The sequence below is a fragment of the Haliotis asinina genome, chromosome 6, assembly GCF_037392515.1.
Source record: "Haliotis asinina isolate JCU_RB_2024 chromosome 6, JCU_Hal_asi_v2, whole genome shotgun sequence".
In the NCBI taxonomy this organism is placed as follows: domain Eukaryota; kingdom Metazoa; phylum Mollusca; class Gastropoda; order Lepetellida; family Haliotidae; genus Haliotis; species Haliotis asinina.
In genome coordinates, this window is record NC_090285.1 from 17,757,298 (window position 1) to 17,879,193 (window position 121,896).

Sequence of the window (121,896 nt, forward strand, 5' to 3'; positions counted from 1 at the left end):
CATTTAGTATCGGTGGTTCCAATGACAAATTTCTACAATACTCAAGATGATATCAGTTGTTGAATGTTACGAATGTGTTATTGAGAAGTGGTTAATCTGTTCCAGGATGGCGAGCATGATCCTCTTGCGAAGAGTTTTGAGAAGGATATCATTTGGATGGATTGTGACAATGCTGTGTCTTGTGTTTGTTCTGATCCGTTTTCTGCACAGAGAATACGTTCCTGTTGCCAAAAACGATACGGGGCCTTTCCCCATATTGCAATATCTCAACATTACATTCAATAAAGATGTTTGGGATAATTTACATTTGTACAAATTCTCAATGAACACCGACATTTGTAATGGTGGAACCCGCGTAGTGGTGATTGTGCATAGTGCCTTGTATAATGCACAGAAACGACAAAAAATTAGGAAAGACACAAGTGGCAGAGGCTCTATACACGAATCATTGTTGGCTGTTGTGTTTTTAGTGGGAGAAACTAACAACGCATCGTTACAGGCAGATGTTGAAAGGGAATCGCAGAAGTACCATGACATTGTACAAGGGAATTTCATAGATTCATATCAGAACCTGACGCACAAGCACATTATGGGTTATCACTGGGTTATCAACCATTGTAATAATGTGCTCTATGTTATCAAGATTGACGATGATGTTGTTCTTCACGTTAAGAACGTGTTGATTCACCTGTTGTTGAACCCTTTCACTCAGGAACATATTATGTGCGTAGTGCTGAATGGGGGGCAGAAGGAAACAACCGGAAAGTGGATCATTTCTGAAGAGGAATATCCCTTTGTCAGATACCCCCAATATTGTGCTGGATTTGCATACATAACAACGCTGTCCGTTATCAAGAGACTCTACGCGGCTTCAACATACATTAAATCAATATGGATTGACGACGTGTATGCTACGGGCCTTGTTGCACTTGCATCCAACACCACACTGATAGGGTTTCCCAGTGGACAATACTATAACGGGTTGGAGTACCCGCCCGCGCGATATCAAACAGAAGGGATGTTTGTATTGTACCGTGATTAATTGCGCCTTTTGGAGTATAAGAAGGAGGCATGGAGTGGGATAATGGGAAGTTTCAACAGAAGGTGTTGTCCATCTACAGGTGATCCTGCTAGTATAATGGGAATTATAAACAGAAGGGGTTCTCCATCTACAGGTGATTCTGCTAATATAATGGGAATGATAAACTGAAGGGGTTCTCAATCTACAAGTGATTCGGCTATTATAATGGAAATTATAAACATAAGGGATTCTCCATCTACAGGTGATTCTGCTAGCAGAAGGGAATTGTAAACAGAAGGGTTGTGTATCTACAGGTGATTTTGATAGTAGAAGGGAATTATTCTAACAAAAGAAGTTCTACATCTGCAGGTGATTCTAATAATATATAATGAGAATTAGAAACAGAAGCGGTTCTCCATCTACACGTGATTCTACTAGTACAGTGGGAATAATCAACAGAAGGGTTTGTGTATCTTTAGGCGGTTCTGCTTGTGTAATGGGAATTGTTAACAGAAGGTGTTCTCCATCTACACGTGATTCTGCTAGTATAATGGGAATTATCAACAGAAGGGTTTGTCCATCTACAGATACTGCTAGTATGGTGGGAATCATTAAGGTCAAACGTTATCTGCTGGATCATTTGGGGGTAAGTCGTACTGAATATTATACTAGTCAATAATCATTTTGTCACTGAATATATTTATTCCATTTTTCTATGATCCATATAAATGAGCGGTGCACGATGCAGTGTGACATACCCCACACAAAAGGACTATGACAAACAGAAAAATGATGTATATTTGTTGATAAAGTCCAAATAAAACTGTGGTGTTCGCTACTCTAAGAAGCAAATATACGAAGTTTGATATAAAGCCAGTTGACACCAACGGCCGGGTATGACTACCGCGCAGGGCCCCTTCTGTCAAGTTACATTCGTAATAACAACGCTAATAAGACGACCATCAGCGTTCAGACCGATTGACACAAAAGTGTCTACTGATATCAAGAGTTGATAAAGGTATATATTTCCGATCATTGCCGAGGATATTTCTACTTTTAGACATATGTTTGATAGCGGAAGATACGAAGATGAGATTATGTTTATCATCAAAGATCACTCTTAATTGGTTTCAGTGCCACTAAACGTTTGGTGCAGCATTGTCATAGCATTGTGAGTCATGAAATTGATGTGTTCACAAAATCTACTGTCAAAAGGATATTTCCTGAGAGATTTCGTTTGATCTCACAAAAACAATATCTAAAGTTACAAATGCCGAATGATGAGAATAAGTCCTTGTGTGCGTCATCGACCCAACAACCAGTCTTAGTACACAGTCACTGATTCTTGAGCCTTCTAGCGAAGTATCTAAGTTTCGCGATCGCGCTCGAGTTTTCCAACAGTAAAAACAGATACTCATACGCAGAATAGCGCGTAAAGGGGAGGCAACTCTAAAGCGCTACCTTAAAAGGCGTGCCGCTAAAATACTATGAGCGTAATACGAAATGTGACCAATAATAACTATTACTTAATGGGGTGGCGGTTTGTTTTGGGTACGGATCGTTTTGCTTTGGATGGGATCGAATTGGTAGAGATGATATTGCATTGGGCGGGGTAGGGTTGGTGGCAATAACGTTGCATTAGGTGGGGTCGTGTAGCGGTGGGTTTGGGGTACAGTCGGGTTGGGGTGTTTCGGGTGGGGTTGCTTTGAGTGGGGTCGGATTGGTAGGGGTGGCGTTATTTTTGGTGGGGTCGACTTGGTAGGGATAGGGTTATTTTGGATGGGGTTGGTTTGAGTTGCATCGAGTTGGTAGGGATGAAGTCGCTTTCGGCAGAGTCGGGTTAATAGGGTAGGGTTGATTTGGGTGGGTTCCGTCTTGTATTGATGCGGTCGTTTAGGGTGAGATCGGGTAGGCAAACCGAAACATGAGTCTCAGACAATGACCTCCTTTTCGGCCAATTCGAATTTTCTCGTGTGAAAGTGACAATAGACAACAATAGACAAACAACTATAGTTTTGACTGAATTCCGATTCCTTGTTTCATACGAAAATTGTATTTGCAAATGAATTTTAATTTTAAACATTAACAACATCGTATTTTCATGTTTTATGGCAGTATGTATATTTTTGTGAATCCAATTAAATGCATCAGGTAATCTGATCTGGTTACTGTGGTAAGCTGCGCAGGTGGAACCCAGTCAAAAGGTTCGAGACTCTTGTGTGATCAATGTTTTGACTTAAGGATGGGGTTACTTTGGGTGACGTCGTGTTGGTATTGTGGGATTGCTTTGGGTTGTGTCCAGTTGGTAGGGATAGGGTTGCTTTGCGTGGGGTTGGGTTTGATATATTGTTGTTTGCAGTGTCGGGTTGGTAGGGGTGGGATAGTTTGGGTTGGGGTCGGTTTGGAAGACTTGAGGTCAGGGTGGTAGGGATGGGTTGTCTTGGGTTTGATCGGGGTCGTAAGGACAAAGTTGTTTTGGATGGCTTTGGGATTGGGTTGTTTTGGTTTGCGTTGGGTTCATATATTTGTTTAGGGTTAGGTCAGTTTGGACAGGGTTTTGGATCGGGTTGGTAGCGTTGCGGTTGTGTGGGATCGGGTCAGGCTTGTAAGTTCGGAGTAGGGTTATTGGAGGTGGGGGTTGTATTGGGTGGAGTACGGTTTGTATGTGTTAAAGAGGTTTGTTGAACTTGGGTCGGTTTGAGCTTGGAAGAATATTCGATGGCACGCCTGAGGGAACACTCTCTGCATATCATTAAATAACTGGGATAACATTTTTTGCACTATGTTTCAGATTGTAATGTATATCCTCCTCAATGACGAAACCATCTTGTAAAAGAAACGTGATCGGAATAGTTGGAGAAGAGAAAAAAGATTTGAATAGAAAAATAGTCACAATGCGAGTTAGGAATCACGAGACAGCAATCGCAGCACTGATATAAATGTAAATTGACTTTCAGATCATTTCCTACTTTCACATACAGTTATTATTGCCGATAATATCAACAGCATTACTATTATTATTATGGCAGTAGTACTATCAGTACTTTCTTTACAAACATCGCTACGTGTGATTATACTAATGTACCGTCCAATTATTCCATTCAACATCAGTACGTGATCATTGATACAACTGTCGCACACCTTTTTATTATGTGTTTCTGTCGTCACTATCATCATTATCATCAGCATCATCACCATCATCACCATCGTGAGTAGCATCAGTACAGACACCACTACCTTGTCAGTCTCCAATGGCATTTTATATTTCATTTTCATCATCACTATATGTTCTTTACCCCTTGTCTCTTCCAAAACTGATTTATAACATGGTAACGTTTCGTTCATGCTTCAGCATGGGCGACCCTACTGAGCACTGGGCATACCAACGTTGAATACTCCTTCATGCAATCTCAACAGGAAAAACCCATTCTATTATGTGTCCACACAGAACATACATTGTACACACGTCAATCTCCTGACGCGACCCGTGAAGGTCCCGGGGTAGAATAGGCCTTCAGCAACCCATGCTTGCCATAAAAGGTGACTATGCTTGTCGTAAGAGGCGACTAACGGGATCGGGTGGTCAGACTAGCTGACTTGGTTGACACATGTCATCGGTTCCCCATTGCGCAGATCGATGCTCATGTTATTGATCACTGGATTGTCTGGTCCAGACTCGATTATTTACAGACCGTCGCCATATAGCTGGAATATTGCTAAGTGCGACGTAAAACTAAACTCACTCACTCACTCACTCACTCACTCACTCACTCCTGACGCAATTTTACAAGCCGACAAAGAACGGAGCACAAAGGAGCCTTCCGTAACAAGGCTTTCCGTTACAACTGCATTTTATTTGGCTCACAAGTTACATTTTTCAATTTATCCTGACATATTTTTCCGAGGTTTGGTGCGTCATAGATACAGCAAATACAGATAAATACAAATAATGCATGTACTTCCAAGGTCTAAAAGAGATTTGGAGAGATTACACATCAAACATCACGTACATAAACCGAGCGTATAAAGGATATACATATATGATACAAAGATCTCACAGAGACTGTGTATGTGTTCAGTTCTACGCCGCATTCCGACACATGCAAACTAGATGACAGCGGTCTGTAAATAATCTAGACAATCCAGTGGACCAGACAATCCAGTGAGCAACAACATAAGCATCGATCTAAGCAATGGGGATACGATGACATGTGTCAGTCAAGTCAACTAGCCTGACCAACCGATCGCCTCTTAAGACAAGCACGGGTTACTGAAGATCGACTCTAACTCACGTTTTCACAGGTTATGCCTAACAGATCAAGTGTACAGAAAATGTAGAGATGATATGGAGAAAATACATGGACATGAACAGAAGATTTATAGAGAAAATACTTATATAAGGCATAGAAGATGCATAGAATATATACTGCTCTAAAAAGAAACGCATGACAATGACAAGTGTTCACAAATGACAAGTGTTCCAAGGTCAACGTCGCAGAGCAGTCAGTATATTGTGTGGCCACAATTAGTATCAATGTTTGCTTGGCATCGGCGTCCCATAGACTGGATCAGATTCCGAATGAAGTGCCTGGAAATGAGTTGGTACCCTACCCTCAAGGCCACAAACAGAGAAGGTAACGCCTGTGGCTGAGGGTCACGCTGTCGCACAAAACCATCCAATTCGTTCCACAAATGTTCACTAGGGTTAAGATCCGGTGATCGCGAAGGCCAGTCAAGAACCTGAACGTTGTTGTGGGCAAGGCAATCCCTACTTATTCTTGCTGTATGCGACCGAGCGGTATCATGCTGATAAATGGCGTTCTGGCGTTTCATGAAATGAAAGTCATGAGGCCTGATGGTTTCATCACGGTAACGCCGAGCTGTCAAATTGCCCTGGATCTTAATGAAATTTTTCCTGCCACTGTATGATATGTTAGCCCAAACCATGACACTTTCACCACAAAATCTGACCAATTCCTGTACACAATTTGCAGGGTAGCGTTCGTGTGGACGTCGATATTCACGTACTCTCCCTCACGTCGGGACGTCGCATCATGTAACGTGACTCTTTACTGAAGATAACAATTCTCCACCTTTGCAGTGGCCATGGGAGAAGTTGGCGACATGCGTTGTTGCCGATGTTGATGTGTAATGTACATGTATGAAGTAATGATACCTCATGCAGAGTTGTATATATGTATGCATGCTTGTATGTATGTATGTATGTATGTATGTATGTATGTATGTATGTATGTATGTATGTATGTATGTATGTATGTATGTATGTATGTATGTATGTATGTCTGTATGGGTGTATGGGTGTATGTATGGGGGTGTATGTGTGTATGGGTGTATGTATGGGTGTGTGTGCGTACGTGCGTGTACGTATTTAGCGTCTTGGTGTAAAGTATTCTTATGAATTTGTCCCTTTTTTCAGTTTCGTCATTCATGGAACTCATAAAAATAATCTATTCAACTTTTCGAATATGTTTGCCAATACATTAGTCTATGAAAACAGTACCTTTAAACAGGATAGAAATTTTGCAAACCCTACTTTAGAAAAGTTTACAGAAGTAAGCGGCTACATTTACACAAGTGAGTTTAAAATGTTTATATATATCAGAGATCAAACGTAGAAATTACATAGCTAACGCGACTTGAAACAGGAAGCACGCAAGCATTTTGTTACACGTATTTAGCTATGGTCTAATGGTACGCGTTATTGCAATGCATGAAGGCCAAGTCATGGTAACAGCACTCGGGTGTTTTCAAACTGCTCACACACTCGTGAAGTGTGCACACCCATTCTTACAGACATAGCCCACACTCCCAGCAACAGCCATACTTGTGTTTTATGACTTCCTGTCTTCTCGGAAATGCATTGAATCTCACATAACTCACAGTCAAGGCTATTTTTCACACAGGGTTCAAAGGAAGGACGTTTGCATAGACCCATTTACAATTATTAGAACACTACCACAGTTCGGGCGTCGGCAGACACTCACTGTACCAACAAAGTAGATTAGGTTGGTATATCTTCGTTAGCAGTGAAATTATGTTGACATCAAGCTTCCAAGAAAACATTCTCCACGAGGACTGATAATGTTTATGCTACTTATAAATAGACTATTCATCCTCACCACGACCACTACGACTACTACAATCACTACCACTGCTGATTCTACTTCCTCCAATGCTACTAATAACAGCACCACCAACATCATCAATACCACTGCTTCCACCACTACTATTGCTAACACCAGCACCAACATCACCAATACCACTTCTTCCAACAATACTAACACATCTACCACCAACATCACCAATATCACTACTTCCAACAATACTACTTCTAACACCACCACGTCCAACATCACCAACACACACCACTTCCACCAATATTACTACTAACAGCAACAAAAACACACATTACTTCCACCAACACTACTACTAACACCACCACTACCAATATCACAAACACAACACTTCCACCAATACTACTACTAACACCAACAACACACACTACTTCCACCAAAACTGCTACTAACACCAACACCAACACACACTACTTCCACCAATACTACTACTAACACCACCACTACCAGCATCACCTACGAACACTACTTCCACCAATACCACTACTTCCAACAATACTACTAACACATCTACCACCAACATCACCAATATCACTACTACCACCAATACTACTACTAACACCACCACGTCCAACATCACCAACACACACCACTTCCACCAATCCTACTACTAACAGCAACAACAACACACATTACTTCCACCAACACTACTACTAACACCACCACTACCAATATCACAAACGCAACACTTCCACCAATACTACTACTAACACCAACAACACACACTACTTCCACCAAAACTGCTACTAACACCAACACCAACACACACTACTTCCACTAATACTACTACTAACACCACCACTACCAACATCACCAACACACACCACTTCCACCAATACTGCTACTAACACCACCACAAACATCACCAACACACACCACTTCCACCAATACTGCTACTAACACCACCACAAACATCACCAACACACACTACTTCCAACAATACTACTACCAACAGCAGCACCAACATCACCAATACCACTACTTATAACAATACTACTACCAACACCACCACAAGCATCACCAACACACACTACTTCCACGAACACCACTACCAACACCACCACAAGCATCACCAACACACACCACTTCCACCAATACTGCTACTAACACCACCACAAACATCACCAACACACACTACTTCCAACAATACTACTACCAACAGCAGCACCAACATCACCAATACCACTACTTATAACAATACTACTACCAACACCACCACAAGCATCACCAACACACACTACTTCCACGAACACCACTACCAACACCACCACAAGCATCACCAACACACACTACTTCCACCAATACTACTACCAACACCACCACAAATATCACCAATACCACCACTTCCACGAATACTACTAACACATCTACCACCAACATCACCAATATCACTACTTCCAACAATACTACTAACACATCTACCACCAACATCACCAACACACACCACTTCCATGAATACTACTAACACATCTACCACCAACATCACAAATACCACTACTTCCAACAATACTACTAACACATCTACCACCAACATCACCAACACACACCACTTCCATGAATACTACTAACACATCTACCACCAACATCACCAACACACACCACTTCCATCAATACTACTAGTAACACCAGTACCAACATCACCAACACACACTACTTCTACAACAGCAGCAGTTTGTTACCCACATTCACACTCTCTATAAATACATGTGTGTCGACAACTCGCACGAAGTAGAGTATGCATGAGTAAATTCTGTGCCAATAGACAAGACTACCAGGAAGACGGTTAAACGTGAATGAAGGCAGGTGGTCGAATGTTGACTATTGTTTAGGTATGTGCCCACTGTTTGAATTAGACGTGGAAAACTAGTATCATTTCCTACTTGTGTGCGAACATTAAAATGACTTATGAGAATTATATTTCCCATTGCATTTTTGTAGTAAACCCAATATCTTCAAGTTTAAGCTCCTCATGACGACAGACACATAGTCATAGTACTTTGTCCATGTTTACTGTACGTTGCTGTACCCGCAACCAGGTGTTTGTACGTGTTCGTGTGGCCACCATCTGGTCACCTACCAACGGATTCGTGGTTCTTTTAAGTGCACAGGGTTGTGTACTGCACACTAGGTGTTGTAACAACACTGACAGAGTCTGCACACAAAGTTGACTCCCAGTTTTTTAGGTGGCCTCGATCCCGGCACCTCCAAGCTCGCTGGATTAGTAGCCTGGCGCCTTAGACAGCTCGCCCACTCGCCCCAAAGTGTCTAATGAAGTGTCTAATATGCAAAAACAGTCGTCAGAGGACAGTAACACAACCAGAGTATTACAACTACAACTAAACAACTAGTATGGAAAGTTAGAATAAACAATACCCTTTGGACAGTGTAGTATATAAACTGAATGTCAGACTGAGACACAATTCATATAGTTGTTCGATGTTGCTGCGTGTGTATACTCCCAAGCACAATTCAAAGGATTCTATTGATACAGTCACACCCACGTCACAGTGACAGAGGCGGCGTTCCTGTTTACAGCGGTCGTGGTGTATAATGACCATGTCACGGTACGACTGCATAATCCCCGCTCATAGCTGAAACTGAAACTGTCTTGAATATCACGTAATACTGATGATTTTTTGTACTGTATAGGCTTTATATGTAAAATAAAGCTGAATTGCGCGATAACGAAGACAAATGAATACGTTGATGAAGAAGACGCCATAGTTTAGTCCAAACGTCATTAGTTGGTTACACAAGACATGGCAGTTAACATTTACATTGACCAGGTGAGAGGAGTTCCAGCTCAACCCCTTTCCTACAAGTAGCATAATCCTGCTCGCGGTCGTTCCTACACAGACAGTCGGAATACCGGACTTCGTGACAATACAGATGTCAGCGTATATACAGTACTTCATAACTACGGACAGGCGAAGACGCAGCAATGGACAGATAGAGAGACGATAGCACTTCCGTGTACAGTTGATGTGATGACAGGCACAACATCACCACGGGGGTAAACCGTTAAGGCATAAATGTCATATACAGTAATTAATGAGAATGGCAGTATGGTACAAGGTGTCTCACAAGACAATGTACTATGCGAGTAGAGGGGGAAAATAGGAAATCATGACAACAATATCAGTTACCTCCCACTTTCAATGGAAAGCACTGAAGCGTGAGCGAGAGTACAATGGAGTGAGGTATTTGGATGACTACTTAAAGATCTGGTAACAATGGGGACAAAGGAAGGTATTGAAATGAGTGGTGTGAATTGGAGTGACGATGGGTGCTCGTCGTCTGCTAGTGGGTTGGATATGAAAACGTTCGTCTGCTTCAGGACTGTCGTCTGCTTGCGAACCGCTTCCGGTTTACATACCCAAGGAAGGTTGTTGAAACAGTCTCGTACGTGTCTCGTTGTGTTGTATGTGCGCGTATGGGTGTATTTTACATTGTATGAGATGTTCGACAAGACAATTTACACTAGACAAATCATGTACAGTTACGGTTTTCGTAAGAAACTGCTGAGTTTCAAAAGGGGCGCGCAAGAACGAGGTAGTCATATCACCCCTGTTATAACGCTGATTGCAGTCGGATTTCAAATCGCCCGCGCTCGGCAGAGCGTACGACTTTTGTTAACCCTTTGTAAAGAAAAGCGCTGAATATTAGTCAACTCTGTCCTGACTCGGAAAGTTGATGCTTCAAAGCAATGTCGTGCTAGAGTTTCCTGTTAACGTGATGGAAAAATATACCGTGTAGCATGTGTACACTTTTATTTCATAGCGTGTTATCTTCAAAATAGACAGTTCGAAACATTTCAGTTTTAAGAGAAAAATGATCTGTACATGTAGCAGTGGGGCAGCTAGGTTCAAATTTCACAACTCCTCCCACTTAGAGGAAAATTCGGCGTTTCTCATCGTTCAAACGCCTCAGTTTTTTAGATGTTTTCAAAATATTAATCAAAGTAGACATACACTAATGGCGGGTATTTATATCCTAAAACATTCTCCTCAACTTCATCTTCATCAACATCGGCGTTATCCTGTGTGGCGCTATCAGATTCAATGTCACTTTCTATTTCCGGCATATTTATCAAAGGCAGGATCCCTTTCATCTTGGGTTTCAGGAGGAGTTTGATTTTACTGTTTCGAACTGATTGCTCCGTGGAAGGATTCATATCTCCCAGGCTGCATTGCATGGCTGTATTGCATGGCTGTATTGAAAGAGAGGTGCCTCTTTAAAGTACTTGGTATGTTCCACCGCAAAGATGAGTGGTCGGGTTCAGAGTGAACTTTCACTCGCCCGTTTTCCTTGTTTATGAGACTGACCTGCAGCCGATGCTTAACCTTGGTGGTAGGTTTTAGATCAATGACGAGTTGTCCATAGGGTGTTTCAGCAGACTTTTCATACATGGCCATAAAGTGGTCCATATGTTCGGGAACAATTCTACAGGCAAAGAGTTTGACTTGCTGTTTATCTATGGGGGATTAAAACAGGCTGACATAATGTGCGTTCACAGCAATGTCTCTCGATCCTTTACCTCTCGAAAAAGCATGTTTTGTACTAAGAATAAGATCAATACACTCTTATGACGGGAGGTTTCACTAAACAGTCGCGAAATACGCTTGTCGTGCTTTGCTTCGGCCAGGAAATTATCCAACACTAATACGCTCCGTTGACCAGCATCAAAGTAGTCTTCCTCCAAGATATTGTAAGGAATTCCTTTTACAAATGTTACCTGGGGCCGCTCCTCTCTGATGTCCTGATATAAAGGCTGGCATTGAGTATAACACCAAACAATGGGCACCGTGGCGAGCCACCTCCTCGTGGTGGGTGCTGGTTAACGCCAAGAGCTCGCCACCCCCGTTGTGGACACGGCGGTATATTTGGTCCACCAACCCGTTTGCCGTGGGTTGCAGCCCTGTGTCGGTGGAGGAGGGGATCCTGGTGATTGAGGGCATGGGAGCAGGACCAGTGTTCCTATTGCTCGACACGTCACTTCGGCCCTGACTTCACCTAGACGGGTGGTTGAATGGGCCCGGTTCAACTAATCGGCTGGTCATGTCAAACCCTGTGTATGCATATTTTGATATACAATTTCGGACACTTCAGAACATGTTTCGTGAGATGACTTGGCTTAAAAATATGCATTTGAATTTGAAATTATTTCGTTTTTGTATTTTGCCTATACCCAGAAGGCGGTGGCTCATGGGCCAATCTGGTAGAATTATTTATTTTAATTTTTCTGCTGGAGTATACCATCCGGGTATCCATGGTGCTACAAGTGGGAGACCCACTTGTGATGAGCACTGTCTTTATGACACTCCATGGTGGGTGGGGAGCCCGGGTGATGAACCATTCAATCTCAAACATGGAATACCAAAACCCTAGCAAAAATACAAAAAGTCCACTTGAAAATGATGATCAGGAACGACCCTCTGTATCTGTTGATTATTGACCACGGGTTATAGGTATTGAGACTCTTGATAAGACTCCTATCAAACTCAATCCCTTTGCCATTTCTAAAGGAATCTCTGGGATAGCAGGAGAAGTCAAAAACATCAGGCGCTTGAGAAATGGTACACTGTTGATTTAGTGTAACAGGAAACAAGCGACAAACTTCTTATCAATTGATGTGCTTATTGGAGTCCCGGTTCTGGTTTCAGCTCACAGAACATTGAACACTAGCAAGGGCATTGTCCGAGACCGTGACCGTGACCGTGAAGTCATTCGTCTTTTTCGAAAGAATGTCCAGTTTGGAAAAAGCACGTCGAAATAAACAGGATTAAATTTTCTCTGAGTTTTGCTGAGACAAAAAAGATTGTACAGTCCTCCGAACAGACAGAAACATTTGCCTCTATCACCAAAACACCCGAAACGGCTTCAAAAGGCGCTACTACACCCGTGATCACTTCATCACACTCTGTCAGACAGACTTGACATGGGTGAATACGGAGTATCCAGAACCTCTCTCTAATCAGATATCACAACGTACTATCCAGCAGATCGAGTTGACTACTGCCCGTCAGTCTCGAGCTCAGTCTGAAGGAAATAAAAAAACAAAATGTCAAATTCAAATCCAAAGCAAAAACAGAGGCTACTACACCAAATCGAGCTCGAAAAGGGGTCAGATAAGATAAAATTATATAGATATAGTTCAATGGAAGAAATGGAAGTGTGTTATAACACCCATTCCAGGGTACATAGCTTGTCGCCCTCAAAGAAAGTGCGGGGTAGATCCCCAATCAACCCACCCGAAAGAGAATGTTCTCCAGAAATATAGTACAGTGGAACTGTAGAGTATTAAAGACAAACTTTAATGAATTACATCTTTTAGCCCAGACCTGGCACCATCAGTCTTCTGTCTGCAGAAAACGTATTTGAAACAGACAGATAATTTTGATCTACGTCATTTACGTCAGGCATATTATTAACATGGTGGAAATGCACAATATTTTATAAAGATTCTATGACAGAATATTTTATTGAAATTTATTAACATGGTGGAAATGCACAATATTTTATAAAGATTCTATGACAGAATATTTTATTGAAATTTATTAACATGGTGGAAATGCACAATATTTTATAAAGATTCTATGACAGAATATTTTATTGAAATTTATTAACATGGTGGAAATGCACAATATTTTATAAAGATTCTATGACAGAATATTTTATTGAAATTTATTAACATGGTGGAAATGCACAATATTTTATAAAGATTCTATGACAGAATATTTTATTGAAATTTATTAACATGGTGGAAATGCACAATATTTTATAAAGATTCTATGACAGAATATTTTATTGAAATATCGAAATGCTACACGTTCCACATCTTCAGTCTGCCAAGGGTCACACTGATAACGAAGGTCCAAGACCAATATCTTGTAAGTGTCAACAGATAGAGATAGACAAAACTTAATTTTGAATCAGATAACGGTGAAGATTATGTGTTTTCATTAAGCTCATGAGGAAGCTCATGACTGAAACACTTACTTGAGCCATGTAGTCCCAATCCCAAAAACCTAGCATGGATCATACAGATCCATCGAATTATAGACCGATATGTCTAACTAGCTGTGTCTGTAAAACCATGGAACGTATGGTGAATAATAGACTAACTTGGTATCTTGAAACCAAAAACCTGATCACAAATATTCAATGCGGTTTCAGGAAAAATCGAAGTACCACTGATCATTTGGTACGTTTAGAATCCTTCGTTAAAAATGCTATGGTCAATAAACAACATGCTATGTCGATTTTCTTTGATCTCGAGAAAGCTTATGACACGACCTGGAAACATGGTATTTTGAAGGATTTAGGTGACTTTGGATTGAGAGGCCGTTTGCCCCTTTTTATAAGAGAGTTTTTAAAAGACAGGCAATTTCAAGTCTGAGTAGGTTCAGGATCAGGGTGTTCCAGAAGGCAGTATTTTGTCTATCACATTATTTAGTATTAAGAGTTTATTTAAGGTCTTAAACGATTCCATTGACGGATCACTTTTTGAGGATGATTTTAATATTTCTTGTTGTGGTAAAAATATGCATACTATTGAACGGCAACTACAGCTGTGTTTAAATAAGATAAATAAATGGTGTCTTGGTGTCTTCTAAATCCAACACAAATTGTATAAACCTTTGTAGAAAATATAAGCCGCATAAGGACCCTGAACTACCTTTAAATGGCTCTCTCATCCAAGTTGTAAAGAATTTTCGATTCTTATTTAACCTTCTTACCGCACATTAAATCCCTTAAAGCTAAATGCCTGAAGGCACTAGATTTAGTGAAAGTTGTTTCCAACTCAAAGTGGGGAGGGGATCAAACTACCCTCTTACACACATATCGATCACTGGTCCGTTCAAAACTCGATTATGGCTCCGTCGTATATGGTGGAGCCTGCAAAATCAACCTTAAACTTCAAGGCTTAAGACTTTGCCTTGGGTCTTTCAGAACTTCACCAATTGAAGGTCTCTGCGTTGAAGCTGATGAACCATCTCTCACACAACGCCGTATAAAATTGTCTTTACAATGCATTATAAAGTAAGTCTGTTATATTCAAATGAATCTAACCCTGCCTATAACTGTGTGTTAAATCTGCTTTATTTGTATAACCTCCTTGGCAATTGGTTAGGCCACAGGTTGACCTAACATTAACATCATTTAAAAACATTAGAAACAAATGACTTACGATATAAACAAGAATATCATCAATTAAAAAACAAAAATAACAATTACAAATCCTTATTCACAGACGGGTCCAAGAACGCTGGCGCAGTAGCGTGTGCCACGGTCATTGGATCCAGAACAATTTCTTCTAGACTACCGGATAGCAGCTCTATTTTCACAGCGGAAGCTAACGCCGCATTAACGGCTGTTAAATATATTCAAAGACACCCTAAATATAAACAATAGATAATCTATTCAGACTCCCTTTCTTGTCTTCAGGCTATTAAGAATTTATCATGTAAACATCCACTTTTAATAGAAATTATTGAATTATATTATGATCTTCCTACTGGCCAGTACGACATCGTCTTGTGTTGACTACCCAGCCACGCAGGCATTTCTGGTAACATGATAGCCGATCTTGATGCCAAGGCAGCAAATCTGTGACACCACTTCTTATTCCATACTTTGATTACAAAGCTATCATTAGAACTTACATCCGTGATCTGATGCAGAAGAAGTGGGACACCCAAGTAGGTATCAATAAACTACATGAAATAAAACCCTACATTGGTTATACCCACTTGGGTTGTCAGTCCAGATTTGAAGAGGTAATCATGCGACGATGTCGTATTGGCCATACAAGATATACCCATAAGTACCTGTTAAAAGGTGAGGATCCTCCGTTTCGCATCCCTTGTGATGAGACATTCAAGGTCAAACATATCCTGCTTGACTGTGTTGAATTCTCCATCACAAGGGATAAATATTTCAATGTCAAAACTATCAAGGATCCTTTTACAACTGTTAGTTCTCATTGAATCAGTGTAAAACTATTGTCCTCCTGTGAGGGTACGTAAATCCGACTGCATTCAGCGTTATAGCAGGGGCGATATGACTACCTCGTTCTTGTGCGCCGATTTTGAAATACACTGCCGAGTGTCTATTCATGACAGTACGCTATACGTTCTTCAGAATCTACAGTGTGTGTGTGTGTGTGTGTGTGTGTGCATATAAAGTTTATTTTAAATAAAGAAATAAATTAATAAATATTTACGTGTTTGTTTTAGTGACATTTATCTATCAGATAGGAGATACGTTTACACATATATATATATATATATATATATATATGTGTGTGTGTGTGTGTGTGTGTGTGTGTGTGATTGTGTGTGTAAGCTTCAAGAAATCAGTTAGCGAACATCTAATACGATGTAAAACGCACGCACGCACGCACGCACGCACGCACGCGCCCACCCATACGCATACATACAACACAACGAGACATGTACGGGACTGTTTTAACCAACTTCCTTGAGTATGTAAACCGGAAGCGATTCGCTAGCAGACGACAGTCCTGAAGCAGATGTACGTTTTCATATTCAACCCACTAGCAGACGACGAACACCCATCGTCGCTCCCGTTCACACCGCTCAATAGAATACCTTCCTTTGTCCCCATTGCTACCAGATCTTTAAGGAGTATTCCTTTTTCCACTGCACATCCAAATACCTCACTCCACTGTACTCGCGCTCACGCTTCATTGCTATCCATTGAAATTGGGAGGTAACGGATATTGCCATGATTTCCTATTTTTTCCTCTACTAATGCGATAGTGATACGGATTAGGAAAGCAGATTAAATAATTACAACTAAGTCTCATATGGCTTTTCCAATCTTTCATGTCAAAAGTGGATATTGGACATAGGCATGATTGACTGAGCAAGATCTCTTGAAGTGTATACCTCAATACAAATACATCTCTATTAAATACGTCTATGTTAATTTCAGCTCAAATCACAGTTAACCTCTGGAAAAATATGTTATATGTAAAACATGTCGACGAAAAGCGTGACTAAATTACACCTATTGCCGATGATATGTCGGACGGTTTCATACAAATGTGGTACGTAAGTCCCAAACGTTTGAAAGTCAAATTCAAGCTTACCAGCCCTTATTTCTTTTATGATTCGGCTATGCTATTTCTATAGTCGCCAGTGGCTGAAGGGATGGTGTAAAGCCAACTAAGGCCGATGCAGGTAACAAAGGCACTGGCCCTTAGTATGGTGATCTATCGTCAGCTGTTGGCGATCTATTACCTGTTGTTTTATATTGTCTTGTCTTGTATGATTAAATTATTTTAAATTTCATTACTAGTCTTAAAATATACATCTGTGACAGTCTGGTTCGTTTGCTGCCCTTCGTTGACAGGTGTTTATATAATTGTTTTTTCCACAACCACCTCAGTGGCGACTGACATCAAGGTGAGAGAGACCATGAGGACACTAAAAGAAAAAGTCAAGGCCACGATCAGACCTCTGCCACGGTTGTTCCAGGAAGACGTAAACAGTATAAGAGGTGTGTGATAAAATCCGTATGCATGATTTATGCTTGTCAGTTCAAAATTGTGTTTCGGACCAATGACCTTGGTACTGGAATAAAATGTCTGTCTGTTACTAAATAACAGTTTTGCCATTCCCCCTAGTTCCAATTATCTGCCGCACCCCAGTCACTTTCGGTCCTGATCCGAATTAGAAAATTAAATCTGGCCATTGTGTCCAGTAAAATTGGAATGTTTGACTGCTTAGCGAAATTCGCACGAAGTCACCCAGTAGGGATTAGCGTTTATCCATGCTGGTGACTTTATGAGAATGAACCGGCCTGATGTGGGCCGAAAATCTGAAGCTATTCAAGGCCCGCGTGCACTAAACAACCTCAGTTCTAAGACCAATGTTTGCGTACGGGAGGTACGATCATCAAAGCTCTAAGATCATTCTTAGCTTGTGTGCCAAGGTGATAAGTATTTACCACTTTGATTTTTGTCTCTTGTGTCTTTGGGTGTCACCATATACAATGGGCTCATGACGACATGAATCACGTTATTCTCTTCTGTTGAATATAAAAGCCACCATACACTGCATCACCTAGGGTACGCCAGAAGCTTAGAGCTCTTTGGTCTATTATTAACAGAAGGCAGTATAGAAATGTACTGAAGGTGCATACCTGGGTAAGCCAATACTCATGGAGGGACATATTCAAACACTGATACCGCCAGAGACGTATACACAACAAACTAGGCCATCACTGATGTGAACGGTGGCCTCTTGGTGAATGAGGAAGAGCAGATTCGGAAAGATTTCCCTTGTAAGCATGTTGGGTAGACCTGAACCTGTACCACTCACATAAGTGTTTAAACGCATGAGATGGTAGCATGGTGGGACATCAATCAAGCCTAAAGCAAAAGTCTTGCAAACGCTAAGTGTGCACCAGTATTGAAAGTTGATGCAGGTGCGTGTGGCCTCTTCATGACACTCTTGAGAACAGTGCGACACGTTTTTGTACGTTAGATTTTCTTGTGCATGGACGTTTGATTGCCCATCGTTAGTGAAACAAAGCCTTGAACAAGAAATCATTTTCGAATTGGTCATCAGTTCAGATAACTAATCTAACGACATGTCAAGAAAAAAATGAAGTAGTACACAAATATTGTGTTGAAACAAAGACTAAGACACCTTGTTAAGTGAGTGATGGGGTTTAACGGCGCATCAAAATCTATTCATTTACCATTTCGGGGGAAAAAGAAACACATAGGTGTAATTTCGCGCATTTAATCTGCTAATAACACATGCAATTCTTGGTCACCTGCAGCTGGAAGAGCAAGTGTCAGGTAACACATATAGCATATGGAAGCGTCAATAGAGGAAGGCGTCTCTTCCCAGTTAAGTGATGTCTTAAAAGGGGATAATATGTTTTGGGGGTTTTTTCTGTCAAGCTCCTCGAAAACGATAACGAATGGTTTACACTGACACTTTCCTCAAAACACTCATTGCACTTGCAGTTGTGATCCACTTCGAAGTTGATCTTGTTTAGTTTTGATAAGTAACTGTTGCAACTTCAATGAACATTGAGTCGGCATGCAACGGCAGACTGAGACTCTCAAGGCTTTGAAAAAGTCCAATGATAACGGTGCGGTTTACAGCAGTGAGTCGTGTCATAACGAAATTATCCCATGTAAATGACGTTACAGCGTCCATAAACTGGCATATATGGCAAACACCAGTTTCTCCATGGTATTCTTATTCAAGTCGATGCTTTCGAAAGGACACTTGCATTTTGCACCCATTACACGTAACCAAACGAAGCTGATGAACTGATTGATGATTCGGAGAATATTTCATAGCTGCGGCAAAATACAGTACATATGTACTATTCCTTTCCAAAATCGTCATATTTGTGGGATGAATCAAGCTTCAGTCACAACACGTGACAATTTAAACTTTCCCCCTTGTTTTGCAAGACAAATATCCGCCAAAATGTCACCAAAAAGCACGCAAAGTAAAATACAGGTACACGTAAGCAGAAAAGCATGCAATATCAATAACTCTAAGATAAACTTTATGCTTAATATTGTCATTCGTTTTCGCCAGGAAAAGAGGAAGTCGCGACTGAGTGCTGCCAATCGAAACACCGCCATAGGACACTTTGAAGCTGCAGGACACATGCAGTTGCCAGACATTATTAATCTACATCAGAACACGACATCTCGCTTTTGGGGTTGTTTCCTGCAGACTATATCCACCCCAAATCCCACCAGAAGCAGCCGTCTAAGAGTTCCCACCCACGCCCAGGGCCATTACATCTGGGTTGCCCACTTATGACATCGTCTTACAAGATCCCTTGTTTGCAAATACGTTCTGACCAAACTGTCACGTAATATAATCACTATCATCATTTTCTTGCGGTATTGAGTTTTTGTCCTATGGGATTCACTAAGTCACGACCAAACTTTGCTTTAGATTGCACTTTCCTTCATTATAACTTTCCCCAAGGTGCAACTGTAAATCGTCCACCCACATTCACTTCTGAATCACACCTTGATGACGTTTTCTGATCATAGACGTATGCAATAATCCAAAGGTTGACTTGTCGTCAAGGTCATACATGGCCAACTTGCTATTGCTGGTAATCAGTTTGTTTTGAGTGAAATCAGGGACGTCGCAGGTTGTGTTTTCAACGTCCGACCTATGAATCGTCGAGACAAGCAATCCAAATTTAGGTGATTCTTATAACATATCCATCAGTTGCAGTCCCTGGTCTGCTGATGTACCTTCAGTTATTGGCGATCTAAACCCCGTGTTTAATATTGTATTGTCTGCTTTAATCACTAGAATGCTTTACTTTACTTTTCCTTGCTGCTTTTACACACATATTGATGACACCTTTGTACTTTTAATGTCCATCATGACAGATTTTATCCTTCAAAATGTTTACGTTAGGATATGGCGGTGATATTGCCTATGCGACGTTAAATGTTAACTCACTCATCAGTTTCATGTTATGATTCTAATGAATGTTCTTCTAGTCATGGTAGTATTATCTCACTCAGGTTAAGACTGTTTTTGTGTGGTTAACCATTTAACCATGAACAGGAAAATGATTTCAGTAGATTTAATGATTTCAGCAGATTTACAGATACATTTCATTGTGGCGTTTACGAGTCAGACAAATGTTCCCTTGCAGCGACAGATATGACCAAAGGTTCAAACAAAAGACTTACTCACACTTCAAACAGACTGCATTGGCGCCATCATGCCCACATGGTGCATACCTTTCCCCGAGGTGCAACTGTAAATCGTCCTTTGCTTGGTATATAAATAGCTTGCTTCGTTTGTGTCGTTAGGCGTTGAAGCACAAACAAAACAAAATACACATTTGTAGAGAAATATTTATGCTGAACAATATATTTTGGTCACTATCTAAGCATCACATTAATACAAAAAGTAGTCAGGGAACATATATACTGCTGAACTCCAGTAAGCTCATACGACAGAATGTACGTAATTATAATGGATATTCTGTGAAATTCTTGTAAGTTAGTAGCCAGATGGCTTATCCCATCGGGTACCCATTTCCTACTAGGTGAGCAATTTCAATTTTGGAACAAACCATAAGTTGAGACCACATCGTAGGAATGGATGTCATAGCTAAGTTGCTTAGTCAATTATTACTTGGGTATTTGAACCCAAATACAGAAACGGAAGATGCAGATTCTTTTTCCTTGTCAGCTGTTTCAGGTCACATAATACAGAATTGTGTGAGTCAAGTGTGCTTAACTTTGCTTTGCGGTCGATCTATGTTTAGTTGTCTATCCATCTAGTCCGTATATGATTAAGTAAGCATGGTTTTGTCTCAATAAATAACAGACTGTTGTGCAGAATTACGACTTTTGTAAGAATTGTTTCATCGGCATTCTAGAAGCTGATGACTCAAATATGAAACATACAACTTATTTTTGATTGCGCAGAGTGACGGTTCGAAGCTGGTTCTTACATCGTTATCAAGCTAAGAGAATGTGTTAGCTTGATAACGAGGTAAAAACCTATGCCGAAACGTCGCTCTATGCAATAAATAATAAGTTGTATGTTTCATTTTTGTATGAATGTTGGCTGGTACTGAACCTGTACCTTTGACATCAGTCTTTCACTACAGTATCTGGTTCCAGTGTGAGCCTCCTCTTCTTTGGAACGTTGGTCTGCTGGGACATCAAACCAGCCATAAGAGAAAAAGGGGAAAGGTGCCTTCTGTACAAGTATTGGAAGCTGATGCGCAAGTGAAAGTGGCGTCTTTAACACATTCTTGAAAACAGTCAGATACAGAGTAACATTTTCGTGTGTTAAATGGTTGTATGAATGAACGCTTGATTGCACGTCTTTCGTACAGTGTCATCTGACGTCCATACTCTTTACTGCCTGGAACAAGAAATCAGTTTCTAAATAGTCATCGTTGAAATAACTTATATAAATAACTTATATCTGTAGGCCATTGTGTACGTTGTAATGTTCGAAATATGTTGTAATGTCCGAAACAATATATGATGTCGCATGTTACCTTAAATCTCTTACTGTGATATACCGGTTGGTGACAAATTTATAACAAATAAATTATAAAGTATTAACTGTTTTAGTCACGATGTGGCTGAAATACTGCCAAAGGGACTTAACATTATAACTCACTCACATATTTAATCATAATCTTCGAAAAAGAATTGCATATTTGTAGTTTACGAATCTAATCTCCTAGTCTGTAATAACATATGTAATTCGTGTCCAGTTGCAGCCAGATTCACTGTACAAAAGATCAAAAGCATACATCTGGAAAAAAGTATTGCAACACTAGGATTTGGAAATCTGCTGTGACATATACGAATTGTATGATATGTTTGTGCCAAAAAATGGACTAAAACCCATCATCGTGAGATAAATAGACTATTGACAATAAAATGACAACACAACTGCATGTATTCTGTCATATTTTCAATCCATTCTTGTCATTTTAAAACAATCGCATAAAACACACAAAACCGGTTGCAGAATAACTATGGTCATAGCAGTAAGGTACTATTGGTCAGAAGTTAATGGAACACTAATGTCACTAGAATTACTGTTGAAGTCCTTAAATCAGACAAGAATATCAATATCTGGTGTAACCTCCGTCAGCAGCAACAACTGCAGCACAGCAACACGCCTCCTCATTGACAGAACAAGGCGTTGGATTTGGCTTTGAGGCAATTGGTTCCATTCTTGATGGAGAGCCACATCAAGGTGTGCGAGGTAGTCTTTGTCGTATCCTACGGCCTAAAATATCCCACACATGCTGAGTTGGATTCATGTGAGGGAATCGTGAAGGCCAGGGTAATGTTGTACTGGCTTGCTGACAAAGATAATCGCGAACCAGGGCAGATCTGTGAGGTCTAGCGTTATCATCCATAAAAAACAGGCCTTGTACGGAGAGGATGGTTGTCAAAGTGTGGAACAACGACCTGTTGCAAGATGTTTCTTTGATAATTAACGCCCTTGAGGTTCCCTCTTACAGTCACCAGATGCAGTTTGTAATCGTAGGAGAAACACCCCCATACCATCAAAGATCCACCACCGAATGGGACCTGTTCCATAATGTTCCTCTGTGTGTAAGCGGTGCCTCTCTGTCGCCAAACACGGGTTCTGCCATCCGTCATGAAGAGTAAAAACCTACTCTCATCGGACCAATGGACCTTTCTCCACGATGCCAAGTTCCAGTTCCTGCGGTCCCTACACCAGCCCACGCGATCACCTTTGTGAGCAGCGGTCAGCAGCGGACGTTTAACAGGCCGTCTAGCACGAAGACCTGCTGCTGTCAGTCGATTCCGGACAGTTCTGTCGGAAATTCGTCGATTGGGCAGCCATTCTCGTTTTAAAACATTACTCTGCGCAAAAGGATTTCGCCGCACAGGCCTCAGAAGGGCCCTGTCTTCCCTGTGAGAGGTGCATCGAGGTCTGCCAGGAAGCCTTCTGTCCTTCACATCATTAGTTTCCCGATGCTTTTTCAAAATGTGGTTGATGGATGATGACCAATTTGAACACCAATTTGGCGCAGTGACATACCAGCGTTCCTCATTCAAATTATCTGCCATCTCAATGCTGTCGACAATTGTGGAGGGCCCATTTTCTTCACCAGTGTGCCCAGAAATGTTGTGCTCTTTGAATTCGGTACTGAACTGATCAAGTTTTTAAAGTGTCTTTTTATAGGGTTCTTGATGCATGACTTAAACGTGCATTTTTTCCTGCATGCTTCTTGCATGGGTGTGTTTGGGAGATGCAACAGATGGAGGAGGTGAAAAAGTACGAGTTTTCTTCTACAACTAGGTCACCATCAAAATCAAAGAAATTCCAGCCTTTAGTTATTTTGGTGTTGCAATACCTTTTTTCAGATGTATATAACTTTCTGAATAACTGAATTTCAGTAAGTGAAGGAGCCCGCTCCCAGTTGCCCGCTGTAGGCTCAAATAGTTCCTGAAATTGCCCTTCGCCATATCGGCATGGGCGTCTTTGAATTTTGTTCTCTTGAAATGTCTGCGGCAATTGACATAGTGTCTTGAGCGCTTGCTGCCGTTTACACACGCGTCGGCAGAGTTCATACCACAAGTAACCGATGTGGAGATCGGTTGATTGGGAAGGCAAAGGACGCACTGTGATGTTCTTATCTTGAAAATACTTAATATTGATGTGTGCTATGTAAGGCATTATGTAGGTGGAACAACTTTAACTTGTAGTCATTGATTAGAATGATGTGAATCCCTAAGATTTCGTCTCTGCACCGACTAGCTACTAAATTGCATTTCATTCCCCACATCATGACGCTCTCATAACCATAGCAGTCAACCTTATTGACACAATTCGGGTCAAAGTTGATTCCCACACCATGACGCCCCCATCACCATATCGGTCAAACTAGCTGGTACAATTTGGGGCAAAACGTTCATTTTAACGTCGGTAGACAATTTCTTCTCTGACACGCCACTAAAGCAGAAAGTGTGATTCCTTCCTGAACCATACTCATTGCCAGTTTTATTTGCCCTAACGGACTCGTCGACTGCAGTAAAGCGTAGGGCCAGAATATATTTTTGTTGCTCGAAGTGCAAGGTCTTTTAAAATGATAACTCCAAATAGGGTCCATACAGGTAACAAAGGTGCTGTAAGTCCCTATGATTCCTAGTACGGTTATCAACCTTCGGTAGTACGGTAATCAATTTGTTGGCAATCTATAGCCTGTTTTACATTGTATGGTCTTCTGTAGTTAAAGCATTTTAGATTTCGTTCCTAGTTTTAAATATGTATCTGTTATAGACAAGTTGGTTCTACTGTCCTTTGTTTACAGATATTTTAAATGACTACCTTGCTTTCATCGATATATTCCTGGAATATTCCCGATGCGATGACAAAGTTTTGCTGACTGTCTCGTAAACGATAACCAATAATGTTCACTGACATTTTCGCCAAAGCAGTCAGTGCACTTGGTCTACCACTTCGAGGCCGATAATGCGTAGAAGTGGTTTTCTTGATCACTCTGGTGAAGATTGAGGTGACGTGCAACGACAGATAGAGACTCCTCATATTCCAAACGTCCAATGACAATGTTTACAGGAGTGAACGTTTCTATCATCTAGCTAACAAACAATGCAAGTTACCGTCAAAGAGCAAAACGGCCTTAAACAGGCAGCTTCCATGCACATGACTCATCACAACTGACTTGCATGTTGGAAACCACTTTTTCACCATGCCATTCTTATTTAAGTTCATGATTTCTAAAGCAAACGTGCCGTTTCATTTTTTTAAGATGCCGTTTTTCTCAGTATATTCATTTCACAGACACAAATATTAGATATATCTTGTTTTGAAGAGCATATTTGGTGTTGTGGTTTGATGTAGGGGTCAAGCTCGAGGTATTACTTTACTAACTCGAAACTCATGCATTTTGATATGGATAAACCAAGAAACTTAATCGAGGTAGATAAGGACTTTTAACCCGTGATCACAGGTTTCTGTAGCACCCCAAGTTCGCGATCCTTGAACAATATCCGGTACAGATCGAGGGCACATTGCACTCGCCAGCACGGCAGCATAAAAGGGTAGAGCAAGGGAATTCAAGAACACTCAGTAGTGCCATGATTCCTCTAAAAGGACAGAAGCTATACAACAGCATAACTTTGATACTGAGATGTTATAACGGTTAAATTTTACCTACCTTCGGCAACTGGATGCAAAGAGACACATGCATCTTTGCTTGATGCACACATGCAAAGTGTTTGCACAGTCGTCTTTCCTCTTGCAGTCTTTCTGAAGTATGTTTACAGGTTGATCTGTGTTGATTGAAGAAAGCTTTTAGCTTACAGGCTTACATACATAGTACAGAAAGCGTTGTTTAAATGGGTAGATTATGCAACATTTACACGACTACTGATTATGAATAACCAGACAAGCCAGTGATTGAAAACATAAACGACCAATGGGGATACAATGGCATACAAAGCCACGTGGTTTGAAGAAGGGGACCCTTAGTTTCTTACAGACTAGTTTTAACATCATATACCCTCAACTTAGCTCTGAAATCCACGCCTCAATTAATGACGCAGATATTGTGGGTAGGTCATCTGACAGATGATCCATACCAGAATTACATATATTTACAACAACCATTAATAAATATAACAAGGGATGACAGGGTAATGACATAGACTACCCAGAGCCATGTAAGTCCAAACTAGAAAAGGAACTGCTTTGAATCCGCATGACTTCAGAACCAAAAAACGGTAGTCGAAAACAAAGAAATAAAACAATGACTATACAATAAACAAATATTGATGACAAGAGTAAACACATAGCAGTCGGTAGTGTGGCAATGAAAGGCATTTCTACCCTCGTCAAAGGCTCAAGCTGTGGACACGTGCAACAATGAGTATTGATTGTCAAACTGCACATATACAGAAGCACAACTTTAATGCCAAGTCCATGCACTATCTAGGAAGACAGGTAAGAGGAAATTCATATACTTGAAATTGCATCGTAACGTGTCTAATATAAAAACATACACGGCCCAACTCCCCCTCCCCACAGAACCTAGGTATTTTCCTCAACGTTACCCATATATCACTACTGCATTCATTTAATAAATAATACAAAACTTAAGGACAAAGGATAGAGAAAAGTTAAGAATTTTTAAATTATATCATTACAGAATGGCATGATAAGCACGGAGAATGTCCTACCTGGAGATTGAGTACTTGCCTTGACGACAGGGGTGAGGTCACCATAGTCTGTGTATTGTTATTGAACGCACATTTACATAACAGCATCAGTATTTTCTTTTCCGTTTCAGATGTTCATTGGTTTTAAATTACAACTTTGTCAGTAAAAGCACTGATGGTGAAACCTATAATTGTTTCTGAATGAAGTTATTTTAAGCTGATAAGGACAGTCTGAGGCTCATGTCCTTGGGGCAACAGCTTACCCTAGCGAATACTCACAGATAGTTAAATCATCAGTGTGGATATAATGTAACCATGTGATAAATGTAACATACATTTTATACACTACCTCAATATAAACTGATAGTTGCTACATATACAGCAAACTGAAAAATGTAGACTTCGGCCCAAATCACGCTGATGTATGCCGAATTTATCAATAACGTGTTGACAGCATAAAGTCAATGTCATAACTCTCGGTGTTGATGAATAAAATCTCATTGGACAGTTAAACAGTAAATTAAACTAAATCAATAGGTTATATTTTAAATATGCATTACCATGGACACAGACTGCTCGACCACGATGATTTTCAAGACATCGGGTGTTGGTAGGGCAGATCTGCTGTGAGCAAGCATCTGTGGAAGGCTGCACAAATAAATGAAGACATTAATACTTAAAACATTCTTGATCTTTCGTCAGATGATCCAGGACGAGGAAGAAAACTTACATATACAACGTGTCTTCCCTTTGGAAACGTTATGTAATCCTTCTCCGTCTGTTTTTCAATGGCTCTTCACAACAACTAGCATGCCATAGTCTTAACCCCAGTTCTCTCAGATGAGTTTTTGTTTAACATGCACACAACTTTATACATGTCGATACCTTTTTTGTTGATCTTTTTTTATCAAACAGAGCAACCAGATGTGGTAATGTCATCTTCTGTGGCACCCATGGCTTCCAGACTGCCAGGTGAACAGAATGGCCCCAATGCTGTGCTGTCGTCTTTAGAAATTCAGGAAACTAAAAATTAGGTTGTCTGCTAAAATTAGGTTGTGCTCTTCAGTTTCTGATCATAAAGCAGTCACTTAACGAATTATTCATTATACAGACTCAACATTCCTGCAATAATGATACAAGAGCAGCGGTTATGGACAACGAGGAGAGTTCCATGGACATGCAATTTTTTTAAACATTAATACCAGCATCAGTCCTGTTCCTAAAGACGGTGGCTCATGAACCTGTCTACCAAAAGAGCTTCATATATTGTACCAACACTGTCACGAGACATGGTGTCATCACTAAAACGAACACCCACCTCTTCATGTTTGATCGTTCAAATATTCTATAATCGTTTGAAACAATTTATTACGATATCAGAGTGGAGATGTCCCCATTCCACTGCGATGTTACAATATGTCAGACGTTCGGTCATGGTTCACAAACTTGCCAAACTCCATGTTGTGTCACTATTAAGGAGACCACCGCGAGGATACTCACTATGAAAACCATCTGAAATGTGCATGCCAACATCCAGCTTTATCGACGTCCTGTCATGTCTTCTACGGCAAGGAGAGTCTAAAATCATGAAGCTCAAATGTGAAAAAAAGCTTCATACTTTGCAGCTGAACAATCAGACCACGGCTCCAGTAAATATCACATCTTCTAATGCAGCCACTCGCTCCGCAGTAACATGCTCTATTGCTTGTCAGACATGGTCAATCCAGACAAAGGTGTTTCAGCCTCTCCAGTCCCCAGTTACTGAACCTACCTCCCCTTCAGCCTGAGATACAGTCAGAAAACAGTTCATAAACAGCCCACCTCAGGCAGCTAATCAAAACCTAAAGGAAAATAATACACTGAAAAGAGACATCTGTCGTCCTTTGACCTTCACAAGTTCCTCTCGAGGACTCCTTTGCACCTCTTCATATGGAGGTAACATTGTCCTCGCAGGACAAGCTGAGGAATAGCTCATCCTCAGAATTCCGAGGGGGATCGCAAATTGCGCTACCCTGACTCAACTAGCCGATTTAATGTAGTGGATTTGCAGAGGGCATAAATGATTTAAATGAGAACTAAATACAAATACAGGATTTTCAACCGTCTGGAAGAGACCTATTCAAACACTACAGACTCCTTTAATCTATGACAGTGGTTATCATTCGTTATTCCCTGTAGAAGATAAAATAACGGCAGGTGTATCGATTTTGGTAAAACAAGGCATCATATATAACCCTGTCGCTCATCTCTAAACTGTTGCTGTTTGTCTGAATCTGCACTGTGCAGCTTATATATGTTATCAACTTCTAATATCTGACCGTCGGAAAAATCTCTTTGATCACCTCATAGCCACGTATCATTATGGGCGATCTGAATGGACATAAACTGCTTTAAGGAAGTGTCTAAAATACTAAAAATAAAGTTACAATGTCAGATAGTATCCTCTGTATTTTAAATGATGAATCAGCCACCTGTTTACATCCAGCTAAGGGAATATACTCATCGATTCAAATTTTTACTAGACGACAAATTCATCAATTACTCCTGCAAAGGCAAAATACTCTTCATGAATATGTCTAATCATGATTAGGACAAATGTTTGGGTGTGTATATGACAATGTGGAAAGACAATTTTGAAAGGTTAAAATTTTCGCTCCAGAATGGAGTTACCATAAGACCCCAGTACAGCCCCAGACCGATCAGGTGTTTTGCCAAGGTCTGCTTCGGAAATGAACACTACTACTGTCGGAGGCAAACGTGTTGCCATTGACACACAATCAATATTTTATTCAGACATCCAAAACTAACACAAGGCACCAGAACTTCACCAGATCTATCCCTGGGCCAAGTTTGATGGAGAAATAGTGAACATTTTAAAAGAAATATTAAACAGATTTAAAGTTTGCCAAGGAAACGCAAACAATATTTTATTCAGAAATTCGAAACTAGGCAAACGTGTTGAAGGAGATAAAAATACATGTGAATGAATGGTCCTTTATAACCTCAGGGGAAATTACCACTTTCCCTCCCATTCTAACAGAAACTTCGCCAAGGCTAACTGGACATTATTTGAGACATTGTGTATTGAACACTTGAACCACTATTTTCCACTTGTGTATCTAGAGCTACAGTCACATTGCAGTTTGTATATGCATCCCCTGGGTCTACTTGAGGTCTTAGTAGAGGACACTCGTCCATTCTCTCTCTGGTTGGTTTTCAGGGTCTTATCAGAGTGGATTGTTACGTTGATGCTAAAGGTTTAAACGTTTTCTTTATGAGACGGATGATGTGGTGAATGATATGGTCATGCTAAGGGTATGTTGATTCTAATAGAAGGGTCAGGAGGGCGTCCATCTTGCTGCTCGAAAGTTGAGATTATTGTTCTTTCTACTAGATGTTAGCCGTTGAGGCTGACAAATGCTCTGAGTCGGTCTATTTCATTTGAGAGATGGGCGGGGTCACAGACGGACTTGGCTACAGCTAACGAACATCTGAAGGTAGATCTTCATAAAAGGGACCATGGGGATTTACCGAACATGTGCTTCCTGTATTGATCAAAGCGGGATTTACACCATCCCTTCTAATGTTAACGATTCTGGACGATCTAGCCATAAATGAAAATAAAATGTATACTGCTGTTAAAACAGTATAAATTTACTGTAATTGTTTGGGACTTACATATCCTCTCAATGTAAATTTCTTTAAACCCCTTCGAGGACTAACCACTTATTGTATCGGCCCTTGTGTTTCCAGAAACTCATACATGGTGTATGTTAGTATTTTAAAAGCTGTTAATATGACATTGTCTTAAGTTGTAAAGGTACAACTGTTATCGTGTAATCACAACTACATTAATTTAGATCCAAATACAGTGGTACAAGCAACAGCACCAACATCCTTGGAGTCATCTGTAAGTAAAGAATTATAAGTTTTATATTTATTTCGTAATTTGCAATATTCTTGTCTGTATTGTAATTCATTTCATTTTATGAATGTGGTCAGTGGCAAGCTTACTTCTGGTCACAAGAAAAAGAAAGAAAACTTACATGTCCATGGAGGTTTCTCTTTGGATACGTTATGTAGTCCTTCTCCGTCTCTTGTTCCCTGGTTCTTGACAGCAGCTGGCATGTCACAGTCCTGGCCTCATATGCAACTCTCTCACACCAACTCCTTTCCATACATCTGAGTTTGCACAGTTTGACACCTATTTTATGGTTCCTTGTTTGGGTGTGGGAAACACATACAGCATACAAAGTCATCAGGAGTGGTAACTTCATCTTCTGTGGTCCCTCGTGGCTTGCAGACTGACAGATCTCAGCTGCTGTGTTTGGAAATTCAACATCCTCAATTACATTCTATAATTAGAAACAGTCTTTGCTGGTAGACCTGTGGATTGGCATAGTGTTGTTATTTCTTCTCACTGGAAATGAGGAATCACTCTTGATACAGACTGGTCATCCCTATTATTACGAGGCATTAGTTACGTTTCAATAGTGACAAGAACATAGAAAATGTAAGAAACATATATATACTGAACAACAAAAAAGTCACTCATTTTTGAAACTGGTAATCAGTTTAATGTTTACACATGTAAATAACATAATAATCGTCGGAAAGATTTCAAAATATACATGTCTGATCATGACGAATTTCAGACAATTACACTTCAAAATGATGACACGTGGCTCGACTGTGCGATCCCAAAGTCAATAACGTGTATGGCCTCTTTAAGCCTTGAAAAGAGCATTGCATCGTAAGTACATGAAGTCTGTACACGGGTAATGAAGGCCAAAGGAACTTGTCCCCAGACTCTCTGTGATATGCAAGAAAAAGTTTAGCTGCAGTTGTCGGCCTCATCTCAATGTCGTCCCACATGTGTTCGAGGGGGTGTAAGTCTTGCCGAGGGCAGGCCATTGAAGGGTTGGCATGTCGTGTCGACGGAGAAAGCTTCTAATTAGTCTGGCAGTAGGGCTACAAGCGCGTTGTCCTGCTGGAAGACACGGTTTCCACGACGACCAAACTGTGGCAAAAGGAAGGGTCTGAATGATTGGTCAATCTAGCGGGCAATGTTACACTACTTCCTCTACTAGATCCATTATTCAGGAACACCATACTTCTAATTTGTGATTGAGAGAAATAGCTGCCCACACCATTATGTTCGGACCTCCCCACGAGTCTCTTTCCAGGATACAATCATCTGCTCCCCGCGTCATCGCCACACTCTCACTCTACCATCAGCCATCGGGACGCAGTCGGGAAAGACTGAAGTTCGTCACTCCTACTCCCCAAATTGCAGTGATGTGTAGTTCGCTGGAGACGAGCACAATGATATCGAACAGTGAGGATCGAAACTCCGGTAAGGCCTGCAACATCTGACATCTGCGCCACCGTCCTTGGGCACATCTGTAAATAAGGATTTATAATTGCTATATTTATGTTTCAGTTGATTATATTCTTGTTTATACTAGAATGCATTAGTTTCTGACTTTTTAAATATAGTTAATGTTAGGTCAACTTGTGGCGTAACCAACTGCCAAGGAGGAGAAGACAGAAGAAGGGAAGGAGCTATATATTCCAGCTCAATGCCGGCTGAAAAAAGAAATGGTTTCATTTTTAAACCAAGAGGCGCAACAAGAGAAGATTTGTTTTTGTATAAAGACAGAGAACTGAAAACACAGTTATATGCAGGGTTTGACTCACTGGAATATAATTTTGCTACATACTGTAAAGCTAGTTTTATACGTCGCTGCTCAAGAGATGGTTCATCAGCCTCAACGTACAGGCTGTCAACAAGTGAAGTTCGAAAGGAGCCAAGACAAAGTCTTCAACAAGTCAAGTGCCTTCAGGCATTTAGTTTTTAGGGATTTGATATGTGGTAGAAACGTTAAATGCGAGTCAAACATTATTCCCAAGAACTTGGCCTCCATTATAGCTTTTATGGGAGATCCATTTAGAAACAGTTCAGGATCTTTATGCGGTTTATATTTTCTGCAAAAGTGTATACAATTAGTTTTAGATTTAAAAAATTTAAAGCCGTTTTCAAGACACCATTTATTTACTTTATTTAAACACAGTTGCAGTTGCCGTTCAATAGTATGCATATTTTTACCACGACAAGAAATACTAAAATCATCCACAAATAAAGATCAATTAATTGAATCGTTTAAAATTTTGGATAAACTGTTACTCTTTATACTAAAAAGTGTGACAGACAAAATACTGTCTTGTGGAACACCCTGATCCTGATTATAATGATCAGACAGGGTAGAACCCACGCGAACTTGAAATTGTCTTTTATTTAAAAGGCTGGCTATGAATTCAGGCAAACGACCTCGCAAACCGAAATCATGACGGATTGTAAATCTCTTAAAATGCCATATTTCCAGCTTGTGTCATATGTCTTTTCTAGATACAAAGAGATAGAGACAGCGTGTTGTTTATTAATTAGTGTATTTTTAACAAATGATTCCAAACGAACTGAGTGGTCGACTGTACTTCTGTTTTTGCGGAAACCACATTGTATAAAGTAAAGGTTATTTGTTTCCAAGTACCAAACAAGTCGATTATTTATCGTGCGTTCCATGGTCTTGCAAACACAGCTAGTTAATGAAATCGGTCGATAATTGGATGGATCCGTATGATCACGTCCAGGTTTAGGTATTGGTACTACTATGGCGTCACGCCATGAAGAAGGAAGCTTCCCAGAAGTCCAAATATCATCAAAAATATATGAGCGTCTCTGAACAAGATTCTGGTAAGTGCTTAAGGAGTTGATAATGTATGTGATCAGCTCCTGTAGCAGTGTCATGAGCTTGATCAAGGGCAGTATGGAGTTCATGAATAGAAAATGTTTCATTATAATCTTCCCCATTATCTGAGTTGAAATTGATATTTTTCTTTTCTTCTTGTTGTTGATATTGGTGGAATTTAGGCACACAATTAGAAGAGGAAGAATGTTTAGCGAGAGTTTCCCCCAATTTTATTTGCAATATCTGATTTATGTTGTCAGGAGGATTTTAGTTCAGCCGTGTCCTTAATATAGTTCACAAACGTGTCGTGTACATACTGCATAACAATAATTAGCTATGACAACTGGTTTATGCCAACGTGCTTGTCACCTTCATAGCACGTGAGCAAGCACGTGCATCCCAGTTTATCAGGGTATGTTTGCACCAAAATGGGTGCATGTTGTTCACAATTAATCCCCATGTGTATATTGTTTTCAAAATTTGGAACGTATTGTAACTTTGTGGACATCAAAATTGTTTGATGATTGTGCTTGAGCAAATTATTGTTTGTCGTGTTCTATGAATTATGTCCGTTTACATTTTCACTATGGTATACGCTTTAAGAATTACTGTTGTGGGATATTTCGTTGTGGTAATATATGTTAGGAAACAGTTATTGCGTAAAGTCATATATAAATAATAATGCCGAACGTCTATCTATAGCAATTTAACTTGCACAACAATTATTGTGATGGCACTATATATCTGTGGAAATGTTAAACATTTCCTGGCATAGCTACCTATATTATTGACATTTATTAACAATTTAGGTTGTCTGTGTAATAAGACCTTTTCACTCAGAAGGGCATTGAGACCAAGACAGACACACACCTACGTACAGATATGTCAAGATCGTAAACGTAAGATAGTCATACATTAAAGTTTCATGATAATTGCTGACCCTAACAGATAACTAAATGTTCACGTGCTTCTAAATCAGGACAGAAGAGCATTGGCACACCCGCAACAAGACAAACCAGGAACAAGGACGGACGGACCCTGTCCAGCTAATTCATACATCAGATGCCTAAGTATCAGCCAGACTTTACTTCCGTGTTGTTTGAAGACTGCCAGGGGCATTACAAACGCAATATAGTATCGCTTAGAACTAAAGACCAGAAATTCAGAATTTTGTCGTTGGGTTTTGAAAACCTTGTCTTGGGATTTTAAAGTATATTTTATTTAACATGCACAAAGGAGAAGCTCACTGCAGATATGCCAAATGCAAATCATACAGTTTCTTGTATTATGACGTCGGAGAGTGACGGGCTTTAGTCTGAAACGTAACAACTGGCACAGAGAGCTTCTTCGAAAACACTCTCATACTCTTCTACTGTACTGTGTTAATTTTTGATCTTTGTAACCTTGACCACGACGCTGCTAATGTATACTGACACAACTAAGAAATATTCAGATGATGAAGAATGCGGTAAGTCAACGGGTGTCTTTTTTAATTCAGTACGTGTCCGTCAATTTTAAAGGTTCTTCGAGAGTGACATCAAATATAAGAGCTATTAATATGTGTATTTATGTTTCCTGATACCGTGGTTTGAGTGCATACCGTATGCGACGAGATGTCACAGTAGGACCGAGTATTTATGTTATGCAGATATTTCTCTTTATCTTACTTCAGCTCATACGTAATGGTATTTTGTGACACGTGAAGATCGGGAATGTGATAGGTCTTCAGCAACTCATGAAGTTGTCAAATAGGCGACTATGCTTATCATAAGATCGGGCGGTCTGGCTCGCTGACTTGGTTGACACATGTCATCGGTTCCCAGTTGACTAGATCGATGATCATGCTGTTGATCACTGGATTGTCTGGTCCACAATCGATCATTACAGACCGCCGCCATATACCTGGAATGTTACTGAGTGCGGCATAAAACTAAACTCACTCATTCACTCATGATATTTTGTCCATGCAAACATTCATCCTGAGGTAAATTTGGGCAAGAGTTATCTCCCTTTTCAAACCCAATTTGGGTATGCTGTTTTAGTGAGTGATTGAGATAACATTTTGCATCCCACTGGCAATACTTAAACCAGGCATATAGCGATGAAAACAAGCTAATCTATTTGAAATATCTGTCGACAAGGAACTAACTAGACTATCACGGATGTATATGTTCTAAAACTAGTAATGACATCTAACATACTTTAACTGCAGAGGACGACACAAAATGAAAAAAAAACCACTGGCTATAGATCGCCAGCGGTTGAAGGTGGATCACCATAACAGGAACCACGAGGACTTATATTAACTTCATGGCTGGGCCCTATAGTTTGGCATGAAATGCATGTGGACCCGTTTTGTTCTCTTTTTTGTAAATTACCTTTCATCCAATGATCCAATCGATCTCAAACTTTGCAAGGTTGTCTGCCAAAACATCCACCGATTTTATGTATATGTATGAAAGAATCTGTCTATGCAACTGTCAACAAACAGACAGCAGAATGCAAACTGCTTGCCAAACTATAGTTGGATTTACACCATCCCTTCAGTCACTAAAAAACATTTAGCCAACAAAAGTGTTTAAAATGTGGAGGCGATAATGGAGGTAACTGGAGATAATGTTGATACCTTAATTTATTTTTTTGGAATATAAATCCAGTGTGAATATTCTGTATAATAATTCATTCTTTTAAAACAAAACTTATTACTAAAACCTCTTTTTCATTGATGAAACAATATTTTGTTTTAAATTTCGGTATTTTTAGAAGTTAATTATTGTGTCAGATCCTACACATTGCCTCGAGAATTGATTTTCCTCCTTTTATGTCATATCAATACTGAAATATCGAATACAGAAATTAAACAATTAACATTTAAGAGAACTTTAATTGACATATTACTTTTAACTGATGGTGCCACAGGGAGGCGCCACTTGTCATGCATATGGCGTGGCGGCGTGCTAGTTTTAGTACATAATTAGATTTGGTGCACCAAATTTTAGCAATGTCTTAATATTTTGATATTGTGTAGTCACACTCTTTAAAGCACTTACTATATTTATGTGATGACCCTTGACAACCATATTTGCAAAATAGGCCATTTGTGTTTGATAGGACTTAGCCTTTCAAGCAAAGTTTCACAACTGATGGTAAATGAAATCACATCAAATATTTACTGTGCCAACTTGATGATTGCTACTCTTTCCTTCTATAATCTACTATCTAATATGCTTATGAGATGAAGGCAAGAAATATTTTTTATTCTTATTACGAACTACAGTTGGTCGTCTTCGGTGCTTGACCAAAATACCACATTGCCAGGAATAACGTTGATGATGCATAACAATAGGAGATGCCACAGCCACAAAAATCAAGAACGGACTTCATACTTCAATGAACGTTCAAGAACATTAATACCACCTTCATGTTCAATGACTGTAATACTTCTTTGTTCCGGGTAAGCGAAGTTCTATATTTACAGTATGCAAACTAAAGAGGGGGCGTATCTAGTATTGAGCCCGACTCGGCTGCTTCTGTATATTGTCTTGCAGTTGGAAGAATGTATTTCAGATTAGATCACTAGTTTCTCTAGTATGCGTTATGGCAAGGAGCACAGTAATTTGAAGCCAGTCTCCATCTATCCTTGAATAACTATCCTGTTTATAAGTATTTCTGAAAAAAAACAACAAAGGGCTGGTCCTATGTTTATGCAAGTAGATACCCGTCGGAGTGTACTCGTGCATTATTTCCTGGGGTATCACATACTAGTTAACGGAGTGAACTAAAATGGATGTAAGAAGATTAATCATCATTTACACAATCTATCACTATAAATCAAAACGATCTTTCAAATTTAGTTTACCCATTGACTTGACACTTGCTTGCTGTCAGCGTAGAAGCATTTTGATATTGTTAGCACTCACCCTTCTGATCAACGTAATGGACCCGTCCGTAGCATCTTCCTTGACTAACGTTTCCTGGGAAGGACACAGCGACATATTTGTTGAAACAACCACGTGAGACGTGTGTGTTTTTTTTCGTATTCAGAAAATGGTTATGTCATCCACCCCAGCCAGTATCGTTATGCAGGTCATGTGAGAGATTGTTTAACGTCACTCTAATCAGTATGCATTTATTACCATGAAGTATCCGTGGGAGGACAGATTAACTGACGAAGAAAAGCTCTGTATAACACATTGATAACAAGCCAAGAATCATATTCATATGGAACCCCTATAATCACGACATTCTGGTGCTCCTAAGGGAAGAAACCCTGTACTGGTAGCTGTTGGTAGTTTTGGATATCTGAATAAAATGTTTTCTGTTCTTCATCTGAATTTGGTGGCAGTGCTCCTTTCTGGGGCAGAACTTAAAAACCTTTCAATAGTTTCCTTCCACTTTTCAAATATACACTAGTTGCTTAAAAACATATTCATTCTGTTCGCAGCAGCTGACATATATACAAAGACTCGGTTTAAAAGGAAAGCGAGAAATAGGTTCCATTTGGTGTGAAGGGCAAACCAGCTGTGGAAACAAATAAGAGATGACATCGCTAAAGGGATAAGTTCGTCCTATCCTACCGGTGGCACACGCCATTCACACAATCTGACGGACAAGGTAATTACAGTCCCTTGTATGCAAGTATTACGACTTCAGCCTACAAACCAACCAGACTATCAACTTATCAATGGACTAGAAACCACCGCTATTATTTTAAATGTGTGGCTTGCGTAGGTAGAAATACAGCTCATCAAAAGTAAAGAAAACCGTAAGCACATAATTATAGTTGTTTTAGAACAAGGCTGATGTCTCATAACCTTTGTTTGAGACGACAATCCAAGTTGTGCAAAGTTTGGTTAGCTATCTAACACATATACAAATTGCATTGAAATTTGTGAAGATAATAACTGTGTCACATATTTCATTCACATGTTTCAAGGCAATATATTAAACACAAAATATTAAGTTTATATATAACTAATGGCAGTACGTTGGATGATGATTTTCAAGGTTCCAGCCATGTTTTTTTAATAATGGCAAGAAATTTTCCTTGAATTATAGTACCAACTAATCTGTGGTACCTATTCACGTTTCATTCTGCTGAAAATGCACTTGAGTACAGCCAGTGCCCATGATGCCTACCCATGGTGGAATAGGTCTTCGGGATCATGTGGTCATGCTCACTGACTTGGATGACACACGTCATCGGTTCCCAATTGCGCAGAATGATGATCACTTGATTGTCTGGTGCAGACTCGAGTTTTTACACACCACCACCACTTAGCTGGAACATTGCTGAGTGCGGCGTAAAATTATATTCACTCATTCACCCACCCATGATGCTTAAGATACCAGCAGCGTTTCTTACAAGCTGGACATAGCTCGTAGTGTTTTTCGTGCTTTGTGTGTGCTGTGGATGAATAATTATACAACTGCCACGAAAAAATAGATTTAGAAGCATTGATTGAGTTGCGCTTGTCACACACTAGTGTAATACTGCCGTAGAATATTACATTGTAGTATCTTCAGTGGGTGAGTAATAATAAAATCGAATATACTATAGTGTGGGTTTTACGGATCAGACAAAAGATCCTCAGCAGCTCTAGCTTGTCAAAAGAGATGATGGTCTTAACAACATTATGCAAAAATGGTATGCTTGGGTGTCATTATGCAAAGATGGCGCATATCTTTGCTTGGTATATCAATAGCTTGTGTCGCCCCAGATATTTACACGTATTTGCGTTAAAAGGCAAACAAACAAAACAAAAGACCCATTTGTAAAGAAATGCCTGTGTTTATGTTGAAGAATACATATCGGTCACCCATCGGGTACCCATTTTCTGCTGAGTAAGCAAAGGCATGTTTTGAGCATACTCACAAGACGAAGTTGAGACCACATCAAAGGACTGGATGTCGTAGCCATAACAGACGTGCTTAGTAATTTCTACATGAGTATCAGAACCCAAAGAGGTGACCAAACAAGGCGCAGATTTCTTTGCGTTGTCAGCTTTTTCCGGGGTCACACAATACAGACATTTCTGAAACAAATTTTCTTCTATTTTTGTCGATATATCTTTCTGTCTAACTACAGTGGAAGCTGTCAAAAACGGCATCTCTTCAATCCGACAAAGTTTCAACACCAGCATAAAATCTCAGTCCCGTCTGTGGCTCGAACATTTATCATCAGCTCTACCATCCAGCACGTTATCTAAACTGGATTATTCCTTCAGTCCCGATGAGTGCCGGTTTAGACAACTTCCACTGTATCTATTTACATACATACTACCCATCTAGCTAATGGTTACAAGCGGTAACCATTAAGGTAACATAACTTTTATGATCATCACAGTGGTTTTGTTGCTATCGTTAATATTCTGCTATGCAGAAATATACTCAAGGTGCATATTCAAGTAGGTAAACACTCCAGGAGGCACAATATAATATTCAAACATTGATGCCATCAGACACATATACATAATAAACCAGGCTGTCACTGATGCTAACGTTGAACTAGCCAGACTTGGTCAATGGGTACGAGCAGATTCGAAACGATTTCCGTTGTAAGAATGTTCGGTAGAACTGAATCTGTACCTTTGACATCAGTTTTTAAGCACATTATCTGATTCCAGAGTATACCTCCTGTGCTTGTACACGTTGATCTGGTGGGACCAGCCAAAAGATAACGACTCGCAATGGGAAATCCCATACCAGTATTGGCAGCTGATGCAGGTGAATGTGGCCTCGTCATAGCACTTTTGAGCACGAACACCAAAAGAAGGACTACTATGCATGTAAGGTTTTCATGGGAACGCACGCTTGATTACACAACTGTGCACCGTAGATCGATTTCCATACACCTTACCACCCTGAAAAAGAAATCAATTCAAACTCTCATCAGTTCAAATTACTTAACATTATTACGAAAATACCAAGCACAAGATGATACTGAACAACTATTTTGCTGAATAAGAAGGAATATGTCCCTTATTAAGTGAGTGAAGTGAGTTTGGTTTAACGTCGCATCAAAATCTATCAAATTATAATCTCCTGAAAAGAGAAACGGAGAGTTGTTATTCAATGTTAGATGTCTGCGTGTATGATGTGATGCAACGCATCCGTACGCTCGCAATATCATATCCCTCAATCTGGCGACACAATTCTGGGAAAAAAAGTCCATTTCAACGCTGAAAGACACTTTGTCTTCCGACATAGCACTGAAGCAGAGAGTGTGTGTGTAATTCGTTACTGAAACATACCCGTCGTCAGTTTTAATTGCACTAGTTTCGTCCACGCCGATGCAGCCGTCGCAGCACGAGGCCAAAATATGTTTATCTAGCTCGAAGTGCATCGTTTCGTAAATGACTACGAATCGTTTCCTAAAACTGGTCACCGCATCCTATCTTTCGCTGCAGTGGTGATCCAGCTTTTACCACTTCGAGGCCGATGTTGTGTAGAAATGGTTTTGTTCATATCCGTTCATTAAACGGCTGATGGTACTCTGGTGAATATTTAGGTGAAGTGCAAAGGCAGTTTAAGACTCCCAGACTCCCAAGAAGGTCAATGATAGTGTATTTACACGATTTTTCTATTTAGCTAAAAAATGTCAATAGCCATCTAAAAGCAAAACGGACGTATACAGGCAACATCCCTGCACTTGCATATGATTCCTCAGAACTGAACCTGCACATTGCAAACCGATTTTTCTCCATGACATTCGTCCCTAGTATGGTGATCTACCTTCAGTTGTTAGAAATCAATAACCCATTTTTATGTTGTATTGTCACCTATATATAAATAGTTTTAGGCAGAATTACTAGTTTTCCATTCTTTTCTGTGATATTCTAGTTGCTTTACTCTCCTTTGTTGACAGGTTTTTATAATCCACATATATGCCTTTTCAGTGTTAAGTTCCCGTCACGACATGGCTGAAATATTGCCAATGTGACGTTAAATATTAACTCACTTACTCGGTCTCCATGACATTCTCATTTAAGTTGACGCTTTCGAAAGTACATCCATTCAAAATACATAAACATCATAAGTCAGAAAGTATGACACTAAATCTGAAATACTTTTGAAATTTCATATATCAATAGCACCCATGCGTTTCATTTTGGGAGAGTATGGTTTCATGATGTTTGATGCAGAGGTGAGCTCGGAGTATTACTTTACTGAACTCCATAATCATTGATTTTGATATCGACTAAACGAAATCCAGAAACATTAATGACTTTGAACACATGATCGCAGGTTTCTGTCACAGAGCAAGTGTTTCAACCCTTGAATCGTCCTTCCGTTATATTACATATTCCACTTGCCATATCGTGGACACATTGCACTCGCGACTGCGTCCAGTTCTGCTTGTGCATCATGCGGCAATGCAGCAGACTAACTTTCATTGGTAAATTCGAAGGTGATTCAAGCAAACCCTTTTTGCAGAGATGTGCTACGATTGCTATAAAAGGTGCAAACCGTTTCTAAAAATCGATAAAGAACACAACATCATCAACTTTGAGATACCGTAATGATATCGTAGTCAACTCTTACGTACCCTTGACACAGGTGTTGTCAGCTGGACTGAAACTAAATCCAATGGCACACTGGCATCTTCTCAGGACGCACATGAAGATAATTGATGCACAGTCATGATTCCTCTTGCAGCGTTTGTTCAACATGCTCAAAGGGTGATCTGTTTTGATTCAAGATTGCATTCAGCTTATAGACATACCAAACAGTATAGAAAGAATTGTTTAGATGGACAGTAAATATTGCCGATGTCTCGATAAATTTTGGCTTACTCACTTACATCGAGCATGTATATATATCTATATATTCCAAGTGCCTTTCCTGTCACTGTCAACTCAACAAAGTCGTATTTGCTGTGCTAAATCTGTATTGGTAGAGGACGTGTTTAACTAGTAATGTAAGTGATAATATCTTATGATTTTTCCTCACCTCTATCAAAATATCACTACGGCATCCTCGTAACAAATAATACGCAGCTTAAGAATAAAGAGAAGCTGATTATTTCTAAATTTTATCATAACACAATAGCATGTTAAACACGGAGATGGTCCGACCTGGAGAATGAGCACTTGCCTTGACGACCGGGCTGAGGTCACCGCAATCTGTGTATGGTTATTGAACAAAACAACGTTTCAATTTTTTTATAAAAAAGCACTTGCCTTGACGACCGGGCTGAGGTCACCGCAATCTGTGTATGGTTATTGAACAAAACGTTTCAATTTTTTTATAAAAAAGCACATGCCTTGACGACCGGGCTGAGGTCACCGTAATCTGTGTATGGTTATTGAACAAAACAACGTTTCAATTATTATCATTTTTTTTTTTAAATGATCATGCGATAGCTAAGTGTGATTGAAACTAATTAAATTTGATATATTGCATTTGAACATGTATTACCATGGACACAGACTGCACGCCCTCGATGATTTTTAAGACACCGGGTGTTGGTTGCGCAGGTGTTCAGTGGGCAAACACCTGAGAAAGACTGCAAGCACCACACGCAGCCAGTACAGTTAGATATTTGAGGTACTGATTCGAGTTCAATGTCAACCTGCTACTTGGAGTGAAGTGCAAATTAAGTCAGAAATCGTCAGTCTGAAAATCTATAAGAATACTAAAATCTACAAGGTCGCCAAAACATGTCTCCATACGGAAACATACATTTTTCATGAGGCAATTATTGCAAGATTTTCTATCTTCAATGTATACGTGATCGTCAACAGGATGAGTCATAGAGCCGCACTGTCTCGTGGTCTTCGTTAGAAGTAAGCTATTCATGATCGACCTGACCTATGTGTTTGGACATATCCTCAGACGGCGTAATGCACTTCAGTCTCTTGAGGATGCAGACAGTTTTCTGGTATTCAGAGTTAATCCACTGTCGATTACAAAGAGAGGACATTGGTTTGGTTGAGAATAGAATAATGTCTACTGCTGCATCGTTACCTAGGATATGTATCTCACAAGTTGCCTTTATTACTTAAGCGAAATAATGTAAGTATATGTAGAACTAAGAACTGAGTAAATCCTGAACTGGAAGCCAGATGCCCCAAAGCTCTTGGATGTTGAATATAGAAAATACATGTACTGAAGTTTCAAAGAGGTATCTTTATACGTTTTGATCGTGAATAAATATAAACGTTTAAATATATCAGTTTAGAATATTTTCCAATTTCCGAACATCTCGTTTTGTATCTGCATTTGACGTTCACGTTGTTACGTATTAGCGCAAATGATCTTTGACCGTATAATTAGAGTGACCTCTCTGCAACGTAATGCATGATGCGTAATGCACTTGATTCACCTGATCGTAGTATTAATCAGACCAGTCTATCAAGCTCAAAATGTAATTTGACTGGACTTAGAAATCACTGCCGACGACGCCTGTGTTCTTTACACAATTTTCTTGAAAGCAAGTATCTTGTTTATAAGTAATCCTGAAAAAATAACAGAGGAAAAGGTATCTCTAAATTGGTCCTCATATATAAGCAAACATTTATACATATATATATATAGCCCCGCCGGTGCGCAGGTATGCGGTATTATCCGAGATATTAATATCAAAAGTCACAATGACCTTTGAGTGAGTGAGTTATAAGATACCTTCACTTCCGAAAAATATTACGAAATTATACGACAGTTAAATAAATATATTCAAACGATTTAAGTCCGAAATATCCTGTCGTCAAAGGAGAGTATAAAAACTAGATGATCACATTTCATTTAAAACTAGCTTTAGAGCATGTAAAATAGCCAACTGGCAATTAATCACATTATCAAAAAAAGGGTTGCTAGCAGCAAACGTTCAGGTCACCATACGAGGGACCGTGGGAATTTACAACACTTCTACTTCCTGTGCTGTTTCCTATCTGGATTTGAACCATCCCATCAGCTGTTATCGACTGTATACAAAGTATACATGTATCATGTAATATCTACACACACACACACACACACACACACACACAAATGTATATATTCTGTGCGTAGACAGTGCGTACGTAAATATTATATAAACGTGTAGTATATGGTTATTAACTGAATTGTTACTGGCCGATCCCTTGATGGGGTTTGAAGTGCTCAAAAATATTATCCTGTATAATAAATATAACTATAACTATAACTCTCTCTCTCTCTCTCTCTCTCTCTCTCTCTCTCTCTCTCTCTCTCTCTCTCTCTCTGTATATATATATATATATATATATATATATATATATATATATATATATATATATATATATATATATATATAGTGTGTGTGTGTGTGTGTGTGTGTGTGTGTGTGTGTGTGTGTGTGTGCGTGTGTGTGCGTGTGTGTGTGTGTGTGTATATATATATAACCCCATCAAGGGAACGGCCAGTAACAATTCAGTTAATAACCATATACTACACTTTTATATAATATTTACGTACGCACAATCATGTATGAAGTCACAATATTAAATGAGCATGTAATTTTATAAATGATTATGGACTCTTGTGATACTGAAATGATTATAACGTGTGGTGGAAATATCAGCACAGTCAAGCAGGACATGCAAAGATAACAAAATGGAGTATGGTAGAGCATCAGATATTTGCACTCGGTTATATCTATCAATCCAAATCAAGCATTAGTTTGACTTGTCACATAGACATCACTGCGGTAGACATTCGTGTGTTATGCACAATACTTACATAATATTTCCAGAACTGCTCTACTGCTCTCTACATTGACATTTTGAAAATAATGATCTGGATAGTAGATACCCCATTCATATATATGATGCACCCCTTTGTAACATTATACTTTATTAACGTTTTCTATACATTTCTTTTTCGTATCCCGATACAGGTGACCCCTGAAGGTCCCGGGGTAGAATAGGCCTTCAGCAACCCATGCTTGCCATAAAAAGCGACTCAGCCTGTCGTAAGAGGCGACTAACGGGATCGGGTGGTCAGGCTCGCTGACTTGGTTGACGCGTGTCATCGGTTCCCAATTGCGCAGATCGATGCTCATGTTGTTGATCACTGGATTGTCTGGTCCAGACTCGATTATTTACAGACCACCGCCATACAGCTGGAATATTGCTGAGTGTGGCGTAAAACTAAACTCACTCACTCACTCACTCACTCACTCACTCACTCACTCACTCCCGATACTGGTTATATCATCCATCACAGCCATATTATAGAGTCTTCTGTAAATCTTTAGAGTTTAGAGTGCAGGACATGAGACTGGCAGGTCTGTGTCACTTTCAACAGTATATGTTTCATTTATAACATAGAGTATCAGTCATCAGAGATCTAGGCTTGATGACAAACCAGGAAACATACTCACGACGAGTATGTTATTCGAGCGCTCGATCACAGTCATTACTGTTCATAACTGCGTCTAACTATTCGATCGACACATTTTAACTCCTAGACATGTCCCAAGTCGTATTATCTAACTGACGAAATGTAAATGTTTTTTTTGGAACACCACATGAATGGAAGATTAAATCCAACTTCAAACAATTGATATTCGGTACACTGCTAGTAATTTAAGGGAGATAGCGTCATGGAGTAGAACAGCGGAGATGTACAACTCGTTTTTGTGGCACTGATGTTGAGATAGACCCATGCTATTCCTATGACTGACACCTACAGCACAGTACGGGTAACCAGTACATGCACATAAGAATCAAAAGTGCAAGTCAACAAAGGCACTTCAGATTGTTAAAATAAGTGTCAGTTGAAAACAAAACCTAACGCCGTGCATAGAATACGTCCATGAACACACATGTCGGACGCCTAAATGGCTCGGAGACTTAGTTTGGAGAATAACCTATCTTCATTTGGTTGTTCATTACTTTCATCACTGAATTGCCTGGTCCACGCAAGATACATACATTTATATCTTCACCATTACTTCTTGCGACACAAACAACAAACAACGCAAACTGTTTTCAAATATTGGTCCGTGAAATAATGAGCTTAGATGACAATGGTTTGTGCGGTTTTCAATAAACTTTCAGTGCTATTATCGAGGGACGTACCAGCAATTGGCTCTATACAGTGTAACCATTGTGTGGAATGAAGTCCATACTTTCGATGAGCTACCTCACCGTTTCAATACAAGCAAATGGTCTAACGGGAGAAAGGCCTTTTGGGAACATTTACATGTTCAATAGATACATATTGAAATGTGGCATTCAGAGTTAGAAAAATCCAACTTCCAAAATAGATTTAATCGTATATCTTCCTAGATGATGCACGAATCATTTGCCGCTACTTTGTCGACGTCGCGAAGCAATTTCACACTCATGCTATATCAAAAGTGACCTCAAAATCTAACTCAAAATCGACAATATGTGGACTTGTAGGAGGACGCTTACCCAACACACTGATCAATATCAACGTACTTGGAAAAGGAATTAAGTTCCATCCCATAACTGTTTCTTATCATGAGCAGAACATCTCTGTCGGACTTGCCTTGTACACGCCCATAAACCTACATAATATTGACAATAAAGACAGGCCTGAAATAACAACTCACAGAGTAACATCCTGCAGTTACCATGTGTTTGCTATCTTGGAAAATGGGAATATTAGGAAGAGGTCTAACAACACACGAACGGGCAATCTGGATCAACCGTTACAATTTACAAACAGCTATAAACGTTCATGGTCCTGCTGTTTGTATTGACATATCTCCTTATTCTAGGATAACATCAGTCTTGATATCGCCATAATATCATCCTCATTCCACGAGTAAAACACACACAATGCTCAATCGTGTCTTATTGTACAGAGAAGTTCATAAAGCACCAAGTCAGCATTGTGACAGGCAGTCTTTGGTTGTTTGAATTCATCGTGGTATAACTTTGCAGGACGAATATGTCTTGTTCTTTTAGGCATGACTGGACACAACCCTGCCATAAAACCTGGAGAGACACAGGGTTTTATGCATGAGCGGTTAAGTCCGAGGCGTTTCCCAAGTGATATGGTAGAGGATTGCTCTCAGAATTAATGATTTGGAGAGTCCAACATCATACTTATATGTGACTGAGCCGTGGCAGACATCTTATGTTCTCACACTGCCGTCAAATTTAAACTAGCGACCTGTGCGGGAGATGTTCGTGCTATTTTAAGAAGCAGATAAGTCATAACTGAAAATCATATTTGTGATAATTATGATAATAGTGATATTATTGATTATCACACACACCAATAGGTCAATCAAGGCATCAGTGCGCAGTCTTGTTGGAATGTGTGCACACTGATTCAATATATTATTCTCACCCTACCGGGTACCAATTCTCACGTACAAGTATATGTCAAACCTACCCTTGACAAGAACCTGACACACTAACATCTGACGATAGATGGATAGAAATAAAGATTGTGCACAGCACAGTTACATTTAGTCTGTGGTGCTTACCATTCGTAACTACTCGTCTCTTTCCGTGACCTACAAGAAGACTCGTACGCCTTTCGTACGCCATTATTGCAAAGTATCGTGGCATAGTACAACGCATTTCAAAACATGGAAATGGCGGAGCCGTTTAACTTTGAAACTTCGCTAAATGATGCCAAGCACAATTTAAACATAAACTTTGAGGTAAAGGATGAACAACTTTCAACACTCAAACATATTTGCAAAGGGAGTGACCTTATTGCTGTTTTGTCCACGGGATGCAGGATACTCTAGGACCCATGTTTAGAAATAGAGTTATCTTTCCTTGATAATAGTACTAGACTATTTTCATCTCCATGTCCATTTCCGCTTAGACAGGACCCAGTGGTAAACATGGCCACGGAAGGAGTACGAGGCGCCATCCGGTTTGCCGGAATGACGGAATGACACGATTCGTTACGAATGTTACGCTAACGTGACATTTTATTTGTTGCCTAAAGTTGCACTAAGCAGTTACATGAACATCACTAATCAAGATCAAACACTTAATTAACATTATGACTACAGCTTATATGATATAAATGATATTTTCTTCCCTTTTGGTGTCCTGTTCCATTGATTAGGCCCGCTTTAATCATTCATAACAAATATATACAGTTGAACGTATATTCCAACTGATGCATTTAGATCTGAACGTCATGAAGGATTGATCAGAACAAGATAACCTTGCGAGGTTACAGTAGCCTCTTTAGGGACTCTCGCAGACAAGCTGTAGGAATATAACCAATAACATCTAACAAAAACATGAATTCGACAGAAAGGTTTCTATAATTGATTGTTCTAAACTCGGTCGGACGTATTTCTAGACATTGGTTCCAGAGTGAAAGGAGACAAGATTCTGTGAAGGAATAGTTCAGAGTCGAACTCGTTTGCGCAAAATAGCGCAAAATTAGACTTTGCACTTATGATAATGTGCACGATGTTAAGTCAAAAACATTTAAACGATCAACACAAAACAATTCAAGACTATAACCTTTGTCATTACCTACCCAAACGAAGTTAAAGGGTAGAACATTGCTTCTACAGACAGTAGTGAGTGAGTTAAGTTTTAGGCCGCTTTTAGCAATATTCCAGCAATATCACGGCGGGGGACACCAGAAAATGGGCTTCACACATTGTACCCATTGTGGGGAATCGAACCCGGGTCTTCGGCGTTACGAGCGAACGCCTTACCCACTACGCTACCCCACCGCCCCTCTACAGACAGTACAATTTGAATATATTGCCACATAAACCAAACACAGATTTACTTCGCCATATACGAGATCCGACAATCTAACCAAAGGTCAATCGCCGACGGATGGACATACAGTTACCACTTCCATATGCCTGTTTTCAGTGCAACATCTGGCGTTGAGGATTATCTGTCTTTCCGCAGTTTCCCAAGGGTCGTGTATCATGTCCTCGTTGTGAGTATTTTGAGCTGGTATGTCTGAAGAACCATTAACGTTCATAAAACACACAACATAAAACGCAGAATGTATACCTGCTTATTTGAACAAAAAAGTAAACTGCAACCCAATCTCCGCTGATTTCATCATCATTTTTTATTTACCTTAAAACCTCTACAATTCCGTCGAAGGACAGGGTGTTAGTGGTCGCGGGGGAAAAACTTCTAGTTCCCAACAGGAATGGATTTCACTGGAAAAACTAGCGTATCAGTTCTCAGATTTTTCACAAACGACTTTCTCCGGGTCATCCAACAAAACCTTTCGTGTTTTAGGTTCCATGCTTAGAATCATTGGTTTCCAGGTTAGAAACAACTTTGTTCGTCAAGCACGAATTACAACAATACATGAATCTGTATCGAGTCGTTTCTGTCACAAATGAGACAGTTTTGATCCATTAAATTAGTCATTATTGAACATCCCAAACGTTTATGATGGCACTCAAAGTTACGTGCTTGACTACGGCAGGGTGATTCTGAATCGAAACAATGCACTCACGAAATAAAATACACTTGTGAGGATCTAATCCTCCAATAATGCACACACGCGCGCCCGGAGAGAGAGAGGGAGAGAAAGAGAGAGAGGGGGGGTGAGAGAGAGAGAGTGAAATTTATTTGTGTGACTACCTATAAAGCCAACCGTACATCGACATTCACTATAATATACAGCCCAGAGAGCCTGACCATTTACAGGTTAACTGCAAGGGAAAGTGTTACGTCTCTACAATATACAGCTGAACAGAGTAAATATATTAGCTAAGTTTGAATTCAGAAGAGTTATACTTATTCGGATTTTGGCTGCTATAACAAAAACATGGCATTAGTATTTGTATCATTTATAGTTACACCATGGCCATTCTAGCAGTACCTGATATTCATGTTCTAACTTCTTACAACACTGTGGACACATGGCAATCGCTTATTTATATGATTGTATTTTACAGTGAGTGAAGCCGTTCTTGGTGTCATTTGTAGTGACTTGCTACAGTGGACGCTGTCTAAACCGGCACTCATCGGGACTGAAGAAACAATCCAGTTTTGACAACGTGCCGGATTGTAGAGCTCATGATAAATTTTCAAGCCACAGACGGGACTGGGGTTTTGTGGCACCATGAACAATCACCTCCTCGTGGTGAGTGCTGGATAACGCTAAGAGCTGTTCAAATTCCCGTGTGGACCCAGGTCATCTAGGTCCATAGCCTCCCATTGCTGGTCGCAAGGAGTGACCGAATTGGGCGACCTGTTTGCCATGGGTTGCGTCCCGTGTTGGTGGAGGACGATAGTCTGGTGGTTGAGGCAGTGGGAGCCTGAACCGTGTTTCTTCTGCTCAACATACCACTTTGGCCCTTACTTCACCTAGACGGGAGGTAGAATTGAACCGATTCTATCAACCGTGAATTGTGCATGGATATTATTTTTGATAACTGAGAAAGGGTTCGAAACATTTCGACCACTTTGACTTTGTATGTCCTAACATGTCATAGAATTACATTGCCTAGAATCCTATGCCAGAAGGCTGTGGCTCATGGGCCAATCTAGTAGGATATGTCTTTTTAAGATAATGTTTCTACTTGTGTATATCCACCTGTTATCCTTGGTGCCATCTGTTTGAGATCCACAGATGTAAGGCATCGTCCTTCTTGACACTCCATGATGGGTGGGGAGCCAGATGGATGAAACATAACTACTACTAACATGGCACCCCCTTACAAAAAACGTACTCATGAACCAGATGATTCACTCTCTTCGGAAGATGACGATCCTTCAACACAAAATGAACTCTGATCACTGGTCTAGATTTCTAGTCATCTCTTCCACTGATGGAAATCCTCTAAAGCTGAATCCATTTGCCATTGCAAAGGGTATCGAAGGTTCAGCTGGGAAAGTTAAAGAAGTTAAAATGTTACGTTCTGGCTGTCTTTTGATTGAGTGCAGGAAACACATTCAGTCACAGATTCTCCTTTCCACCAAATCTTTAGCGAATGTTCCTGTGCAAGTTTCTCCTCACAGGACTTTGAACAGCAGCAGGGGGATTGTACGAGATCCAATACGGTATCTCTCGGACATGACCGAAGCTGAAATTGTCTCAGAATTAAAATCACAAAATGTTATTGGTTATTCAGTTTCAGGCGTCTTGTGATAAGGATTCATCTTTACCTCAGGTACAGTCATTATCACAGTCAACTCAGTTGTCCAAATCAGACACAAATGTGAAACAAATTACAAAAGCTAAATCGAAATCTACACCTGAAACTGCTAAACAGAACCCTAGTGGAAGAGCCCCAAAAGGGTAAAATAATCAGGTCCAACTGTTCAGTAAGTTTGGATCACTCGAGGACATGGATGTGTCTGAAAGCAGCCGGTTTCGGACACACAGCTTGTCACCCTAAAGAAGAGCGAGGTATCGTTCTCCTGTTAATCCCCCGATGAGATAACTTCGTCACCCGTAGTGCAATGAAACTGCAGAGGACTCAGGACAAACTTGAATGATTTACATCTTTTAGTTCATGATTTTAAAAAGTCAGCATTCTACTTACAAGAGACACATGTAAAGCAGACAAATCACTTTGAAGTACGTCAATATGGTGCATATCATTGGTTTTCTCCTCCGGATGACACAGCCCTGTTCAACTTAAAACAAATCTCCTGGCCGTTGCAGTAAGGCTTACTTTGCATGTTGCAGTTACTATTTGCTCTTTGTACATTTCGCCTTCATCATCTGTTCAGCAAGCTGATCTTCATGCTGTCTAGATCTATGCTGAACTGCCTAAACCCTGTATAATCATGGCTGATTTAAATGGGCATAATCCTCTCTGGGGCAGTAGTACTAAGAACACTAAAGGTAAATTACTGGAGGATTTCATTTCAAATAATGATCTATGCATTTATAACATATGCATTTACACCCCAGCACAGGAACATATTCATCTCTTGATTTATCTATTACTGACTCTAACCTATTGTGTGAATTCGAATGGTCAGTCCATGATGACCTCTGTGGAAGTGACCATTTCCCAACAATTCTAAAGCCTGTGACGCCATCCGATGTTCCTCCATCATCAAGACGGATTTTATTTTAAAAAGGCCAACTGGCCATTATATGAAGTTCTCCGCGCTGACAAGCACAAACCTGAACTGTTTAATGATATTCCTGATGCCATAAAATGTTTTTCAGATAAATTAAATCACATTGCTGATGAATGTATCCCAAAGTCCTCTCCTGTTCCTCATGTCCGAAAACCATGGTTTACAGATGACTGCAAACAGGCTAGGAAGGCACGGAAGAAAGCTGAACATTATTTCCGTCGCCATCCTACTTAGATATCTTACAGTGACTGCAAACTTAGATAAATTTAAAATTATCAATGTTAAAACACGGCGCGCTGATAACATCCATTATCAACTCCTGAAATACTTACCTGAATCATGATTGGAGACACTCTTACATATTTTTGATGACATTTGAACAACTGGAACCTTCCCTTCGTAATGGTATGATGCTATAGTTGTTCCGATCCCCACGTCTGGACGCGATCATACTGATCCTTCCAATTATAGGCCCATTTCACTAAGTAGCTGTGTTTGCAAGACCATATGGAACGCCTGAAAAATAACCGACATGTTTGGTACTTGGAAACCAATAGGCTAATAACAGATATACAGTGTGGTTTCCGTAAAAACAGAAGTAGTATTGATCATCTCGTGCGTTTGGAATGTTTTGTTAAGAATGCCATAATAAATAAGCAGCATGCAGTGTCGATCTTTTTCGATTTACAAAAAGCGTAAGACACGACATGGAAACATGGGATTTTAAATGGTTTACATGACTTTGAATTACGAGGCCGATTGCCTCAATTTCTATCCAACTTTTTAAATGACAGGCAAATTCAAGTTAGTGTGGGTTCAACCCTGTCTGATCATTACAGGCAGGATCAGGGTGTCCCACAAGACAGTATTTTGTCTGTCACATTGTGTAGTATTAAAATCAACAGTTCATCGCTCCCGTGTGGACCCGGGACAGAATGTGTCCACAGCACCCCATTGCTTGTCGTAAGAGGCGACTAAATTGGGCAACCTGTTTGCCGTGGGTTGCGTCCCGTGTCGGTGGAGGACGGGATCCTGGTGGTTGAGGGCAGTAGGGGACTGAACCATTTTGCTCCTATTGCTCAACACACCACTTCGGCCCTTACTTCACCTAGACGGGTGGTAGAATCGGCCCGATTCTATCAATCGGCTGGTCACGCCATGCCCTGTGCATAGAAAGTATTTTCGCACATTTGATTTATTGGGCATTGGTCATTTTTGACGTCTAGTGTGTAATACCTTTTTGCTATATCTACTTGCCTAGAGTCCTATGCCAGAAGGCGGTGGCTCATGGGCCAATCTGGTGATGTCGACCTCTGTGTTCTATATGTCTCCAATTTCTTGCTAATAGCCGAACCAGCCTAGCATTTGAATTGGTAGACAAATGTAGCTACTCATGTCGTATTGACTGGAGTATACCACTCCTGTATCCTTAGTGTTTGCAGGCTGGAGTTCCACTGCAGTACAACACTGTCCTCGTTGACACTCGGTGGCGGGTGGGGAGCGGGAGTGCTGAATCTATTATCATCACCATGTCAATCACCCTTTCTGGTTCCACGAGAAACGACAAAAAAAGACGTTTAGAGGATGATCATCTTTCTTGTAATGAAGATGTTTCAGGTCCAACACACCAAGAACCTTGGCCAAGATTCATAGTTATTGAATCTACCAATGGTGAACCACTCAAGATCAATCCATTTCTAGTATCAAAGGCAATACAATCTATTTGTGGAGAGGTTAAGAACGTTTCACGTCTCAGAGGAGGTACACTTCTTGTTGAGTGTGCGCGACGACAGCAATCCATAAATTTATTGCAACAACATCAATTTGCCAACGTCAATGTTGCTGTCTCAGCTCATAGAACTCTGAACTCAAGTAGAGGCATTGTTAGGGATAGAGCCCATTGTCTGGCGGACATGTCCGAGGATGAAATAGTGGCTGAACTTAAGGATCAGAATGTAACTTCCGTCAAACGCTTTCCTGTTAAGAAGCAGGATGGTAGCATTGTACCTGGCCACACTTACATGTTTACCTTTTCATCGTGCACTCTGCCAAAGTCAGTCAAAGCCGGCTATTTCAATATCGGAGTGGAGGTGTATATCCCCACTCCACTCCGCTGCTATTCCTGTCAGAAGTTTGGACACGGGTCTAAGTCCTGTCGAAACACTCCTCGTTGTCATCGTTGTAGTGAACATCATCAGGACTCTGACTGCAGCAATGATATTAAATGTGCCAATTGTGGAAGCAGTCATCTTTCCTCTTCTAAATGTTGTCCTGAATGGCAAATGCAATCTAAGATACTTAAATTAAAGTATGAAACAAATATTTCCTTCATGGAGGCTAAAAACAAAGTCCTTAGCCAGAATCAACATAATCCCTCTCCCACTGTGACATACTCTGCTGCAGTCTCACGACGACCAGAAACAATCTCTACTTCGTGTCAAACGGATTTGACCTGGATGGCTTCTGAGAAACCTGTTCATGTGAATAGTACTTCTGGCAGTCAGGGCTTTTTTACAACGTCTGCCTCTCAGACTATTAGTCATGTATCAGGTGAAGTTGTTCAAACAGCTATAGATGTTGAAACGTCAAAAGGTGAAATGTCAAAATCGCAAAGAAAGCGTCTAAATCGTAGATCAAAGAAATCTCCTGCTGATACTCCTGTAGAGGTTCACAATTTGTTTGAGCCTTTGGAGATGGATGATACGCCATCTTCACAAAACCGAAATAACGGTACACCCTCCTCTCGTACACGTGAGAGGTCTCCAATAGAACCGCCATGAGTAACGCTACAAATGTAGTACAGTGGAATTGCAGAGGGCTTAGGAATAATTTTCACGAAGTCCAATTATTAGCTCAAGATTTAAACCCATCAGCATTTAGTCTACAGGAAACATTTCTTAAACGTGATGATAAGTTTGAAATGCGTCAGTACAACTCGTATCACTGTTTTTCACCTCCGGGGGATAAAGCAACCGGGGGTGCTTCCATTTTGGTGAGACAGGGTATCATTCACAGCCCTGTTCCTCTTGCAACTAAACTTCAGGCTGTTGCTGTCCGACTAACCTTACACGTCACGATCACACTCTGTTCGTTGTACATACCACCATCCTCGACTCTTCAGCTATCAGAACTTCAGGATTTATATTCCCAATTGCCTGGACCCTGTGTTATAACGGGAGATCTCAACGGTCATAATCCTCTGTGGGGAAGCAACGATACGAACAATAAAGGTAAAATTCTTGAAGATTTTGTTTCTAATAATGACTTGTGCATATTTAACGACGGTTCGAACACATATCTACATCCAGCAACGGGTACATATTCAGTACTAGATTTGTCAATCACAGATCCAACCATACTTAATGAATTTTCATGGTCAGTCCACGGTGACCTGTGTGGTAGTGACCATTTTCCGACAGTAATCACTGCTATAAATCCAACTGATGATCTGTCGACGTCAAGATGGAATTTTTCTAAAGCTAATTGGCCTTTATTTCAGACTAGTTGTACTAAAAACTTAAAACCAGAATTTTTCATGGACGCTCATGATGCAATCCAGTCATTTTCGGAGACACTGAAACAAATTGCTGATGATACTATTCCTAAATCCTCTGTAAATCCACACATTCGTAAGCCATGGTTTGATAACGAATGTAAACAGGCCAGGAAAAGTAGGAAGAAAGCAGAAGACTATTTTCGCCGACACCCTACTGTTCACAATTTAGATAAAGTTAAAATTTTAAATGCCAAGGCTCGACGCACATTTAAGCAGAATAAACGTCAGTCTTGGAGAAAATATGTTTCCAAGATCAATTCACGCACACCTATTTCAAAGGTGTGGAATATGATACAAAGAATAAAGGGCAAAGGTTCCAAATCTACCGTTCAACATTTAAAGGATGGTGATAATTTATTAACGGATAAGGCTGACATTGCCAATAAGCTTGGTGAAACTCTCGCCAGGCACTCATCATCATCCAATTATGTCCCTGAATTTCAAAAGCACCAGAAACAACAGGAGAAGAAAACAATCAATTTTAACTCGGACAATGGTGAAGATTATAATGAATTATTTTCACTGCATGAGCTCTATACCGCCCTTGAACAGGCTCATGATACAGCTACAGGGGCTGATGGTATCCATTATCAGCTCCTGAAGCATTTGCCCAAAACATGTTTGGAAACGCTGCTTAATATATTTGATAATATCTGGACTACAGGCAATTTTCCAACTTCCTGGCGTAATGCCATTGTAGTCCCAATACCAAAGCCTGGTCGAGATCATACTGATCCATCTAATTACAGACCAAACTCCTTAACGAGTTGTGTATGTAAAACCATGGAGCGAATGGTAAATAATAGATTAACATGGTATCTTGAAACCAACAACCTGATTACAAATATTCAATGTGGTTTCAGGAAAAATCGCAGTACCATTGATCATTTGGTACGTTTAGAATCCTTTGTGAAAAATGCTATAGTAAATAAACAACATGCTGTATCAATTTTCTTTGATCTCGAGAAAGCTTATGATACCACGTGGAAGCATGGCATTTTAAACGATTTACATGATTTTGGTTTGAGAGGTCGTTTACCTCTTTTTATATCACAGTTTTTACAAGACAGGCAATTTCAAGTCCGAGTGGGTTCTACCCTGTCTGATCATTACAATCAAGATCAGGGTGTCCCTCAAGGCAGTATTTTGTCAGTCACATTATTTAGTATTAAGATCAACAGTTTATCAAAGGTTTTAAATGATTCAATTGATGGATCATTATTCGTGGATGATTTTAATATCTCTTGTCGTGGTAAAAATATGCGCACCATTGAACGGCAATTACAGTTGTGTTTAAATAAAATAAATAACTGGTGTCTTGAAAACGGATGTAAATTTTCTAAATCCAAAACTAATTGTATACACTTCTGTAGAAAATATAAACCTCATAAGGACCCAGAGCTAACCTTAAATGGCTCTCCCATCAAGGTGGTAAAGGAGGCCAAGTTCTTGGACTTAATATTTTGATTCCCATTTAACATTTCTGCCACATATTAAATCTCTTAAAGCTAAATGCCTCAAGGCGCTCGATTTGTTAAAAGTTGTATCCAATTCAAAGTGGGGAGGGGATCAGACTACTCTCCTTCACTTATATAGATCACTTGTCCGCTCTAAACTTGACTATGGCTCAATTGTATATGGTGGAGCCTGCAAAAGTAACCTTAAACTTTTAGATTCTTGGCTCCTTTCGAACGTCACCCATTGAGAGCCTCTTCGTCGAGGCTGATGAGCCATCCCTTGACCAACGCCGTATAAAATTAGCCTTACAGTACGTGACAAAACTACATTCCAATCAGTCAAACCCTGCCTTTAATCCCCTTTTTGAGGAACGGTACAACAGAAAAACTTCTCTTGTTCCGCCTTTAGGGTACAGAATTAAATCGTTTATTTCTGCTGCCGGCATTGAGCTGGACAATATAGCACCTTCCCGTCTTCTTTCGTCTCCTCCTTGGCAGTTAGTTAGGCCACAAGTCGACCTAACACTAGCCACATTTAAAAAATCAGAAACTAATGAATTACAATATAAACAAGAATTTAATCAATTGAAGCATAGATATAGCAATTATAAATCCTTATTTACAGATGCGTCCAAGGATGGTGGCGCAGTGGCTTGTGCCACTGTCATTGGATCCAGAACAATATCTTCTAGATTACCAGATAATAGTTCTATTTTTACAGCAGAAGCAAACGCCATATTATCGGCTCTCAAATATATTCAAAGACACACTAAACATAAACAATATATAATTTATTCAGATTCTCTTTCTTGCCTTCAGGCTATTAAAAACCTATCTTGTAAACATCCACTTTTAATTGATATTATTGAATTGTATAATAATCTTGCTACTGGCCAATGCGACATCGTCTTTTGTTGGTTACCCAGTCACGTAGGCATTTCTGGTAACGCAATGGCCGATCTTGCTGCTAAGGCAGCACTCAACAAATCTGTGACACCACTTCTTATTCCCTACACTGATTACAAAGCTACCATTAGATCTTATACCCGTGATCTGATGCAGAAGAAGTGGGACACCCAAGTGGGTGTAAATAAATTACATGGAATTAAACCATATATTGGGTATACCCACTTGGGTTGTCAGTCCAGATTTGAAGAGGTCATTTTGCGGCGATGTCGTATTGGCCATACACGATATACTCATGAATACCTTTTGAAAGGTGAGGATCCTCCGTTCTGCATCCCTTGTGATGAAAGAATCACAGTCAAGCATATCATGCTTGACTGTGTAGAGTATTCCATCACAAGGGATCAGTATTTTAATTCACGAACTATGATTGATCTTTTTACTCATACCAGCTCTCATTTAATTATTGCCTTCTTAAAAGAATTAGATTTGTTATCAGAATTGTAAATAGATAAATATTTTATTATTGGTAGTCTAGATTAATAACTGAGATTGTTAGTGGCTGTGCCCTCGAGGGGGGTGGAAGTATTGTAAAATTATTGTCCTCCTGAGAGGGTACGTAAGTCCAAAACATTCTATGTAAATTTAGTACGACCAAACTTTTAATCGTAGTATATTTGTTGTTTTTAATAATGGCTAACTTTCAGTATAATCGCCAACGGCTGAGGGGATGGTGTAAATCCATCTGGGGTCCATGCAGGTAGCAGAAGTACTGTAAGTCCCCATGGTCCCTAGTATGGTGATCTACCTTCAGTTGTTGGCGATCTACAGCCCGTATTTTATGTTGTATTGTCCGAATAGTGGTAATTGTTTTAACTCTCCACACTAGTTTTAATTGTAAATGTGATGCTCTAGTGGTTTTACTGTCCTTTGACGACAGGATTTTATAATGTATACATATTTCATTTCAGTATCAAAATGTTCTCGTCACGATATGGCTGAAATATTGCCAATGTGACGTTAAGTATTAACTCACTCACTCACTCACTCACTCAACAGTTCATCGAAGGTTTTAAATTATTCAATCAATGGATCACTTTTTGTGGATGATTTTATTATTTCGTGTCGTGGCAAAAATATGAATACCATTGAACGTCAATTGCAGTTATGTTTAAACTAAATAGATAAATGATGTCTTGAAAACGGCTTTAAATTTTCTAAGTCAAAAACTAATTGCATACATTTTTGCCGTAAATATAAACCGCATATGGACCCAGAACTGTTCTTAATTGGCACTCCCATCAAAGTTGTCAAAGAGGCCAATGTCTGATTTTTGACCCACATTTAACTTTTCTCTCTCATGTCAAATCCCTAAAAACTAAATGCCTGAAGGCACTTGATTTATTGAAAGTCGTATCTAATTCAAAGTGGGGAGGTGATCAAGCTACCCTCCTACAACTATACAGATCACTTGTCCGTTCGAAGCTTGATTATGGCTCAATTGTAGGTGGTGGAGCCAGTAAAAGCAACCTAAAACTATTAAATTCTGTTGATCATCAAGGTCTAAGACTTGGCTCCTTTCGAACATCACCTGTTGACAGCCTGTACGTCGAGGCTGATGAACCATCTCTTGAGCAGCGCCGTATAAAATTAGCTTTACAGTACATTAACAAAACTATATTCCAATGAGTCACACCCTGCATACAACTGTGTCTTCAATCCTTTGTATGAGGATTTATGCAATAAGAAATCTTCTCTTGTTCCGCCTCATGGCTTAAGAATAACACTGTTTATTTCTGCTGCCGGCATTGAGCTGGATAATATAGCTCCCTCCCAGCTTCTTTCTTCTCCTCCTTGGCAGTTGGTTAGGCCACAAGTTGACCTAACATTAACGACATTTAAAGAGTCAGAAACAAATGAATTACAGTTACTGTATAAACAAGAATACAATCAATTGCAACATAAATATAGCAAATATAGATCCTTATTTACACATGGGTCCAAGGGCGGAGACGCAGTAGCTTGTGCCACTGTCATTGGATCATATGTCCTTTTCAATGCATAGCTAGATGTACCTAAATTGCTAACGACTGAGAGTTTGGTGTAAATCCAAGTAGGGTCCATGCAGAGCAAAAGAAATGTAAGTCCCCATGGTCTCTAGTGTGGTGATCTACCTTCAGTTGTTGACAATCTATAGCCCATTTCCATATTGTATTATCCACTATAGTTCAACTGTTTTAGATTCAATTACTAATGTTAAAAAGATATCTGTGATATATATTAGTGGGGTTTTTTTCTTTGTCAACAGGGTTTTAGTTTCTTATACTTGTTCATTCTAGAATGTCATTATTACTTGTTCTCGTCACGATATGGCTGCAATATTGCCGATGTGACGATAAATATTAACTCACTCACTCACTCACTCACTCACTGAGGTTTTGTGCTGGTGTTGACACCTTGCCAGGCTGAACAGATGCCGGTTTTGACTGCTTCCACCGTAGTTACACTATAGCAGAATAAACTGATACACACACATTCCATCAGTGATGTTTATGTTTAGTATACGCTGAAAAGCCTATAGCCAACAAATCTTTCCATCCAAAGGAACACAATATGAGGTGCTAAGGGATTGCTATATATACAGCTCTGACATATTGAACACAAACTCTACAACTAAACTAAGCAACGCACACTGGCTCCACCATAAATGTGAGAAATGATGTCGTGGGTATTATTTCCCGTGACATAGCAAATGTGTACAATGTGTACAATGTATTGATTGTCCTCATTCAGTTTGTACGCATGATGTGACAAATTACCACCGAATCAATCAGTGCAGCATCTGGAAAAATTTAATGGCCTATTTCTGCATGTCACCTACACAGTACACTGGGTGACGCATGCTCATTACGACACAATGTTATTGGCACATTGCCTTGAGAGCTTTCAAAACTTTGCAAGGAATCTTAATTGATTCTAAAGAAGATTTTTTTCTGTTAATAATATTTATTTTTCTCTTAAATATTGTACTACTAGTGCGAAAGCGTCTTCACCTCTCTGAACAGTTTTGTATCAGTGGTCATTTCCGGAAAATGCTTCGAGGCTGACGTCTGTCCCTATACAAATTTAAGTCAAGGTCGAGTCAAGGATTTTGTCTACGACCTGATTTGGGTCTCCCATATTATCCAGTGCTTGACTCAGTCAATTCAATATGCGCTTCTAAATACACATCCAAAAGACGAGGTCATGCATGTATGTGAGGATTGTTGTAACAGGTAATTCGCCTTAACGCAGAAAATTCCCTTTTTTCAACAAGTACGTATAGTTAATCCAAACGTTCCTGCAACTTCCAACTCTGTAACCTGGATTTAAAGAGCAAAACATTCGCGACATATACTGTGACAAACACTGGACATTGGTGGGATCACTGACCTGTGCAACGGGCTATGTGGATTAATTCCTGATGCCAAATATTTGTATTGGCTCTTATGATTTCAAAACAAATTCTACGTATTCCAACATACTTTAATGTCAGTTGATTCATCATGTGGATGTTTTTAGTGACCTTGCATTTTAGCTTTGTGAAGAATTTTGGGATGATTAGTCATCACATATGGGCAAATCTTACTACCAAGACGGGAAACCAATGACAGATTCTAACCACGAATTCATCCGTGTATATCAGGGTTGTGTAGCAGGTAACTCGCCTCAACTCAGAACATTTCCTCTTTTTCAACAAGTGTATCACCATGTCGCCAGTACGCCAGTCACTCATTGGGTATACGCCTTCAGCTAGACTAGTTCAACTGTGTAAACAGCTCCTTGGCACATGCAAGTGATGAGTTAAGAGATATTTTATCAAGTTAGCCACACCACACATACCGGCCAATATATCATCCAGAGAGACTCGACTGACGCCCTCCGTTGGAACTCAGACCATTGCACTGACATACAGGACGAACATACACTAGATGATCCTGGTGAGTATTTCGGTAATCAGTTACATGGGAGCACTCGTAAGAAGTGATGTCATCAGACTGGTTGTGTTATCACTTTTTAAAGATCGATATGCAGCCAGTCCCATAAACTTCTTCTTCACACATACCCACGCGTTTGTCATATTGATGCAATCAAACTTTGATTGGAGTTCACATGATACAATCTGATGGAAGTGGTTCATCTGAGCACGCCTACGTGGGAGTCCTTTATAAAGGAGCAAGTTGTGCATTTTTCAGGGAAGACTTTATCAGTGTTTGTGAACGTAATTCAAACACACCTACTTCACCATCTACTTCTTGGATAAATCCTATTTACGAAAGACCTATTAATGGTGGCGCTGTGATCATTAATTCCTTAATCCCACATAACACAATGATATGTTGATTAAATATAATAACGGCCAGACACGATCCTTGTGTGGACACCACATCCGGGAAATGTGCTGGTCACTTCTCAAAGCTTCCTCAAAGGGGACTGCTTCGGGACAAAGAGGTATACTTTCCTGAAGTACTGAACATAACTTGTCTAGGTCAGTGTTACCAAGAATAGGATATCTGAACTGTGAGTACATCGACTTATACACAGTCGTCCGACTCACAGGAATACATTTATTAAATTTAAACAGGATGTGTACATGTATTAGAAAACGCCAACCATGTATGTATACGTTGGGATGTTGCAATATTTTCTGTAACAGCTTTCCATGTATTGCTCTAAAAGATGATAAAGTTATAGAGGGGTTCATGTCGTAAACTATATTTTAGTTATCAGTAATGAATATTTATGTGCAAACATAAAATAGAAGATATGGACTGGTTAGCCCAAACTCATGCATGATCTGAACTGAAGCTAAATGGATCGTAAAGACAGGATTGACATTTTGGTTGATGCGCGACATCGTATACCAGGTCGATCCTCGTAATATCAGTGACTGGGTTATAAGATTCAAATATTTACGGAGTTACGTCATATGTTGCCAATTCGGTTGCAGATGAAATGAAGAACTACCTATCTGGACGGGCTACTCTATAAACCGAATCTAACATCTCAATGCAATAAGGCACCTCTTATGATCAGGATGGGACCAGTTTAACTCGAAATCTCATAGGACAATCTGGAATATTTAGGATAATCAAAGCCCAACCTTGACACATGAGAGATATAATGCTTGTGAATGAATAAAGATATAACAAGAACGGTTTTTAGTCCAAGTCCTTAGGAATGACGTCCCCCGCACCAACATTTTTCTTTTCTTTTTTTTTTGGTGAGGAAAAAGGATTATTATTTCAGCGTTTGTATGAGTATGCTGTGTCGTTTCGACTACCGCACATAATAACGTAGCGATGTGGTCCTTTCGCCTGATCGACACCTAATCACGTGTTTAAAGTGTTGAACGCGCTGAGGGACGATGTTCGTCCAAGCAATCAATGCTGTGGTATTGCCATGATCAAATACAAAAAAACTGAGAGACTACACTGTCGATAGCAGATACTGGGATTTTCAATAGGGACTAGTTTATTTATCCCGATACAGCGACAAACCAGATATTTAGATTAGAACCTTATATACAGAACCTCGAGCCTTTGATTTGTCTTTTTGTGACTGAGAAGTTCCTTCTTTCAACGACCAAGAGCACAATTATCTTCTTCAATGAAATAATAGAGGTTTTTGGATGAATACTTACGGTTTTGTTCTGTAGAGGGTAGTAATGTTAATGTTAATGTAATATAATTTTAATCGTTTGTGGAATGGAAGTAAAGCTTTGAAATCACGCTGTTAAGAAAACACATTATGTTTTTCTTTCTTGATCAACCATACTTGAAAGACCACAGAAATATTTTTCATCTCTTTTGCCACTTTTTAGAAATAATCATCGGCGTTTTGTATTTCTTTGATATTTTTCACACAATCTTTTAGATACAATTATACCATATTTGAGCAATACCAAACAATGGCAGACATTTTCTCTGAAAATCACAATGGCGCCTATCATTGCAGGTGGTATTAATTAGAGGCGCCCTGTACTAAATGGTCGCTATGACATCTAATAGATCCAGAAATAAATCTATTTGACAATGTGTATAGATATGGGGTTCCCTGTTCGTATACTCTGTACATGGAGACAGATCTAGAGTGACCGTCTCAGTTTGTCAAATATTTGAAATACTGAAAGTGTGTGTGTGTGTGTGTGCGCGCGCGCGCGTTTGTGTGTGTGTATAACAAGGCTTGTAACAGTATATGTGATTTGAAACTGGCCTTTGCGTGAACTACTGCAAGTGTGCGTGCGTGTGTGTGTGTGTATCACAAGACTCGTAACAGTATATGTGATTTCATACGATCCATTCAAGCACTGGTTTTCGCTGAGTGAGTATAGAGTTGGTAGACACACTTGAAGCGAATACCATTTGACATCTGTGAAGAAGATGAATTCAATGTCTCCCCTTGGCGTTACGTATATACTAACACATGTAGAGCCATCCAAAGATGTAGTCGTGCAATAGATGTGCTATGTGCCCTAAAATGCTCACTAAAGATGTGTCTCCCCTCTCCTTCCAGAGACTACAAGAAGACAAAGTCATCATTATCACTTGCAATGGCAAAACACATTGCATGGCTGTGTCAGTCAGTTAGACTATTTCAGATGTTTTGGTAGGTGTATAGCAGTGCGTGATTGTGTTTAGTTTTATGCCACACTCAGCAATATTCCAGCTGCCTGTAAATAATAGAAACTGGACCAGATAATCCAGTAGTCTACAGCATGAGCATCGATCTTCGCAAATGAGTGACAGTGATATGTGTCAACCACGTCTGTTACTATATTACAAAGTGGAATGAAAGTACTGAAAGGAAACAGCGAGATTTAAAGGTTTCTTCTGAAGCCCACTTCTTATTGCACAGGCATGTTAAACCTGTACGATGTCATACATACAAGAGCGTCTTTTATCCCGAGTATATTTTCATCAGCTACAACCATTCTGGTGATTCCATGTTCATTTCCTCCACATAAAGTGTCCTGGTTCAATATTTGACTCTCTCCTCGTATCTGACAGGTGACATTAATGAATTTGCGAACCAAATACCTTCCGTGTGCCATAACGCCAAACATTTTCTTCCTCTAAAACTAAATCTTATATTTATAGACACATGTCATTGTTCATCATGGCTTGTTTAATACCACTTTGATTGGGTTCAAACATTCCAAGATAACTAGTGAATAGGCTTTGACAGCCTCGCATTTGACAGATATATACCCCAAGTACGTGCTCTGATTAATTCCAATGACCAGGAGCTCCCAGGCTTCCGAAATAAACCTGGGTGTTAAATAGACCTTAAAAGGTTGTTATGCTTCACATATCGGCAGATATGCTATAATATATTCATATTCTTTTTTCATATCCAAACTGCACAGCACCGTCTGGAAGTAAATGCCAATGTTAGATGGAAAGAGTGAATGAGTTTAGTTCTACGCAATATTTTAACAATATTACGACGGGAGACACCAGAAATGAGTCTCACACACTATAGCCATATGTGGAATCGAACCCTTGTCTTTGACATTACAAGCGAAAGCTGTAACCAATAAACTGCCTGACTGCACCCGTTACATGGAATGGCTATGTATGCTCTGATCTCTCTTTTTACAACAGTCTATCAGTTTCAGAGTGATGGACACGAATTGTCTACTCTTGCATGTATTCATCCCCTTGCCCTCGGGCGTGATTGGTGAGTGGTTGATTATGGTTTTATGCTGCTTTTAGCAATATTCCAGCGACATGAAGGTAGGGGACACCAGAAATGGGCTTCACACATTGGACCTATGAGGGGAATCGAACCTTTGGCGTGATGGGCGAACGCTTTAACCACTGGGCTACCAGGAACGACACCATGGGTTATATGCATTAGGTGACATCCGGACCATCAGTCAATGGTATGCTTGTCGAGTGCACCAAGATGAATCGGGAGGATTGACTTTGTCTCTGCCTGGCCTAAACTTGATTGTTTGCTGGTCAACGACACAAAGTGTGAACATTGCTGGATGCAGCACCTGCGTCTGGTTGTTGATTTGTCCATATCAGTTATGTTAAGTGCTGAAAGCTCTACGGACAAAGAATATAAATATAATAATTTGATATTTCCTTGCTCATGATATCAATCACCGGCCTGAATGATGTAGACCAATTATTGTACATGTGTTCGTCATGAATCTAGAATGTTCTTGCATGGCGTTACCAACAACAAAAAGACAACCTGAAGGTGAAAAAAGACAATTGAATAGGTGTGTCAAGCAGAAACCATTTTATTTTTTATCCATGTGTTTTGTTAATGCCTGAATGACTTATTCAATGCAAGGATTCACGTGTACATCTCCTATTCTCAAAACAAATACGAGGAACAAAACAACCTGGAGACGCTGCAAATGTCATGTCTTCGTCTCAAAATCCAATAATGTCAGCTTCGGGAGATAAATTTAATTTTGTATTCCTTTTCATTGTGACTCCCTCTTGTGCAGGAAGTGATACCATTGAAAATCTGCTTCACGTAATGTTAGATACACCGTCAGATTAGTGTCTTTGAGTGCACAAAAGCTAAATTTGTTGAAAAAAGGAAAACACAACATGATGCCATGTCTCATTTGTTGCATATGCAGTTGAGTGCATATGAAATATGCCACATCTTGTTGGTAGACATCATCCCTATCTCTTGTCAAACATTGTAATCGATTGTTGTGGCCCATGTCATGAAAACACAATATGATGCCATGTCTCATTTGTTGAGAGTGCATATGAAATATGCCACTTCCCTATCTCTTGTCAAACGCCAACGTTGTAATCGATTGTTGTGGCCCACGTCTTGTCCTTACGATATGTGTCATGTGTTTTGTAACGCTCACGTTCATAAGAATGAAACTCATGAAGATGGTGGTTAGAACTGTATTTCATCAAACCTTGCTCAGGCAGCAATCAGACTAACGTAATCGGGTGGGCCGGCTCGCTGACTTGGTAGAATAGGCTTTCAGCAATTGACGCTTGCTATAAAAGGCGACTATGCTTGTAGTAAGAGGCGACTCTCAGTAAGGTTTTATGAAGAGCTTCACCCGATTGGTAAATGCCTAAGGACGTGTGTCTGAGTGAGTGAGTGAGTGAGTGAGTGAGTGAGTGAGTGAGTGAGTGAGTGAGTGAGTGAGTGAGTGAGTGAGTGAGTGAGTGAGTGAGTGAGTGAGTGAGTGAGTGAGTGAGTGAGTGAGTGAGTGAGTGAGTTTAGATTTACGTCGCACTCAGCAATATTCCAACTATATGGAGTCGGTCAAATCCAGTGACCAACAGCACGAGCGTGGATCTACGCAGTTGGGGAGCGATGGCATATGTCAGTCAAATCAGCGAGCCTGACCACCCGATCCCGTTACTCGCCTCTTACTACAAGCATAGTCGCCTTTAAAAGCAAGCAAGCAAGCAAGCAAAGTTGCTGAAGGCCTATTCTACCCCGGACGTTCACGGGTTATCTACTTAAGGATACTATGAATCTTTATTATAACTACATAAGATGGTATAGCAATTGATTTTGTCTCAAGTAGCATCAGATGTGATACTGATAGATGTGCAGCAGTTTACAGTGTTGAACAGATGGTTCAACCGTGCAGTTGTCTCTTCAGAGTTATGTCCCTTTGAGCCAATCATTCCGTGTATGTGGGATCAGATTCAAGATTATCCACCAGGTTAATACGTCACAGTTAAATCCAGCAGTCCGCCGCCCACGATGACATCAGGAGGCCGATCTGTGACAGTTAGTTAATGTTAAAATCGTTGCATTGTCCACTCAATGTCGCGCAATTATTACTTCAAATCGCCTTCATGGTTTGTTCTACACTTCATTGAGACAAAAATAGGAATTAATGTATTTGGATCGGGCATCAAGCAACATAACAGTGTGGATGTTCGTCGGCATGATGTACTTTACTTAATAACAACGCGCTTATAGGTGGTTGTCATATGTGATCACAAGATCACACAGATTTATATAAGATATAGTAGAAAAAATAGGTCATTAACAAAGTTCTTTCAGATCGAAAGCAATGTTATTACTGAACAAAGAAAACCAAAACAAGCGATCTGGTTATTGTCTTGTGTAATAAACACAATAATGAAATAATTCATATGGTCCAAATTAATTAATTTACATTTATATGGTCCTATCGAATCGACATAATGCTAATCAAATTCTGATTAGGGTGGTTTAGCAGAGGTGAATGTTGAATGTTGAAAATGGTTACGACACCAACATCAACTGAATCCCCCCCAAAACTAACTGAATTATCGAGTGAGAGTAGTTCGCACCACAGTTATTCACAGTGTAGTTATTAAATAGCTACGAAATAAATATTAGTTTCTAAGTGGGCATTATTGAAAATGAGAAATGCCCGCGGGCCTTCAGATCTCAGTCTTTATCATTAAGTTTCAATTCGATTAATACATTTTACGATATATGTTATGGTTGCAACGAATATTCAAGTTATTTTTCACAAGAATTTAACAAATAACATTCACACTTACTATTTATACCATTATTTATTTTACAGTAAGACAACAAGAATACATTTTCACAAGAAATAACAAAAAAATAAAGAGTGAACTTGCTCAGATTGTTTGAACAGTTGCGAGTGTTCGTACAACAGCATTTCAGGTCAGGTCAATGGATACAATACGAGAAGTGAGGGTGCTCGTTGAAACTGCACAAATTCAGACCAACAACTGTATGTTCTTGGAACACCCGAGGTATGTTTTCTGTGAAAGTGATCCGATCATCTCACAAAGCAAGGTTGATGTATCAGTAAATAGCATTTTGACCTTACTAGTCAAATCGTTTTTTGTAAAAACAAATCCTTCATAAATATGAAATAGATGTTACACTGTTCCTCAAACTGATCCAACAAAACCATATATATTGAAACTACACAAACTAGCATGCACATAATAACAAGCTGTCTAAATATATCCACGATTTTGATATGCCTCAGTAATGTTGATACCTTACAAAAAGAGGTACTATTGATGTATGCCATTAGGTTCTTGATTTACCAACAAAGTGGAAGGAGAGTACTGGAAAGGGTGCACTGCCACAGAGTTCAGTTAAATTAAAACTGTTGAGAGGGAAACGAAAAACATATTTTATTCAGAAATCCCAAAATACCAAAAGGCAACAGTTCTCCAAAAGACCTACGCATATCACGTAACAGGGCCAGTACTGGCATTGGTCTGGCCCGGACTGGTACCGGAATAACGTACACCAGTATTGAGCAGACACTGGACCAGTGCTTGTTTTCCATTAGTGGCCCATCCGCCATTACAGGGGTAAAACTGTAATGTGCCACATATGGGTCGTTACCGTAAGTACTGCACCGCAACACTGTAGCCTATACACTGGCCCAGTACAGAGAGTGCACTTTCTGTCTGGAGAATTGTAGGGGATTATCTCAGGGCCATGTCGTCTGCACAAGACAGGTATTCAAAACGTAGACATTTTCCAAATTTCTGAGTGTAAATTGACTTAATGTGGCACTAAAAAGTACGGATATATGATATGAATCACTTATCAAGATTTTGCATTGACGGTCAAGTGTTGAACTAAATTTTAAACAGTAACATGCAATATGATTTTCATTGGAACAAGGGTAGTTTGAAACACTGAGTATGTAAGTCATGTTGTTAGATCATGGAAAACCTGTTTAGAAACATAAATTCAGTATGTGACCAGGATTATAGTATTGTTTGATACTCATGTCATACTGGACAAACATCAAAAGGTTGCACAGTAAGTGAACATTGAAAATGCTTAAAAAAGAGACTGGTCAGGTGAACTGAAGTTTGAAACTTCTGAACAAGCTCATCCACAATGACAATGAACCCTGGATCAATTCAAGAATTACGCATCAGGTTTTCATCTAGTTTCATGAATTAAACTCACGTGGAACTTGTAATTTCTGTTTTATTCTTTTTTTCTTTTAGAGAGTTTGTTTAGGTATTTGCTTGTTTAAAGCTGTAGAAACTGCATTAACCTTAAACCGGTTAGTGGCGGCGAAACTGTAAAGGGCCAATGCGCAACCATTACGGCTGTGTTCTGGGCCATACCACATTGAATGTACTGGGCCAGTTCAACGCCAATGTGCAAAATAGTACAGGGCCAGTTCCGGAAAGCCATACATGGGTCTGACTTGCTGCCTTTGCTGGGCCAGTACTGGCCCAGTTATGTGATGTTAGGGACCTGCTAATGAACAATGTAGTATGTAGAAAGTGCAACGGAGTGTTTCATCCAGAGGTGTGTCCTTATCCTGTAACTTGGGAGTGTTATAATTCGTAGGCGGGTGATTTTATCCTAGGCAGTGATCGGATCCTCCTGTAGTAGCTCTGACAACAAGTGTAAGAGACTCGCCAAATTATACATCTGCTGAATAGTTAGGACTGGCTTCTTGCATTCAGAAGCGAGCTATCAGCGACAGTATCTGGAATGGATCAAGGGACAGGCGTATTGTCGCCGGGTGGTCAGGGATGAACTCAACATCTTCCTCATCGGCCAACATCTCCTCCAGTCCGTTACATCTACGACAAATTGGAAATAAATAAATAACCATATACCGGGTCTTGACATGCACCAAAAGTGAGTGAGTGAGTTTAGTTTTATGCCGCACTCAGCAATAATCCGGTTATATAGAGGTGGTCTGCAAATAATCGAATCTGGACCAGCCTATCCAGTTACCAACAACATGAGCATCGATCTGCGCAATTAAGAACCTATGGCATGTGTCAACCTAGGCAGCGAGCCTGACTACACGATCCCGTTAGTCGCCTTTCACGACAAGATTGGGTTGCTGAAGACCTATTCTACCCCGGACTTTCATAGTTCCCATTTAAAAATGCTGCTAAAGTGTAAATGAGACGTCATAACGCCCCTGAACACCTAAAGAGGAGGAACAGTTTATTTAGTGGACGCCCCGAAACCAGACTCAAAGACACACTCGACTCCATTACTAAATAAACCACTCTAACTCATTAAATTACTCACTTGTATGCACACACAAGCAAACACGCCTACCCTATCAAGTGAACTGATTGTGATCAATACCTACGAAAAAGATGTTGACAAGGGTTATAAAGACGGGTATCTTGGATTCGGTCCTGCTATAACAGGAGAGCATTTCGCAGCCATGCGCGGCATCTTCAGTCACTCACGTCACCAAACCTGTTTCAGTTACATTTTCTATAAAATAGTGTTTTCAACTTGTTTACCTGGAGACACTCCGAATGGGGAGTAAGGTACTCAGAGTGGCTGACACACTTCCGCCAAACGATTCATACAATCTCAGAATCAGACTCTGAGGATCCTCTTCCGACTACAAAGAAATCAAATACATGATAAAACCAACTACTGGCAAACAAGGGTATGCTGAGCACCGACCTGACAATTGACCAGTATTAGCATGTATGTCATAGTGAGCAAACGGTCCCGAAGTTGCCCGAATATTGAGGACTTGCTACACCGATCACGTGCAGATACGCGAGGAATCAGTTCCATCGTCATGTACAGCATGTGCACTAGCCTACATCTGCTTTCCCATTCGCAAACCAGATAGGGTGTGCAAAAAGTCGTGTATCGCCACCTTCTCGTAAATGCGTTCTCTGTGTCGTCGGTCCAACTTATCTTTGTTTGCCAGTACAGAGTGGAATAGAGAAGGTGGCTGAAACGATATGAACCTGAAGACGGGAGATTTATAACACGTTTCATACTACCAGATTTCAAATGAGCCGCAAAGACAACCTGGCGTCGTATTTCAGCGGGATAGGTATACATATTTCCTACTGATAAAAATTAAGAAACCTGAAGGTCTTCACTTGAAAGGGATGTCCAAAACGAAGCTATGTGGACATGAGGATAGCTTTGACAACATTGACAGGTTCCAAGCGAGTTGAAGTGTTTTGAAGATATTCCGAGTTAAACTCCTTCAAACACCGCTACTTTCGGAAATGTGGACAAAACATATTACATAATTATGAACGACCACCATGGATGATTACACGTGACGAATCCAACGCAGCAGGTATGTCTTAAGCGAGAACATTCTGTAAGGGTTTTCAGCAAGTTGGCTGCTGACTGCTGACCAGAAATAATACCCAGGGACTTCTTTCGAGCAACATTTACTAAGGTTAACCTTAACTCCCATTCTTTCACATTACACTAAGGTCACTTTAGACTTAGGTAACCTTAGTGCAATGTTAAACAATGGGAGTTAAGGTCAACCTTAGTAAAGATAGCTTCCTGAAAGTAGACCCAGGTTTATAATCTGAAAGTGTCAATGTTAGGTGAACCTGACCTCTTTTGGGGACAAGTTCCTCCCGTTCCAAATAACATTTATGTATTGATACATTCTAGAATTATAACAACACAACTGACAGCTATAACACAACAGTTACTAGAGGACTCACAAAAATAAACAAAAGCCGAAACATTAACAGAATGTTTCTCTGTGTCCCCCCAGAAAGAATATGGGGGAACGGAAGGAACTCTCTCCGTATTTTGGTGAGGGGGAGTAGACATATGTCTTGTGTTCGTAATTTACAGTTAGAATCTAAACAATATTCCATGGCGTGGAAACATTTAAAGTGACGAATGGGAAGATACGGTTGACGGAGCAAACAGATTAGATCAGCACAGTGAATCCCGTAATGACTTAAATGTTGTGTTGCCTCAGTAGCAACTTCGTGCTGTACTTACTACTTTCACAGTTTCCAGGACAACCTGATTTGTATCCAACCGGAAGTAGCTGATGCCATCTAGTGGAAGAATCAAAGCGAGGCTAGGACGCAGGATTAGGGGCGAGTTCAGATTGTAGGCCACTTGAATGACCCCGGCATCTTGAAATGTACCTACGCCAAAGAAGAGTACGAAGCTGTGAGTCAAAACTTTCACACAATTATGCACATATTTATTAGAGTCAAAATATTAATTTCTTCAATAAAGGGTAAACAACTTAATGTGACATACATGCCCAGATATAAGCCTCAGTTAATATCAGCTGTTACGAGTGTGTATTTTCTGTTTGTTTTGTTATTATTTAAGTAATAATTATTATTGGGCACAACGTTTAGTGCTTTGAATAATAATTATGATGGGTCACATTTCGTATAATAGATGGTCAGCATTTTTTAGGATTCTGGCAGCGGGTGTTCCGGAAATTATCTGCCCTTGGTTTCTATTTGCTGACTTCCGGGATTATTCGAGGGCATTCTACATTGTTGGTGATGGTCGTATGTGCCCGAACTTTCGGGAAATGAGTGAATATATAAAGGCTAGTTGCCGTGTTGAGACGGACATTCACTGGAGTTTACATCACCAACAAATCCGTCAACGCTTGAATCAACATTAGCCGCTGTCAGACCACTCGCTGTGTTACATTCTGCATAACTGTTTCTCTCTCACACTAAGACTTTGGTGAGTTTGCAATAGTATATTCTGTGACCCATTGCCTTAGATTTTGTCTCATTTGTATTGAATTTGAAATCAGTATTGTGAAATTGACTTGTGACTTTGAATAACTTGCTCCCTTTGCCAAATAATACAAAATTTGAAAGTTTTTTTACTTGTCTTCGTTTTGTTTTGCTGGTTCACGGGGGGTTTCTTACATCGTTTGTCACGGTAAATTCTTAACAGTGACAACATTTTAAAGATTCACTCCGACGCTTAAATCAGTGAGTTTAGTTTCACGCCGCACACAGCAATATTCCAGCTGCATGGCGGCGGTCTGTAAATAATCGAGTCTGGACCAGACAAGTGATCAACAACATTAACACCAATCTGCGAACTGAAAACCGACGACTTGTGCCAACCAAGTCAGCAATCCTGACCAGCTGTGAACAGCTGTGAATCGGCTGTGAACAGCTTACCGAAGATATCGCATAAGTTTGACTAACAAACGCGAGGCAATTCGTAAATGTTCAAGCAACGTGGTGAAACACAGGGCACGTGCATGGTACTGACAGGGCAGATGCATGGTACTGAGAGGGCAGGTACATGGTACTGACAGGGCTGGTACATGGTACTGACAGGACTGGTGCATGATTAAGGATCATGGTCTAGATTTTCGAAGCGTTCTTAGCGCTAAGATATTCGTAAGTCAATGTTATTATATGGCACTTACGCCTATTTTAGCTCTAAGAGAGCTTCGAAAATCTTGGCCCATGACCATTGTAAATCATGTATTCGAACAAACAATAATCGGATCATGGTTCGACTAGGGTACATAACTCTGCAAGTCGAACGGTCTTCTTGTAAACTATTGCAGCTAATTCTGGTTCATTGTGTGACTAAAGCTGTAAAAACTATAATGACTTGCTTTCACATTGCTCAACAACATATTCTGTGCGCCAAGCTGATAAACGCAATTATAATCTTAAAAACAATTGAATCTTACACACAATTTAACCTTGAGATTTGTTTCTTAACTTCAATCTACCTGTATAAGGCATAACTGCGTAAGTAAACTCGTGGTCCCCAATATCACATTTGGGGTCGGGGACTGTAGGTGATCTCAAACTGGAAAAGAAGGAGGATATATACATTCATCTATGTCAGACGTTTACTCATCACAACCAGGTGAGTGAGAAAAAATAACGTCACCTCGGCAATATTTCAACACTTACTATATAGTGAGAGGATTTACGTACACAATACATGTCGTTAAACAGACAGTCATCGAGGGATGTAAAATAAGTAGAACATCACAAAAAGAGTGAGCGAGACCAGTTTTTCGCAGCTGTTAGTAAATCCCAGCAAAATTACGACGGGAGATCAAATCAAAATAAAAGAGTTAAAACTACGTAGCTTATATCTTTAACAGCAGAAGACTACTTTGGATAATGTGAGGCGAACATGGGCTATTAATCGTCGTGACAACGAAGGTATGGGTTCGATTCCCCACATGATAATCACTCACATATCTTTATCAATATGGCAAACTATGGCCACCAGCAAAACAATGACATTGTCGTTAATTGGAAATTCAGGAATGTGGAATGTTTGGTAATATGTTAAGACAATTTGAGATAGATATCATCAGGGATTCGAGCCACGTGAAATTTAGCGTTAGGGTAAAGTTGCTACTGAGATGTGATCATTGATGACCAGGCCTGGGTTCGATTCTGACTATTTAGGTTTTGCCAGGTATCGTGGCAGTTGTTTGACGCCACTTTCAACAGTTCGCGAACATCTTACTATTCTTATTGAAGTAAGAATTGATGAACTGACGAGATTATGATGATTATGATGATGACGACGATGATGAAGATATAATGATACCGATGACGTTAGCTATGATGATGATGATGATGATGATGATGATGATGTATCCTGCTTACTTACAGCGAAAGCCGGAGTGTTCCACCGACGCACGAGTAGCCATATTTGCAGTCATTGAGAAGCGCTACCCCACGGCCATGTTCAGAGATGTCAGCCCATTTGTGTCCGGACACCTGTGGGTATTACGTCACGTCATTATCGACACGCACGTACGTAACGTCTTTGGGATCCATTCAGAAGTTGGTGCAGTAAGGAAGGAAAACAATTTATAGATGATGAGCTTTATGACGGGGCTTGCTTCAAAACGGTGTATGAATCTACCACGAAACTTCGATCTCACTGACATAAAAATGTTCCTCATTAAAATTAATTGCTATCCTTTCCAAACACGTGTGTGCTTGGAATTCGTCCTTACTCAATAGAGCAAATTCATCAGAGTTAAGAGTATTTGGCTGGTTCCATCCCAAATCTTGGGATGCTTGTCTTTAGAGGTGGCTATCGGGATCGGGTGGTCAAGACCTGATGACTTGGTTGTCACATGTCATCCGTTCCAAGATTGATGCTCATGGTGTTGATCACAGGATTGTTTGTATAGACTCGATTGTTTACAGACCGCCACCATATAGCTGGAATATTGTTCTGTGCGAGGTAAAACTAAACTCACTCACTCACTCACTCCTGCCGTCAGGGTGTTGTGTATCATTTGGTGCTATACACTGTACAATACATGCTGTAATAAAAAACTAAACTCACTCACTCACTCACTCTTGGCCGTCAAGGTGTTGTGTATCATTTGGTGCCATACATTGTACAAAACATGCTTCAACAAAACTAAACTCACTCACTCACTCTTGGCCGTCAGGGTGTTGTGTATCATTTGGTGCCATACATTGTACAAAACATGCTTCAACAAAACTAAACTCACTCACTCACCCCTTGCCGTCAGGGTGTTTTGTATCACTTGATGCTATACATTGTACAATACATGCGTCAACAAAACTAAACTCACTTGCTCAAACACTCCTTGCCGTCTGGGTGTTGTGTATCACTTGGTGCTATACATTGTACGTAACATGCTTCAACAAAACTAAACTCACTCACTCACTCACTCACTCACTCACTCACTCGCTCGCTCACTCAGTCTAGGCCGTCAGGGGGGTGTCTAAGGATTTTGCATGGAAAGGTTATACGTGTGGGATAAAATCTCGTGGAATTAACAAGCAACGTTCATAGGATTATCCCTGTCAAATTTACCAGGATCATTTGTGTACTTAAATGGAACATCTGCGGAATTGACATATAACCGCGACATATAAGACGTTTATGGAATCAAAGGGCAAGCATGTCGGGGATCACTTATGTAAAACATCTGCGGAATTGACATATAACCGCGACATATAAGACGTTTATGGAATCAAAGGGCAAGCATGTCGGGGATCACTTATGTAAAACATCTGCGGAATTGACATATAACCGCGACATATAAGACGTTTATGGAATCAAAGGGCAAGTATGTCGGGGATCACTTATGTAAAACATCTGCGGAATTGACATATAACCGCGACATATAAGACGTTTATGGAATCAAAGGGCAAGTATGTCGGGGATCACTTATGTAAAACATCTGCGGAATTGACATATAACCGCGACATATAAGACGTTTATGGAATCAAAGGGCAAGTATGTCGGGGATCACTTATGTAAAACATCTGCGGAATTGACATATAACCGCGACATATAAGACGTTTATGGAATCAAAGGGCAAGTATGTCGGGGATCACTTATGTAAAACATCTGCGGAATTGACATGTATGTAATTAACTTGAAACATGTGCTGGTTTACCAAATAGCACCAATTTCACCAAGAGAAACACTCATCTGTAAGCAGTAGTATAATCCGTGTTGTCAGCAATAACATAAACATGACAAAATAGCCGCCATGTTCAGTGTTAAAACCATACCTCGTACTTGGCAGAGTCCCAGGACGTGTTGTAGTGAGTGGGTCTCTGAATGTGGCCAAACTGGATCTCGTACGTAGCCTGCGATGACGTGATGCTGGTGGGGAACTCCACTTTCAGGAACTTGTGGCACTCGTGCCAGCTCACCTGGGGCAGTGGTACCCGATAGTAAATCATACAAAGTGCAAAGTACAAAGTGTCCACATGACGTGAACATCTTCAAAAACGCATAAACTTTCCAAGGATAGATTAGACAGACAGACATTTTATTCAGAATATAGGCAAAAGGCACACAATAAATTGTATTTTAGAAGTGAAACAACCGCACAAAAAAGTGACTGGTTTATGTATTAATAAATGCAGCTCTAGTCAACCAAGTCAGCAAGTCTGACCACCCGCTTCCGTTAGTCGCCTCTTACGACAAAAATATTCGCCTTTTATGGCAACAATGGGTTGCTGAAGGCCTATTCTAACCCGGACCATCACGGGTCCTGTCAGTCACTGATGTGCTATCGCATCATCCCACCTCTATACCTAACCCAAAATTGCTACAGCTGAACTTTGCAAGAAGAGATTGTAATTAGACACAAGTAGTTAATTCGGGGTAGCTCTCTACATGCATTAATGATTTGGTGAGCAAATTTATGTGAAAGGTTATAAATAGTGACAGACCATGAATGTTTGAGAGTATCAGAAATCTGAACTTCTGAAGAAGTAAAGTTACAAAGGCACTTGGGTACTGAGAAAGTGTAAACTCATATAAAACATGCATACATTTCAACACTTTCTAAAGTGCATTGGTATTGAAAGCTTTCGATCGTGGAAGGCGAGTCGTGTACATTTATTAGAGGATTATACTAAGTCCATTGTCTTAAACACCATTGTCAGACTTCCAGTGTTGAGAGAAAGCAGCAGTGACTGAGTTGGTAAGTCGGTAGAATAGGTACAAGACTATGAGAGAGTGGGCTGGAATCTCGGATAAGACTCAACTCAACAGTACTAGAATATGTCCCTCTCGTACAGAGAAAGTGTAGTCCCAATTGTACAATCGTAACATATAAAGGAGTGCACTTACGAAAATAAAACGTTCCATAGATGTAAAGGCATGTCAATGAATACACATAAAAAAAATGTATAATTATTTCCGGAGGCGGATCCGGAAAAGGGGGGCTGCGTACCACCCGGATCCCCACCACCTTCCCTATTCAAAACTCCTGGATCCGCCCATGAGTAGGTATTCCTCTGATTTCAAAAATAGACTTGGCATATGAACTCTCTCACCTGGGTGTGAAATTTGATGCAAGGAGACTCTGTATCTAGGATGATGGATTGCTTCACGTGACTGGTCTCACTGACTTGTACACACACCTGATCAAAACACACACGTATCACTTTAATATACTGTAATCTCTAACTAAACAAAAATGAGCACTGGTTGCTGAAGATCTTCTACCCCGGATCTACACGGGTCCAGATAACGACGAAAAGTTCACATATGACATCAACATTCATGCACAACAGACAGTAGTGTTTCCATCGGCTAAATATTGAGTGAGTTTAGTTTTACGCCGCAATAAGCAATATTCAAGCTATATAGCGGCGGTCTGTAAATAGTCTTCTCTGGACCAGACAATCCAGTGACCAACAACATGAGCATCGATCTATGCAATTGGGAACCGATGACATGCGTCAACCAGGTCAGCGAGTCTGACCACCCGATCCCGTTTTTACGACAAGCATAGTCGCCTTTTATGGCAAGCATGGGTTGCTGAAGGCCTATTCTACCCTGGGACCTTTACGGGCCCCAACGGTTAAATAAGTGAGTATGTGACTTCTATGACGCTGGAGTGAGTGAGTGACTTTAGTTTTAAGCAATTAGCTCTTAGCAATATTCCAGCAACATCACGGCCGGGGACACCAGAAATGGGATTCACACCTTGTGTCTATGTGGGGAATCGAACTCGAGTCATAGAACGAGCGATTGCTTTACCCACCAGACTATCCCGCCGCACCTTTGTGTCACTTGAAGAGTGAGTGGGCATGGTTTTACGCTGCGTTTAACAATATTCCAGCGATAGGGCACACCGGAGTCGCTTGAGGAAATAACCCACACATATCATGGTTCATAAATGGTGATTTCCCATTTTTGGAATACTGGGATTAAAGACCTAAAGTAGCCTTATTTGTATATTGACAAAGGCATCATAATGAGTTATTTTTTATTTGTATCGTTAATAAATTTGCATTTGACAGTTACTCTTACCTCCACGACCACACGAACAGGTCCATTTTTAACCACGGTGGCTGGTTTCACGACATCGTTAACAATCCGTCTAAAATTGACAACATAGTTATGTTCCATTCGCTGTCATTGTGACAACTGGGATTAATAAAACTGATCGTGAATATTTGCACACATGTGACGGATGTACATACATACTGGGTTAAAGGAATTGTCACTGACAGACAAACGATGTACTGTGACGGACGTGAGTGAGTGAGGGTAGTTTACGCCGCACTCAGCAGTATTCAAGCTATATAGCGGCGGTCTGTAAATAATCTAATCTGGACCAGACAATCCAGTGACCAACAACATGAGCATCGATCTGCGAAACTGGGAACCGATGACATGTCAGCGAGCCTGATCACGTGATCCCGTTAGTCGCCTCTTACGACAAGCATAGTCGCCAATTATGGCAAGCATGGGTTGCTGAAGGCCTATTCTACCCGGTGTTCCTGGGATTTGTAACACACCTGTTTAATCTATATACGAATATCATTAGCGGAAGGCAGTATCCACACCGGTATACTAGAATGAATATAGTTTACCGCTTTTAGCAATGTTCCAGCCTTATCAAGACTCGGACACCAGAACTAGGGGCGTAGGAACAGTTGGAACTTGGGGGCTTGACCATGGAATATGTGTTCCAAGTTGTCTGGAAACTTGCTTAATTCTTAGAAAACACACTTCACCCCAACTGAAAAGTTGTGACTGAATGTTTCTTGAAGACTCCGGGAGGTTTACGGTCATATAATTCGGTCATCACTTTAAAGTAGCAAGCTGCTTTCTGTTATACATATCTGCAGCAGCAATCTGAGTTGGAAAATCTGATAAAGAGCTCTAATTATTTTTTTTCGATGATTGTTCGTTAGTAATGTAGCAATTATCTATTGTGAGATTCCAACCAATTCTCAACACTAATAAATGTTATGTAAACCAAGATTATGCTGCATTACTTATTTATTTCAGGAAGTAAGAATAACACTATGTTTGTGCAGTAGATATGTTACTAAGCACCAGAATACCCGGAAGTGACGAGCGGAAGTGACGAGCGGAAGCGACTACCTCAACACCCCTAACACATCGTTGTAAGGGAGCAGTTGTTTGTGTACATATTACCAGTTCCATGAAACCTAAAAAGCAAAGGCATGGTGTCTGCAAACCCTGAATCAAAATTAAATTCTGGATTAAAACACACGATGATGGCATTGTCTGACATTCCTGAATGCGCGGCTTTGTACACCTTAGATGGCCCTCCGAATAAACACCCCAAACCCGCACTGTGACTGCACAGTCCCCGTGTACCTTGTCTGCAGGCTGAAATCAAACGAATCCCAAGCATCTAAGTTTAGAGGGAAATCGTCATATATCACGAGTTGGTTGCCATGGTGAGGACCTTTCAGGTAGTTTCTGAAAAAATAAATACAAATAGACTTGCACGTGTTGTGACCACGGTAAATCACTAAGTTACAATTGTATTAAGTGAAAAATAACTGTAGGCACTAAGTGAAATAAAACGCTATGACATTAAATTTGATAAAACGGCATCCCACTAAATGCAACAAAACGGTATACCGTTAAGTTAAATATGACGCTATACCACTAATGTAAATCTGACAGCACATCGGTACACCAATAAGAAACATAATGGCACACAACTAAGAAATATAGCGGTACACAACCAAGTTAAATAAAACGGTACACCACTAAGTTAAAAAACAACGGTACACTACTAACTTAAATATAACGGAACATCACTAACTTAAATATAACGGTACACCACTAATATAAATATAACGGTGCACCAGTAAGTTAAATAAAACAGTACACCAGTAACTTCAATAGCACTGTATGCCACTAAGTTAAATACAACCGTACACCACTAATTTAAATATAAAGGTACACAACTAATTTAAATATAACGGAACACTAGTAAGTCAAATATAACGGTAAACCAGTAAGTTTAACATAACGGAACACCACTAAGTTAAATACAATGGTACACCACTAATTTAAATATAAAGGTACACCACTAAGTTAGATATAACGGAATACTAGTAAGTTAAATACAACGGTACACCACTAAGTTAAATATAACGGAACACCACCAAGTTAAATACAACCGTAAACCAGTAAGTTAAATACAACGCTACACCGCTAATTTAAATATAATGGAACACCACTAAGTTAAATACAACGGTAAACCATTAAGTTAAATATAACGGAACACCACTAAGTTAAATATATCGGTACACCACTAAGTTAAATATATCGGTACACCACTGAGCTGAATATAAGGGTACTCCACTAAGTTGAATATATCGGTACACCAGTAAGTTAAATATAATGGTACACTACTACGTTAAATATAACGGTACACTACTAAGTTAAATAAAACGGTACACTACTTAGTTAAATACAACGGTAAACCACTAAGTTAAATATACGGCACACCACTAAGGTCCGACAATATTTTCAATGACGAGTGGGCTTCATATAAGAGCATTTCGGACAAGTCACAGTCAGTTATGTCCACGTGGAAGGAACTCACGAAGACGTGCTTCTAACTAGGGATAATAAACTACCAAAGAACGCAGTGGTGATATGAGTCATATTAGATATTAAAAACAGTTTCTTCAGTAGCGGACTTGTGTACATACATTACAGAAACATGAACTTACTTTACGGTTCCCGGCTTCCACAGACCCACCAGTCGGCCATGCGTGTCAACAGCAGCGGACACGAGATGGTTACTCAAGTGGATGAGGCCATCCTAAAATGTTAAAGCTATGTTTGACAACTGTCTGCACTAGATAATCCAGTGACTGACAGCATCAGCACCCATATATGCAATTTGAATGTGATGACACATGTCAACCAAGACCACTTGTTCATCTTAGTCGACTCTAACTACAAGCATTTGGTCGAATTGTGAAGCAGATTGAATCAGCATTTTTCCGGCCTCATGATCTATGGATCCAACCAGGTTGTTCCATCAAATACTACCACGAACGAATTTCGGAGCCTTTGGATGTTTTATGTGGAACATTCTACTGAATGTTCCAATACAGTTATTCTTGAAAAATGTGTCTAATTACAGCGTTCGAAATATTATCTTCCTGCCCGACCACCCTGACACGTTATTTTCAACAAGGTTTGCTGGATTCTCAAAGTCACCTGCCGTAGGTCGATTTAGTTATATGGAAATATTCATCACATTTCAGGATAATAAAACATGATAAAATAACATGACTCAAACATTAAACACAGATTTGAAATAACAGTACTTTTCCTACATTATTTTAATTATGCCAAGTAAATTAGTATTTTTGTGGGCAGGTAAGTGTTCGTCGGGGTTGGCATGTTTTAATTCTAAACAGCTATGAGATCTAGCTGTAATTTGGGGACTTTCATACCCTGCTACTTATGCCGCCCTAACTGACGCAAATCGTGTTCGTGCAAATCGTAATCAATTATCGCAAAAGAAAATTATCATGGATGGTTCCCGTGTTCTGGGTCTCAAACGTGCAATATCATTGAGGAAACTTCTTCAGCAACAGTCTACTTTCATTCTATATATCAAAATAGACTACTGTCAAAACGTTATACTGCCCTCTAGAACAAAGAAAGGACCGATTATTAATACCAGGGATATGTTACGATATGTTTTTATGCATTCATTTAGCAAATAACCAAGGTCGCCTAACCTTTCTAAATAACATGTATGTCTCACCTTCCCTAGTGTTGCAGTTGCAGGATGTGTTGCCTCGCACAACTCTAGATTGCTTAGCCCACAACCCGGCGCTTGTACAAGACCTGAAAATGTACAAGCTATAGACATGGATGTATTCAGTGTTCGCGCACGCGCAGAAACCAACAGTTTCCACGCAAAGATTTAAAAAGAACACTCAAAAATTATTCTACGTGCGTGTTTTAGGCGCATAGATTCTGATAAAAAAGTACCTTATAGCCACAACATACAGAAACAATAACACATTTTAAATGATTCGGGATTTTAAAAATCTAACAGTCTGTGTACATAATGATATGCGACTTGACAGTTATTTGCACATGTTGTAACATAACATGCATCGTTTACATTCTCTCATAGTCAAATTAAATGTAGCATGGGGCAGTGGCCTCCAAGACAAGGTATCAAGATGGACCGAATATGTGACCAAACATGATTATTTCACCTGCCCCTCCTTACGAATCTTTAACAACTACACATCGTACCTCACACATAAACGTCGTTTTCTGATTAGCAAAGCGCTCAAGTTTCATGTTCAATGTACTCCACCTACAAGCGAGGTACATTGCAATGTACGAATTTAGCGAATACAAATCGATAAAAGGGAGATAACTCTAAAAGTGTTTTTCTCGTATCGTTTGGAAAACCTAGCGATGGTTTCAAGAAAGATTTGCTCCACATTCCAATCAATAAATTTTGACAAAACTTTCAAATGTAGTCCCTGTGAATATTAGGAAGGGGAATTACATGGCGGCGACTTTACTAAAACAATGCCTGTGGGAAAAACTACAAGACGCAAAATTCGAATCGTTTGACTCAGACAGGTTGGCTGAAGTGTACGATCGAATACCCAGGCTTCAGACAGTTAAAATGCTACATTGAGTGTTCGGTAAGAAATTACGTTGTTCAGTGATCGCTCGGGACCAGTGGGTTGATGTTGACCAGTGAACAACGTATACTGTACTACTGATTGACAAGTCTTAGATGAGCAATGACCTGACCTCAACTTGCATACAAAGGAACGCCTTCCAGAACATTTCATTTGAAACAAGAGGGAAACAGGTTGTCGTCTAAATATTGAAACGTTCGGTTTCCTCGTGCGAATGTGTTTTGATTGTTAGATCACAGAAGCGATAGTTCAAGAGTTCAAGCCTCCGTCATCACGTATTGCACGTGCTTCATCGTCGATCTACCTCGAGCAGCCAAATGTATTCGTCTGCATTCCCTGCACCGCCTCATTGGCATAAACACGTTCTCCGCGCAGACTCGTCATATACAATACGTGTCAAGCAGTACCTCTTCACATTCAATGAACGTTCCTGACATTGTTTTTTTCCTAACAGTAGGTAGAATATGACTTATAGAGATCTAACACTCATTCGTTACCAAAGCTGTTGCCATGTTGATCTGCCTGTAGATTCTTCCCAGTTGAACATTCCGCCGGAACCTTCACCACCTCTTTCCGTGACCACGACAACGAATTAACAATGGTAATGCCACCATATCCAGGAGTACCATTCTGACAATGTCACAAACAAGTATTTATGAGTACGTATGGACAGTCGTCACGTTATTCATACTGTGCGGGAGATTGTAATCTAAAGACATAAAGAGTCGCTGTGGAGTATAATACCCCAACAGCATTTATTATTTTTTGTATACGTTATTTTAAGTATATCAAACTGTTTTCACTACATCATGACAGTTTTAGGTCGCACTCAGCAATATTCAAGCTATATGGCGGCGGTCTGTAAATAATCGAGTCTGGACCAGACAACCCAGCGATCAATAACATGAGCATCGATCTGGGCAGCGAGGGCCGTAATGACAAGCATACTCGCCGTCTGTTTCCAGCAATGGTTACTGATGACCTACTCTACTCTGGACCTTCATGGGTCACATCGTGAGAGTATATAAAACACGAAGTGTATATGTAGCTTCTAGAGTCAATTATTAACCGTGCTTAGTTTATTAACATCTGTGTATATCACGCCGGTAATTCATACTGTGAAGCCACCAAATACCCATGATTTTGAATTGAAAAATCATGTTTTGTTGTGTTTTGGCCTTTGGCCTAGACAAAAATATGGAACTCTCTTTAACCTGTGTTATTACCGTCCGCTATGATATTAAAACAGAAGAAACTGTTTAATGTTTTCATAATGCAGTTGTGGAGCCCACATCTACACTGTTGTGTGTAATGTTTGAAGTGGGTCATATCAAGTGACATTTCCTAGTAATTGTACACAAGAGGCAGCCGCGAAAAGGGATAAGTCCTGGATTCTGTACACGTTATTGGAATAACGTCAGTTGAGAAGCATCACTACGCTGTTTCATCCAATTAATGTTGTACGCAGTTTATATTAGTCTTACCTTTAGAGATTCTGGCAAGCCGTTTGTCTGTGGTAGATCTGAATAGACACATAGAAAAAAGAATATTGAAGTGTCTGCATTAGCTTATCACCAGTCTTATATTATATATTACAGTGAGTGAGTGAGTTTAGTTTTATGCCGCACTCAGCAATGTTCCAGCTATATGGCGGAGGTCTGTAAATAACCTAGTCTGGACCAGACAATCCAGTGGTCAGCACCCGATCACACGATCCCGTCAGTCGCCTCTCACGACAAGCATAATCGGCTTTTATGGCAAGCACGGGTTGGTGAAGGCCTATTCTACGCCGGGACCATCACGGGTCATATATTATAGCGATATCACGGTGTGCCAGCTTGATGTTGCTAGAAACGTCTGAAACAATTACATTGATGTATAGACGCAGCATTCTGAAGTAAAGAGCTGTGCTGACTAACTATAAAAGGACACCAGGATAAAGCAGACATAAACATATCATTGGTTCCTATTACACCCAAGGGACACAACTCTTCACATCGACTGGTGCCGATAAAAATATCAAAGAAATCTGATATGTTTAATTGAATATTGGATATTCAGGATGGGAAAAGGGCCGAAAATACCAACGTTGTATAGATGCTGACATAGTCTTTTGGTAATTACTGGTAACGTCGTCAAACACCTGCGTGACTTCATTTCACAGGAGGCAATGACTATGGAGAACCCCATGGTGGTGACCTCATTTTTACGACTACATTGAGCGGTCCTCACGGCCATGGATGTATTTTTAGATGAGGTGCATAGCAACCATACAGACTGGTCAACTAGCTGAAATAAAACACGACAATCTTCATTTAGAGTACCACTTTAAGTCAACGCTTCCGGAAGGTATCATTCACAGCGAGGGTCAGCTGATTTTGTACGTGGAGTAAGACGCAGAGCAATACCGTGGACACAACTGCAATGCCTATCCAACAAAGACGGTGTTATTAAATGGATGAAAATCAAAGTGCTTGCTGCCGTTCAATTACCGCGAAACATATCCACATATCACATAGGATATATGTTGAATAACCAAGCCTCCCATCAACCCGGACAACACTGGACAGCTATTTGGGTGCAAGATTCGCAATACACAGAATTTATTGACACTTTCGGAAGGAAACCTGAGTATTATCAAAGTGCATTCTACACGTTTCTACAACGGAATGGTGCATCTTTCCAACATAATACACGGATACTACAAAGTAAAAACAGTAAAACCTGTGGACTGTATGCTTTGCTTCATTTAAGGTTTAGCAGCACAGAGAAGACTTGCCTGTAGGCAAAAATCATGTGGTTCAGGGACTATGAGACAGACTACACGACAACTGCGAGCAGTTTTGCCTCCACACACGCGGTGGGCGAGCTGTCTAAGGCGTCAGGCTACTACTAATACAGCGAGCATGGAGGTGCCGGGATCTAGCCCACCTGTGACTGGGAGTGGAAATCCTTGGCGTCAACTATGTGTGCAGTCTCTTTCAGTGTTGTCACAGTCCCCAGTGTGCAGTACACATCCCTGTGCACTCTAAAGAACCCACGAATTCGTTGGTAGATGACCAGATGGTGGCCACACAAATACGTGCCAACACCTACTTGAGGGTACAGTAAAGTGCAGTAAACATGGACAAAGTACTGTGACTATCTGTCCCAGTCCACCCAGCTGTGAATGGGTACCTCGTAAGGATTGGAAAGCCACATTAGCCTGGTAGGCTGCAAGAGTTGTATGGTCCCAGGGAGTTCATATTGAAAATACTATGGGCCGCTGTGGTGGACATCCAGTGATCGAGAGAAAAACAAAGCGCCCTTGAGCAGATGAACCAACTGGATATCGGCGCTACAGAAATATCTAGAAATGTAGTATAATTGAGCATTGTGGGTCACCACATGTTTAAATGCAGACCAGCATTGCTTTAAGTCGAACTCGTTGAAACTCGTAATTGTATAGCAATCCCGTCTAGTTAGTGTAGCGCGGGCCAGTACGGAAGCATAATAGGGCCACAGTGATTTTTTTTATGTGTCACTATCTCCTACGTGGGACAAACTATCTCCTACGTAGAACATACCAACTGCCACCTAGTACTTTACATATCCTTTTAAAGGTTCGGATTATGAATTGTGATTATTAAATTGAGAAATGTTTGGTTAGTTATGCAGGACTTTAGATAGTAGAAATGCACGTCAATGCATATTTATGACAATAAAGAATTGTGTTACTACACAGTGTTAGTGTTAGTGTTTGTGTGTGTGTGTGTTTGTGTGTGTGTGTGTGCGTGCGTGTTACGCTTGGGTGACGTGGACCTTGATCTAATTGCAGTTATGGATATTCTCTCTCTCACACACGGATACACACACGCACTCACGCACGCACACACAGAGGAGGGAGGGGGTGGGGGTGGTAGGGGCGACGTTTCCGATATGAAATTCTCGTTATGACACGTCCTCCGAAAGGTTTGCTTGTCTTCATATGAGGCTAGGTTGGATCAGATATAACGCTCGTTTGTTGACGCGACTTGGATGGAAAATTGTTGAATGCGGCGTATAGCAATACGGAATTAAAAAAAAAACCGCAAAATGTAAAAACGCATTATAGTTGTTTGTATAAGTATAAGAACATATGTACGCATAGATTGCCACAGATAGACACGTCAGTGCACGCAGATTATGACTAATGTGCAATCGGTCCAACACATGAAACTAATATGCAACTAGTATACTACCCATCACAAGTCTACACTCACTTAAAACACACACTATATGTTATATATGTACATGGTTACAACGAAGATGAATTTCTCCACCAGCTTGGGGAAAAAGCTGCAAATCGTATGCAGATTAATTGCGTGAGGATGATTCATCAAACTACTGAAAAGTATGTGCAAATATCGTACATGTAAACTGCAGCGTTTTGGTAAAGTTTTGATAAGAATTTGCTATTTTTCACCGAGTTTAATCACTTGCTGAACGCATGACAACAATCGTATCACCGTTACGAATTTTATTATACATCGGTTCATGCGTAACCAGTCCCTTAGACAGTATGGAATATTTTACAAAATCTAGTTTAGAACAGTTGATCGAAGTATGCGGCAATATTTACACTAGTGAGCCTAAACTTTTGATGGATAGTATAGTTGAACACAGGAGTCTAATGGTGAAGGAAACCGTAGACTCTTAGAGTAAGTGAAAAATATGATAGTAAACCCCAAAGGTAAATTTAACACATTACTGTAGACTCAAAACGTAAATGAAACACATCGCGGTAAACACTAAAACAGTGACTGAAACAGTCATAAAGGAAATGGTTTCAGTGTCTGGGGGAACTAAGTTGACCATTTCAGAATAATGTATATGAACATATATCGAGTACCTCCAATAGGAGATAGTCCTACGTAGGAGATAGTATCATTATTTTTCATTATAGAATCTCCTACGTAGGAGATATTAAGTCCTACGTAGTAAGTTCTACGTAGGTGATGATACGAAGTACTAAGTCCTACGTAGGAGATATGTCCTACTAAGCAGTATGTCCTACGTAGAATATGACATAACTCCTATGTAGGAGATATTAAGTCCTACGTATGAGATAATGAGAATAAAAAATATTTTCACCGTGGCCCTAATTCCGAATCAACGGTTTGTGATAAAACTTATTAGAGACTTGTGCAGTCTACCCAAAACGTGATGGCGCTAATTTGTGGCAGTGAATGACAGATACATAGTTGTGTATTTTCATCTCATGTGCGTTGGTAACTGATTCATTCCAGACAACCACAAACATATGAGACTTGAGTGTGACATGTCAACACCATCCTTAAATTCGCACCCCTACAATGGTAGGGGTGCCTGCACTGGTTTAGTATGGAATTTGAAACAGACATATGTTGGCGGGATGCCATAACGATACGGAATGTTACCATGGCGTAGCGGTAAGTCATTTTGATTCGTTTGAACAGGTAGTGTGGCAAATGTGTCCAAACAAATGCACGGCAGGAAGGAAAAATACTGTGGGACCCTGAGAGTTAGAGGGGATATCATATGACACCTTCTTTGAGTGGCATTTTAGAAGTTGGGGAGTACAAGATTGACAAACTTTATGGACAATAAGATGTTATCCAAAACGTTTGTCAATCTTACATGACACCTTGACTAAGAGTCTGCCATGCCGCACGCGCACTTCGAGAATTTCCCACAGAAACGGTGACTGAGTATGGAAAATGTGAAGACAAGTCAAGGCATTGCTGTCAGCAGGGGTTCAAATGGAAACCGGATGAAACTGGTTTGTAGGCCAGAAGTATGGATACTTGCTGATTGGTCCAAGTGAATGGCGTGATGTGTGATGCTGGTTCCCACGGGGCCACCACCATGGTGTTCAGTGGAATAAGGTCACGCAGGTGTTCGATGGCGTGATGCCGGTTTCCCACGGGTCTGCGGTCATTGAACCCTTAGTCGGCGTGAGTCACACCAGATGTGTCATCCCACAGGGTCCGCGATCATTCTCCACGCGAGTCACCCCGAACTCGTTTTCCACGGGCCCCGTTGGGTCAACAAGGTCATTGCCTTCTGTGAAAATGATGTCATACCTCTAGAACATTCTAAGCCTAATGAGATCACGTAGGTGTTTGATGACGTCACAAAATAGACTATTTCAACACTAATGCAACACAGCAGGAAATATTGCATGTGACTTTACACTGAAACCAAAAACCTTTACAAAGCAACATTCACAAAATGTTCTCAAACAATTTTGTTGGTTCAAAGTTAACTAAATCTTCGAACACAAATGAGAACAAAGAGATAGTCTAAGTAAAAGAAATACAGCAGGTGCATTTAGATTTGGGAACCGATAACAAGTGTCAACCATGTCTGTGAGATTAACTAGCCGATCCCGTTAGTCGCCTCTTAGGACAAGCATAGTCACTTGTTATAGCAGAAGGCCCATGTTTAATCATATGTACCGAAATCTGGTCTCCGTATAACTAAAAGCGTTTCGAAAATGGGGGTCAAATTATTATTACAATAATATTTCTTCCTCCCCTGGCTTTATAACTGCTATGACGATGGTTATCTTAAACACACCAGACAGTAGTTACCGTTTGTTTCTCCGAGGTGAGAGTCCCCGCTGCAGCTTTCACCCTCTATCTGCAGACAGCCATTGAGCCCCGAGTGCAGGTGCACTTGTTTCTGTCTCAGTGAATCACAGTCCTACACGTACATCGATATATATCAACGATTATTTGCAACACATACGAAGGTGGTTCTTCTTCCCCTGATCAATTTAATGCTAATGACTCCCTTGGTCATGCATATGTAGAGCAGCGTAGGTCAAGCTGAACAACCTGTCCATCGGCCATACTATTCTTTTCACCTATTCATGGCCAACTTCAGAGAAAGGAGTGAGTGAGTTTAATTTATGCCGCACTCGGCAATATTCCAGCTATATGGTGGTGGTCTGCGAAATATTCCAGCCTGGACCAGACAACCCAGTGATCAACAACATGAGCATCGACCTGCGCAATTGGGAACCGATGACATGTATCAACCAAGTCAGCGAGCCTGACCACCCGATCTCGTTAGTCGCCCTTTATGACAAGAACGGGTAGCTGAAGGCCTATTCTACACTGGACCTCCACGGTCGGATCGGCAGAAATTTATTAACAGGGATACAACATTCGTAGAAATTGTTCACAAATTGGGTACTTACAAACTGAGAAAAGGGTATTGTCGAAATAAAACACATGATCATGACTTTATCACGTGTTTTATTATTCCTATCAAAAACTACCGGGTGTCCTTAAACGGTGCTCAACGGTACCAACAATCACAAATACATCCAAAGGCATGTAAATTAGTTTTGTTCAGAAAACAAGTCACCATCTGTTAATTAGGATATCATAAAACGCACTGAGAACAAAACTGGGGGTTCACATGACAGCAAAAGTTCCTTATTTTCATCGCAAGCTCTGATACACAAGCCTTTAAAGATCCAAGAAAAAATAAAGGAACAATATCGCTTTCATGTGGTTCTTTTCTTCCCCCACTATACAATGTACATATGAAGAGTTACTTACCTTCATTAGATGGGTGAGTGCACTCTGACAAAGAGATTCTGCCACTCGCTCTATTTCTAAAAATTACGATAACATCCTGTGAGATCCCATGTGACCATTATGAGTGAGTAAGTGAGTGAGTGAGTATACTCGCACTCAGCAATATTCCAGCTATATGGCAGTGGTCTGTAAATAATCGACCAGACAATCCAGTGATCAACAACATGAGCATCGATCCGCGCAATTGGAAAACCGATTGCATGTGTCAACTAAGTCAGCGACCTGACCACCTGATCGCTTCCGTCGCCTCTTACGACAAGCATGGTCTTCACCTCTTATGACAAGCATGGGTTACTGATGGCCTATATTCTAGCCCGGGACGTTTAAGGGTCGATCATTTTGAGAGTATTTACATGCGGTGTAGTTACGACAACGAAATGTGGGTTCGGGCCTCTTTCACAAATTTTCAAGTGAAATCAAGGTGAGTGACACCAGAAATGGGTTTCATGCATTGTACCCATGTGATGAAGAGAGACCCGACCTGGAGAACAAACACTTTAGCTAGCAGGCCATCCACCGCCCCTGTAGGTGTACAAAATAAGTTGTTCACTGGTCACGAGGGGCCCATGTTTGTGAACATAAACAAACCTCGCGGGTACATGAACTCATGGACCCCGAGGGACCAGTGACCGTATTTATCTTACCGAACACCTGAATTTTAATTTTGAACTGTTTGAAGCACTTCTGTTCGATGCGAGACGAATCGTCGTTTTGCAGACGACACAAGGAAAAAAATTAGAGTTGTCCCCCTTCTATCCATTTTCAATCGAAAAACATCTGTAATTTCCGTGCTTCATGCGTGATTCAATGTTTTTCGAGACAAAAAAAGTACTACCATGAAGCACCAAAGAAGTTCGGAATTCCCAGAGGTGCACATTGAAAATAATACATCGCCTGTAAGCGGGGTACATTGACAATAATAGAAGAGCGCTTAGTCAATCAGAAAGCGACATTCATGTGTGAGGTAAGATAAAGATCGTGATAGGCTGGATTTACACTACAACCGTTTTTGGATGCGATGTATCATGCGTTGCGTACAAAAAACGCACATCATGTAATTTCATTTATTGCAATACACTACGACAGACTTTTCAATGCGTTGCGTTGCGTCGCGTCGCGTCGCGTCGCGTCGCGTCGCGTTGGAAATACGTGCTGCACCTATTTTTGACGCAACGCAAGGGAAATTGCATGGGAATTCCTATCGATGACGTCATATTTTGCACGAGCAACAAGGACTTTCCCGAAGACCCACGTGGATGAAAAAATGAGGTGAGTGATTATCACGCATTTTGGAGTGCTTCGTTGATATCAAGTAACAGTTTATACTCAACCACTGCCATTCTTGAACAATATATATAACAGAAGTAATATTTTGCATATGTACGTTTCTGTGTATGAATTCTGATTTATGTTCTATAAGCATGGCTACAAGAAAGACAAGGGGGGTAATCGACACAGAACGGCTCATTCAGCTGGTAGAAGAAAATCCCACTTTGTATGCAGTGATTAAATAGAAAGCAGCCAGTTGGAATATATTTTGGTACAAATCGTAGGCGTTAGGCAAAGCGATTTCGCATGTAGTGTGAATGAACAATCGCCGTTCATAACTCAAAGCAACGCAATACAACGCGACACATGAGAAAAAACGGTCGTAGTGCAAACCCAGCCTTAGACAGACTTTTCAATGCGTTGCGTTGCGTCGCGTCGCGTTGGAAATAGGTGCTGCACCTATTTTTGACGCAACGTAGGGGAAATCGCATGGGAATTCCTATCGATGACGTCATATTTTGCACGAGCAACAGGGATTTTCCCGAAGACCCACGTGGATGAAAAATTGAGGTGAGTGATTACACAATGTGATCACACGCCTAATACATTTTTAATGTTTCGTTAATGATGATTATGTTTTAAAACAGCATCGAGATATGATGCTAAGTCTTAAAGTTCAACGATAAAAAGAACAAATGCAGTGATTAAATAGAAAGCAACCAGTTGGAATATATTTTGGTACAAATCGCAGGCGTTGGGCAAAGCGATTTCGCATGTAGTGTGAATGAACAATCGCCGTTCATAACTCAAAGCAACGCAATACAACGCGACACATGAAAAAAAAAAACGGTCGTAGTGTAAACCCAGCCTGACGTGTGTATGTGATACGCATATGCGTAATGCGATGTACTTACCGTCATGATGAGCATGGAAATCCTTGTAGACCTAGAAAAACAATCAAAGAACGCAGTTGCAAAAGAAAAGCTACAATAAGTACATAATATCGATTCGTCCTAAATATATTGTTTCCTGTTAACATGTTACATTTGTTTAATGCAAGAAGGTATCAGGTGAAACGTTTAGTAATACAGCTGTTTATAAAATCCAAGCCATGCTTTGGTTATTAGCTAAAAATTAAAACAAACAATTAAAAGCGGCACTTTCTCATCAACTGTCATCAAATCGGTTTACCGTCTGAGATGTTTGCTAACGTGACGTATTGCGGTACGGGAAGCGCATACAGGATAGTGTTGTGTGGTGTAAATTTAGATGTCAGAGGTCACTGGTTCCAAGACACTTTCCTGAGGTATCTATGGTGATTTATGTCAGGTAAAATGGATGAGTGAGTGAATTTAGTTTTACGCCGCACTCTGTGGCGGCGTTCTGTACAGTTGGGAACCCATGACATGTCTCAACCAAGTCAACGATCATGGTAGTCGCCTCTTACAACAAGCATAGACAATCCAGTGATCAACAACATTAGCATCTTTCTCCGCTACTTGAATGACCCCGGCATCTTGTGTACGTAGACCAAACAAGAGTACGCAGCTGTGAGTCAAAGCTTTCACACAATTACGCACATATTTATTAGATTCAAAATATTAATTTCTTCAATAAAGGGTAAACAACTTAATGCGACATACATGCCTAGATTTAAGCCTCAGTTAAGTTAATACCACTTTTAAAGATCCATTCTGACGCATAAATCAGTGAGCTTTAACACGCACTCAGCAATATTCCAGCCATATGGCGGCGGTCTGGTAATAATCACGTCTGGACCAGACAGTCCAGTGATCAACAACATTAGCATCCTTCTGCGCATCTGGGAACTGATGACGTGTCAACCAAGTCAGCGAACCTAACCACCCGATCCTGATATTACGACAAGTGTGTATAGGAAGTAGGTTATCGCTGAAACAACCTACAAACTTGGCGGGTTGTTTGATTTCCCTTGAAAAATAAGGGCCCAAATGTTTCTTGAAAAGTAGTTGTATTATAACTTACAGCACCAAGCGTATCTTCCACAGTATTTTTTCATAATAAATATCACGACTTGAATCGTACGTGCATGTTATAAGCTAGCATAAAAAAAAAACTAAAAAAAAACCCAAACAAACAAAAAAAAACACACGGTCGATTGAAATCATGTCAAAACATTGATTACAGAAGAGTCTCGTTTCCTGTTGCGCAACTTAGTACAATAACCAGTCCAGAATCTTTAGACAAATTCATCACACTGGGTACATAAAAAATAATCACTAAGATTTGATACGTTTAAGCAGTTGTATATTGCAAAACCACGCTCCTTCTAATCCTTACAAACACGTCGTACATAGTGCTGTGTCGTATAGCAAGCGCTGACAATCGAAAACCTGGAATTCGTGGAAATCTTCAAACGACTCTCTGCCGCTAGAAACCTTCGGCGGTCTGGTACGGAACTGAATGTATATCAGTCTCAACGTGCGTTACAGAGAACAACACCGAATAACGGTAAAAAAAAACATATAACAGGTGCAACCAGTGAGACAGATGCACTGTGAATCATTTACGACCTCATCAAACAGGGGCAGTCTGTGATTTCTTAGTTAAGATATGCTGCCGAAACGTTGACAAAAATATAGAAATACGGTATTATTAAAGTTTAAAATTAAAATTCTTTTGTAAATATCATTTTCGTATGAAACAAAGAACTGGAATTCAGTGTAACCAGAGTTGTTTGTGGTGTCTATTTTGGATCGGCTGAAAAGTAGGTCATTGTCTGACTAGGTTCAGGAGACTCATGTTTCCCTATGTGTACGCGTTATGCAGGTTCATGGCACATATCAAAATTCCAAGATTGTAAGCAGCGGAGCGAGAGTGAACCACACCGGGGGCATCCCACGCCCTTGTTGCAAGAAACGTCCGAGTGTTGGTTTTCAGTCAGGTTAGGTAAGCTACAGTGAGTGAGTGGGTGAGTTTTACGTCGCACTCAGCAATATTCCAGCTATATGGTGGTGGTCTTTAAATAATCGAGTCTGAACCAGACAACCCAGTGATCAACAACATTAGCATCCTTCTGCGCATCTGGGAACCGATGACGAGTCAGCGAACCTGACCGCCTGATCCTGATATTACGACAAGTGTGTATAGGAAGTAGGTTATCGCTTATGACATCTATCCGATGAAACAACCTACAAACTTGGCGGGTTGTTTGATTTCCCTTGAAATATAAGGGCCCAAATGTTTCTTGAAAAGTAGTTGTATTATAACTTACAGCTTCACGCGTATCTTCCACAGTATTTTTTCATAATAAAAATTACGACTCGGGTGTTGGCTGTCAGTCAGGTTAGGTAAGCTAGAGTGAGTGAGTGAGTGAGTGAGTGAGTGAGTTTTACGTCGCACTCAGCAATATTCCAGATACATGACGGCGGTCTGTAAATAATCGAGTGTGAACCAGACAACCCAGTGATCAACCACATGAGAATTGATCTGCACTTGGGAACCGATAACATGTGTCAACCAAGTCAGCGAGTCTGACCACTCGATCCCGCTAGTCGACTCTGAGGACAAGCATAGTCGCCACTTACGGGTAAACTACAGAGGGAAACCAAAGTTGACACAGGCTGTTTAATTCACTGTTCAAAGTGAGTGAGTTTTACCGGGGACATCTGAAATGGACTTCACACGATGTACCCATGTAGGGAATAGGATCCGGTTTTTCGGTCTGTGTGATGAGAGCACGTTTTAACCACAAGGGCCCTAAATGTTTAAAAAAGACAAAGCAACGTTCGTAATTCAAACAAATCTGGGAATAAAACCAACGACCAAACGTAAATGGTACCAAAGCTATGGTCCCTCTGACATCAGAACTTGGAGTGTATTTGTTACTCTGGATACAGTAAATGCATTTGGACGCAACAGGTGCACCGACATCCTCAGACGCACTGAACGTACCTCCGGATGACATGTACCCGGAAGTACGTCATGGAACTGATTCAGCATCAGAAGTTTCCATATCCGGCGCATCTCGTTTCCGGGGTGACGATAGTCTCCCTTTGTGGATGTGGCTGCAGCGACAGACGTCCAAAAGTCCATCTCTCGAAGGAGAAACTCGGCTCTTCTGTTGCGTTTCTTTACCTGTTGTAGAAAGAAAAGTTAAATATAGTTTCGACTTACTTGTTTATGGTCATATCGACGTCTTAAAATGTCAACATTTTACTGTTACCGAACGTGTGAACAATGAGTGAGTGAGTTTGGTTTTATGCCGCTTTTAGCAATATTCCAGCGATATCACGGCGGGGGACACCAGAAAATGGGCCTCACACATTGTACCCACGTGGGGAATGGAACCCGGGTCTTCGGCGTGACGAGCGAACGCTTTAACCACTAGGCTAACCCACCGCCCCTGTGACCAATGAAACAGGGCAAGGACATTCTCGACATCGTCTTGCTGGAGGGGTTGGGATCATGGCCTTAACGGTTTAAATAGATCTGGGCGGATATCGAAATAACGAATTCTAAAAGTCAGGGGTATTATCAGGCATGTATTATTATATATCATGGCAGGTAATTGAGCTGTTTCAATTCTTTAGCCAAATAATGTTAAACTGTTCGAACCACGTTGAGACAGATGTCAGTGTTATATACTGCGGAGATAAAGCGCGCTGGGTTGACACTCTGGAACTTAATGGTTTTAGTTTATTTGCAGCGAAAACGTACTGTAGTTTCAAACCCTTTATTTGTTTGTACTACAAGCGGTTACGCAGAATGAATGACACAGAATAAACGTAGGGTTGGTGTAAGTTAACACTCATCACGTACTTTACGTGAATTTGTTTCACTGTTCCAACTACTGCGCTTACCCCCCTGTAATACAAAGCCACAATAACGATTTCAATCTGTGATTGTTTGTTAAACGTCTTTTATCATAAGTTAAATAATATTCTGAGGGTAAGATTATGAGGATGCGCGATCTTAATTTCACGTTAACTGGGGTGTTTCTGTGTTTAAAGTGAAATTCATCGGTATGTATTTACCGCAGACTATACACATATTCTTAATTGACCTCTGCTTAATACAGATTTCAGATTTCATTTTGTTCAAATATTTAGGCACATTTTACAAACCGAGAGATATTGTGAAAGGAACCAAAGTTGAAGCGAGAACATCTTCTCTTTCATGTGAACAAAGCAGTAATTTTTCCGCCTGGATTGTTGCAATGTAAGGAAGACAACTGTGCCAAACCTCCCTTAGAATGCAGTACTCGAGGTCACATTAATAGAACTGTACCTGCTGTACAAGACTTACATATTGCGAGGCTAAGTGTCACTAATGTATTTTACCTTACACGTTTAATTAACATACATGAAGTTAAAATGCTGACTTTATGGTTTTGTTGTGTTAAAAAGTGAGGTAGATTGTATTACTGTCACATTAAGACATGTGATTAGGTCATTCTGTCTGACTGTATCGCTGTATGACATCCTCTAATGACCTCGGTCAATCAGCGCATCCATACTTACTTGGGCCTGAGAGGTGTAGGTGCCCTGGTGCCTCTCAAAGTATAGTTCCCCAACCCAGGTGCACAGTCTTGTAGTGTCCCTCTCCACAGACTCGTAGAAAGCCTCAGGGGTACTCAGTTGGATCCTGTACAGAACCAAAGGGTTGATTACTTAAAGGATCTTCTCAGCGTGGTTGGAACGGAGGCAAGGTTTAAAACTTATCTAAATAAACAAAACTCCGTTCAATACCAACAAACGGAATTAGCTATTTGCTGGGTGCGGTCCTTGATGTGTATTGTCGCAGCATATTATCAACTACGGTTACAGTGAGCTAAAGTTCGATGCGACAAGAATTAGAGTTCATTATAAACATTGAATACTGTCATTTCTTTCTTTGTCTTAATGGGGAATCTTTAACGTCAAAATTAAGGAATGTATTCATCATGTTTTATAGTAATCAGTGTTTATAATTAAGTCTTTATATAATGTTGAAGTTGGCAATTAATCCCTCTGTTCCATACTATCCAGAAATGCAGCGTTCTCCATCAAGTGCTCTTTCAAAGAAAGGTATGTCGTCATTTTAAAGATCCGGTATGACAACATCCGGGTCGTTTTTCTTACCTTTCCTGACGGAAGAGTTCCAAATTGCTGCTTGTATCATAATCAAAGAGTACATCGGGCATGCTGAGACCGAGCTCGAGTTGTACTCAGCTGAGTACGTGCTCAAAATGTTGTATAACCTTTGCTTGAGTACGAAACTCAGCTGAGTGTGAATTTGAGCATGAGCACGAATTTGAGCATGAACTTGAGTTGAGCACGAAATTTTGTTTGTAACCTCCAGTATGACAAGTTCTCTAGTGCCACAAAATTAGAGATATCATGAACAAATCCTTGAATAAACAATGGACCAAGGACAAGCTCTAATCGTAAACACTAACGCAAGAGATTAATCATATATCGTTTTATTTTAATTCATACATAGCATGAACTAGATATGTGTGAATATGTAATATATATTACCCAGGGAGTCCATTCAGGTTTTTCAGCCTCTGCAGTTTTTCCAACATTTCTTCTCTGAAATATACATCATGATGATGTGACATCGTGTGTAGTGAGGAAGCAAGGTAGATAAGACGAGACAATGGCATTGTTAATTGTTGCAGTTTCAATTTCATTAATGGCTGATGTCATATGGCACCGTGAGTGAGTGAGTGAGTGAGTGAGTGAGTGAGTGAGTGAGTGAGTGCTTGGGTAGGCGAGAGGTTGAGTAGGCGTTGGAGTGAATTTTGTTTTTCTCATTCAATGCCGGAATTTCAGGAGCATCGATCTACGCAAATTTCTGACCACTGAATTTCGTTGGTCGCCCTCTCAAGACAAGCATGGGTTGCCGAGGATCAATTCTAACCCGGATCTTCTGGGGCACAGAGTGAATTTTGGATGGTTGTACGAACGTATTTCGTGACGGGAACCGGGATTCGAGTCAGCACATGGATATATCGCGTAAAGCCTCTTTTTCGTGTCCCTTGCCGTGGTATTGCTGTAATATTGCTAAAAGCGAGGTAAAAGTAAATCACTCACTCACTCGTCAGTATTTGAGTTGCAGCATGTCAGTAGATGTATGTGAGGTCCAGTGTTATAACAATAAACAGTTTGATTGTCGACGCAAGTTTGTATAAAGCAAATACAAAAGAGATGTTACTGTACGGACAGTATCATGGAATCTGTCTTGGAGGTTCATGAAAGGGGCGTAACGTGTAATTGCCAGTGGTGGCGCCACGATCAAGGCAAGTAATTCTATCCGAGCAGGGCAAGGTTGAAAACTGGACTGGAGGCAGCGAACTCCACGGCCAAAGGTAAAAATGGAAATAAATCACGAAACTAATGGCCTGTACTGTTCACCTTGGACCCATCCCAGCGTTCCCGTGTCCGAACAGGAAGAGACTTGAGTTTGACCTGCCAGATTCGGAAAACTCCCGCTCGACTTGCAGCATCTAAACACAAAATATCACTGTATATGAAAGCCCTGTAGTGAATCAAACAATTATTTCTGGTACATGGTCGTATAAACAGGCTTGATAATTCTATGAATATTCTAAAACATAGGACCTAAGTATTGCAGGCCTCAAACACTTCAATATTTCCAACTACACACGGTCTTAACATGGCGCTCATATCGTAATGAGGGCTCTATCTGGTTTTCGAACCCGCAAAGACCGCATGTTTGCACCCCAAAGTGCTAAATCTTCAGACACGGCTTCCTCGAAACCGTACTGTGCACAAGTTATGTGTTTAACAAATGTTCATTTAATACTTAATGTACCAACGTATTTATCCAGACTGGGCCATACCTTCAAGTGTCAAAGTAAATAGAACCTACCTCTGCCACTGTTACATCATTGTGGTACTTCTTGCTGGGAGGAAAGTGCGCCAACACCCGGTGTCCACCGAGCCCCTCCCACCAAAATGTGTTGTGCTGAAACATAACAGCTCGATAAGTGCATGTATGTATATGCGTGTTTGAGTGTTTGCGTGCGTGTGTGTTTATGTTAGTGTTAAAAATATTAAAGATACATGAGAGAAACAGTGTCCAAAAGAAAATCACAACGAAATCAACATGTAACATAACAGTTATACAGAAACCAGTATGACAGTTGCTCTGTTGCTCTGTTGCTCAGATGCCGAGGTGTAGTTGCAAAACCAACTTTCAATGTAAATGACTTTCATCACTGACAACTGAAATCATGCAAGTTCTGATGACGTCTTGGAGGGCCTTGATCAGACCTTGGTGGGTGGCTGGAAGATATGTCAGTTGTCTATACGCCTATCCATGTCATCCCAGGGGAGTTCTTCTGGGGATGTGCCCTGGGACCTGCGGGTCTGGCAACACGTTGTTGCTACAAGGAAGTTTTGTATTGTTCGTGCGGACAAAGATCACTATGTGGTAACAGTTCCAGAAACGATGAAACAACTGGACGAAGAATGGCATTCGTGTGGCACTGATTTTCCAAACCTCCGCTAACGCTGAGCAACTTTGTTCTCTACTGAACACAAATCCCACCCCTCACCATACCACCCTCTCTAACACCCTCTCTAATTACCGAAGCCTTTGGCACAGTGATTTGTCATTTCCATGCTCAAATCGCTCAAATACAAGGGAGTGAAACTGTATGTTATCGCAACATGATGGATCATGGATGATTCCCAAAAAACGCTACTAAAGAAAACAAACATGGGAAAGGTTCCAGCTGAAAAAGAAAAATTGTCAGATAGTTCACTGGAGGCCACAAGGGCCTGCAAACATTTGAAACTGCCGGCCCGATACAATAACAACCGGCGCTGGGCCTCCAGGCCGGAATTATTCCGAACGGATTATTATTTTGAATTATTTCGGATTTTAACGTTGCATCAGATTAGCTTCAGTATCACAATTGAAGCAAAATTACCCTTCAAAGTGAGCATACAGCAGTCTAAGTAAACTTATCCTCAGTCTTTTCGTTACACTCAACTACTGAGTCTAACAAAACCTTATGGGAGGTGGCGTCAGGTAACCTTTGAGATTGACCAATCAGGACACAGCTTACCAAATCGCGAATGTGCACATTCGCACATACCCTTTGAACTTTTTATCTAGAAAAGGTTCGTACACGAACGATTCCGAATGCTATTTAGCGTACGCTCGCTTCCGCGTGATGCACACGGCGTACGTACAACCAAGACAACGGTGAGTAAACAGTCGCTGAAAATTGTATTTTTGGCAATATTCAAGGATGTTATCGTGCGGAAGTATTAGCTAATGGTAACCATGTCAACAGAAACCCCAAAGCGTATATACTGCAGGTGAAATAAATGTGTTATATGCGGATTTTTGCTTGTGGAGAGACCTGTGTCAGTGATCTGAATATTTTGAAAGTCCCTCCGATTACTAAAAAGTAGCCGTTGTCTGATTGGTTAAATTTATTTAACCGTCTCGCGTTTGATCGGACAGTCATTGGTCGCGCAAAGGTTACCTGACGCTACCTTCTACTAGGTTTTGTTAGACTCAGTGGTGGAGTGTAACGAAATACACTGAGACTAAGTTTACTTTTATGCTTTTGTGACCAACAACTTTTTATTCTTTACGCGACGTTTCACGGCTGATTCTTGCTTCTTCAATATTCACCTGACACAGGAGCAGGACCTAAAATGCGTAATGTGTTCATGGTCGTTCAGCTTCTAAATGCATTTCAAAAACCTCATAAAGTATTGAATTTAGTTGAAGTGTTTAAAGTTGTGTAAAGCAAGAGTTTGAACTTGCGGTCATAAATTTTTGTAAGCCTATTTTAGAAGTGGTAAAACTGTTTCATTTGTTTTGATTTATTTAATTATTAGTGGGAGTCTGACTTTGACATTTTGTCATTGTTATCGTTTTACCCGGTTCAAATTCGATAATTTACAAGTGGTTAACATGAAGATGACGAGACTGTGCCGAAGATGATGAGACTGAATGATATTTATACAAGGTCTGACCCCGTCGAAACCTGATGGCGAATTCGCAAGTTATTACATCGAGACAACTGGAGTAAGTGAGTATTGTTTTATACCGCACTCTGCAATACTCCAGCTATACGGCGGCGGTCTGTAAATAATCGAGTCGGGACCAGACAACCCAGTGATCAATAGCATGAGCATCGTTCTGTGCAACTGGGAACCGATGACATGTACACCAAGTCAGCGAGTTCGACCACTCGATGCCGTTAGTCGGGACAAGCATAGTCGCCTCTTATGGCAAGTATAGGTTGCTGAAGGCCTATTCTACCACGGGCCTTCACGGCGACACACCTAAAAGTTCGATACTTCGGCGTAGACCTTGCCGAAGAACACACTAACATACCGGAAATTTGTTGACGGAATTCCAGCCGAGTTTGATGGTAGTAAATCTGGTGACGTCACAATGCTTCATGATCTGAGGCAACTGGGCCGAATAGCCGAAGCTGTCGAGTAGCCACAACTGAGGAAACAAACAGTTTTTGTCAAGCAATTTACATATCAAGCCACACAATATTATCATGTCATGGCACACATGTTAAATATGTTTCCATATCATTTTGATGTGTTTCATATCAAAGCTGTAACGTAAAATAAACAGTTAAATGCGGCACTATCTCATCAATTGTCATCAAACTGGCTGAGATGTTTGCTAACGTGCAGTATTGCTGTATGGGAAGCGCATACAGGATAGTGTTGTGAGGTGTACATTTAGATGTCAGAGGTCACTGGTCCCAAGACACTTCCCTGAGGTATCTATGGTGAGTTTGGTCAGGTAAAATGAGCGAGTGTAGTTTCACGCCGCACTAAGCAATATTGAAACTATGTGGCGGTGTTCTTTGGCGGAATTCAGTGATCGACCACATGAGCATCGATCTGTGCAATTTGGAACCGATTTACGTGTCAACCAAGTCAGCGAGTCTGACCACCCGATCCCGTTAGTCGCCTTTTTATAGCAAGCATGGGTTGCTGAAGGCCTATTCTACCCCGCACCTACCCCGTTGAAGGCCGTAAAACAAATCCTGGTGAAGTCATAACGTATATATTTGAAATGTTTGGTAACGCTAATACTTCCTATCTGAATTGAAAGTTCAGGTCCCGTTCTATTTGCACCAGGATGCATCAAATAGACCTGACTGGCGTCCACAAAATATCTACAAGCAGGAAACAAACTTACGTCTTTGCATCTTATACCAAACTCGTGTTGAAGGAACCTTTGTCCATAAAGACACTGTCGCAACAGACACTCTCCATTCGGGAGGTTTGCATCCTGTGATTAATATCAATAATTAGATCAGACATATAAATTATATTCATAAAAATGTAAAGCGCCAGGCAGTATATTTTGTCAATATAGGTTGCCTTATTGTGAAACCTCTCCGAAAACTACAACTGTAAAAATTTGGTTTAGTGCAAAAAAGATCCAAAACTAATATTGAAATTATCTTTTACTTTAAACAGGATGTGTACGCATTTGGAAAATATGCATCTTCTGTTCTTCACAACGGTTACCTTCTTTCCAAAAGTAAAAATCAGAAATGACCACAATTCTATACTATATGGTCACATTTCAGTTTTGACAAGTATAACTTTGATAATGTTGTATAAGCAGGCTAGAAATAGCTAGTGTACTTTAAAACGTAGTACTGTCATATCTTTAACAATATTTCTCTAATTCTAAATGCAAATGATTATGAGATCCCTGAATCAGCTACTTGAACCTTCTCCAAATATGGATTGGTCTTCCCAATTCTTTCGCTAACATTTCCACGGCATCGCATCTCAATTTTGAAATAGGCTGGCGCTCAACTTTTATTCTGGGTATATAAGCCGCTCACTGCAAACAAGCTATAATAGCTGATGGCACTTATATGAACTGATGTCGAAGAACCTACACACATGGTGTTTTTTGTTTGGTTGGTTTTTTTTCTATTCATTTTGTTTTATCATTGAAAAGAAAAGAACCTAAAAGTGGTATGCTATTCAACGCAATTATAGTTTTCATTAATCTCGCACACCACATATATCTTTTAAGATGGTCTTCTTGAGATATAATGAAAATCACGATTTTTAAATTAGCACGTGCAAGTTATGCCCCAACGGTATAAAATACCGATTGTTTGGGGTATACAGGCCAAACTACCTCACTCATCAATAGTCCAGTTAAATGACGAATGTCTGTAAATAATCGAGGCTGGATCAGACCGTCCATTGATCAGTAGCATAAGCATCTCTCTACTCAGCTGGAATACGATGACCTTTTTCAGTCAAGTTAACAGCCTGACCACCAGGAGATCCTTCCTTGAAGCAGGCTTACAAAGAATATTTTGCTGAAGGCCTATTCTTCCCTGGACCTTCACGGGTCCCATGTGGGAGTGAAACTTGGCACTGACCATTTCAACCCAGGCAGCGCCAACTGGAATGAGCTGTCCGGTGCTGATAAAATACTTCACCCTGTTGTAAAAGTCCGGGTACTTTTCTTTAACCCACTGTAACTGCTGTGGCTGAAAACAAATTCAAATCAAATTATTACGAAAAAGATATTGAGAACAATAGTTGAGTTTCAACGATTGCATTCATTGCTGAATATTTATGAAAACAAGCGCGATGTTTTACCCACTGAGAGAGCGAAACGAAATAGATCTTACGTCACTTTTTGTGATGCGAGTATGGTTTAACACCGCCTTTCACAGTATTCCATCCTGTCGAGGCAGGGGGCATTTGAAATTAGCTTCAGACAATGTAACCATGAGGGTATTCGACCCCGGTCCTTTAATGACGCTTACCCATTCTAAAGTAAGCAGTGGTATCATAGATTTATATAGGCTATCTGTTTACCCTGACAATACATAACGAATTCCTGTCGTGTTTGTGACATGGGAGACTGTCGTTTCGGAGTATCCTTTCGTCGTCATATTCTTCAAGATTGCAGTGGGTTAACCAAATGATCCGTCGAAGATCCGGGTTCGATTCCCCACATGGGTACAAAGTGTGTACCTCATTTCTGGTGTGTTCCGCCGTGACATTACTGCGATAGTACGATAAGATTCATAAAACTAAATTCACTCACTCATGTACGTCAAATGTTTTGTGGTCAAATGTGATCATTTTCACCTGAGTAAAGGCCAACTTTAACGGATACTTCTCCATCAGATTCAACGCTGTCGACCAACTGCAGACGCTTTTCATCGGAGTCTTCCGGCAAGGCCACAACCACGCTGAAAATATGTTTCACGTGTATATCGCAAATGTAGTCTATGGTCATATGAGGGAGGAGGTTTTTTTGAGTGAGGAGTTGTCAATACAATCGAAAACCAGGCGTCAAACTCAACATATTAACATGGCATAAAGAGGATTATGCGTTTATGCACGTGTACGTGTTAGAGTTTTCTCTGAGCAAGCATAAATACCTGAATCAATATTAGCGTATCCCACAGCGTGAATATGATGACTTGCCGTTCCATGTGTCATAGACAGTACATGACTTGCCAGTGATCGTGCCCTGAATTAACGTACCAAAGAATAATGTATAATAGTATAAATTCAAATGTGTAAATATTGGTGAGTTGAGCTGAAAAACTATTGAAAACGTCTGGATGCAGGTTACTGAAATTTTCAGTTTGGGCATGGGTTTGGTAATAACATGTACGAATTGAGATTCGATCCCACAATGACATTGGTTTCTTGACCGTCACTCTGCACGAAAAGAGTTTGGTTTTACGCCGCTCTGAGCAATATTTCAGCAATATCACGGCGGGGGACACAAGAAATGGGCTTCAAACATTGTGCCCACGTGGGGAATCGAACCTGGGTCTGAGCGAACGCTTTACCACTAGGCCACCTAACTGCATTAGCATCGATCTGCGCAATTGGGAACCGAGGACATGTGTCAACCAAGGCAGCCAGCCTGACCACCCGATCCCACCCGATCTTACGACAAACATTGTCACCTTTTTATGGCAAGCATGAATTGCTGCACGCTTTTCAAGAACTGAGATTCTGCCTAAGAGAGTTTGGTTTTACGCCGCTTTTAGCACCTTTTCGATGTTTCACAGACCATACAGCCGAAATATTGCTGAGTGCGGCGTAAAATTAAACTCATTCACTTTACATCAGCATTACATTATCTACACTATTCAGCATAAAAATCATATAACCAACATTTCGAAGGCGTCTCTGGTTCCAAGCACACACGCATTGATGAGGTCATTAGCAGCACGCAGCGCATGCTCAGACATACAGCTATCACTCGGGAGATCCTGTAACAAGAAATGAAAATGCATCGATCTCTCTCTCTCTCTGTCGATCTCTCTCTCTCTCTCTCTCTCTCTCTTTCTCGATCTCTCTTGATCTCTCTCTCTCGATCGATCGATCGATCGATCGACCTCCGTGAAAACCTTGAAGCGGATTACTGTCCACAAGCGGCTGGTCAAATACTTGTCCACAGTACAAATCTTTTATTCCTCAATCCTAAGAGAATTTAAACTGATAGGTTTATCATATGTTTCAGTACCTTTGCCATTTCGTACAACACTTGCAAATCCATGGAAACGTTGAATACATGTCGGTCAAATACCCGGATTTCGGCGGTAGTCAACGTTGCTTTGAAATCAGGGGGTGCTTCGTTAAAATTGTAGAAAACGCCGTTGACCGACATCTCGATGTAGATGATATGACTGAAACAAACACATATTCCGACGTCTAAGAGATATCTCAGCTCATGTACATCACATCCTTTGGGAAGTCTAGAGTACCGTTACAGATGGTCGGGAATGTCGTAAGGGACAGGATAATGTTTTACACGCAACTTCAAAATAATTTTTATATATTTCTTTGAAGTCTTTCCTGTCTGGAGCGTTTACCAAACTTACATTTTATCACCACTGTCCATATTGATTTTTCATCGCTTTTGTGATCAAGTAACATGAATTCGCTTTTGCTTCTTTTTTCGGTTAATTTGGCTTGAAGATCGATAATTTGCAATTTCCCCATATTTACTGTGGTATCACAAACTAGATACTCCTGGATCCTGGTTTCAGTAAGTGCTTAACAATCCAAAAGAACCCAACCATTCTCGTTTACTTGCAAATGTGAGAAGGTTAAAGGCAAATTCACATTTCACGTCATTCAAACAATGAATAATGCATTTCTCTTAAAAATACTAACCACCAGTCCTCGGGGAAGGTGCCACATTATTATTAAAGAAAATGACGGAATAAGAAAACAATATTAAAACAAAAAGAATTAATGCAACGTTGCAATAATTTGACTCTCGACCCTCTACCGGGCGAACATTATTTCGAGCAATAACAGAGATATACCCTTGGAGTCCTCCTTACGAATAACTACTAACTCCTTTGGAGGTAGAAAATTGTGATATTGTGCCGACACTACTACTGAATACTGCTAGACTGACGAAAAGTAGAAAGTAGAGTTTCGAAGCTCTGTTAGCACTAAAATACCCGCAAGTTAATGGTAGTATATGGCACTTACGGCACTACTAGCGCTAAGGGAGGCTGGAAACTCTAGGACAAGGTGTTTGGGGATTTTCTCAAAAACACGACGTTATATTTTGCAAAGTGTTTTCATTACACGTCATAAAAATTATGTACGTGTTGTAAACACCAAAGGCAACCTTCAGAGATCTGTGCGTGATATATCATACACATCATTGTTTGTGCTATCGCACGTGCATGTCATGCGCCAACAAAACGACTGAGAATATTCGTGGTAATCGAATAAAGGCAAACTATATATACCAAGATTATCAGAAGCACGCCGAGAACGTGACAATAGAATGTCGTAATGGCGGATATTGCCAGAAGGTTTGGCTATACATGGCAGACTTTCATCAGGCAATGCAGCCTGGTTCCCTGGGTCTGTTGCGCCTGCGCTACGCTCCGACACTGTCCCAGGCAACCACTGCCTCATGCCTAATAGTTATCATCTTCACTTCAGAAAAATTGGGGCCATTGTGCCACGTGTCATCCATCGTTTAGGGTAGGATATATTCTTCGGATATATTTTTCGATCGTCTTGTGAAATTACAAGGCACAGCGTTTAGTTCTATTTGAATGATGTTAATGACAGTTAGAGTTTGTCATTCTGATATTTAGCCTCTACAAAACAACACGAAACAGTTAACATATACACAAATATCATTCAGAAATGTTTATGATTATTATAAATTTGGTGAATCAAATGATCAATGTACAAATATACACGCACATATGCAGTTCTATAAAATGAATTTGGTACTTATATTCCTAATCAGTGTCGGAGCGTTAGTGCAGGCGCCACACACCCAGAGGACCACGCTGCAGGCTACTGAGGCTGAACAGACATACGTGCAGGATGAAGATCTCAATCGGAAGCAAACAGTGACGTCATCAGCGTCAACTGCATTGTGTTATCACAGCAAAACCATTGTGATAAAGCTTGCTGTAGGCATCCCAACCTGTCGATCGAGGCATGCCGTGAGTGTGTGAATATGGCTTTACGCCGCTGTTATCAATATTCCAGCAATATCAGAAACCAGATATAGGCGTCACACATTGTACCCACAGGACCCGTGAAGGGTAGAATAGGTCTTCAGCAACCCATGCATGCTTGCTATAATATGGGAATATGTTTGTCGTAAGGGGTGACTAAAGGGATCGGGTGGTCAGGCTCGCTGACTTGGTTGACACGTGTCATCGGTTCCCAACTGCGCAGATCGATGCTCATGCTGTTGATCACTGGACTGTCTGGTCCATACGCGATTATTTACAGACCACCGCCATATAGCTGGAACATTACTGAGTGCGGCGTAAAACTAAACTCACTGACAGGATGGAAACTGGACCTTTGGTGTGACGAGGCAACGCTTGAACTACCAGGCTACTCACCGCCTCTGGGCAGGTCATGAACATGTCAACATGGATTGGCTAGTCAAGATCTACGTAGGGCGAGGAACATGAGCTATCGCGCCACAGACGTTGCGTATGACATCTGTCGCAACAGATACATAATGCTTGTGGCTTGACAGTGATTGAGCGAGTGTAGTTATACGCCGCATTTAGCAATACTCCTACAATATAGCGATGAACGCCAGATATTCTTCACTGTATCCATATGTAGAGCTATCAGACCGCCTAATAGCATGAGAGTCAAACGCAAAGTACTCATAATATTTAGAAGAAATATTCCACAAGCACCTGGTATGTACTTTCTTTGCAATGTGAGTATAGTTGTCGATCACTAAAACATGTCGGAAAAAATTCATCTTACAATCGTTTCACTGCGACCTTAAACATGAAACTAAAACCGATCATTAAAAACTCACTCTAAGGCTCCCGCATCGACACAGGATGTAATGGTGTAGTCATATCTCTCCTTCCTACAACTTAAACCCTGAAAGACAAAGACATGAAGGCTGTAACAAGCTAGTTACTGAGGGAGAAATGGTTTTACGCCGCTTTTAGCGATATTCCAGTATTTTCACAACAGGGGACACCAGAAAATGCCTGACATACTGTACTCATGTGAGGTAACCTGTGAAGGTCCGCGGAGGAATATGCCTTCAGCAAGCCACGCTTGCCATAAAAGGCGACTACGCTTGTTGCAAAAGGCGACTAACATGATCGTTGATTTGGCTAAGATATGCCATGGGTTCCCAACTGCGCAGATCGATGTTCATGCTGTTGATCACTGGATTGCCATATTCTGTTAGTTACAGACCGGTGTCATACTGCTGGAATATTTATGAGTGTGGCGTAAAACTAAACTTACTCACTAAACCATGTGAAGAATCGAACGGCGTGATGAGCGAACGTTTGGCCACTAGTACGGTACAGTCTAAATAAACTTAGTCCCAGTGTTATACGTTACATAAGTTGTTCACTGGTCCCTCAGGGGCCATGGGCTCATGTACCCTTGAGGTTTGTACCTCGAGAGCTCGGGGAACATAAACAAACCTCGAGGGTACATGAGCCCATGGTCCCGAGGGACCTGGGAACAACGTATTTATCTTACTAAACACCTGAATATTAATTTTGAACTGTTTGAAGCACTTCTGTTCAATGCGAGGTAAATCGCCATTTTGCAGACGACACAAGGTAAACAGTTTTAGAGTTATCTCCCCGCTATCCATGTTCAATCGCAAAATATCGGTAATTTTCGTGAGAGTGAGAGTAATTTTCGTCAGAAGAGTTCGGAATTCCGAGCGGTGTTCACTGAAAAAAATACATCGCATGTAAGCGGGGTGCATTGAAAAGAACAGAATAGCGCTTAGCCAATCAGAAAGCGACATTCATGTGTGAGGTAAGATAAATTTACTTAGACTGGCTGTGCTTCCCTGCCGTTACTTTCACGATACAATGATGGTGGCGAAGCACTATAGTCAACGTCTTCATGCCAATCTCCGATTTCCAATACATAAAACATTTACTGGTTCAAGATAAAACAATTATCCAACGAGCTTCCGTCGCTTTTATAGTGTAGCAATATCGCACAACACCGTAAGAACGAAAATGGGTTTCACATAGTGTTTCCACGTGGACATATGGAGCGGGTATTCGACGTGACGAGGAAGCGCTTTCGCCAGTAGGCTACTCAACCCTACCAGGTGTTCAGTGGGTAAGTAAGCTTAGTTTTATGTCGCGCTCAGCAATATTCCAGCTATATCAATAGACAATCCAGTGATCAACAACATGAGCATAGCAATTGGGATATGATGTTTCAACCATGTCCGCGAGTTGACCCTATCCCACTGGTCGCCTCTCACGACAAGCATGGACAAAAGAAGATCAGTTCAGACCAGGATCTTCACGGGTCGCCATGGCCAAGTGTTCGACTGTCATAAGTAGACTTACTTGGCGTGGTTTTCCCTCCACCCAAACTTGACATTCTGACTCAGAATTCCACACCAGCCTCACTTCCTCTCCGGACCAGCTTTCTGGTATCTTGACATGGAGTCGAAACCAATGTTTAGACCACCTGGAATTATAGAAAGGTCAATGCAGTCTAAAAGGATATCTTCGGTTGTCACTAATGGGCGATATAGAAAGGTTCATACAATCTAAAAGGATATCTTTGGTTGTCACTAATGAGCGATATAGAAAGGTTAGTGCAATCTAAAAGGATATCCCTCAGTTGTCCCTAATGCGTGATATAGAAAGGTTAATACAGTCTAAAAGAATATCTTTGGTTGTCCTTAATGAGTGATATCAAAAGATTAATGCAGTCTAAAAAGACATCTTCGGTTGTCCCAGCTCTACCTCCACAGTGGTTAACAGTAAATATCAGCCTTAGAACTGATCTTCAGAAACCCACGCTTGTCGTTTGAGGATCGATTGTACAGGCCCGCTGACTTGGCTGACACTTGTCATCGAGTCCAGAAATCGTAGATCGGTGTTCATGATATTGATCACTGGATTGTCTGGTCCAGACTCATATTGCACAGACCGCCGCCATATGGCAGGAATATTTCTGAGTGTGGCGTAGAACTAAACTCGCTCGCTCGCTCAGAGCGACAAGACCACTAGCACTACTGCGACAGTAAGTGAGTGAGTGAGTGAGTGAGTTAGGTTGTACGCCGCATTCATCATTATTCCATGAGCATCGATCTGCGCAGCTGGGAACCAGTGACATGTGTCAGCCATATCAGCGAGCCTGACCACCCGATCCCGCATTGGAAATTTAATATTCGAGTCCGGAATTAGATTAGGATGCTTCAAATGGGAAATTATATCTTTGCAACACAATATATATATATATATATATATATATATATATATATATATATATATATATATATATATATATATATATATATATATATATATATATATATATATATATATATATATATGTATGTATGTATGTATGTATGTATGTATGTATATATCGTAGAATATAGAACATCATCTAGATATTCTATGATCGTTAGCGTTACGATAGTCGTAAGTGCTGTACATTAGCAGTAACTTACGACTATCCGAGCCAATGAGAGCTTCGACAAACTAGGCCCAGAGTCCCATTCCAAAAAGCGATCGCAGCGCTAAGGTGATCGTAATTCCCATACTTTAAGATAAGCTTACGACAGTCGTAGCGCTACGATGGCGATCTTACGTCGTAAATATAAACTTACAGAGGTCCAAACGCTTGACCAACCTTGACCTCGTCATAGGACAGATTCACGGCTTGGGCGAAAGTAACCGTGTCGTCTGCTGCTTGCGCATGAGCAATGTGGTACACTGCCTCCCTTCGTGGATATAGCCTTTAATGAGAAAAACAAAACTGATCAAACTGATACTTGCACTTTGATTGTGACAGTGCCATATTTTCTTCAGGACCAATTGGACGCTGTCACATAATAGTCTGCCATGCAAGTATGGTCAAAAAGCTCCATGTAAGTCTAGAAAATATGGTCAGTCTAGATCCCTACAGCTTCAGGCAGACCCACAGTCTACTCAGTTTACTCGGACTCAGGTTACTTGTCATATCTTGCCATGAACCTCTGTTCTAATGAGACCATATTTCCCGGTTCTCGTAAAACCCCCTGCTGGAAAAAGTCGCAACATGATTTATCTCATTTCTTTCTATCCAATCAGAACTCGTGATACGTCAACTTAGATCCACCTTCACTAATGCAAACAAATGTGGACACACAAATATAACATGACTGAGTTCTGTCTTGAAACATTTGCGCATCGCGCTGGGGAAGAGGTTCTCGTTTTCTCGAAGCATACGGATGTTTCCGAGGTCTTACGAATGATCACTTTTTACTTTTGAAACAACGTCACTAACTGCACAACTAAATCTGATTTCAGCCAATCACAAATTCTGAACACTCGCACCATGAAAGGGTCGTATGACAAGTAACCTCTGGAAGAGAATGGCACTCTTGTCACAGCACGGGTTCTTGGGTCGCCATGTTCTTAAAGTACATGCTCATCACGCCGAGGCATGGGTTCGACTCCCGTATATGTACGATTTGCGAAGCCCATTTCTGGTATCCCCCGCGCGACATTGCTGGCACATTGCTAAAAGCGGCGTAAAACTCAGCTCACTCTCTCAGTCTCATGACAGTGCGTTTGCTGATTTTGTAAAATCCGTAAGCTTCTTGTCAGTACTTTTGTGGGGTGGGGCGGTGAAGTGTCCACTAGTCACGCCGAAGGCCCGGGTTTGATTCCCCATATGGGTACAATGTGTGAAGCCTATTTCAGGAATCCCATGTCTTAATATTGGAATATTGCAAAACGCGGCGCAAAATCAATCACCATTAAGGAGTCATTAATTTGCATGGCCCAACCTATTGAATACGCCAGATACTTGCCTTTGCCAGATACTTGTCTTTGTTCTCGCAATCAGCCATTCCTACATATTTGTTTGACTGAACATTGTGATGGACGTCAGATTATTTTTAAAAATGAAAACATGAAACTGAACGACATACTTACTTGGAGGTCAAACAAAGTCCATCAATGGTGTTATGGCAGAGAAACCTCTTTATTCTAACCAGCTGGCAGTCTCTGTGCTTGAAAGGGATTTGATCCATAGGTATCTTCGGGTTCTAAAGTAAAAATATAACCTTTAAACAGATTTGTTTCGGCTTGCTGGACTACATTTTGTTGAAAACCTTTCTTCTGGAGTGTTATTTTTTTATTTTCAGTTTCATATTTTTTTTATTTATTTTTATATCAAACACTCGGGTACCCCATCAACATAAGAACCCGGAAGTTCGGGTTTAATTCGTGAGTGCATGCCCCCGCTTCTCTAAATCAGGAAAAGTTCTTTACTACAGCGGACTAGGTCTTGAAAACAGGTGACTGATCAGCTGATCACACAGTCAAGTCACAGTGAGTGAGTGAATTTAGTTTTAAGCCGCACTCAGCAATTTTTCGGCTACATGGCTACGGTCTGCAAATGATCGAGACTTCTTTTAACTGAAGTTTTGGGCGAAGAGGCGACTTAAAGCATGGATTTAACTTTATATTCAGATATTAGTGATGTAAACGATTCAGGAACTTCAGAACAATTGATCATGGAACGGACAGGTCACAGAAGCGTTCAAGGTAAATTATTTAAGATGGCAACGTGTAAATCAATGATCTGAATCAAACAATAGATTTTTTAATCTAGTTAAATGGGCACATGTGGATGTAGCTCATCCATTAGGTTATTTGGTTTAGTCTTGTATCACCAGTATTGAAAACCTGCATCATAACATGTGTATGTTTATGCTTTTCTGTTAAATTGAGCAAAATAACTTTTTCGGGTTGTCACAACTACAAATGAAAGCCACAAGATGGAGGTAAACGCCATTCCCAACACCTCGCCCACTGATGATTCGGATACAGGTCAGAAGAGCGATGTCACTCCCCCCAAAGAAAGTTACATTCCTCCAAAGATGACTGGTCCACCACTTGCGGAGGTGCCAGGAATCATGTCCGCATCCATTTGTACGAGGAATGTAATATTCAAAGAATACAACATAAAATTGGTAAGTTGTAGGTCATTTTGACGGAAGGAGTTTCTAAACATAGATATTATATACTATACTAAAATATATAATGTGCGGTTGAGCGTCTGTCAACGGATGAGAGAATTTCGGTTCCAATCCCTTTGGAAAACACTTGTATTGTGAGTTTAAGCTTGACCGATATTTTTCAAATGATTTCACACACTCATGTATCATTTGAATGTTGATGTACATATGAAGTTAGGAAAAGTAAAACCTGTGAAGCGGTCTTACTAACGAAAAGTAAAACCTGTTCCTCCAAAACAAAATCCTCAAATGCGGTTATTCTGGGAAAACAAGAGATGACCTAATATATAGTGAGAAGCACACTTTGGGTTTATATGCGTCGTCAAAGTTTTGAACAATAATGAACTTAAAATATTACAGAGTCAGTACATAACGTGTGATACCACAAATTGTTGAAAGATTTAAAAAATGGACAGTGGAAAGTTATCAGAGTTACCTTAAAAAGTTTGAAATCTTTCACTTTTGCCATTCATAAACAATCCAAAAACGTACAGTTTCATTTCATGTTGTCGTTTGCATATATATTTTTTTTAAATAAAATGAAAGTAAGGGCAAGAAGAATAGATATTACAACGGAAGTAGCGGTTGACAAAAAAACCAAACACTCAAAATGAATAAAAAGCCGTTTATATCTATTAACTGTAACTAAAACAACATCCTATAACAGTTGCACCAATTTCTGAATTTCAAGTTTAATCCTACTGGCAACTATTCTATAATAATAGTATCTCCATACAGGTGAAGACATGCAACAAACACACAGCGACGAAAAGTTACCACTAAATGTTACCTCTCCAAATAACAGCAAGAACGATGGTTACACGTTCATAAGTACCTGTTAAATGTTCGTATACAATGCAGTAAAACATTCACCAGAAGCGAAAAGCAGGCTGCATCTAAACTGATTTTCTGATTTAACCAGAGTTATTACTCGTGGGATAGTGCACTGAATATTCAATGATAGTAAATGTCACATACTGCGACGGTAGACTTATCTAGAGTTAACGGTTAAATGCAATGCATCTCATACCTGCTTGCCACTGTCAAACCCCAAACAGTACATTGAATGGGTGTCGTACTGTCAGTTGTTTACATCTCTTTCAGGAGAATGAAGAATCTCCCCTTGCGAGTTTGGGCCAGACAATTCAATGACCAACAAGGATCTGCGCAATTGGGAACCGATGACATGTCAACCAAGTCGGGGAGTCTGACCACCCGATACCATTAGTTGATTCTCTCGTGGTCTTCGGTGTGAGACGGAAACACGTTGACATGATCAGGCCCTCCTAGCTATTTGACTGAAGAGAAGCAATACTGGATGTAAAGTAAACCGTATCGTGAGCTTAGCTACCAAATGCGAAGGAATAGCATTAAATATCGTTGTAACAGTGGTTGGCATCAGAATCGTTTCACCGCCGCTATTGAAACCCAAAGCATCAGCAGCCGAAAACGTCCGGTCATCTTCGATAAATTCCGCATTTCGCCGAACAACGCCAACACGCCTGTCGTCACAGCGTTCGAAAAATGGCTGCCGACAGGAGAAAAGAGAAATGGGTAAATGTTTCAATCGACGTTTAGATCCAGAGAGTGTACATGTCATTCTGATTAGGAAGGTAGCGTGAACTGAACGCACGTTATCACACACATTGATACTTCATTTTCGTCAAGAATGTGTATTTTGTGACCATTATCTGCGTTTTTGTAAGGAGTTGAGCTGAAATTGCAAGGTGACAGAATGAAGCTGCGAAACTCCATCGCATTGAATGAATTCTTATATAGGTCTAGAAATTTAATCATGAGGGGATTCGGTGAGGAGGAAAGTGAGATTAGAGTAAATATTGTATTCGGGTTTAGGGAGGGTTGTTACGATGATATTCGAAACTTGTGGCACGCTGTATTTATAACGTATTCATTTAAACTGGAAGTGAGTGCGGAGAGTCCGCATTATATTCGTGTCTAGTAGTGATTGAACCTATACTACTTTATTTGACAGATGCCCTTACTAGACTACCATGTGTGTGTTTAGGCAAACACTGTCTCCGAGTGATCTGGGATCTGGTGGGGGGATGGGCGAGATGTCCGACACTTGTCACCTCCCTACTGTTCATGAAACCGCCGACAGAGATCAAACATGGAGGCGTCCACAATACCAGTCTTCCTATGCGCTCGAGTCACCAGCTTCGATTCTGAGACAGAGAGGTAGATTATTGTCCTTGAGTTCTGACTTTGCTTAGGGTTTTTTTCAGCTAAATTGCATATCTCTCTCTCTCTCTCTCTCTGTCTCTCTCTGTGTGTATGTGTTGTGTGTTGTGTGTGTGCTTGTGTCTGTGTGTGTATGACAAACATAAGACACCCTACACACACCCCTTTTCATCCTGACTTCTGCTGGCATTCCCATCTCCAACCAACCACCCACAAATTTTCTAAATTTATTTCAAACTGTTATTCTCTTGGTTTGACACTTACAGATCACAGTCTGCAGACTGAAGTGTTCCACACTTGAGCAACAAGACGACGCAAGTTTCCTATTCTCGCTTCGATTGGATGAGACATATATCAACACGTCCATGATAGATGCGACAATCTCACCTTCATGAAATACACTTTTCCCTTCATTGGTCAACGACAGTTTAAGAAGTTTCCGTGTCACCTCTAAGCTCTACACCAAGAAGCTGAAACGCTAATGGTCCTATGACATCATAATATGACGAATGCCGTGCCTGGAAATCGAAAAGGAACATGCTGTCGAGGAGTACAAGTGGCATGACTCTGACAAGCCTCTCTACTATAACAAAAGAGAAGAGAAAGAATTTGAATGTGTGTGATTGTGAGAAGTGGTTCGCTTCAAAGACACAACTAAAAATGCATACTCTGCAGCATGACATTACAATCACATACCCAAGTACAGGTGGTGCTAAACGTAGCACATAATCTGTTATGATATTTTTCATTGGCATAATGAATGACCATGGCCACAGTTAAAATCCAGAATACATAATTTGGAAACCTGAATTGTATTTGCCAGTATCAACAGTCGACCTTTGCTTGTATGAAGCTCAGTTGGTTAGATTTAGTAACATACATTCCTCAAATATCTTTTTCGTATGTTAGAGATTGTAAATTTGGGTTGACATTGGGAAATAGTTGTAGTTTTTGTTCCTGTGACCTTGTGTTTAATGCTTGACCAACCAGGTTAGCTGTGTAACAATAACAAAGTCAAGTAACAAAAAATAAGTTCAATGATCTGTATTTTAAATTTGTTTTTATCTGACTTGCAATAACGATATATTTACAGCTATACAGTTATAAGTGTTTTATTCATTAACACCTTATGAAAGTGCATAATGAAACTTGTAACTGATTCATCACTCGGTTATATGTTCAACACAGTGGGCAACAGAAATTCCAGCTCTTCTTAGCCAAGTTGCTTTCCTTGACGTAGCTCCAAGGCCAGGGCCCAGTTTCACAAAACTCTCGCAAGCCTAAGATCTCGTAACTTGTCTCGTAGCTCTTGTACCTGGCATACTGTAGCATAGGAGGTGCAAATGCTACGAGAAAAGTTACGAGATCTTAGGCTTACGAGAGTTTTGTGAAACGGGCCCCAGGTTCATACTGATGTAGCCGACCCGTGGAGGTTCCGGGTTAGAATAGGCCTTCAGCAACCCATGCTTGCCATAAAAGGCGACGAACTGGATCGGGTTGTCAGGCTCGATGACTTGGTTCACACATGTCATCGATTCCCAATTACGCAGATCGATGCTAATGTTGTTGATCACTGGATTGTCTGGTCCTGACTCGATTATTTACATACCGCTGTCATATAGCTGGAATATTGCTGAGTGCGGCCTAAAACTAAACTCACACACAGATGATGTAGCCAGCTGGGGGCATCAAACACGTGGTCCTGTAATACTAATGGTAATCTACACTGAGATACCAAATGCATAATCATTATATTCTAATGCAAGTTGCACCTGACTACCTGTGCAATAAGTTACATATTTGCACAGTTTATCATGCACACCTCTGAAGTAATTCAAAATCAACTGCTCACAAGGAAAGCGTTTCTATGATCCGTTCCCCAATTTTCTCTCTTCCACAGAGAGTGAGTGAGTTTAGTTTTACGCTGCACTATTCCACTATGGCAGCGGTCTTTACTCTTTACTCGGCGGACCAGACAATCCGATGGGTTTTTAGTTACTTTTGTGAATTCACTAGTACCTCTTGTGTTAGGTTCGGTTAATAATTCTATTCATATCAGTTTATGAAAATTATTTCGGATAGGGGAACGGGAGGAACTCCCTCAGCCATAAAACAACATTACCGACGTTCACTGTAATTTCATGCGACACAACTGTACACAATATGTTAAAAGAAAAACCATGGTGACTACTACCAAGGATTATGAAAGGCACGGGCCATGGGTCATTTCCCACATCGGAATACAAAATGGCCCATTAAAATTTTAATATTAATACAAGACAAGGGCAGTGGCCCACTCTTCATTAAGAAAGTGTCTAATAATCTTGAAAATGGCCCATTGTCAGTGATTTTGTTCCAGTCCTTGCTACTACATATCTGTGACACAGAGTAACTTTCAGTCTGCAACACTTTTAGACAACCGAAGTCTACGATTTTATTTAGTGATTAAAAAACCCACATTCCACATGAAATGACAAATTTGTGTGCATATACACGATGGTTGATCAATGCCGTAGCTTTTATGCATTATAGTAAAAACTTCAACTCGGATTATACAAAAGAAACGACTAACCTTATGACTTGTTTAGTTTCGTCCGCCATTTTGTCGTACAATGTGTTCTTTCGGAAATTGTGTTGTCACTCGACCACAATCGGTTTTTGACGGGTACAGCCGAAGTTATTTCGCTGCGTCCTGCCGAGTTACGCATAGCGGCTGTTGGCGTATTCCGTTAACGGTCTCTTTCAAATCCGATTGTACCTCTTTTCGCTCATATATAAACTGCATTAGATAGTAATACAGACGTTATACTACAAATACGCCTCTCATTATGTTCTGGTTTAACGCCTTTTCATCACATAGATAGGAGGGCCTAATGATCATTCCCAAGAGTTCTCGGGCGGAAGAAGAGAATGTCCCGAGCCGCCCCTCCTTCCCCACCCCACCCCTCACACACACACACACCCATCCCTTTCTCAAAAAAGCAGTATCCGGCCTTGGTTACACCTAGTTTTGCAATTGCAATACATGGACGAATCGTGTTGTCTTACCTGCCGCTGCATTCAGAATATAGCCGACAGGCCAAAACTGGTTATGAAACAGGTGATGATCATTCGTGCATTACGAGCGTGAGTGAACATGACAATGTCCCCCAACGCTAAAGAGGAATGAAATATTTATAACATATTCAGTACTTCAGTTTTCATTCAAAGCCGTGGCCTAGTTGCGCCATTCGCGCACTGAAAGGTCATACATATAGTGCACTTTAAAAATATTGGCGGGCCGTGTTGGCGCACTCGAGACATGAAACATAAATATGAATAGCATTACCAGTTTTTTCTCGGGTGTCAATTTGAAGCAAGACTCAAAATGCAGGCTTAGCTTAATTGTAACAAAATTCGCTACGTTCTTCTCGCTGCTACTGTCTTGACTTCAAAGAACTCACCTTCAAATGCAAGCTGTTTCAAACGACAGTGTGAACCCTACAAGTCACT

At 40.4% G+C, this 121,896-nt stretch overlaps 2 protein-coding genes across 6 annotated transcripts; one reads left to right on the forward strand and one right to left on the reverse strand.

Annotated features, from left to right (window-relative positions):
- The first annotated feature begins 106 nt into the window (after positions 1–106).
- LOC137287722 (beta-1,3-galactosyltransferase 1-like) lies at positions 107–1,042 on the forward strand. The gene has a single exon (XM_067820109.1). The coding sequence runs from the start codon at positions 107–109 to the stop codon at positions 1,040–1,042; it is 936 nt and encodes a 311-aa protein (XP_067676210.1).
- Positions 1,043–70,542: 69,500 nt separating this feature from the next.
- LOC137288277 (alpha-mannosidase 2C1-like) lies at positions 70,543–121,514 on the reverse strand. Of its 5 annotated transcripts, XM_067820754.1 has the most exons (34): positions 120,977–121,233; positions 118,792–118,922; positions 115,115–115,227; positions 113,803–113,931; positions 112,526–112,649; positions 110,998–111,065; positions 108,187–108,349; positions 107,835–107,932; positions 107,084–107,175; positions 106,788–106,891; positions 106,067–106,177; positions 104,851–104,943; positions 104,020–104,136; positions 101,527–101,622; positions 101,049–101,140; positions 100,170–100,223; positions 99,171–99,294; positions 97,603–97,785; positions 94,584–94,614; positions 92,362–92,417; positions 91,384–91,495; positions 86,275–86,312; positions 85,288–85,420; positions 83,884–83,966; positions 82,832–82,923; positions 81,456–81,560; positions 80,133–80,202; positions 79,151–79,237; positions 77,873–78,016; positions 75,975–76,084; positions 75,070–75,149; positions 73,332–73,483; positions 71,849–71,952; positions 70,543–71,161 (listed from the first exon to the last, which is right to left on the reverse strand). In XM_067820754.1, exons 2-34 carry the CDS (start codon positions 118,816–118,818, stop codon positions 71,038–71,040), a joined length of 3,309 nt encoding a protein of 1,102 aa, XP_067676855.1. In that variant the 5' UTR covers positions 118,819–118,922; positions 120,977–121,233; the 3' UTR covers positions 70,543–71,037. The 5 variants fall into 5 exon arrangements, with proteins under 5 accessions (XP_067676855.1, XP_067676856.1, XP_067676857.1 ...); XM_067820755.1 differs by lacking the exons at positions 118,792–118,922; positions 120,977–121,233 and adding an exon at positions 121,453–121,514; XM_067820756.1 differs by lacking the exon at positions 118,792–118,922 and having other exon boundaries at positions 120,977–121,038.
- Between the last annotated feature and the right edge of the window lie 382 nt (positions 121,515–121,896).

Bases quoted from the DNA above. Each gene is read 5' to 3' on its own strand.
- LOC137287722 (XM_067820109.1), top strand. From the start codon at position 107: ATGGCGAGCATGATCCTCTTGCGAAGAGTTTTGAGAAGGATATCATTT.
- LOC137288277 (XM_067820754.1), bottom strand. From the start codon at position 118,818: ATGAAGGGAAAAGTGTATTTCATGAAG. The intron at 107,933-108,186 runs GTACTGAAACAT...TTCTTGTTACAG, and splicing joins TGTTGTACGAAATGGCAAAG to GATCTCCCGAGTGATAGCTG. The intron at 107,176-107,834 runs GTTGGTTATATG...ACGTTAATTCAG, and splicing joins ACCAGAGACGCCTTCGAAAT to GGCACGATCACTGGCAAGTC.